The sequence below is a fragment of the Tursiops truncatus genome, chromosome 16, assembly GCF_011762595.2.
Source record: "Tursiops truncatus isolate mTurTru1 chromosome 16, mTurTru1.mat.Y, whole genome shotgun sequence".
NCBI lineage: Eukaryota > Metazoa > Chordata > Mammalia > Artiodactyla > Delphinidae > Tursiops > Tursiops truncatus.
In genome coordinates, this window is record NC_047049.1 from 31242477 (window position 1) to 31343471 (window position 100995).

The following is a 100995-nucleotide window of genomic DNA, read 5'->3' on the forward strand; positions in this document are numbered from 1 at the left end:
ATCTAAAGAGAAAATTTTTGAGAAGCCGCCAGAAGCGGTCCTCAACCCAACATGGCATATTTCCCTCTTATTCTTAACCAGTGAAATAATCTTTTATCTCACGAGAAGCAATGACCTTGGGTTTCTATTTGAATAACTTCTGCCTGGAATTCCATCAGAACCAGCATCAGATGTACTAGCCTCACTTCAGTAAAGACAACACTCTATAAGGTAAGGTTCTCACTCTTAACTGGTCAAGAGAGTTACCTGGGGAGCTTGTTTAAAATAATGTAGGTTCTGGAGCTGTACTCCCAGAGATCCCCATTTAGTAGGTCCTGGGTGGGATGTGGGATTCTGCATTTTCAATAAGGCTTTCCAGGTGATTTTGATGGAGGTGGTGTGGGGCCCCCAATTTGAGTAACACTGATTCAGAGAGAAGTCAGAATTGCTTCTTTCCCAGAATAAGACCTACCGTAGACAGCGACCCAAGGCGCCAGACTTCCCAAAGTGTCCTCCCTGACGAGGTCTCCGGTGAGGAGGTCATTTATGCTTGTCCTCAAAGACTCAGGGAGTGAGTCTTGTGCCCAACTCTATAAGTGAACCAAAAATTGGGCTCACACCTGTCTGGATTTGAGGATAAATAGGAAAATCCCAAGTACTAGAAAAGTTTGGCTTCTGGTTGGAGGGGGGCTATGTACAATCTTTCCCTTTTCCCTTATTCCTTTTCACTGATACCGCGCTAATGAAGCCAAATAGACCCAAACAGATAATATGTTGTTTGGGTAGGGGTGAATATACACAGCTAGAGCAAATTCTGTCTGAGGAAATTCAGAGGAATGAATTCCAGTTTGATACACAGCATCAATAACTGACTGTACATCAGTGTATGGCATCTGGATAGGAAATCCTGCGACCTAGACAAATGGCAGAATAACACGTCAAACCACATTACGGTCACGTAGGTGATGGAGAATTACTGGATGCAAAGAGATTACAGAAGCCTCAAAGAAATGGAAGTCATAAAATAATAATAATAGTTATCATTTTGTGGGTGCTTACTATGTTCTAGGCACAATGCTAAATACTTCACATACATATTTAATCCTCAAACAACCCTATGAGGTAGGCTTTGTTATAATCCCCACTTTACAGAGAGAGGAGCAGAACCGGGTCTGTCTAATGCCAGAGGCTGCACACTTAACATTCCACATATTTGCACCCTTTCTGGAATCGCAAACTGCCAACAAGGAAACCTTGATCCTATAAGTGACAGATTTAAGGGAGCACTTTGGAAGAATTTATTTAACATTGATTCAGTTTATATTTATTGATAACCATATGACAGAATTAAGGGGTACGGAACATGGTCCCATGTAAAATTTTCTATTTAAGAATATACAAAGGACAGTCATTAGCTTCTTTCAAGACTTAGTTTGCTTACTTCAGGAGGCTTTTCCTGATCTTTAAATCTGTTGATGTGCTCTTCTCTTGTGGTTGCATAGGACACTGTCCTTTCCTAGCTTATTTAATAAAATATACTGCAATTACTCGTTTTCTGGTCCATTTCTCAAACTAGCCCACAGTCTCTGTGAATGCTCAAGATTGTATCTGTCTTGTTTACTGTCATAACCCCAAGTGTCTAGCACAATGGCTGCCACATAGGATACAAATAATAGTTAACATTTATTAAGTGCTGGGTGCTATGGTTAAGCAGCTCACTTAATCCTCACCACAACCACAAAGCAGGTAACTCTTTTTATCCCTGTTTATCTTGAGCCGTGGGGTAGAAGGTATAGAGAAGTTAGGCAATCTGGTCAAAGTTAATGAGTGGTTGAGCCAGGATTTGAACCCAAGCTGCAGGATTCTGTCTAGGTTCATGAATGTGTGTTATTAAATAGCAGATAATTTTACAAAGGAACTCCAAGTTTTAAACCTTGGCTTATACTTAACTATGCTTTGCTTATCTCTTTACCCCCTAATTCTATTAAAAAGAAAGCAAAACAAAACAACTTCCTCCCTATTCATGAATGAATAGTGCCTGCAGATCCCTCCCTGGCAGCCTGAGTATCAACTCCCAACAGATTCCTTCCTTTCTTCTCTTAGAGGGTTTCCCAAGGAGACATCTTCTAGTCTACAGGATAGTAGGGGGAAGGAATATCACTCTTGAGAGGCTGGGGCTTCCAAAAACCCACTGGAACAATTCATAGGGAAAAGGAGGTGAGAGGATTCCAGAACTAAGGATATCATAGGGGAAGAAAAGAAGGACCCTAACAATACACCAGATGCCCACCATGTCTGATTATGGACTTAACTGAGTTTGAAGTGCCTTTCTACCATCCATGATGATGTCAAATGTGCTGGTGAATATATGAGAGGAGGTCAGAAGTCCAGGCTGGATGTATAAAGTTGAGAATAATTTGCATGTAGAAGATATTAAAGCTTGCCTTAGTCCTCTTGCCCAGAAGCAAGGACATGGAATCCATTCTATTACTACCATCTAGAAATCATGTTTTAGTTTCTTAGTTGCAAGTGGTTTCCTTTTGGGTATCTCTTTCCAAAGTTTGTGGTTTATACATTAAAAAACTGATTCCAAGAAAATGTCATGCAATCTGGTCATGGTACTAGTTACTCACTACATTTGAAATTTCTCAGTCTATAAGTAAATGCATTTTAATGCCATAGCATGTATCACCTAAGATCAAGATAAAAGGCATTTCAGGGATACTTAAGATTAGTATCATCTGGCAATTAATAACATAGATAAAACAAATGACATTAATGCATTAAATCATATACAAACCCAATAAAATTGTAGCAGTCTTTCAAATTCACTCTCTTCTTCAGATGAAACAACGTTTCCGGTGCCAAGCTCTAACTTAGGAAGGATTTGTCTTAAAATGGAAGTACATTGTCTATTCCAACGTGTTGGCTGTTTAGGTCGCCATTCCATTATTTTATATTTCAGAGTTCTTTCAATCCTAAGGTAAGAATGCAAAGATTATTTTATGATAAATTACAACTCATTTAAATAAATGTGAAAAAAGTTTTGTCACTTTTTCTCAAGTATGAGAATGATACTTTTTTGATTTAGGAGGAAACCAGACCTCTATGGCTAGGGATATCTGCCTACTGGGTGTGATTTGCCTACCATCTGATTACTGGGTTGGCATTCCTATTCTCCAAGACCCTCCTTTGACATAAGACATTGTGTTTCCAAGAAATGCCTTTATAAAAATTCAGATATCTTGTCTGGGATAATGTTAGCAGGAATGGGGTAACTGGACCAGTTAATTCAGCAAGCAGCATTGGGAGGAAATGAAGCACTGGACTGGTCAGTATGATGAGCAGTTTCCCTACCAGAACGTATGCTCCACAAGGGCAGGGAGTTTTGCCTACCTATGCTGCCTCTAAAACAGTGCCTGCTGAGGAACTGTTTCGGGGAGGGGAGAAAGTGGAGCACAGTGTGAGTTGGTTGATGGGAGCTTCTCCTCTGGGCAGAATCACTGTGTGCTCCGGAAGAAGCTGCTGGGCCTCTCCTCTCGGCTGAGTCCGTAAAGTAACTAAGCGGTTTCGAGTTTGCAGAGTCCCAGTCACGGCTATACCCCAGAATCACCTGTAGGACTTTATCAAAATATTTCACTATCTTCCAGATAGTGATTCAACAGGTCTGGTCTTGACCTCTGGCACCTATATTTTAAAATAGTTCTAGAAGCAATTTCTGATGAAAACCAGAAGTTGGGGACCATTTTCCTAGTGCTTTTATTCCTTTTTTGTTAAGAGTTGGGGAAGAAGGAGGGGAATAAGAGGTGAGAGTTGTGTGCTAGTGAGGAAAGGGAGTGGCAAAATGATTTGTCATATTCTGTTTCAATTAGTTGGTAGTGGCTTACATGCCAGCCTGCTGTGTCAGCATGAGTCACTGGAGGTAGTCAGATCTAGAAGCTTCTGACACATCTGGAGTAGGAGTGAGGTCTGCTGCAAGGCTGTGACCCTTTGAGCTTGACTCAACCACTCCTCCGGACGTGTGTGTGTGTGTGTGTGTGTGTGTGTGGTGGGGGGGGGGGGAGGGTGCCTACGAGGGACAGTACTGATGTTGCTGCCACCCAGCTTGGCTGTTTTTACCACACACCAGGTTGTGGGCCATTTACCTTCTTGTCCTTTCAAGAAGTGTCAGCTACTGCATTATTATTACTATACGGCTCAACAGGTGTCTGTGTTGCGAACTTCCTAACGGCAGCCCACAGTGTTTTCCAGATGCAACCATATTTAACTTGGCATGTGTTTTCAAGAAGCGCCCTGGATAGCGGAGGGGTGACTTTTGATGCACCAAGAGACAGATGACTCAGTGGAAGTAACGATTATAATCTGCATTTCATGCTCCTGTTGCTGAATCTAATGGGTATTTTGAGAGCCTGGGTTAGAGGACTGAAGGGTGGCTGAATGAGAGATTAGAGAGAAAACATGATACTCATAATATATAAATAGAGATCATACCTGTTCTTTAGATCTTCTACCATGCTTTTATTAGTATCAGAATAAATTATTTCTTCAGGCTGAAATACAGAAAACTGAAAGTTAGAAAAGATTCTAGGGAGACCATCTTTACGTCAGTAGGCCCTTGGAGTGCTGATTATAATGAGGGTGAACCTGAACCAGTCTCATGTGGCAAAAACACTCCATGGTAGAGGCACAAAGGTAACGCAGATCACAGTGTTCCCTTTGATGTTAATACTACCTCACCAGGGCATGGGAGGGAGAATGGATTTACAAAAGATATTTTTCATGACAGAAGAAGACAGATCTGCTATCCCCATCTGTTTATTCAAACAAGCATTGGACATGTTTATTGATTCTACCAGATAATCTTGGAAGTTGCACTGGTATCTTCCACTTATTAACTGTGACCTTGGTGAAGTCACTTAGCCTCTGTGAGTCTCAGTTACCACGTCTTTTAAAGAGGGACAATAACAGTACCTACTTCCCTGGGATCATGCAAAGATTTTAAAATCAAGTAATACATGTAAAGCCTGGCACATATTGTTCAACAAAGATCAGATACTATTGTTATTATTACTCTTGTAACATGGGGTATCATCTTCCTTCTTTGATTATTTGTTCTTTTCAGCAGGCGGGAGTCAGGGCTCTGTGTTTGCATGTGCGCATGTGCACACACTCGCACATACACGCAGAGTCCATTTCAATCTCCCTGTCGCCAAGCCTTTGCCCCGGGCACCCCAGCAACAGCAGAGAGCAATGCTCTACCAAGTTTCCCCATGTTGCCCCCTGAGCAGGATTTTCTGGGAGGAGGAGAGGACTTCTCCAACCCCCTCCCCGCTACCTAACCCGTTCCTCCCCTCCCTGCAGGGCTCATATAGACAAGAGTGAGGGGTTGGGTTTAGGCGGTTTTTACTTAGGATATTTCTGAGCTGAGAAATAGAGGAGCTATAGAGACACGGACAGATGTTTCCCCCTCATGAGTGGAATGAGGGTTGTACGAAAAGAAGGAAACATTTGCTAGGCCTCTAGGTCTTAGAAAATTTCGGGAGTGATTTGAGGGGGCTCAGTCTGTCAGGTGATGATCTAAGCCAGTGGCTCCCAAAATGTGGCCCCCAGACCAGCAACCTCAGACCCAGTGATTCAGAAACTCTGAGGGTAAGGCCCAGTAATCCATTTTTAAACAAGCCCTCCAGAAGGTTCTGATGCCTGCCGTGGCTGGATAACCACTAGATTAGAGCATAGGCTCAAGCACAGTGACTTTCCCCACAGTGAACACGGCAGGAGATGAGAGATACTGGAGAAAGGGAAGCATAAACTGCAGCATCACCTTACAGGGGCCACCAACTATCACAGTCAGGACAGGTAAACTGAAGTCCCTGATTGCTGTCACCAACCACTGTCTGCCCCTCCAAAACACTCCCCTGCACCCCTATCCTGGCAACTCTTACGGATTAGTTAGGCCACTTTCAGGCCTGAAAAAGAGGCCTGGGTTATGTTGACTTGATAAGTTTATGGAGTGTTAGTCTATTTTCTTTTCAGGCAAAGGCCCCTTACAGGGAATTCATATCCTTTAAAACTTCGAGAGGATTTCCCTGTTAACTCCATCTCTGAATACCCATATTCTCATCATACACACTCAAATTTGTGTTCTCAATTGCGATTAAGAAAAAATCGACAACAGTGTTCACCACAGATAGTGGTTTATTCCGGTATGTGTGCGACAAGGCAGAAGATCAAGGGCCATTAACCCACAGGAAAGAAATCAGTAGGGATACAAGTCAAATGCAACTATGAGTTTTATATTTATATATTCAACTTGACAAAGGGTTTAGTGGCTTTTAAAAACACACTTTTGATGATGGCAGCCCTTGCCTTGGTGATGTTGGCTTCTGACTGTCCTCGGCTCACTCCTTGGCAGCAGCCAGGCTGGCCTTTCAGCTCCTCGACAGACATCCGCTTGCCACTGCAGGTCTTCATGCCTGCTGTCCCTGCTCTGTGCTGGGACCATACTCCTCCTTAACTTCCATCTAAACCAGCTCCTGCTCACCCTTCTTCACTCTGCTAGTCATCACTTTTTTCCCCAGGAAGCCCCTGCAACTCCCCTTCACCTCAGGCCTCCTGCTGAGTGCTCCCCAAAGCACATTCATTTCTTCTATAGTAGCATTTATCGCTCTGTACAGCAAGTGCTCATTTCCTTCTGTTTCCTCCTCTAGAACACAAGCTCCAAGAGCACTGAGACATGTCTTTTTCCTTGGGGTACCTATACCTAAAACAGTGCTGGCCTGCTGCAGCACTCAATACACATTACCTGAATTAATAAGAGAATGAGTAACAGAAACAAAAAACCTCAACTCTAAATATATCATTCTCCCCCCTAGGAGGCAGCAATACTTTGGTCACAACTTTGGGATGGGAAAAGCAAGCAAGGTCTGTGGATGCCATAAATGTGGTTTGCTCAAGAGAGATAAGCACATTTCCCCTTCCTTATAAGGACTTTACAAACATCTGCAAGGAGAATGCTCAGAAGGATGCACAAGAAGCTACCAACAGTGGCTATTTCTTAGAAAGTGGGAAAAAGATGTTGAAGAGGAGAGAAACTCTTCACTTTTTACACTTTGATACTGTTTGATTTTTCTCCCCACAACCACCATTCCTTCTTTTTGATATTATGAACTATGTCAAACATTCTCAGATAAAGCACTGAGAATAATGTAGTGAACATCCACCCAACATACATACCACCAAGCTACATCTAATCGTTGCATTCCTCCATACTTGTTTTAGGTTTTTTTAAAGATGTAAAACATTACAGACAGATTTGAAGTACTCTGTATACTGCTCCCTGATATCATTCTTTTTTTCTCCTCTTTCCAAAGGTAAACTTTACCCTAAATTTGGTGTTTATCATTCCCATGCAAGCTTTTACACTATCACTATATATCTCTATATACGTAAACAACATATATTTTTCAAACTTCGTATAAGTGTGTCATTTCACATCTTCCTTACTTTGCTTAACATTACATTCTTTATATTCATTCATGCTGATAACAGTGGCTCTAGGTCAGTAGTTCTCAACCTTGGCTGCATGTGGGATCACGTGGGGAGCTTTAAGTAATACCAATGCGGGGGTTCTTCCCTCAGACGTTCTGATACAATGCACGTACAGCCAAGTTAAGAACTACAGTAAAGTAGTTTCATATATTCTTTTTTTACTGCTGTATAGAATATTTTATAGTAGGAGTATTCATAACTCATGTGCCCATTTTCTGGTTGATGAATTGTTTCCTTTTATTTATTTATTTATTTATTTATTGCTATCTCAAGCAATTCAGTAATGACCTTCGTGTACTTGTCTCCCTGTGCGTGTATCTCTAGGGTATATACTTAGAAGATGAACTGGTGGATCAGAGGCTGAGTTTCTTCAGCTTTACCAACCTTACCATATTGCTTTCTAAAGTGTTTATAGCAATTCACACTCCCACCATTTCTCTGCCTCTTTGCCAATACTAGATGTGATCACACTTTTTAAAAAGTTTGGCCAATCTTCTACATGTGAAATAGTGTTTTATTGTTTTAAATTGCATTTCCCTCGTTATGAGTGACGTTGAGCCCTAGAGTTTCTGCTTCTGTGAATTGTCTTCTTCCTATTTTTCCATTGTCCTTTTTCTCATCCCCCCTCTCTTTCTTCCTCTGGGTCATAGCTCCTAGTTTTTGAATTTTGCAATTGCCTGCACGCTGCCATACCATGGCTCTCAATCCAGAAACAGCTGTCGAAATGGAATTTGGGTGCCTTCCCAAAGCAGTAGTGAGTACATCATAGATCCCCTGGACAAGCCATCTGGTGATTAGGTTGGTTCCTGATTCTCAGCTCTGTACTTTGGTCTCTTGCCTCCTGAGCCCCAGGCAGTGCGTCTGCTGCTTTTCTTTCCCATCTTCTCTCAAGAGTAGCAAAGTAGGGGAGCCGCAATGCAGTCCCTGGCTTCAAAAAGTGAGACTGGCTCTGGTTCTCTGGATTTCATGAAGCATTTTCAGACCTTGGTGCCGTCCTCTTTGGGCCCCACTCACTGCTAGTGTTTCTGTCCTGCTTCTATTCCATGAGATAACTATCATGGTTGGGAGCCCAGATAAGCCTTCTGTTTTTCAATTTTTATACTTTATCATTGTTATGGATATGTAGTAGAAGGGCTAGGTCCAAGTAAGAACTTATTACACCATCTTGACATTATTTTTTATGTTTCATGATGAACATTTTAAAATTTTTATTTTAAAACCTAAATTCACAATTAAGATGATACCTTCTTCTCAATTCCTCTTTTCTGCAAGTAGAGAAAAAGGATCACAATAGCCCAAACTCAGGCTGGAGGGCAGAGAAAACTAGGTTTTATTAATACTGCCAAATAATTCAATGAGCAATCAGCTGTGTAAACATAATAAGAGCTGTCACAATTCCTAAGATTAGAACCAATGGTAACTTTCATAGAGACACACCTGGAAAAGTATAATTTACCTGTATGCTTTGTGCTTTCGTCCCTTGATAATTTTTTGGAAGCAACTGTTTCCAGAAACTTTCCTTTGAATAGTCAAAATATACAGCCCCTGGTGAATTATTTTGCTGAATGTTAAACCAGACCTATTAATACATCAACATAAAATCAGTAGAGGCCCACAGGAGTACGAAGCCCATAGTAGGTTAGGACGGAGCAAAATTTTACAGTCCTACTCCCCAGTGAAGTGGCAGAAGCCAAGGATGGTTCTGAGGCAGGAGGTACAGAGATTCCAGGGGTGTGTGCGCACCAGACTGCTCGCTGGTTCTCAACCTCGGAGGCACTGCAGAATCACGTTAAGGAGCCTTGGGGATAAAAGATTCCCCTGGCCCTACACCCCAGGGCTTCTAACTGAACATCTATAGCTTCTTCAAAGTTCCCACATGATTCTAATGTATGGTCAGTGTACAGAACCACAGGTTTAACTCTTGAGGTGATAACTCAAGATCCCGCCGCCCCCCGCCATATACTTACATTTTCACCATCAAACAAACAATCTACACTTTGTAAGGGACAAAATGGGTCAAACTGCTTATGACATTGCCCAGTTAATGGATTCCAAAGCAAATATTCATCAGTTTCTGGCGTTAATACATAAGCCACGTGCCCCTGTGCGAAGAAAGAGTTAAAGGCATTTTTGGTGGATGATTGATTTCACTCATTTTCGTATGTGGAAATTATACTGTAAGCATGTGATATCTCTGATTTTTTAATAGATAATATTGCCAGTTACCTTGGTTATTCTTTATTCCTGTATTATTTATTTATTTGCCTTGCCGCACAGCTTGCGGGATCTCAGTTCCCTGACCAGGGATTGAACCTGGGCCACGGCAGTGACAGCCCCAAATCCTAGCCACTAGACCACAAGGGAACTCCCTGCTATCTCTGATTTTTAAAAGCCTTTTTTAGGACCTTTACAATTTTTTTGAAAAGGATAAAACCAAAGCAACTGAAATGCTCAGGCCCAGGCTAGCATGAGGATTCAAATGAGAACTTTTGAGCTAGTGCTGCCACGTATGGTCCTGAAGGGTGTACCCTCATAGCAATAAAATATGTTGTTCTAACAAAATCAGTATATTATGACCAATTCCCAGTAGCCAGTACTAAAGGGTTTGGAGGTAGGGGCGCTTTTGTGTGATTCACACGAAGGTGCTACATGGATTAGCCCTGCTTTATGTGGAACATACTTGGAGACCAAGGGTGAACACCGTGCAGAGTTAGGGAATGGAATTTTGCCTAAGGCTCTGAAAAGCCAAGTGAAGTTGAAAAGCCATAAAATTAATTTTGTGAGCAAGATACAGAGTTAGAGGCCAGAGAGAAATTACACAGGAAAGCACCTGAGGAATAAAAGTAGTCATTATGTGATTATTTCGCTCTGCACATACTTTTGAAGTATAAACCTTTCTTATTTAGCAAAGAATAAAAATGTCAGGTAACAATGATAATGACTATCTAACATTTATTGAGTACCCCAGCTACTGTACTCAGCACTCACTAATTTTCTCACATGAATTCCAGATTCTGTGAGGCAGGGATGATGGTCATGCCCATCTTTCACATGAAGCTTGTCTAGGGTAACAGTAAATGGAATGACTCCTTTTCGGGGAGGAGATAAATGAGGCTCAGAGAAATAAGGCTGAGATCGTACAGTTAGTAAACGTCATTTCTGGGTTTTAAAATCCTCTTATGACTTCCAAATCTATACTCTTTTTTTTGCGGCACGCGGGCCTCTCCTGTTGAGGAGCAACAGGCTCCGGACGCGCAGGCTCAGCCGCCATGGCTCACGGGCCCAGCCGCTCCGCGGCATGTGGGATCTTCCCACACGGGGGCACGAACCCGTGTCCCCTGCATTGGCAGGCGGACTCTCAACCCCTGCGCCACCAGGGAAGCCCCAGGGAAACCCCAAACCTGTACTCTTAACACTGTGCTGTGTAGCCTGGTTTCCCTAACTCCAAAGCTCTTGCTCTTTATCACTGTGCTCATCTTTACAGTAAAGAGGCTTCACCTCAACCAGTAGTAGAGGCGAAAGGCACAGATAAGTGCTGCCACCCAGTGTTGACTCAGAGGTAAAACTGTAAAAATGTTTGTTGAAATATTGTTGGCTGTTTACTGCCATCTAGTGGCACTCAAAACTACAGCGGGGGATCATATGGGGAAATTAAGGGAATATAGAGAAATAAATGATCATGACAAGAACAAGACTGGACGTTTTTGACACTTATCAAAATATTCATAGTAGAAATAGAAACATCCAAAAGAAGACAGCTTTCTGGAGGTTTGAATGCAAGTGTATATAAGTTGTAAAAATTTCAGGTAGGTTAACATAAATTTCTGGCCCACTTCTTACACGATTAAAAATTGAGCAGTGTAAAACAGGAAGAAGTACTTCTTAAGGATCTTAAAATATAGTGTTAGGGACACATAAAGATGATGGTGGTGATGATGGTTAACAACCACTATAACTACTACTGTAACTATTACTACAGCACCTACCACCACCATTTTATTGAGCATTTTCCACATAAACCAGGTGCTGTCCCCAGTGCTATTTACTATGTAATTTAATATTTTTAGTAGCTCCATGAAGTAGCACTCTTATTTGTACTACTTTACGAAGAAGAAAAACAAAAGGAAGTCATTCTTTACATTGTAGAAATTTTGATGAACGAACATTATCCTCCTAAGTAAATAATTGTTCGCCTAGGAAATTTCCTAATTAGCTTGTGAAAAGAAGGAAACTTGGGGTTGAAGTCTTTTAAACTTGCAGCTAAAAGCTAATTAGTTTTGCTTACACTATTTAAATATTAAGTCCAACACTTACTTCCAACATCGAGGTTCCTAGGAGGACCGAAGCTTTCTTTCCAAAATACAGGAAGAAATTACAGAGAAGTATGGCATGCTCCTCCTTATTTCCAAGAGCCAAACTGAGGCAGCGCTAAGGCAAAACAAAAGCAACAAGGACACAAAAAAGGAGGGGAGGAGAGAAAGCTGAGTAATGCAAGCATTCAACAGATTTAGAGTCCCTCCAAACCCTCACACACACATCCTTGCCAGGTCACTAAGATGACTGCAAAGCCGAAAGCTCCAGCACCCTTTGCCTGTGAAAACACTAGGTCATTAGAAAGAGAGAACATTAACTTGGAACATAAGGATCACCTTTATCGTGGGATAATTAATGTGGATACTGTGTAAGTGACCCAATAATTTTATCCTCCAAAATGGGGCATTTTTGTTTGAGACAAATACCCTGGGAAAACAGGGATATCTTGGCTGATATTTTAAGGAACTTCACCTGATGGGAAATCACATAGTGTTTTTGGAGGAAGGGATCCTTTGGTCAATGGAGCTACACTGTGTCCTGTACCCACATAGTGCTCTCAACTGAAAGAGAGGAAGAGATCTGAGTTGGAGCCCAATCAGAAAGAGTAATGGAAACTTCTTTAATTGAAAGAGCTGAACAGTTGGGCTGGGTGTAATCACATACAGGGTGCCTAGTAAAGCAGTGGTGGCAGGAGAGAAAAAGCACAGCAGAGGTGGCAGACCAGTGGTCTGTAACCTAGTTCTAGTTGAGAGGTGTGTTTCGTTTGGCCCCGAAATGCTTTTAAAAGTTGGAAGATCTCATATAAAACTCTGGATTTCTGGCTTGAAAAATCAAAGGATCTAACAAAATGTATAGGCCCAAGTGTTCATATGGCAATGATGTGCTATTGCTGAGTAGCGGCTGCACCATTTAGACTGCACGTGTGCTTCCATTTCATTAGTCCCACAGAAAGGGCTGTGGTGGTCAGGGAGCTTGGGGAGGGGGCGCTCAGGAGCCCTTGGAGTGACTATTTACCAGTCTGGAAGCATTTCAATGTTTTAACAACTGATATGGCCACATCAGTACACACCGGCTGAATGTGATGCTGAGGAGGCTAGGGAGGATGGTAACGTGGCTCTTCTGAAAGGTGTGTGTGAACAGGAGAATTAAGAGCAGATTATGAGCAGTCTTCAACGTCAGGCCAAGGAGGTTCCCCTGACTGGATTTCATAAGAGAAGGAGGGAATGGATGAGAGTAGGTAACTAACATACTGCGTTCCAGGTGCCTATCCTTTCAAAACCCCTGTATGCCAAAGATGAGGAAACTGAGGTCCAAAGAAGCTAAATAACTTATCTTAGGTCACACAGCTATCAGATGGTTGACGTAGGATTTGAACCAAGGTTTGGTTGACTCCAAGACTGTATGTTGGGTAGGAGAAATAACTCTTGTCTTGTGACAAACTAATTAGTCATTCACTCATGGGTATCCCAAGTCCAAACAGTTCATGTCAATGGGAAGACATTGGCCAAGAGGAAGCCTATGACTGTGGTAACCTGTGGATTATGGGTATTGTTTGGATTGGAGGGCACTCGGGAGCACTAGTATTTGCCTGAATGGTTATTTTATGGTTATTTTTAGCTACTTTAGAGGCTATCTTTCAATGTTCTGCAGGATCATGATACCCCTGAACACATTCTGGTTAGTTTGAAGAGTCTAAGAAGAATCTAGAGTTAACTGACACCTCTTTGAGTTTTACCAGATTCGAATCACTGGATCCTGAAACAAACCACGTGCTTGTATCTCCCTTACTCCCACTTAGCAGAAGGCAGGGTAGCTGACCTATTAAGTTAGTCCTGTGCCCGCTAAGTCCATTTCAGCTAAAAAAAATCTAACCTCTAAAACATTCTAGATAAGTGCCAGGACTATCAGTTCCAGATGGAGAGTGTCCTTCTCTTAGGCTCCCATCATGCTGGTATTTTCCATTAAAAATATTGAATACTTGCTAAATTTAAAGTACGTACAAGTGACGAATATAAAAATAAATAAAAATCAAATCTTCCTTATCACTCAAGGAGATTAAACTTGGGATGTATATGTACAGTGTGTGGGTATAGGGCCAGTATATAAGCAACTAAATATAATTTAAGGTGGAATGGAAAATGTGCTCTAATTAGGGCTGCCACACTTGTGGAGGGGGGCGGGGAATCGGATGCCTAGTTCAATTTGAATTTCAGATAAACAAGTAGTTTTTTAGTATAAATATGTCCCAAATATTGCATGGGGCCTGTATTTTACTTGGAAATCAGACTAAAGACAATTTTAATCCAAGTGCCAAGGAAGAGCACTGCTATACAAGCTCTTCATTCAGATGTGGGAAAACTGTGGAAAGCTTCTGGGAAGTGGTGGTATTTCTGCTAGACTTCAGGGTCTGACCACCTCTATAGTGAACAAGCCATATTTCTCTCTGGAGAATGTCATAATATTGTACTCCTGGAATTCCCGTTGAATCTCAATATTATGAGCTACTTAAAATGTTGAATAAGAATTTTGGTCTTTAAGAATTATTTTTACGGATCGTTATAGAGCTGAAAATGATGTATTAAATTATCAATTACCTTCAAATTGCACGAAGCAAATTACTACATAAGTGCATAATATTTTTAAAAAGTTTTCTTTAAAAGAAAAGCAAGTAAGAAATGCTATACATTTAAATTATAAAATGTAATTTGTTACCTCTGATGTCATCCATATATCAAAACCATCATTTTCATCCAGTGTATCAGGCATAATAGGAATCAAAGATACAAAGCGAGCAACGAGGTCCTAAAATAATATCAACTAACAGTTATTGAGAGCATACTATATGCCTATCACCAAGCACAGTGCTTTACATGCACTGTCATCACATTTAGTGTATCCTACAAGCCTATGAAGTACACACTATTATTAATTTTATTTTACAAAAGAAGAAACAAGCTTAGAGTGCTAAGATAACTTGCTCAGGGTCACACACGAACACAATTTATGGGTCTCTGGGAATAAGCTCAAGTTAGCGTGACTTCAGAGCATGCATGTTAACCATTACATTTCATTGTAATAAGTAAAAAATTTAAACACGATACATTACATGTATACTTTAAAGTATAACTGTTTAAAAAAATGAAAAAAGATGTTGAAGAATAGCAAAAGTTTGATTTATTTTTAGGTTCAAAATCTAGCAGAAATATTTTTATTAATAAAAACTAGTTATAAGTTGCTGCAGCAAGAAGTCATTGGTGCAGCCGACTTTTTCCAACAACAGAAGTTCTATTGTGGATTGTTCCCCCATAGGGCTGGAGATAAGGACTCGGACTAGAGTAGGAAAGAAGAAAGGAATACAAATAAACAATGAGCTAACACAGAAAGTTCACCAACATTTTCACTGATTTACAATAGCTACCATTTATGCACTATTATGACTTCCTACACTGGTCACGTTTCTGACTTCATGCAATTAATTAAACATGGTTCACAATCCTTGATAAGCAAAGGAGCTAGGATTTATGCTTTTTTAAAAAGGCAAAGATTGTCCTTGAAAGAAATCTGAGAGCATTATTATCTCCTTGGACTTTCGGTGTCAGGAAACAGGCAAGAAGAAACACGTAATGGAAAAGCAGAGTGTAGCAAATGGTGATCTAAACTAGGACTTTTGATTTTAGCTTAAAGAATCCAGGTAAGAGCTTTATACTGGGAAATAATATAAATTTTCTGAGGAGAGTCAATTGACTCAATCAAGCCTGAATAAATAAAATGTATAAATGATTTTTCATAGATGCCCTTTAATCAAAGCTTCTTTTTTCTTTTTTTTATGAAAATAAAATCTTTAGTTTCAGTTATTACCCACCAATAAGAGAAAGTTCACAGTTTTAGCTCTTGACACAAAGTGAACTAGGAGGCAAATTTACATCCATCAGATACAACTAATGGACTAACTTTTAAAATCCTGGCTATCTTGAAAGCTTGCAACATACCAGATATTGCTGTGTATTCTCTAGTGACAGAATGCCAGCAATGGCTGACAATGACTTGTGAAGTGTTTTTAATAGCAGTGTTTTTTTATATGTTGCTAGAAATCAGGAGGTTTATAACACATTCATGTCCAGAAATGGGTTAAGGTACTTTAAAGTCTAAACACAATATGTATGAGTGTGTTTAGGAGTATGTATGTTGCAGTCTCAAGAGGGGTCAGTAGTCCATATGGACTAAATTAATACTTGCCTCTGGGTAGCAGGTATGTTTGTAAATATAAAATTATGTTAAACATTAGCACCAGTGCAGAACATGCTCAGCATCATAAGATCCAAAACACCAGCACAAGTTTATCCATCATTAAAAAAACCCAATTACCTCCTTCCTAAAATGTCAAACTAGTAGGTAACTAGATTAACAAATCTAATCCCAATGAATGACTCTTGTACTGGACAATTTCTCTTTTAGAAGTATAGGGGAGAACTAATCAGCTAAACAGACACGTTATGATTTAAAGTCTTAAATCATAAAGTATTTTTAAAACTGGATATTACCATACATAGATAGAAAATTACTAATAATAGTGACAAAAAAGAGCTTTAAAACTGTAAATAAAACTCCTTTCCTGTTTATCAATAAATGTTGCAGAAGACTTAAACAAAAAAAGATCCTAGAAAGCCTGTTTATTGATTATTCTCTCCATGTACGTTTTAGTAAGTGGTGATGCTCTTGATCAAGAAATCCATTATTAAACTAATTTTCTAATGGAGGAAGAGGTAAAAGATACTTATCACCTTCTGTGGAATCTATCAACTTAAGACCAAAATTAATAACAATATAGGAACTTCAGAAACAGTCAAATTTGTGGTTTGTATTTCATGGATGGTGCTGCTGTTCCAACCTATAAAGTAAAGGTGTCTGTAAAGCTTATTTTTTTCTTCAACAGGAGACTAGATCTCTGATTTCACATTTTCGTTTCTCAAAGTGGAAGAAGCTACATTCTCTTCTGAGTCCATAATGAATACAGGTACATGTCTCTTTTGTCAGCTGGTAAATAACAGATATGCATAAAGCCACATAAGGATGGGGTGGGAAGTGTTATGTTGGCGGTTTACAGAGCAAAACGTAACATAGTTGGACTTCCCTGGTGGCGCAGTGGTTAAAGAATCCGCCTGCCAATGCAGGGGACACGGGTTTGATCCTTGGCCCGGGAAGATCCCACATGCTGCAGAACAACTAAGGCCGTGTGCCACAACTACTGAGCCCACGTGCTGCAACTACTGAAGCCCGCGCTCCTAGAGGCCGTGCTCTGCAACAAGAGAAGCCACCGCAATGAGAAGCCCACACACTGCAACGAAGAGTAGCCCCCGCTCGCTGCAACTAGAGAAAGCCTGTGTGCAGTAATGAAGACCCGAGGCAGCCAAAAATAAATAAAACAAAAAAACATAGTTTCTTCACTCCCACATACAACAAGAAGCAATCCTTAGAAGGGCACAACTCCTTTAGAAACATAACTTTTAATTTTGCCTGGAAGTCAAAGGAATTTTTCTGTGTCATTTTTCAAAGTTTGACAGAAAAGTTGTGAAGCTGATATGGTCACGTGAACTGGTGTGGCAACAGTGACTCTCTAGTAAAAGTGGGCAGAAGTGAAGGGGATCAGGAAGAAATGTTTCTTCCATCTGGTGCTCAAGAGGACACATTGCAACATAGATGGTTTCTCTCTCAGGAAACTGTCTCTGAAGGTAAAGTAATTTTAATAAGAAAGTTATACTCAAAGTTAATAATAAAAAGTAAACAAGTTAAAATAAATATAAATTTGGAGTGATCAAAATGTTCTAAAATTTACTGTGGTGATGGTGGCACAACTCCGTGTATAAAGTAAAAGCTATTGAATTATATGCTTTGGAAGGGCAAATTGTATGGTATACGAATATCACAATAAAGCTACTAAAATAAATATAACTTACAAGTGTTGCATTAGAATCATGAAGAAATATATCCAGGAGTTGTTGAGGTGGATTCAATGCCTTGATGTATCTTGTTACTAAGATCTGTATCCCTTCATCATTAAAAACAGTAGTTGTGATTCTTCGTTCAGGAAATAATGCCTTACAATTTTTTTTAAAAATCTGTGCTCTCTCCAAAACATCTATTTGACCTGAAAACTAGAATCGAGTTGAAAACATTTCAACATTGTACTATATTGTCTCCACAGGAAAACATCAAGAACCAACATTCATTTTTGTCAGCTTTGAAATTAACACTTCTTTGATACTATATATGAAAATAATTCAGTGTAAAACCTACCTTGTTTAGTTCTGGATTACAGATGGCATATGATATTTGAGGTTCAATAGTAGCAAAAATATTTAAGAAGGTGCATTCTTTTAAATTCTGTCCATTATAATCTTCTTTAGGAGACACGTAAGTCTCACTCCAAGTATACCCAAGCAAAACTGGTGGAATATTTACTTGAAATGTTCCACTAATCTGAAAGAGTATATCAGTATAATGGATTCTGCATGATGAAAATAAACATCAGTCAAATATAGTATAGCTCAGTTCAGTCTTCTCCATTGCAGGAAACAGGCTTGCATGGGTTCATGCTGATTCTACTAATAGGTACTTGCACAAGGATGGTAAGGTTATCCATGATGATTTGTTCACAGGCAACCTTGACACCCTGGGTCCCTGTCTAATATGTAGTACGTGGAGAAGGCAGAAGTAAGAAAGGGATGAGACAATGAAGCAAGTTAATGGACCAGAGTGATAAAAGCTCTTAGAAGATCTAATTTAAGCTCAGAGAAAATGCTAAAAGACCATGATACATTTTGCATTGGGTCTGGAAAGAGGAAAAAAAATGTAACAGCAGGAAGGATGACCCAAAGTCCACTGGAGGAGGGATCTTATGTGTGTGTGTGTGTGTGTGTGTGTGCATGTTTGGGAGGAGATAATTTACAATAATAACTAATAATAATACTAATATAACTAATAGTTATTGAGCACTTACTATGTACAAGGCATTCTGCCAAGTGCTTGATATAGATCATATTATTCAATAAGGTAGACACCGCTCTTATCTCCATTTTATAGATAAGGAAACTGGGGCTCAGAGCATGTAAGTAATTTGTGCGAGATCACAAAACTAATGAGTAGTAGAGCCGGGATTACAACCCAGGTTGGTCCACCTTTTTTTTTGCGGTACGCAGGCCTCTCACTGTTGTGGCCTCTCCCGTTGTGGAGCACAGGCTCCGGACGCGCAGGCTCAGCGGCCATAGCTCACGAGCCCAGCTGCTCCGCGGCATGTGGGATCTTCCCAGACTGGGACACGAACCCGTGTCCCCTGCATCGGCAGGCAGACTCTCAACCACTGCGCCACCAGGGAAGCCCGGTTGATCCCCCTTTAAAGCTCACATTCTTAACTACTTCTCTATCCTAGCATCTGGCCTGAGACTGAGAAATACCTGCAGGGATTTACAAACATAGGAAGCTCTATACCTCCAACAATTTAAAATCTCCGTTGCTCTTTATTTGCAGCACTTGTATTTTCAACGTGCTCCCTCATGACATCCTGTGATTGCATAATACGCAGACGTTTCTATTCTCCTCCATTCTCTTCTCCTTTCTTACCAACAGTTTTAGGTGGTAACATGACAGCCATGTAGTGACCAAGTCACATAAGTAAAATGCAAGAAGTCTGAGAGGTTTTCTGGGGAAGTGTCTCCTGATACAGGCACTGCCCCTTCTTGCTTCACCCCACCTCCTGTCTGCAGCATGAATATGAGGCTGGAGGTGCAATTATGAGGATGAAAGTCACATGATAAGGAGAGTAGAACAGAAAGACAAAAGTAGCTTGGATCCTTGATGATATTCTTGAGCAGATGCACTGGCATCTAGACTTCTTTTTTGTGAGATAAATAGACCTCTTACAACAGCCACTGTTAGTCAGGTTTTCTGTTGCATATGACTGAATACAGTACTAACTGATAGACACATAAATCCTTCTGAGTCAAATGACTTTGTGTGCTTGATAAATGCATCTTTAGGGACTTGATTAAAAGTTATCTCCTCTGTAAATATTCCCCTGATCTTTCATCCTCCTCCTCATTCCCCTCTCACCTACCCCGAACCCCTCTGAACACCCCCTTGCTTCCCCCTCCAAACCAGGAAGGGTAGGGTACTCCTTACTCAGTGTTCTCATAGTACCAATCTCATGCCCCTATCAAAGCCCTACAGCATTACCATGTCGTACTGAAATGGTTTTCTTCTATAGACAGTGAACTCCTTGAGGTAGAAAATTCATTTCTGAATCATCTGTAACTGGCATATCTCTGTAAGTTACAGGGCCCCAGATGAAATCTAGAATGGGGTTTTTATATTTTGCTGGCCATGTAGGCATTTTCTTGCTGCAAAACCCAACAGCAGAGCCCTCTGGGGGTACCACAGACACAGATGCTATCATCAGTCTCACCATTATCAATAAACAGTGTTTGAGGAGCTGAAACTCCTGGAACCCATGGTTACAAAGCAATGTCATTAATCAGAATATTTATGAATCTGGTCTTACAAAACTATTATGAGCAAATATGAATGTTGCTTTAAGACCTAAGGCTACCTGTCCTTTTCTTCATCAACAAACACTCTAAAAATACATGAAATAAATTTGTGGGTGTCTCCTATTCCAGAGACAGCTAAAACCTTCAAATACTCCAACACCCATGGGGCAGTTGAATACAGGATCATTTTGACTGACTTATCAACCTGCCAGTCAGAATCTGACTCAAAGACACAGGTATTTCTATTAGCCAGAGACAAAAATTCAGAATAATTAGCAAAGAATCATCTCCTATTACCTCAGATTGTTGCAGGAGAGCAGAGAAAGGGAAGACAATGGATCCAAGCCAATTCTTTCTTATATATGAATGACCACTGCAGCTCTTGAAACTGTGATCCTATTAAAATAAATAATTTTTCTATTACTCATTCTATATCATGTGTTGGATAATTTCACACAAACATGTAGGTAAGTATAAAAAATTCTCTTCCTTTTTAAAAAGAAACCAAAGAGTAAATAGAAAAGATTTTTTTTCTCCCTTTAAAAAATTTCTTTAAAAGATAATTGACCATTTAAAGCAATAATAATGACCTGTTGTGGAGTTTATGACATACATATAAGGAAAATGTATGATAACACTAACACAGAGCACAGGAGGGGAAATGGTAGTATAGTAATATCCTGTTCTTACACTATATATGAAGTGGCATAATATTATATAAAGATAGACTGTGATAAAGAATATATAATAAAACCTAACACCATACACAAAAATAAACTCAAAATGGATTGAAGACCTAAATGTAAGACCGGACACTATAAAACACTTAGAGGAAACATAGGAAGAATACTCTTTGATGTAAATCACAGCAAGATCTTTTTTGACCCATCTCCTAGAGTAATGGAAATAAAAACAAAAGGGACCTAATAAAACTTAAAAGTTTTTGCACAACAAAGGAAACTATAAACAAGACCAAAAGACAACCCTCAGAATGGGAGAAAATATTTGCAAATGAATCAACAGACAAACGATTAGTCTCCAAAATATATAAACAGCTCATGCAGCTCAATTTAAAAAAACAAACAACCCAATCCAAAAATGGGCAGAAGACCTAAATAGACAGTTCTCCAAAGAAGACATACAGATGGCCAAGAAGCACATGAAAAGCTGCTCAACATCACTAATTATTAGAGAAATGCAAATCAAAACTACAATGAGGTATCACTTCACACCAGTTAGAATGGGCATCATCAGAAAATCTACAACCAACAAATGCTGGAGAGGGTGTGGAGAAAAGGGAACCCTCTTGCACTGTTGGTGGGAATGTAAATTGCTACAGCCACTACGGAGAACAGTATGGAGGTTCCTTAAAAAACTAAAAATAGAATTACCATATGATCCAGCAATCCCACTACTGGGCATATACCCAAAGAAAACCATAATTCAAAAAGACACATGTACCCCAATGTTCATTGCAGCACTATTTACAATAGCCAGGTCATGGAAGCAACCTAAATGCCCATCAACAGACGAATGGATAAAGAAGATGGGGTACATGTGTACAATGGAATATTACTCAGCCATAAAAAGGAATGAAACTGGGTCATTTGTTGAGACGTGGATGGATCTAGAGTCTGTCATACAGAGTGAAGAAAGTCAGAAAGAGAAAAACAAATATCGTATATTAAGGCATATATGTGGAACCTAGAAAAATGGTACAGATGAACCAGTTTGCAGGGCAGCAATAGAGACACAGATATAGAGAACAAACGTATGGACACCAAGGGGGGAAAGTGGCGGGGGGGTGGGGTGGGATGAATTGGGCTATTGGGATTGACATATATACATATAAACACTGATGTGTATAAAATTGATGACTAATAAGAACCTGCTGTATAAAAAAATAAATAAAATAAAATTCAAAAATTAAGAAAAGTACATGCACCTAATAAAGAGTTACAAAATATATAAAGCAAAAACAGAGCTAAAACATATGACACCAAAAGCAAGTTGATAAATTTGACTTCATCAAAACTTAAAACTTTGCTCTTCAAAAGGCACTGTTGAGAAAATGAAAAGACAAGCTATGTACCGGGAGAAAATATTTGTAAATCATATATCTGATAAAGGATTTGTACACAAAATATGTAAAGAATCCTCAGAACTGAATAATAAGAAAACAAATAACCCAATTTGAAAAATAGACAAAAGATTTGGACAGACACTTCACCAAAGAAGATATTCAGATAGCAAATAAATACACGGAAAAGTGCTCACCATCATTAGTCATCAGGAAATACAAATTAAAACTACAATGAGATACAACCACACGGTTATTAGAGTGGCTAAAATTTTTAAGTCTGACCACTTGTCTGTAAGACTGTGAAAGAACTAGAAGTCTCATACATTGCTGGTGGAAATAAAAAATGGTACAGTCACTTTGGAAAAACTGTTTAGCAGTTTCTTAAATGTCTACTTACCATATGATCCAGCCATTTCACTCCTATGTATTTACCCAAGAGAAATTAAAGCATTTGTCCATACAAGGACTTATACACAAATGCTCATAGCAGCTTTATTTATAATAGCCACCCCCAAAGAAAACCCAAATGTCCATCAACAGCTGAATATTTAAACGTACAACAGAATGTATGTGTTCAATAGACTACCACTATACAGTAAAAATTAATGAACTAGTTGATAAATAAAACAACTGAGACACATCTCAAAATAATTTTTCTGTGAAAGTTGCCAGACCAAGGGGAAAAAAGTGCATACTGTATGCTGCCATTTTTATACAATTCCAGAAGATGTAAACTATAGTTACAGAAAGCAGATCAGTGGTTGCCTGGGGTGGGAGGAAGGAAAGGAAGGAGGGAGGTATTCTAACAGGACAGGGGAAAACCTTTGAGAGTGGTGGATATGTTCATTATCTTGACTTTGATGATGGTTTTATGGGTATATATACGTCAAAACTTGTCAAAGGGGCTTCCCTGGTGGTGCAGTGGTAGAGAGCCCGCCTGCCGATGCAGGGGACACGGGTTCGTGCCCCGGTACGGGAAGATCCCACATGCCACGGAGCGGCTGGGCCCGTGAGCCATGGCCACTGAGCCTGCGCGTCCGGAGCCTGTGCTCTGCAACGGGAGAGGCCACAACAGTGAGAGGCCCGCGTACCGCAAAAAACAAACAAACAAACAAACAAAAAAAACCAACCTTGTCAAAGTATACACTTTAATTATGTGCAGTTTATTATATGCTAATTATGCCACAATAATCCTATTTTTTAAATTAGAGAAAGTACGTGTAGTAAGAGAAGCAGGGACTAGACATAAATGGGTTTGGCATTTACCACCACGACCAACCCCACTGGCAGTACTCTATGATTCACTCCACTTTTAGCCATTTAAATTTTTCACTTCATCAACAAAAGTGCTGAAATGGGGGAATATAGGAAAGGTGTTAGAGAATAGCTCTTGGGACAGGCATGTTGCTCGTTTAAGACTAGTATAGGCAACATCCCTCTCTTTAGCACTAGTATGTACTTATATCCACTGAATTTTTTTGTTTGTAATTAGGGAAGGTGAGAGCAGTTGGGCTGAGTTTAGGAAGCAAGGTGAAGAGAAAGGACAATGAGGACATGGAAAGGGTTGGTGTGCACTGTACCCCACTAGGTCCCTTGTCCTGGGTTTGACCCCTGATGATTAGGGTCGGCGGCTGGAGAAGCTCTTCTACTGTGAGATTTTGTGTACCAATACTGTTGCTTTAAGATCTAGATATATAATATGTAGCATGAATTCAGAGAAAATAGGGCCATTCTTCCCATGTTTGTGCAGAATCCAGTGCCTCTTGGGTATTCTGAAGTTTCATAGCTTTGGGCTCAAGGATAATTGGGGAGATAATACCCTTGGCACAGATGATGGCATCCTAATCAGGGGCAATGTCAACAGTGGTGGTGGTGAGATTCTTTTAAGTGGCTTTGAGAGCTGTGGAGCCTGAATCAAAAGAACACACACACACTGTTGAAATGGGAAGGATGACTATAGCTAACAGTCATGTTTAGGCACATATATGAGGACTACTTGGAGGCTTCCAGAAAATTTTCGGAGGGACTGGTGGAGGTTCTGTGAGTAGAGGGTGGACCAAGAGGAAGACCTTAGATTATTTATGTTAACGTGACTTCTTTTAAATCCATAAACTCAGAATTTCTGTTAATATTAAAGTTATACACTATTATCTGGGCTGAAGTAAGGAGATAGGATAAAAGAAGGGAGATAAAAAGGGTAATTCATTGTAGCTTTCCTCACACACTATCTTGCTTTCTGCTTCATTTTTTACCTTTCCACCATCCACCTCTGCCTTGCTGCTGTAATTATGGACCATGTTGGCTTACTGCCAAGAAATAATGGTATCAGTTAGGTTGCCATGGCCCGTTCCTTAGAAAATTCATCTGATGGTCCACTTGTAGATAGTCCAGGTTAGAAATGTAAAAACCTTGCAAAAGAAAATGCAGTATATTCTGGCTCCCATTTTAATCTGATCTCTCTCTTCTAAGAAGAACAAATGCCAGGGAGTCCAGGGTCATAATAGACAATTTTGAGATTCTAGTGATCATACGCAACTGTTAAGAATATCAAGAAAGCCATGGTATTCAATTTCCAAGCCCTGGGATTGTTGTTGCTACGTACCTGAATCTGCGGAAGGGCCGAAGTTTGAAAAAAGCTGCCAATACCCCAGATTCCTGCCTTCAGTTCATAACCACTGCTTTTGGATATCTTGCTACATGTCAGTAAACAATGTAAAGCATCTTAATGTATATACCTTTATCACAGTAAATATGCTTAATGCAGCAAACTTTAAAAATACGCTAAAGCTTGGCTACCAGGAAGTTCACATGTAAATGTAACGTTCAATTGCAGAAATCTACTTTTCCCAAATTCTTGGTATATTTCTCTCTCCTCCTCTTATATGTGGTTTATGATCCCTGTTTTTATTTTATTTTATTTTATTTATTTATTTTTTGCAGTACACGGGCCTCTCACTGTTGTGGCCTCTCCCGTTGCGGAGCACAGGCTCCGGACGTGCAGGCTCAGCGGCCATGGCTCATGGGCCCAGCCGCTCCATGGCATGTGGGATCTTCCCGGACCGGGGCACGAACCCGTCTACCCTGCATCGGCAGGCGGACTCTCAACCACTGTGCCACCAGGGAAGCCTCTGTTTTACATGTTTTTCAAAGTACAACCCTGTGACGTAAGACCCTGTATCTTTTCCCTAGTAAGCCCGATCCCTGTTATTTTTGAATTGACTTGTCATATGTCTGATTTTATTTCAAGTTGCCCCATATCCTTTTTAGAAAATGTTGGAAATAGATACTGTATCTAAAATCAAATTTACAAATATGTTAATAGACTTCATTCAGTCTGAACTTATAATTATTTCAACATTATTATAATTATTATACTTTACCTCATGTTTTTCAATAATCATTTCATCAAAAATGTTGATATATATATTATCTTTTATTTTAGATAAGCTTGAGACGCTATAATCATGTCCTGGTAAGCTGTAAATAAGAAAAACATATTTAAATGCTTAATTGATTTTATAAAAGCATTATTCATAAAGGACTATAAAATTGCCTGCATTATTTTCTTTTATAAAGTATAAGATAAGAAAATCTATGTGCTTTCAGGACAACTGCTATCTTTCATTAAAGCCAGTATCAAAATATCTACAAACAATAAATGCTGGAGAAGGTGTGGAGAAAAGGGAACCCTCTTGCACTGTTGGTGGGAATGTAAATTGGTACAACCACTATGGAGAACAGTATGGAGGTTCCTTAAAAAACTAAAAATAGAACTATCAAATGATCTAGCAATCCCACTCCTGGGCATATACCCATAGAAAACTCTAATTGAAAAAGATACATGCACCCCAATGTTCATTGCAGAACTATTTACAATAGCCAGGATGTGGAAGCAACCTAAGTGTCCATCGACAGATGAATGGATAAAGAAGATGTGGCACATATATACAACGGAATATTACTCAGCCATAAAAAGAAACGAAATTGAGTTATTTGTAGTGAGGTGGTTGGGCCTAGAGTCTGTCATACAGAGTGAAGTAAGTCAGAAAGAGAAAAACAAATACCATATGCTAACACATATATATGGAATCTAAAAAAGAAAAAAAAGTTATGAAGAACCTAGGAGCAGGACGGGAATAAAGACACAGACTTACTAGAGAATGGACTTGAGGACACGGGGAGGGGGAAGGGTAAGCTGAGACAAAGTGAGAGAGTGGCATGGACATATATACACTACTAAATGTAAAATCGATAGCTAGTGGGAAGCAGCCGCATAGCACAGGGAGATCAGCTCGGTGCTTTGTGGCCACCTAGAGGGGTGGGATAGGGAGGGTGGGAGGGAGGGAGATGCAAGAGGGAAGAGATATGGGGATAGATGTATATGTATAGCTGATTCACTTTCTTATAAAGCAGAAACTAAAACAGCATTGTAAAGCAATTATACTCCAATAAAGATGTTAAAAAAAAAAAAGTCAGAGGGATGCCATCAAAAAACCATGCAAATAGTCAAGAACCATATGATCTGCAGAAATTGAGGGAGATGAACAAGATTGGCAAGAGAAGGGGGTAAGGGCGCCAGGAAAAGAGAAAGGACTTTGATAACAGATGTAGTTGACAGTTCTTTATATTCCTTTTACCCGAGGGAGAGCTAAAGATGTATAGGAAGTAACAACTGAAAATTGCTACTTGAGTTTAGAGAACAATTTTAAGTTCCACATTTTAAATCTGTCTTGATCAGTGCACTTTATTTTCAATTACAAAAGCCTATTTATATAGCTTTAGCATCAAATATGAACCTTGAGAAAGAAAAGAGCTGGAGATCCCACTTCCTGATTTCAAAATACATATTTTACGAAGTTACAGTAATTGAAACAGTCTGGCCTAAAAACAGACATATAGACCAGTGGTACAGAATAGAGAGCCTAGATATAAATCCTTGCATCTATGTCAGGTCAACCGATCTTTGACAAGGGTGCCAAGACTACTCAATGAAGAAAGGACAATCTCTTCAACAAATGGTGTTGGTAAAACTACGTGCAAAAGGATCAAATTTGAGGGAGGAGATATGGGGATGTATGTATATGTATAGCTGATTCACTTTGTTATAAAGCAGAAACTAACACACCATTGTAAAGCAATTATACTCCAATAAAGATGTTAATAAAAAAAGAATCAAATTTGATCTTTATCTTATACCATACACAAAATTCAACTCAAAATGAATTAAATATTTAAAATGTAAGACCTGAAACTATAAAGCTTCTAGAAGAAAATACAGGGGAAAAGTTTCATGACATAGGTTGTGGCAATAATTTCATGGACATGATACCAAAGCACAGGCAACAAAAGCAAAAATAAAAAAGTGGAACTATATCAAACTGTAAACCTTCTGCACAGCAAAGGAAATAATCGTCAGAGTACAAGGTCAACTTATGGAATGGGAGAAAATATTTGCAAACCATATATATTATAAGGGGGTTCCTCTCCAACATACATAAAGAGCTCATACAACCGAATAGTAAAAAAGCTAATAATCTGATTTTAAAATGTACTAAAACTTGAATGGACATTTTCCAAAAATGACATACAAATGGCTAATCGATACATGAAAAAAATGCTCAAAATTACTAATAATAAAACACTCAGTAATAATCAGGGAAATTCAAAGCTACAATGAGATATCACTTTACAATTGTTAGGATGGCTATTATCAAAAAAAATAAAATAAAGTAACAAGTGCTGGTGAAGGTGTGTAAAATTGGAACTCCTGCACACAGTTGGTGGGAATGTAAAATGGTGCAGCTGCTATGGAAAACGTTATGCAGGTTCCTCAAAAAATTAAAAATAGAACTGATACCATATGATCTAGCAATCCCATTTCTAGGTATTTATCCAAAAGAACTGAATCAGAATATCAAAGAGATGTTAGCACTCTTATGTTCATTGCAGCACTATTCACAACAGTATGGAAGCATGCTAAATGTCTGTTGACAGATGAATGGATAAAGGAAATGTGGTATATATATGGAATACTGCTCACCCTTTAAAAAGAAGGAAATTCTGCAATATGTGGCAACATGGATGAATCTTGAGGACATTATACTGAATGAAATAAACCAGTCATAAAAAGACTGCATGATTCCACCTATATGTGGCATCTAAAGTAGTCAAATTCATAGAGTCAAAGAGCAGAACGGTGGTCACCAGGGGCTGGGGGGAGGGGGAAATGGGAAGTTACTAATCAACAAGGCGTAAAACTTCAGGGAAGCAAGAAGAATAAGCTCTAGATCTGCTGTACAACCTTTTACCTACATTCAGCAGTAGTATATTGCACACTTAAAAATTTGTTCAAAGGGTAGATGTCATGTTAAGTGTTCTTTCCACATTAAAAAAGTCAGTAGACGTTGAGTAAGGCAAACTACCCTCTGTAACAGTGGCTCACGTGATTGTGGGGGAAGGCAAGCCCAAAATCTGCAGGGTAAGCTGGCAGCCTGGAAGCCCAGGGGAGAGCTGCAGTTCAAGTCTGAAGCCAGTGTGCTGGCAGAATTCCATCTTCCTAAGTGGGGTAAGTCTTTTTTCTGTTAAGCCTCCAACCAATTGGATGAGGCACACCCCTATTACAGAGGGTAAAGAGAGTCAAACAGACACGCACACACACACACACACACACACACACACACCCTGTTAGTTCTGCTTTTATGGAGAACCCTGAAATGCAATGACACTCTGGAAAAGGTAAAACTATGGTGGCAGTGAAAGGATCAGTGGTTGCCAGAGGTTCCAGGGGAAGGATGAACGGATAAATGGGTGAAGCACAGGGCATTTTTAGGGCAGTGAAACTATGCTGTATGATACTACAGTGGTGGATACATGTCATTATACATTTGTCAAAACCCGTAGAATGTACAACACAAAGAGTGAACCCTAATGTAAATTGTGGACTTTGATAATGTGTCAACATTGGTCCATTGATTGTAACAAATGTACCACACTGACACTTTAGGGAGCTGTGTGTGCGTGTTGTAGGGAGAGGATGTATAAGAACTCTGTGCTTTCTGCTCAGTTTTACTGTGAACCTAAACTGCTCTAAAAATTAAAGCCTATCGATTTGTTTAAAATGGAAAAAAAAAAGAAACTCAATCTCATTAGAAATCCAGGAATGTAAATTAAACCACAACAAGAATATCACTTTAGATCCACTGTATTAGAAACATTAATTTTAAAAATACAAAATATTATTGAAGATGTGGCACAATAGGAACTTTTATATCGCTGTTGGGAGTATGTATTGGCACAATCACTTTAGAAAAAACTTTGGCATTAGCTAGTAAAGTTGAAGCAATTCCACTCCTGGATACAGATCCTAAAGTAAACGGTCTCAAAGTATCCCCTGACTAGGAGCATCAGTAACACCTGAGAACTTGTTAGAAATGGAATTATGTATCAGAGCTACTGGACTAGAAACTATGGAGTTGGGCCCAGCAATCTGTTTAAAGAAGCTGTACAGGTGATTTCAGTGCACAAAATACTTTGAGAACTACTGTCTTAAAAAGAAACTCTTACATGTGTGTTCCAGATGACAAGTACAAGAATGTTCAGAGCAATACTATTTACAATAGCAAAACATTAAAACCAGGCAAATCTGCATCAACAGGATAAAGTATAAATAAATTATGGCATTTTAATACAGTGGAATACTATACAGAAGTGAAAATAAAGGAAGGAAGGAATAGGTACAAGTATGAATATGGATAAATCGCTCAAAATAAGAGTAAAGAAACAGATTGCAAAAGATCATTCAATTTACATAAAGTTGGAAAACATCCCAGGTAAATAAAACATAGCTAGGGATAAATACCTATGATTTAAAGTCATAAAGAGAGGGAATGATAAACAAATTCATGGTTGGTTACCTCTGGGGAGAAAGAAAGGGGATACAAATAGTTATTGGCACAGTGGAGCCTTCAAAAATATTGCTAATACTCCATTTTTTAAGCTAGATGGTAGATACACAGGTATTCATTTTATCATTTTTCCTCAGAACTTACATTTACATTATATATATTAATATCTATGTAAGAAATACTTCATAATTTAAAAACTTAAAAATTAAGCCTATATCCATCATTATTTTCAATAAACAGCTCAAGAAAATAATTTTGTTACTGCTCTATTTTAGAAGCTGAGGAAAAATGGACTCCAACTTACATAAAATCTACTTTAATTTCTTCATTCCAGCATGGATGAGATCCACTTGCAACACTGGTTTGGTACACAGTGTGCTGAAAGGAAACTTCCACAAAGGGGTGCACAGTATCCTGAAACACATGATTAACACGACTAGACTTTTGTAACATTTTATATAGCTGATAAAAGGTAGAAATTAGTTACTGGCTGATAACTGGATGGCTTACTTTTTCCAGTTTTTCAAACAACAATTATTCATTCATTCATTCAATTAACATTTCTTCAACCTATTCAATATCAGGTACTACTTTGCTAGGATCCAAAAATAAATGGAAATCCTTAAGGATTTTTATCTTAAGTCTATCAGGAGAAAATAAACAGGTAAACAAATAATTGCAATGAAATGTAAGAAATATATTCAAGGTATAATAGTAACTCAGGAGAGAGAATGATTAACTCTCTGGGGTGAGGACAAGGAGAACTTCACAGAGAAAACATTGCTTGGGCTTGAGCTTTGAAACATTAAATAGTAATTCATGTGGCCAATAACATGGAGGTATGGTGGCCATTCCAGGCAAAGGAAAGGGCATATATGGAGGCCTTCTAGAACAAGTAGTAGTATGATATGATACCGCTGTGGGCTGATGAGAAATGTGGCTGATTGGCATGTAAGAACCAGACCATCACAGAGTGGTAGCCGTTCTAAGGAGCTACCATTGTAAGGAGCTTGCACCTTATTCTATAGACCCTGAGAGCAGGGTAGCAGAGAATGAAATAGTTAGAATTACACTTTATAAAGAGCACCTTCACTGTGTTATGGAGAGTAAACTAGAATTAGATGGATAGTCCAGTTAGGGGCCAGCTGCAATTCAGGGAAAACACGATCAAAACGGCACTTTACAGAAGTGTTAAATACTTACCTCATTTAAGATCTCATCTGAAGTTACGGATTTGATTGTTTCTTTATGTCTGAGGCGAGACATGGATGATATCAAATAAGTAGGAATATCCAAGGCTCTTCTGAAAAACAATATAGAGATAGGCACTTTAATTAATTTTAATATTAGTTTTGGTGGCTTTTTGCTTATGCTTATAGAGGTATATAAGTCAGCTACCCTGGATCTTATAGAGTTTGCTTTGGATCTTCATAACATAGGTGGTTAGAGATAAATACGTGACAATCACTACTCTGAAAGGGTAGCTCCTAAATGCTGAACTATGGATTGGAACCAGTCTGTGACAGAGTTTTCACTGACCCTCAGCAAAAGGAAAAAAATAGAGCAAGTAATACTTTGAGACTATATTCTTCCTATTTTTGGTGTTACAATATTCTTTCTTTTACAAATTGATTATTATAGAAAATGGTGGTAATTTTATAATGTCCTTGTTTCACAAAACAGCCTTGAAATGTGCATTTGTTTTGAGAATATCAATTCTATCATAAATAAAGTCATATTTTATAATATAAAACACAGGCAAAACCTTTAAGAGGTTTTAACTATAGATTCGTAGCTAGTAAGCAAAATATTTGTTTTGCATATGTAGAGTTCATGGGATGTGGTAAACATAAAATAAGCAAGTAGAGCACATAAGTGTTAAATGTAGACAGAGAGGGTTGATCAGTATTCCTGAGGTACCTGGGCACTAAATATTCACAATACATAAATTATACATGAGATTAAATATATGAAACACTTGAAATTCGGGTTATACTAAATATTCATGAGTATTTAATATTCATGATGCCTTAATTTGGCCACTCTGACCCTACATATCCTCTGCCCAAGAAACGCAAATAAAACACACTGCGTGCCTGCAGAAGAGATAGGTAAGATTTGATTTTTGTAGAAGTCACCTAAAATGATAAATCCAAAATGGAGCTTACTCTCTCCTGTAGTCTATATACTTCCAATACTGTGAGGGGACAGTGGCAGAGAACAGTGTAATTAGCACTAGCAGCTTAAGTTTTCACAATAGGGAATAGGGACAGAAGGTATTTATTTGATATAGCACCCAAAAATATACATGTTAAAGGTACTTTGGGCATCTCAAACTTCTGAAAATTTGTAATACACAGCAATGACAGTAAGTTTGACTATCCAAATGAAGATTTCAACTTTCATTTAGTTTCTGTATATTGAACATTAATAAACTGCAAAGTTTTTGTTTTGTTTTGTTTGTTTGTTTGTTTTGTTTTTTGTTTTTTTTTTACGAGGGCCTCTCACTGTTGTGGCCTCTCCCGTTGCGGAGCACAGGCTCCGGACATGCAGGCTCAGCGACCATGGCTCACGGGCCCAGCCGCTCCGCGGCATGTGGGATCTTCCCGGACCGGGGCACGAACCCGTGTCCCCTGCATCGGCAAGCGGACTCTCAACAGCTGCGCCACCAGGGAAGCCCCAAGTGCAAAGTTTTATTAAGAAGACAGTATAGAAATTTACATTTAAGACATCTTTTGCAACTCCAAAAATTGGCGCAATTGCCTTACCTATTAACTATTGCTTTCCTTGTAGGAATATTATAAGCCCTCAATATTCTGACAAGAATCTTAATATCTCCGTCACAGATAGTCTGTGCTGCCACTTTTTTCCTTTCTTGCCTCTGAGGCTTTAACTTTCTTCGTCGTTCAAGAAGCTTACAAACTGCACGTGTCAACTGGCTAAAGAGTAAAAAATGATCAATCACACAGATACAAGATAACTTAAAATTTGAAATATATCAATTTTTTAAATTAACTATTATAAATAAGGCCATTATTCTGAACCATGTTCTCTCCATTGTGGAGGGGAGACAGAGTTGTCTTAGACCCAAGGAAAGAATCTTTTTCTGGGCATAGAAGAGATGCTATGTTAAGAGAGAATGTGATTGCTCCAAGTAATTTGGGTGTATGGTCCAAGAAGAAACAAGGGCGTGGAGAGGTAATTCCATGAAACATGACGTTATATCAAAGGATTATTCATTTTTTAGGAATCGTTCTCTTGAAAGTGGTTAGATACTCAACTTTTCTACATGGTTCTGAATAGGAGTTAGTTATATGTGCTCCCAACCCTGGCAACACAAATCTATGCAATTATAGCTTTATGGTCACACCTATTTTCCTCCAAAGACTGAAAATAAAACACAGACTTCAGACTATACTACAAAGCTATAGTCATCAAAACAGTATGGTACTGGCACAAAAGTAGAAATATAGATCAATGGAACAGGATAGAAAGCCCAGAAATAAACCCACACACCTATGGTCAATTAATCTATAAATATGACAAAGAAGGCAAGACTATAAAATGGAGGAAAGAAAGTCTCTTCAACAAACTGTGCTGAGAAAACTGGACAGCTACATGTAAAAAAAATGAAAGTGGAGCATTCTTTAACACCATGCACAAAAATAAACTCAAAATGGATTAAAGACCTAAATATGAGACCAGACACTATAAAACTCTTAGAGGAAAACACAGGCAGAACACTCTCTGACATAAATCACAGCAATATCTTTTTCAATCCATCTCCCAGAGTAATGGAAATAAAAACACACATAAACAAATGGGGCCTAATTAAACTCAAAAGCTTTTGCACAGCAAAGGAAACCATAAACAAAATGAAAAGACAACCCACAGAATGGGAGAAAATATTTGCAAATAATGTGACTGACAAGGGATTAGTCTCCAAAATTTACAAACAGCTCATGTGGCTTAATATCATCAAAACAAACAACCCAATCAAAAAATGGGCAGCATACCTAAATAGACATTTCTGCAAAGAAGACATACAGATGGCCAAGAGGCACATGAAAAGATGTTCAACAACACTAATTATTAAAGAAATGCAAATCAAAACTACAATGAGATATCACCTCACATCAGTCAGAATGGCTATCATCAAAAAATCCACAAATGGGCTTCCCTGGTGGCACAGTGGTTAAGAATCTGCCTGCCAATGCAGGGGACACACGTTCGAGCCCTGGGCTTGGAAGATGCCACATGCCGCGGAGCAGCTAAGCCTGTGTGCCACAACTACTGAGCCTGCACTCTAGAGCCCACGAGCCACAACTACTGAAGTCCACATGCCTAGAGCCTGTGCTCTGCAACAAGGGAAGCCACTGCAATGAGAAGCCTGCGTACTGCAACAAAGAGTAGCCCCTGCTCGCCCCAACTAGAGAAAGCCCGTGCACAGCAACGAAGACCCAATGCAGCCAAAAATAAATAAATAATTTATTTACTTAAAAAAAAAATCCACAAGCAATAAATGCTGGAAAGGGTGTGGAGAAAAGGGAACCCTCTTGCACTGTTGGTGGGAATGTAAATTGATAGTGTCACTATGGAAAACAGTATGGAGGTTCCTTAAAAAACTAAAAATAGAACTACCATATGACCTAGCAATCCCACTATTGGGCATATACCCAGAGAAAACCATAATTCAAAAATACACATGCACCCCAATGTTCACAGCAGCACTATTTACAATAGCCAGGACATGGAAGCAACCTAAATGTCCATCAACAGAGGAATGGATAAAGAAGATGTGGTACATATATACAATGGAATATTACTCAGCCATAAAAAGGAACAAAATTGGGTTATTTGTAGAGATGTGGATGGACCTAGAGAGTGTCATACAGAGTGAAGTTAAGTCAAAAGAGAGAAACAAATATCATATATTAACACGTATATGTGGAATCTAGAAAAATGGTATGGATGATCTTATTTGCAAAGCAGAAATAGAGACACAGATGTAGAGAAGAAACTATGGATACCAAGGGGGAAAGCAGGAGTGGGAGGAATTGGGAGATTGGGATTGACACAAACACACTATTGATACTATGTATAAAATAGATAACTAATAAGAATATGCTGTATAGCACAGGGAACTCTATTTAATGCACTGTGGTGACCTAAATGGGAAGGAAATCCAAAAAAGATGGGATATATGTATATGTATAGCCAATTCATTTTGCTGTACAGTAGAAACTAACACAACATTGTAAAGCAACTATACTCCAATAAAAATTAATTTAAAAAAAAGATGTTCAATATTGCTAATTATTAGAGAAATGCAAATCAAAACCTCAATGAGATATCACCTCACACCAGTCAGAATGGCTATCATCAAAAAATCCATAAGCAATAAACGCTGGAGAGGGTGTGGAGAGAAGGGAACCCTCCTACACTGTTGGTGGAAATGTAATTTGGTGCAGCCACTATGGAGAATGGTATGGAGGTTCCTTAAGAAACTAAAAATAGAGCTACCATATAAACCTGCAACCCAACTCCTGGGCATACACCTGGAGAAAAACATGGTCCAAAAGGATACATTCATCCCAATGTTCATTGCAGTGCTGTTTACAATAGCCAAGACATGGAAGCAACCTAAACATCCACTGACAGAAGAATGGTTAAAGAAGATGTGGTACATATATACAATGGAATATTAGCCATTAAAAAGAATGAAATAATGCCATTGCAGTAACATAGATGGACCTAGAGATTGTCATACTGTGTGAAGTGAGACAGAGAAATAGAACTATCATATGACATCACTTATATGCAGAATCTAAAAAAAAAGATACAAATAAACTTATTTACAAAACAGAAACAGACTCACAGACTTAGAGAACGAACTTATGGTTACCTGGGGGAACGGAGGGGAGGAGGCATAGTTAGGGAGTTTGGGATTGACAGGTACACACTGCTATATTTAAAATGGATAACCAACAAGGACCTATTGTATAGCACAGGGAACTTTTGCTCAATATTCTGTAACAATCTGACTGGGAAAAGAATTTGAAAAAGAATAGATACATGTATATGTATAACTGAATCACTTTGTCGTACACCTGAAACTAACACAACATTGTTAATCAACTATACTCCAATAAAAATAAAAAGTTTAAAAAAATAAATTTTCATCATTGACACACACACACTACTATATACAAAATAGATAGCTAATAAGGATCTATTGTATAGCACAGAGAATTCTACTCAACACTCTGTAATGGCCTATATGGGAAAAGAGTCTAAAAAAGAGTCGACATATGTATATGTATAACAGATTCCCTTTGCTGGACACCTGCAACTAACACAACATTGTAAATCAACTCTACCCCAGTAAAAATTTTATTTTTAAAAATTTATTTATTTTTGGCTGTGTTGGGTCTTCGTTGCTGCACATGGGCTTTCTCTAGTTGCGGCGAGCAGTGGCTACTCTTCTTACAGTGCGTGGGCTCCTCATTGCAGTGGCTTCTCTTGTTGCAGAGCACAGGCCCTAGGCGCACAGGCTTCAGTAGCTGTGGTGTGTGGTCTCAGTAGTTGTAGCAGCCGGGCTTAGTTGCTCCGCGGCATGTGGGATCTTCCCGGACCAGGGCTCTAACCTGTGTCCCCTGCATTGGCAGGCGGATTCTTAACCACTGCACCACCAGGGAAGTCCCTACCCCAGTAAAAATTTTTTAAAGGTAAGTTTTCATTTAAAAAATGTGCCCATGAAACAATTACTTCAAGGTATATTTTAGAATAGAACACCCCCCTCAAAAAAAATAGCCTTCAGCATCCTACACCAATTAAAACCTTATTATTAATACTAAGAATCTGCAAGTGGCCCCAGGGCGGTTTCCCCAAACGCAGCATCCCTAATTCCTGCTCCCACCCTTAAGTTTCCCAGATAGGACAGTATGAGAACTGAGTTACTTCAGCCAAAGGCTCCCCCAACTGCTGCCTGTGGATCACAGAGCCCTTATATGGCTGAGGATTCCGTTTTGAAAGGGAGAGATTACAGGCTTAGTGTGTGGTGCTACCAGCAATGACTTTTCCAGTAGCAGTCTCGGGACAGGGAAATCTTAGGGCAAAACTAATTTGGGACAAAGGTATTTCTTTTTTTTTTTTCTTTTCTTTCTTGCCCTAAAAAGTATCAATAAGGAGAGGGTTAAAATCTAAAATATTATACAATTGAAAATACAAATCATATAGTTATGTCCAAAATACAATTTTAAAATGACAAAAAAAATTAAGTCACTGTGTTTCATTTTATGCTTTGTAATTGCATTTTGACATTAACTTAATTAATATAAAAATACAGAATTTATTAGAGGACTTTGAAGGTATTATCTTATAGCTTTATATTTTGTACTTAAATAATAATAATTTTAGATGTACCTTGTAGATACAATTTCTTCATAATCAGCCACAATATCTGATAAGTTAAATTTGCTAACTTTGGCAATTCTTTTCATTATTGACCTTCTCATCTACAAAAAAATTTTTAGAATTTAAAGAAATGCACAGTTTATATTTTAAGATTAAGTATATACGATGCTACTGGTGTCACTATTTTTTACTCCTAATTTTTTCAAGCAATGAATTGAAAGGGGAATTAGGTAAGTGAAAGTATGGTTCTGTTTGCTACCATTATTAAAATCACTCCTAACGCTCTCATTAATGTCCCTCTCATCTCTTTTTCCACCTAACTCTCAGTATATGTGGACAGAACGAATCTTCACCAAAGGAGATGATTATCCTGTGAATGTGTTTCTACAACAGTCACTTGTACACACACAAATCTTGATTCACAAGGAAATGTGGTCACATTTCTGTATTTCCTTTGAGTCCATCCTATTCTGACCTTAAGCTCTCATTCTGTCAGCTTGGTAAGATATTTAGTGCTTGAACAGAGCCAATCCCCTAAGCCCTTGCACCTTGCAGAACCCACAGACCTTGGTTCCTCCAAGGACTCTGAAATTCTTCTTTTTAGTCTGAGGAAATCCCTCCCTTTCTCCCCTAACCCCATGCTTCACAACAGGTTTAGACTTTCAGAAATGAAACCAGGAAGAAGTGTGTCTGGAGGCAATTTTCTTTCTGTCCTGCCACAAATCATCCCAAAGATAATGTAACCTAAAGCCTAATGATCTGCTTAAATTCGATAGGAAAATGGGGTGATAGGAGAATGGGAAATTATAATTCCTAAGAATTACCCTGCCATGTGGGGAACAAATTGTTTCCTTTGAAGGTGAACCACACCCCTCCTCCCTCTGACCCCATCAGTGTGCTTGAGCCTTCTCACTTGTGCTTTCTCTCTCTGTCTTTCTCTCTTTCTCTCTCCCTCTCCCTTGCTCCCTTGCTATCACACAGACTGAGCTCCTTGCCGTTCCTCCCATAGGCCACGCATATTCCTTCCTCACAGTTTTCACATGTGGTTCCATTAGCCTGGAATGTTCTTCTCCCAAAAAACCTCCATGGCTAGCTCCTTCAGTTCACTTCAGGTCTTTTGCTGAAGCGTTAGCATCTCGAGGGCTTTCCTTGATCTAAGGAAGGCGTTCCCTTATCTAAAATCACACCTGACCCCCCCACCCCCATACACACCCCTGTCCTCTCTTCCTACTTCACTTGTCATGGCACATATCACTTTCTAACATACTCATGTTCTGTTCATTATCTGACTTCCCCCACCAGAACGACCTCCTCTAGGAGGCCAGGGATTTTAATCTATTTTGTTTACTGCTGTAATTCCAATGTCTAGTATAATGACTGATTCACAGCAGGTGCCCAATAAGTATTTATTGAGTAAATTAATGAAAGGGACAGGTTGCGGAGAAGCACTGGCCTCTTAGATGCAAATATTTCAGCAAAACTTTATCTAGCAATCCTTGAGACTGCTGGGACTTTACTGCTCCAGTCCCAGCCTCAGCCACCACTGACCCCAGTAACACAGCAGGAAGTGCAATGCATATAACTCACAGTCCCTCCCACAGCAGGATTTAGACACCATGGCCCTATTAGGCCTCCAGTGTCAAAGCAGGATTCCAGTACCTGTAATTAAAGTAATTATCCCTTAAACTTGTAGTTTTAAACTATCCCGAGATAGCAAAGAAGTCTTCACAAGGAGGTGAAACCCAATCACACAATGTTCTTAAAGCTCCTTCCCAGGATTCCTATATGAAGGTCAAGCATCCTCAGACACTTGCTCTCTTACCACATTCCTGATCTTTTGCTGCCCTCCCTTCTGGGCTTCCTCATACACCAAAAAAAGAGAAGGCATAAGAAGGATATGTATTCTCTTTTCTTTCCTTTTTTTTTTTTTTGTGGTACGCGGGCCTCTCACTGTTGTGGCCTCTCCCGTTGCGGAGCACAGGCTCCAGATGCGCAGGCTCAGCGACCATGGCTCACGGGCCCAGCCGCTCAGCGGCATGTGGGATCCTCCCGGACCGGGGCACGAACCCGTGTCCCCTGCATCGGCAGGCGGACTCTCAACCACTGCGCCACCAGGGAAGCCCTCTCTTTTCTTATGAGTAAGAACACCTCTTTATTTCCTAAGACGCAAATATCATTATTAAATCACATCTCAACTTAAAAAAATATATATGGAGCTAATGAAGAAGGTGTAGGAGGGGCAAGAGTGAGTGGAAAAAAATGTCTGCCAGCAATAAAGAGGAGGTGCTCTTTCAGGCTACAATAGCTATAGTGGTCTGCATTTCCACCACACTTCCATAGGAACAGAGTACAAACTAGCATAGAACTTGAGGTTCTATCTTATTTGCCCCTTACTTCAGAAGTAAAGCAAGGCAGGCATTTTTATTGTCTGTTTTTATAGAACAATAAGGCAGGACTCAGTGCATAGATTACCTGCCCAAAGATAAACAGGATGGTCAGAACAGGTCTTCACACACCTGCCTAGGGCTTTTCTAGTCACACAAGGTTGCTTCTCTCCTGTCTCCACGAGGGAATTGTATGTACCTCTTAGATCTTCCCATGGCTCTCTGCTTCTTTTCAAGTTACCCTAAAAGGCTGCTCTGGTGCCCTATAGCAAAGCCGATAGATTCTATTCTTGCAGAAGTCTTAGAAACCTCCTCAGCCTGCAATTTTATCCCTTACTTCATTAATTGTTCAAACATTTCTCAACATTTTCTGAGTGAAGAGCACTGTGCTGGGCATGATGGATCTATACATATAGTCACTGGAGCGATGAGGGGTCAGTGGAAAGAAATCAGGGGTGAAATTCAGTGAGGGATTCCACCTCAAACCTGGTTTAGGCTTTGTTACGGTGTTCTGTCTCCTAGTGGCTCCTCCCTTTGTCCCGTGAACTGCTCTGGTGTACGGCATTATGAGTTATTAATAAAACTAGGGATTCTGGCAAAATGCTGGCATACTTCCCAAAATGAACTTTTAGGGTCAAAAAGAGATGGGAAGTCTTTAACGTTCATTTGTAAATGGAAACAGTGGGATATGCTTTAATAATGAGTTTGCTGTCAATTGAAGTAACTGCTGCATCAACAATGTACATCAACAGTGTACATTTACAGATGGTCAGTAACTAACTCTGAAAAGGAAGTCTGAATAGAACAGAAAACCTCTCAGTGATCAGAAAGAGGTGATGAGTAAGCAAGTCTGTCTATCTGACTCTCTGGGAAGAGTATAGTACTATGCATCCAGGAGACCAGTTTTCACAAAAGTAAATTCAAACATATTGATAAAACTATTTTGTTGTTGTTACCTTTTTCAGAAAATTGGCAGAATTAATCCTTTGTGCGGTAATAGAATTCATATCTGAAATGGACATATCCTTCTCTATCTGACTTTCATATTCCTATAAACAGAGAATTAAATTAGTTTCACTTCTTGAATGTAACAGAGTTTAGATATGATACACTGCAATAAAATATTAACTACTCATTTCAGTTCATGTGTAGGAGATATTGGCAACACTCTGGAATTGAGAGGAGAGAATACTTCTTTTAGATTCTCCCAATGAGAATTAGCTAAGAACACATATTTTGTTTGCTTCTAGGAGGAGGTCCGTTCATCTTTTAAAACTGAGTAATGATTGAGAAAAAATTTGCGATTGAGAAAATTATAAGAAAATGTAAAGACGATTGAGAACAATTCTTCATGCATGCATTTACCTGGTAATCACTAGAAACAAAAGAAATGGAAAGTGGTAGAGTATAAGCGTCAAGAGAGTGGGCTTTGGAGGCCATAGTCCTGGATCCAAGTTGGCCCTGCCATTTATTAACTTTGTGGTTTGGGAAAAAGATGATTAACTACTACAGACCTCAGTTTCCTCTTTTGTAATAATTATAATATTACTGTTATTAATAGGTCACAGGATTGCTGTGAGATTTAACTGAAACAATATCTATAAAGTGCATGGCATACAGTAAGTAGTCAAAATATGCTGGCCATAATCAATAACTTTAATTTAAAATCCAGCAGTGGGTCTAAGATTATTTGTCAGGATGCTTCATCTATGTAATTTAGAATAAATTGCATCTGTTATAGCTGCATTTGTGGGATACGTTCCTAACTGCACACTGAAATCATTTTACATTATAGAGAGCATTAAAGATGACACAAAAATTATGAAGTATCTCTTACCTTAAGTAGATAAATTATCTGAAAGTAATTTATTTGTTTTTCTAATTATCCACAAGAAATCTTGAAATTAATCCTGTTGACAAGTAACATTTTACCTAGGGATATATTATATTACTATTTCATATCACTTTATTTATTTGAAAAGTATTAATTTATAGGAGTTACTTAAATACTCTGGATACTAATTTTTATTAATTAATATATAATTTGAAAATATCTTTTCCTAATCTGTGGGGTTTAAACTTTAATATTATCAAGTTTACTAATCTATTTCTTTATAATTTATACTTTTTGTGTTTTAAGAAATACTCTCCTGCCCAAGATTAAGATATACATTTAAAGTTTTGCATTTCATGTGTAATCTTCATTACACATAGTATTTATTTCTTTTGTGAGGTCTGAATCTAATTTTACACCGTTCAAAAATGTTTTATAATTTTCTCCATCAAGTTTTTGTACATGTTTTGTTCAATATATTCCTATGACTCTAAGAGTTTTTATTGCTACTGTAGGGTGTATCTTTGTTAAGTTACATTTTTAGTGGGTTTTTGTTGGTGTATAGAATGCTATTTATTTTTTGTTTTTAATTTTTCCTCAAGTTTTTCAAACATACAGAAAATTAGAAAGAATGTTAAAATCTATGTACCTACCCTTTAGATTAAGTAATTAATATTTTGCCATATTTGCTTAATCTGTTGCTTTTGTTTTCTTTTTTTTGGCTAAATATCTCAAAGTATAAATTACAGACACCATGACACTTCATTCCTAAATAAATACTTCATCATGAATCTCCAAAAACTAAGGACACAACCACAGTGCCATAATCACAGACAACAAAACTAACAATTTTCCCATGTATCTACTATTCAATTATCAATATTACATAATAGTCCAATATCTAAATTTCACCAATTGCTGTTTTTTCACCAATTGCTGTTTTTTCACTATATATATATTGTATATCTCCATATATATATTCTTTTCAGATTTTTTTTCCCATTATAGGTTATTACAAGATATGGATAAAGTTCACTGTGCTATAGAGTACGCCCTTGTTGTTTATTTATTCTATATATAGTAGTTTGTATCTGCTAAGCCCAAACTCCTAATTTATCCCTCCCCCACCCCCTTTCCCTTTTGGTAATCATAAATTTGCTTTCTATGTCTATGAGTCTGTTTCTGTTTTCTAAATAAGTTCATTTGTATCATTTTTTTACATTCCACATATAAGTGGTATCATATGATATTTTTTTCTTTCATCTTATTTTATTGAGAACAAGCTTTACATGAGACAGCCAAATGATGGCTTTACAAAATTCTAGAAAATTGCTACTGATTCCAGCCTGGAAATCCCTAGCAAACCTAATACCATCAAGGGACGTGTGTGTATGAGCACATAATTGCACAGCTCTCTTTTTAAGACTTTGTAATGCATTTCCTAAATTGAAGGTGGTATCATATGGTATTTGTTTTTCTCTTTCTGACTTACTTCACTTAGTATAATAATCTCTAGGTCCAACCATGTTGCTGTAAATGGCATTATTTCATTCTTTTTATGGCTGAGTAATATTCCATTGTACACATATACCACATCTTTTTTATCCATTCATCTCTCAATGTACACTCAAGCTGCTTCCACATCTTGGCTATTGTAAATGGTGCTGCTATGAACATTGGGGTGCATGTATCTTTTCGAATTAGAGTTTTCTCTGGATGTATGCCCAGGAGTGAGATTGCTGGATCACATGGTAACTCTATTTTTAGTTTTTAAAGAACCTCCATACTGTTCTCCATAGTGACTACACCAATTTACATTCCCACCAACAGTGTAGGAGGGTTCCCTCTTCTCCACACCCTCTCCAGCATTTATTTAATTTGTAGACTTTTTGATGATGCCCATTCTGACTAGTGTGAGGAGGTGCCTCACTGTAGTTCTGATTTGCGTTTTTCTAATAATTAGCAATATTGAGCGTCTTTTCATGTGCCTGTTGGCCATCTGTATGTCTTTGAAGAAATGTCTATTTAGGTCTAAGAATGATGACTTTTTAAAGAGATGAAAATGCAACAGAGAGAAACAGTTGTACTTGCTAGCCAGTTGGCCCACATTCCAAATTTGTCTGATTGTTTCTTTGTGGTGTCATTTAACTTGTTCCTTTATTCCTCATACTTCTTGTAAACAAATTAGAGGAGGAGGACAAGGGGGAGGAGAGGGGGGAGTTAGAGGGAGGGAAGAGGAGGAGGAGGGGGACAGGCTGAAGATGTCTCCGGGCATGTGGGATCTTAGCTCCCCGACCAGGGATGGAACCCGCACCCCCTGCATTGGAAGGCGAAATCTTAACCATTGGACCACCAGGGAAGTCCCTTGGGCATTTAAAAGGAGCATATTTTTTCCTTCCTTAACTCTGTTAATGTGGTAAATTATATTAATAGATTCCTTAATTAGATTAGCTTAGCTCTGTTATCTGGAAATAAACCCTACTAGATTATGGTGTATAATTATATATTTATACATAATATATTGCTTTTTGATTTGTTAAAATTTTATTAGGAATTGCACATCTATGCTCATAAGTGAAATTGACCTAAAATGGTAATGTTTTGCTTTCTTTGCCCAATTTTGGCATGAAGGTCATCAACCTCAGAAAATGAGTTGGGTTGCTTTCCCTCTTTTTGTGTTCTCTCAATACTTTGTATAAGATAAGGAAAGTCAGCAAAGCCCCTAGTTTCAGAAGCAGAAATTCTTCCTTTTTTATGAAGTTATATCCTCAATTATGCTGAGCACTGTACTTTGCCCACAGTAGTTTACGTAACTGTAGAATTGAATTCAATCATTGAGAGAAGCAGGAGGAAACTGAATAACTTTTCAGCCATTCTAAGCCAAGGGCTTCCCACTGCAGTTTACTAACTGAAATTCCTAAGGTCTCAAAACAGATGAATCACAATTAAAAGTTGAGCAATGCTTTCCAAAGCCAAATATCAATTGGTCTGTTTGTGAATACATATATTTCTACTCACCCATGTTTGTGAAAATAATGAATAATCTGCAAATCCTATGACTATTATAGTCATATGTGCTAACTGGTGGTGCCATGATATTATCATTGAAAAATCATTGACTTGCATTTCCTCTTTCACCTCTGAGCCACACCAAAAGAGATTCTCAGACAATCCACTTGGTTCAGCCATGAGTGTCTTCCCACTATTACTTGAGTTTTAAATGTAATGAGTCCTGTATAGTTTTGTTTGTGTCTCCTCTATATTAGGGTATAACAGCTAAAGGATGGCTGAGTGGCAACAACAAGAAAAAAACATAAACCTTTTTATAAGTAACTTTTACTATTTTTAATATTAAGTGGCTTGCTGCTATTTCCCTTCAGTCCAGAATCGAATGAAATCAAATATCAAAAAGTTTATCCGTTTTTTATCAATTGATAATAATTCACCAAAGTTAATAAACCTGTTATAACCAATTTTAGTATAAGGCATTCACTCTTTCTGACCCATAAGATGTATAAACCTCAATATCCTTCATCAGCATCTGCTATCTTTAAGTTGGCTGACATCACCCTACAGTGGTAATTCTACTACACAGGCATTTTCTTCAGAGATGGAACATTGGTTTCTTCCTTCTTTAACCATCTCTTTGCAAGCACAAGTGTTAGGATTAGTACAATTGTTTTTTTCTACAGGAATTAGCTCTTATAATTCCATTCTTTTAAGCCTAGTGGAGTGCTGGTAAATGTTTAACAGCCAGTTCTCTGGGAGTGGGAGGGGAAGCCCCAATTTGCAGCATTTGTTGGTTTATGGTGTAGACATTCTCCCAGCAATACATTTAAAGCAACCAACATGAAATCACTGAAGGAGGAGCGGGGAAGAGATGCACACAACAGGCTCTTACCAGCTGGTGCCAGCAGGCTCCAGCGTGCCATCACTACACAGCATAAGATGAACTTTTCTTTCTTTCTTTTTTCCCCACATTTTAAAGTTTCTGAAATTGAGATGTGCTTTATAATCAAGTGTAAGTTTAATGTGGTAGTGTTTCTCTCCATTATCCCCCAAAGTTGCTATTAAATTGGTGATACATTTTACAATAAAACCCACAATATTTACATAAATTTATAATATACTTAAAAGAGTCTGGCTGTGAAATAGGTTGTTGGGACAACTAAGTTGCAAAGTTAAGCTAAGGACTTTCTGAAATTTGGGAGAGCTATACATTTTTAATGCCTAAAGAAAAGGGGATCCCAAAAAAATCAAGAAAGAAAAATTCCCATGAAACAAGCTCGACTTAATTGTGAAAGAGAAAGTATTATCAACATGGACATGACTGTTGCCTATCTATGTCCAACATGTTGCCTAATATGTCCAACAAAACATATTGTTTCAAACAACTGAATATAACAACGACAAAAAAGAGACTCACAGATATAAAGAACAAACTAGCGGTTACAAGTGGGGAGAGGGAAGTGGGGAAGGGCAATATAGGGGTAGAAGATTAAGAGGTACAAACCATCATATATAAAATAAGCTACAAGGATATGTTGTACAACACAGGGAATATAGCCAATATTTTATAAATAACTATAAATGGAGTATAACCTTTAAAAGTTGTGAATCACTATATTGTACACCTGTAAAACTTATATAAATATTGTTCATCAACTATACTTCAATTAAAAAAATTTTAAGAGGGGAAAATTGTTGTCTACAGATTATCAGTTTAAAAAAAAATTAAGATAGATTTAAAGCAGCAAAACGTTAACTTATCATAGAATAAACTATATTCAAATAGAAACCAAGTACCTGGAAGAGTAAATCTGGAATCTCTCTGTCATAGAGAGGCATTTGCGGCAGAAGGAAAACATCTAATTGACCTGTATTTCTAAGTTGCAATAGCTGGAAACGTTTACTCTTTTTCATTTCCTCTTCAGAAACGAAGTTAAATTCATCTTGCAACTGTTTGAGACGAAAATACTTTGGAATATCCTGTTCTTTATGTTTCATGTACTATAAAACACAAATAATGTAAAGTCTTTACTTAAAATATTAATTTTTTGAAATTCAAGAATTATTTCAAAACAGTTTTTCCCCCTAACTGTGAGATATGAGAGTTGCAATAGAAATAGGAAATGGAGCAACTGAATCTGTACAGAAAACCTGAAAAAAAAAAAATGCAGAATCCGGCCTATGCAGTTTCTCAGCCTTTTCCTGGTCATGATTTATACAGAAAATGAAAACATGTGTACTGCACAGCGGGTTAAAAGATGGGAGTTTTTGTGTCTGGTTGCCCTATGAGTCGACAGAGGATCAATATTTCCATACACATGTAATCAATTCAGCACATCAGTTGAGAAGTTCTGATCTGAAGAAGCTTAATTGCAATAATCTATGCATGCACTGCTTTATTCAATAAATGTAAAAGTGAGTACATGGTACATACAAGGAAAAGTGCTAGCTGCCATAAGAGAGACAAAGATTTACTAGTTGTAGTTCCACAAGGAAAGATAAAGCACATGAACAAATAACTAAGGTAAAAGGCAGAATGGTATTAGAGCCATAAGAGTTTATAAAAAGAAAAAAAGTTAACAGGACGGCAAGGGAAGAAAAGCCCATATCTAACTGAGGTTGCCAAGGAAGGATTTACCCAGACTTGCAGGGTGGGTAAGACAGCTGCTATAGGTGCGCTTCTAAACAGAGGGAACGACATGAATAAAGGTATGAAGAAAGCCTGTTGGAGCACACACAGCAGTTCAGTTGGCTGTAAGGAGGAGTAGAAGTGAATAGATAATAGAGTCTTTGAGGGAAAGAGTGTGTCTATAAATCATCTTTAAAATCCTCAGCATTTAATAATATGGCGGGCATTCAGTAGATGTACAACAGATGTCAGCCTGGATGCAAGATGCACCAAGCAAGGGCTGCTAAATAGTGGCAGAGTACCAATCACCAGGCCTAAGGTAGTAATTATTTCAGTTGCTGAATTTCTAACTGCCTTACAATACTATAAACTGTCTGAAAACTCTATCTGTCCTCAGATTTACTTTTAATGCCTCCTAATGCCTAGAAAAATACACTGCAAACTGTGGAGGAGTATGAGTGTAGAGCTTAAGAAATAAAATATATTTACAGTACAGATATTTGCTATAACTTACCATAACAAATTCCATTAAATCAGAATATTCTGGATTATTTGGGTCAATTCTGACCTCATTTGCCCATTCAAAAAGCTTCTGTGCATTAATAAGCCATGGAATTCCAGGAACACCTCTTGCATCTACATCCCTAAACACACTAACATAAAGGAAAGTATTTTGTGAACTTCTATATAATATGCAGGTGATAAATCTGTTATATGGGGTAAAACCTACCCATTCCAGGTATTTAAAGATAAAGCTTATCCTGTGTTTAAGGATAAAATAGAAGGTTTAGATGTGATATCTTTCCTGGTTCTTCTCACTTTCTAACTATATCATAGCTTTTTTTTTTTTAACATCTTTATTGGAGTATAATTGCTTTACAATGGTGTGTTAGTTTCTGCTTTATAACAAAGTGAATCAGTTATACATATACATATGTTGCCATATCTCTTCCCTCTTGCATCTCCCTGCCTCCCACCCTCCCTATCCCACCCCTCTAGGTGGTCACAAACCACCTAGCTGTGTATCATAGCTTTTTGATAAATGTCTACCCCTCCCTTAAGAGACAAGTAAGCTTCTTAAGGGTAAAGTCTGTAAATATTCATCTTTGCTATCTAAAGTCCACAATATAAAAAGAATCTTTAGGCTATATCTTTACAGTTGAAACATAATATAGAGTATGTAATACAATTAACTGGGAAGTAAGGGCCAGAAGAATATCTTTGGTCATATGAGGCCATCTTCAGAGGTTAAGAGAGCTATAAAAGATGGGCTAGACTCATAATGCATCCTTAGTGACCTCAACTATAGGCTAAGTGAAGAAGGAATTCAACCCTAAACAGTAAGGGTTTATTTTCAGCCATCAATTATCCCAGTTATTTAATCTCTCTCTTCACAGATAATTTGTTTCATCATGTAGAATTAGAGCAATTTGGACTAGAAGATTTCTAAGATCCTTTCTGTAAAGTACTCAAGAAAAATTCCAGTCCATAAACTAGGATTCCAGAAATACAGTTCTGACTCAGATTCAATAATGTCAACCCAAACATGGGCATACATTTTACACTGTCTGCTTTCCATCAGTATCTATTCATATTTTTACGATGAATCTTTGGAAGCTATTGCTAACAAAGCCAATGTATGGTATGATAGGATGTTAAGCAAAATTACAAACAGATAAAGTTTGAGTATTCTTCCTTTCTTTAATTCCTATGTCTGCTCTCATATTTAAACTGTTTTAAGGTCTTTGTCATAAGAGATATCTAGGGCCTGACACCCTTAACACCATCATGTAACAAATTTTCCTTCTCATGGGAAGATTCTTAGCCCAGGTCCCCTAGAGAACAAAGGCTGAGGTACAGTTTAAATGTCAAAGAATAGATTAGGGAGAGAAACTTATCCCATTATAGCCTAAAAAATTTAGGTTGTAATTGTATTTCAAGGTAGTCTCCAGATTTCTGCCTCAGGGGAAGTAATAAAGACCACAGAACATTTCCTGCCCTTGCTATATTGATTCCCCCAGCTGGCCCTACAGGTGTTTAGCTGTGGGCTACGGCGAAATTCCTCAGTCATCTGCACCCCCTCCTTCACAACCAAATGCTAAGCAAGTAATATAATTCAGTGATATTAAGTATACCCACAGTTGTACAACCACCATAACTATGTACTTCCAGAATTTTTCATCATTCCAAACAGAAATTCTGTACCGTTAAACAATAACTCTCCATTCCTCCCTCCCCTCAGCCCCTGGCTTTGTCTCTATGAATTAAGCAAAAAATTTTAAAGTTACCAGGGAGAAAAGACAATCTACAAAATACTAATGTTTAGACTGATGGCAGACTTTTAAACAGCTATGATAAATCCCAGAAGATAATGCAACTATAGCTTCAAATAGGGAAAGTAAATATCAGCCTCAAATTTTATGCCCATCTAAACAATTATTCAAGAAGGAGGAAAATATAAATACATTTTCAGATCTACAAAGACTAAACAAGCTTGCTAGCCATGAAAACTGAATCATTAAAGGAGCAACTTTCAGCAAGTAAATCCAGAATGAAAGTCGTGGGAGGTAAGAAATGAGGGCAAACATAAAAGTCAATTAACCACATCAGAAAATAATTAACTAGTGAGTGTGAGAAAAACTGTTTTATGTTTTTAAAATGTATTAAACAAAAACTCTAGACAACATGGGATTGGAGAGGTGTGCCTAATGTTATACTGAAGCATTCTAAGATCTTCTTTTCGTTCACTTCTTTGTCTCTGGCTCTGTCAGTAGTTGATGAATAAATGAATGAATGAGTGAGTGAAACAGTGAATGAACATACTTTCTTTGTGCTCTCCTTTGGCTCCATGCCCTGACTCTCACAAGTCAATCTTGCCTTTTGGAGCACCCATCCCGTTCCTAGAACCACTGCTCCTCACCAGTCCTTGGGCTCCCGCAACTGTAGAGGAGGAGAGTTCTGTAACTTCCTTCTCTGATCTCAGAGGCCCCAACTGTAAAGTTTTACTTCTAGTTCACTTTAGAAAGGACTTTGAACTTTGAAACCCTCTCCTGCAATTCATTCCCTGTTGAAACCTGTCATCTGTTCCAATCTTGCAGAATTACTCTCAATCTTTTATAAACTTGAGTTCCCAACTAACAGGAACTGTTAAGTGCAGCATCACAGAAGCCATGAGACAAGAGACTTCAAGAAGCAAAACGAGGAGGACAGGCCAATGAATATGTCCAGAAGGTCCCTGGTAGCCTTCAGGAATAACTGAGTTGGGTTAAGGACGAAATGTGTGAATTAAAAGTAGAGGCAATGTATGCAGACCAGTAGACCACCCATATGAGAGGACTTGGGCGAGAAAAACAACCAGAAAGAGTTTTCAGGGTTTAATCAAACGCTTGGATTTTTCTTTGTTTCAAAGCACAGAAAGCTTCTTGGATACAAAAGACTTATAGCGTAGGAAACGGAAAAGTTGAAGAAAAGATAAGAAAAGGATATAAATATGTCAGCAGAATCCTAATGGAGACGAAGGAAAGTTCCAAATTACTTGTATAAAAGCTAGCTTTAGAGTGAGGAGAACAAACACCTGACTCCAAGAAAAAGGCAAAGAATAGCATGATGAGGCAAAGCTTAAAAATAGCTGCAGTGGGGACTGTGCTAGGGAAATACTAAGAAACACAAGAAAATAATGGTTCAGCGTATTAAAAGCTTATTCACTAGTTCCAAAATGAATTACCCTTATTAATTGTCCATTTTTCTCCTAAAACACCCTGCACAGCCTACCTCACTATCAACATCCTGCACCAGGGTTATAATTTATTATGTCTGTTGCAATAAAAGAATTGCACTTGTTATAATCCATGAACCTATGTTGACCCATCATTATCACTCAAAGTCCATGATTTACATTAGGATTTACTCTTGGTGTCTTACATTATATGGATTTTGGCAAATATGTAATGACATGTATCCACAATTATAGTATCATACAGAGTAGTTTCACTGTCCTAAAAATCCTGTGTGCTCTGCCTGTTCATCCCTCTCTCTTCCTAACCCCTGGCAACCACTCACATTTTTTACTGTCTCCATAGTTCTGCCTTTCCCATAATGTCATATAGTTGGATATAGCCATGGTTTTTTAAAAAATATGTGTTTAGATGGGGAGGGGAAAGGCTATCTTCTTGTTATGATCATTCACTAATTTTTAAATGATGGGATCTTTTGGTCCTTTATATATACCGTCTTACTCAAACATAGCACAATAGGTAAGCCAGCATTATCATCGTTTTTATAGAATTTTACTTTACTTCTAGTAATCCTGTTTGTGGATGTGGTCTAGCAGTTAATCCCAATTCCTCTAGGAAGTCCTGGGATATAGATGAAAGTTCTATGTCCAGCAATTTCTTCCAGCAAATTGATAATGCAAAAGATGATTCTTTCATAATCCAGAATGACTGGGAGATATAAAGGTCCCAGAAGTAAAATCCTTCGGAGTCTTGGCCTTTGCCTACAGTTTAAGGACTGTGGAACTGCCTCTCTCATCATCCATGTGGCTCTAATCCTAAGCATTGAAGAGATACATTCTCTTACATACAAAGATACTTATTGTCTTAGTAGAGTGATTATAAATAAAATATATAAATATTTTACATATTTATAAATACAAATAAAAAATAAAGCAACATCCAAGTAAACTAAACTGTTTCTAGAGTTTTCCCTTTTGTAGGTCTTGTGAGATGCTTTGCTGAGGACTGGCATTATTTTTCAAGCATAAACATTTATTACCTGCAGTAAGCAGATCTTAATGACTGTGACATAGGTGTCAGAGGAACACCATTTTCATCTAAGGCCCATGATAGAGAATAGCTTAGTTTTCCTGAAGTCAAAAGACAAAGTTCTTCAGTTCCGTTTCCCTCAAGAAGAAAGGGCACATCTATTTATAAAAGGCATTAAAAACAAATGAATATCTGAGCACATTACAGTTTTTTTCCAGACTTTTACTTGTGGAACCTCAGGAACACAAAGTTTATGTTGACCATAGGCTCTAATCTTAGAGCTCTCCCTCACCTCACATCTAAGATCCCTCAAGGTAGACTGCTTCAAACAGACTACAAAAGAGAGAGGAACATATTTATCTGGACACAGAAGTTTTTAACCCATTCTTTCTGGGAGTGGCTGCCAGCAAGAAAAAAATATTGGCAGCAGAAAAAGAGCTACTGTGTGTCTCCTTTCCTACATTCTTGAGCGTTCCCCCTCTCCTCATCTTCTTTCTGTCTTCAGAGAGCTTAACGATACTCCTTGAAACTTCTGCCAAGTTCCTAGTGCTCCCTAAAATTTTCACTCTTAAGTCTTTTCTGCTGGGTCTCCACAACCCTATTTTCTGCTTCATCTGGACTCTGTCTAAGCAGACTACATTCCTCCCTCATTTTCTGTTCTCCCCTGGTTCCTTTGCCTATTTGTTTTCTTCTCTCTCCTCCTTGCTCACTCATTCATACTCCCTTTCTTTTTACCAGCTGGATGCAGCAACTGCAAAACCCCTAGGAAGGTGAAAGAGAAGGGAGCTGGGGGAGAAGAGAAATGACAGCATTCTGGCAGACATGCTAACTTAAATTTAATTGCAGGAGGAGTAAAATCAATTGAACAACAATAAACAAAAACATCACTTCTTCTTTCCTCTCTCCTTTACCACTTCCTTTCTCTCTCTTTCTCTTCCTCCCTCCCCTATTCAGTTCAAAGATGAATCAACCTGTCCTGGAGCATCTTTAAGATTTACTAAAGGATAGGCAGAGGCAGAGCAGCCTACCCATTCAGGAGTGGAGCTCACATTCCAGAGAGCATAGCGCCCTTGTCTCAGATGTCCCGGGAAAAGCAAAGGGGCTAATCCCGAATTTTAGATATCCCAAAGATCTGATTCAAGTCAAAGTTTTAAAAATTAGTTTAATGTCTGGAAGAAGAACTTAATTCATTTTTAACCTAATACTGTAAATATAGGATTCTTTATTCATATAAATGACCCAGGGTCATTTAGGATATGGAACTCATGAAGAAAATAGGAGGGAAGAAACATTTCTAATAAACTTACTGCTTCCTACTTCTCCATATGCAGGTATGACCAGCTGATCAGAGCTAAATTCTACATATTCCAAAACAGTTTTGCTTTTTAGCTCTGTGTTTTTAGGTAAGGGTAAATGTAGTTTTGCCAATAAGCTTGTCCTTTTACTTATTTCATAAACCTAAATATAAAAGAAATGGTTGATAAATCACTGAAAGTACAAAATAGAAAAAGAACTAAAATAAAGATCATCACTAACATAATTCCTTTAAAAATACTAGAATGTAAAATAGGTATTGCTCTATAGCATTTGATCCACATGATTGTGAGAAAAGTAGATAATCCTAGGTGTTTAAAAGTATAATGCCTTTTACTGGTTTCAAAGAAAATCAATTGAATAAAAGGATTACAAATACAGTTCCGTGAATATATTACCTATAACACAATACCCGAATACCTCACTTTTGTGTAGCACTTTTAAAATTCTTTATCTCATTTAAACCTGATAAAAATTATAGGAAATAGGTATTATTCTTCCCACTTTGTAAATGAAGAAATGGAGTCTCTATATGAAACTATATTAATTTTTATTAAAAGTGATAGAAACCCAGGTGAAGTGCTTAAGAAAAGGGGAGATGTGCTGGCTCATGGAATCCAAGGACAGGTTAAACAAGCTATGGGGCAGGGAAGGGAGGAAAAGTCCCAGAATGAGTCAGGGAGGTGCTGGGTAGACTGCTCCATAGATGTCCACTGGGTACTAACCCAGGTCTTCTGATTCTGTATGCTGTGCTTTCTACTATAGTTCCATCACTGCCATAACTACAAACCTAAAGTTTTTTCAACAGAAAAATCTTATTTTGACTTATACTGTGTTATCAGTGTTTGGGGAAACAGTGATATGTGTTCTAAGAAGAAGGAAATGGACAGTGGAGGGTGGTAAATGCCCCGTGAAAGATAAAAAAGAATGTACCAATCAAAAGGATAGTTGATTAACCAAGAAAGCAGGGGAAAAGGAAAGACAGGCAAATATTTTTCTGGTCATCTAAATACTGTCCCTGTAAGAGTGAATTTAACCCAACACATTGGTCCCTTTGACAAAGGCCTCCCTAATACAGAAATGTTTGTAGGGGTTATAGCTAATGGACTTAAAGTATTTAGGTTTGTGAAAAAATTTTCTTACTGTAAATTAGTAAACTGACTAACTAAAAAGAGACAACGAACTGATAAATATATTTAGATATTGAATTCGTAATCTGATTTTACACATCGTCCTTGTAAATTTATTTAGGGTATGTTAGATGCATTCTCATGGAACTGTTAAATCCAGTTTCTGAGACTGCAGAGCTGGAGGCCAGATCCTGGATGGTAGCAAATGTAAAGGTAGCGAATTCTACCTGGAATCTCCCCAGAGACAGACTTGTCTCCTAATGGAAGCTATCAACACCACTGTGTGGCTGAGATGGAGTGTGAAGAATGAAAATAGGCATTATAAGTGGAGAAAGTAGAATATTCAAAACTCTAAGTAGGAAATTGCAAGAATGTATGGAGAAAACAAGCAGTTCAGTTTGGCTGAAGTGAAGAAAGAGTAAAGAAGAATAGTAGGAAGAAAATTATAAATGTAGGTTAGAATGTTAGTCTAGGGCATATAGATTTATTCAGCAAGTTTTGCACTGCTAATGGTGCAACTTATCCCTAGATAGATTCCTTTCTTTCCCTGCCTCTTGTTTTGTTAAGATCATGTGCTAATTCATCGGATGATGAGGGATTCAAAATACACACTTATCTATTTTGGGAGGGGGCAGATTTTAAACTTCAAGTGGTTGGATTATTATATCACAATTTATTTTAGGTACAATAGTAGGAAAGTGTAGTCAGTATATTTTTTAAATAAAAATTTCAACAGAGGTACATTTTAAGATGATAGTAACTTGACAGCTCAGATGAACAAAATGAATACAGCTTTTGATCAGGGATAGCACAAAATTATTTTAGGCATTGAAAAATAACTTTGATTTAGATTTGTAATAATAATCTTCTCCCCACACCTCAAACTCCACCCCACACTCACATACACAAATCTTTTTATTTTTACTTTTATTTATTTTTATTTTTTTGTTGGGGTACAGTTGTTTTACAACGTTGTGTTAGTTTCTACTGTACAGTGAAGTGGAGTTCTCTGTGCCATACAGCCGGTTCTCATTAGTTAACAAATCTTTATTCCCTCCTAACTTTTCTTCCAGCTCTAGGTACAAGTTTAACCCTTATATTAACCAGCAAGATTTCTTGTCTAAACTCCTTTACTGTCTCTAATTTTTCTCCATCATCCTATTTTCTTCTTCTTTTAGTGAAGGGATTCTTATGGTGGGGTGTTTGGGCAGGAATCAGGGGTCTGCTGTATGTGTGTTCTTTCATCAGATTCTTAAAGGGATCCAACATTTTTTTAAAAAATGAACAAATATATCAAGAGACTGATATCACCAAGTTAAGGTTGGGGCAATTTGGAGAAATCATTCAACACTTACAATAGCTATACTACTCATAGTTTAAACAACCCTCTTCCACCTCACTAACAAATGAATAATAATGCTGCATATCTAGGGTTGGCAAGAATTTTAGCAGGATAGAAGTATTTAGAACAACTACAAATCAAATAATTTTGTACTTACAGCTATTAATAAAAGACTATTGATGAATTATAAATATATTATTTATAAATGTCTATCCATATAGATCAGTCATCTCAATATAAAAGAACTTACTTATCACATATAACAGTAGCTAACAAGAAATTTAAAATTATGTATGTCATAAAATAAGATACAAAATTAAATGACAATGGCATACCTCCAAGCAAATTGTTTCAGGCCAATATATTAACTGAATATTGAAAATTTGTTGAAACATGACTTTAAAATCAAACTGTAGGGGAGATACTGAAGTGCAAGAAACTTGTTTATTGTTGTATAATATTTTAATAAAATATTTAAGCTTCTGAATTTTGGCTCTCCTCTTTTGTTCATGCCTAAAAATTAAATAAACCTTTATTGGACCCTTGAAAAGCAAACCAGATATAAAATATTATTCTTTTCAAAATGTACCTCAACATGTTAAAATATGATCATTTTAGAGGACAAATAATATTTGAGCGCAATAACATTTGCCTATATGTGGATAAAAGTCTTTCCTACCCCTCAAATGTTTTTTTAAAAAGACATTTACTCAAAAATACAAAAAGAACTAAAATTAAGGTACCATAAATCATTCAGTTATTTTACTAAATTATAACTTAAAGAGATTATAGCACTTACCCATTATGTCTCATGAGAGGAGAAAGCTGAGAGACTTAGGAATGGGGGTGGCGGAGCTTGAATTGAGAATTCAAAAATATTTTCTAACTTTTAAAAGACACACACACACACACACACACACACACACACACACACACACACACACACACACACACCATGTCTTCAATAACCTCAAGGAAGTGGCTCTAAGTCAATAGGCTTGCTGTGTCCTCTTAAAGGTCTTTGTGAATCTCTTTAGGCTTTAGGTTGTATACCGTTTTTTCCCCAGGACATTGTTTCCCTGAACCCAAAGATCAGACAGGCAAGCCAGAGAGGTTACTTTCCTGGGGCTCTATGAAAACACTTTTTGGGGGAGAAATTGATCCATTCAATGATATGAGACTACAAAGAGAGTCTTCAATCCATCCATTCATTTTTGTTCACTCAACCAACATTTACTGAATATCTTCTCAGCTGCAAGGCAACTGACCTAATGATATTTAAGACTTAATCCTGCTTTTCAGAAGGTAGACTAGTTGGAAGATAAGCCATAGGTTGAAAAATAAAATCCCCTTCTGTTCTCCATCCTAATCATCCTATAGGCCAGTATCTCCCTGCCCCCATATGTGCTCATCTTCTCTGTAATCTTCTCAGAGGGTTATGGGACAAAAGATTAATTATTCTTCCTGTCTCCCTGTAGGCCTTTTTTGACCTTCCTCCCAATTACCTTTAAAGAAATAGTTTCATAAAATAAGTCCTCTGAAAGTAGTTTAAATAATGAGCTTATGAAAATTTGTTAATTCGGGGTTATATTTATCCTCATGAAATCTTGCCTTTTTCTTCACCTGTAAACTCTTTTTAATTTTTCTTTAATCCCTGTACTCCTTTCACCTCTACCCTTGACATCAGTATATTCTTGTTTTCTTTTGTTGTTGTTGTTGTTGTTGTTTTGCGGTACGCGGGCCTCTCACTGTTGTGGCCTCTCCCGCTGCGGAGCACAGGCTCCAGACGCGCAGGCTCAGCGGCCATGGCTCACAGGCCCAGCCGCTCCGCGGCATGTGGGATCTTCCCGGACCGGGGCACGAACCCGTGTCCCCTGCATCGGCAGGCGGACTCTCAACCACTGCGCCACCAGGGAAGCCCTATATTATTGTTTTCTAAAGAATCAATTCTTATTCAACTGGACATTTTAAATGGATAATGACAGCAATGCCACAACAATAGCTTTGAAAAGATATAAAGCATTATATTGCCTTTTGCCTTGACCTCCACTAAGTTTTAGCCTAGGCTTTCCAGCACAAATATCTTCCTCCTTCTCTTTCTCCTCTTTACTTCCAACTTCCATTTTATGGCTGTTCTCTTGTCCTCATTTAGATGGTCCTTTTGCATGGGTGTCTTACATAATAAATCATCTTGGGCCCTTTTTGGAAGTAGGTGTAGAACAAATAAAACATTGCTTCACTGCTGCACTTCTCTATTCAGAAAGAAGGTAATGATAATTGTGCCTTTGTGTTTGCTACTCTTTATGTTCATTTAAAAGTTTAACCACCTATTCATTCATTTAATGAAGGTGAGTATTTACTGGGCACACACTACCTTCCAACACCATGCTAAATGATGCACATTCACAGTACTCAGAGACGAATCTGTACCAAGTTTTCCATGGGACAGAGATGTTGGAAAGTTGTACCTAGTTCAGTGCTCTAAGTTGCTACATCCGCTTTAGGGGAGATGAGATCCAAAGGCTTAGAGATGGGAGAAATGGCGATCGACATGACATCGGTTTATGCATGGATGTCCTAGGAGTAGGGAGAAAACCTTAAAGCTCAAGGAAGACGTCACAACTGAGAAGGAAAGAAGCTTGCATTGTCAAAGTAGAAAATTGTCCAGAGGGCCCTTTCTACACCAAACACTTTCTATGAAATCCAGGAGGTCCTTCAACAAGCAAGGGTGACCATATAACCTTATTTTTCACAGTGGCTTTATATTCCACCTATCTATACCTGAACAAAAATTACTACCATAGTAAAACAAAAAATAACCATCAAACTAAACTGGGTTATGTCCCACCTCAGTCATTAATTAGAAGTGTGACCCCCATCTCTAAGATGAAGATAATACCATAGAGCTATAGTGGCAATTAAATGTGCAAATATATTTTTTAAACTCAGCATGCTAAGTGCCTGGTATATGGTACTCACTCAAGAAATCTAACGTTATTAAAAAAACAATACAATTACTAGACAATATATAATGAAGAAATAATCCTTTAAAAATGCTTACAGTGAACATCTAGATAAGTTTGTTAATTCTGCTGTGAAAGAAATTTGTGGCATCAAGGTAATTGGATTTAGTCTTTCAATATCTGTTTCTTCAAATTCTGAAGCTAAATATGAGAAGTTCTAGAAACAGAAAAATAAATATATAATTTATAATGTAAGTTCATTGCTTAGGACAATTATTCTTAAAATTAAACTTTATTTCTTATATTTGTCATTTTCTTGGGTAACTGTTACAAATACCAAGATTTCCTATTCTACCAAACAAATATTATAACTAGTTAAGATGAGTTGAATGTTATTTTGCAATATAAATACCTCCTGTTTCTCCCCATTCTTAAATGCTTTTCCTTCAGTTTTCTTCTGAGTCTCATATATTTTTGACAATTCTTGTTTTTGTTCATCACATTTATTCATTTTCATCCTAATAAATAATAAATAGAATTATTTAAAGCAGGAATAATGGATTTGAGAGTTGTTAGAGATCTTGCCAACACACACACACACACACACACACACACACACACACCACAATTTCTTACATAAAATAATTTTACATCCCAAGAAAATTATCAATATGATACACACACATATATATGTATATACATAAAATTTCATAAACTTGTTCTTAGTTTTCACAGATTTCTCCCTACTTAGTGTCTTCAGCCTTTTCTAAGGACATCAAGAAACCTCTCTGGTGAGAATGAGTAACCAAGGGGGATGGAAGACACAAATTTAAGGGCACATGCCATGTTTCCTCTCATTTTGCTTCCTCTCATATTTTTTAAAAAATTTTTGGCTGTGCCACATGGCATGCAGGATCTTAGTTCCCCGACCAGGGATTGAACCCATGCCCCCTGTAGTAGAAGCATGGAGTCTTAACCCCTGGACTGCCAGGGAAGTCCCTCTCATATTTTTTAAGCTGTGAGAACATGAGCATGTGTAAGGGCAGGACACTATAGGAATATTAAGTGGTAAATCTCAGTTATACTCCTTGGGGTTTATGCATAAACAGTAAGCAGTTCATGACATTACTACTACCACTACCACAACTACTACCACCACCACCACCACTAACAACAATAACAACTACTACTACTACTACTATCACTACTACAACTAGTACCACCACCACTAACAACGACAACTACTACTACTATTACTACTACAACTACCACCACCACCACCACCACTAACAACGACAACTACTACTACTACTATCACTACTACAACTAGTACCACCAACAATGACGACAACTACTACTACTACCACTACTACAACTAGTACCACCACCACTACCACTAACAACTACTACTACTACCACCACTACTACTACTACCACCAGTACTACTACTAGTAGTAGCAGCAGCTAACTTTTACATTGTACTTACTAAGCACATGGCAGGCAATATTCTAAGTACTTTATACATATTAACTCATTTAATTCTCACAGCAACCCTATGAAGTAGGTATTATTATTATTCCTCTTCTATTAGTAGTCCAGCAAAACCCCAGTTCTCTGGAACCCTTTCAGAAAATAATTGGTCTGGGAGTTGACTTTTTATTCTTTTCAGTTCAAAGTTCAGTTTTTTATTTTTAATCTTTTAAAGAGGAGATTCTTTGATAAGTATTATATACTCTGTTGGGAATAGAAAATGGTGCAATTGCTTTGGAAAAGTCTGGCAGTTCCTCAAAATGTTAAGCACTGAGTTACCATATGACCCGGCAATTCCATTCCTAGGTATATACCCAAGAAAAACAAAAACTATATCTACACACGTGAGGAGTGACTGCTAATAGGAAGATAGTTCTACGGGGGGTGGGGGGGTGCCTAAAATGTTATAAAATGATAATTGTGGTGATGCTTGCACAGTGCTGTGAACATACTAAAAACCATTGAACTGTACACTTGAAATGGATGAACTGTATGGTTATGTGAAGTATATCTCATTATCATTGTAAAATATCATATGCTTTTTGCCTTTTGCAGTAAAATATAGGGAACCTAGTGTAAATACTACCTATATGGGCTAGAGACCAGACCACCTGTGTTGAAGCCCAGATCCATTACTGACACTATGGAATTTGGGCAAGTTACTTAAGTACTCTATGCCTTACTTTTCTCATCTGAAAATTGGGTTGTTATGAGAATTAAATGCACTCATTCATGTAAAGTGCTCAGTCCAGTGCTTGGAGTATAACAAACACTCAACAAATATTATTATTGTTTTCCTCTGATTCAGGGTAATCAATATGAAAGTCATTTAACTTATTGTTTAATCCAATGGCTCACAAACTTTGTCACATATTAAACTCACCTGGGGATATTTTTAAAGTTCCTGATGCCCAGACCATACTTCATACCAACTAAATCATAATAGTGGTTTTTAGATCTCTCCCAGGTGATTCCAGTGTAGAGTAACTTAGGCAACGTACAGTACTTAGACAACAGGTGTTTTAACAAGCAGTCTCTTTTTGAGGAGATCACTGAGACAGTGATCTTGGTTCCATAGCTTCCTCCTTTCTATTCAGTAGCTCTGGGAAATGACATGGATTTTCCTGCTTGAATAGATTGCTCTTTCTATATCTTTTAAAAGCCCCTTTGACAGTTATCTGGATCCCTTCCAGGTAAGTAGGAGCCTAACAGAGAACACAGGTGAAGAGAATATACAGGAATCTGGGTTCACCGTGCTACTTACCAGTGCTGTGGTTTGGGTTCAGTAGCCAAATTACAACAAGGTCTGTGGCTACTTACCCAGGCAGTTTCTCTAAGTTTAATGTAGTGTTGGTAACGTGAGACAAGGAAAATGTATTGCCCGAATGAGAAGACAGGACTAGATCCTCAATTTCCTGCTATTTTATTCTGCCACCATCACTTCATCAGACCTGCTCTAATTTCTCAATCAGTAACCTCCATGTGAGGAAATCCAATGAACATTTTTAGTCCTAGACTTAACTGATACTTCAGAAGCATTAAATACTATTAACCCTCCCTCCTATTTAAAATATTCCCCTTTCTTTGCCTCTGTGGCAAAACACTCTAACTGGTGTTTCTCTGTCCCTCCTCTGGTTTCTCCTCCTCTATCAAGCCATTCAAGGCAGTTTCTCAAGATTTAGCTCTCGGCCCTCTTTTCATCTCATTCTCTACCCTCTTCCTAAGCAGACTCATGCACATGCATGGCTTCAATTACTATTACTCTGCCATAAAAATTCAGCATTTTTCTTTCTAGTACAAACCATACATCCAGCTGCCCATTCAGCTGCTTTATTTGGGGATGTCTCAAAAGCTTATCAAATTCAATATCCCCAAAACCAAATATATGAAGAAAAGATAAGCTGAGCTTAGTGTCTAGGTCCCAGGTCTTCCTGTCATAAGTACTGTCTTTCACATAGGCCTGGCTACAAGCTTATTCAATTAGGGTTCACAAGGTGAAGGCCTGTGGTGAGGTTGCTGGTGATACACCTAGCCTGGAAACAGAGTTCCCAGGAGCACCTTCAAACATCAGCTTTTCTAGTTGATCAGAATGATACTTTGCTCTTTGTAGTGAGGTGGATGGACCTAGAGTCTGTCATACAGAGTGAAGTAAGTCAGAAAGAGAAAAACAAATACCGTATGCTAACACATATATATGGAATCTAAAAAAAAAATGGTTCTCAAGAACCTAGGGGCAGGACAGGAATAAAGATGCAGACATAGAGAATGGACTTGAGGATATGGGGAGGGGGAAGGGGAAGCTGGGACGAAGTGAGAGAGTAACATTGACGTATATACACTACCAAATGTAAAACAGATAGCTAGTGGGAAGCAGCTGCATAGCACAGGGTGGTGCTTTGCGACCACCTAGAGGGGTGGCATAAGGAGGGTGGGAGGGAGGGAGACGCAAGAGGGAGGAGATATGGGGATATATGTATGCATATAGCTGATTCACTTTGTTATACAGCAGAAACTAACACAATATTGTAAAGCAATTATACTCCAATAAAGATGTTAAAAAAAAAAAAGAATGATACTTTGATCAAGTGAAATGCCCCATTTTAGTGTAGCTGGGGCTAGCTAGTCCTGTGCGGCCAAACTCATCACTGGCACTGTGGGGTTTAGTTCAGAAGTCTACAGGAGCAATCTGGAGAGGCAAACCCAAGCCAAAGTCCACGGGGAAAGTTGAATGGTAAATGTCAGAAGGAACAAATGCAAAGGGCCTCAAGTGGGATTGGAGTTTAGTACAATAAGAGTAGGTGGTGAGCAGGAATATTGGTCCAGAGCTACTGTTCTGAACAAGCTTATTGCATCTGTGACTCTCCTTTTCTGAAGAGGGGTTCATAATGCAAGAGTGTATTAGACCGGTTTAAAATATGAGAGGCAAGTCAGCAAGTTTACATGAATTCAGGAGCCTAAGATAAACAAAGTCCATGCTGGGTTAGGTTTAGAAACTGTCAGAAGCACTTTTGTTAAAAACTACTACAGCAGGAAAAAAAATCAACAAAGCTAAACATCTTTCTTAATTGCCTGAAATTATACTAATCTTTTATAGTTTTGAAAAACAAAAGACCCAGGACAACGGCTTGTGGGAGAGAACCAGTTATTTCACTGTGGGTTCACAAACAGCTTAAGAAGTGATTTGCAAGCAAAGTTTTTAATTTGTAACTATCTCCTCCACTAGATATGTTTTTGTGACTTACATGTTCCATCTAGAAGTATGATTGCTGGGTCTATGTTTAACTTTAACAAAAAGTGCCAAACTGTTTCCAAAGTAGCTGCGCCATTCTGCATTTCCACCAGCCATCAGTGAGAGTTCCTGTTGCTTTGCCAGCATTTGTTATTGCCTTTTTCTTTTCTTTCTTTCTTCTCTCTATTCTTTTCTCTTTTTTTTTTTTTTTGGATTTTAGCCATTCTAATAGGTGTGTAGTGTATCGCATTGCGGTTTTAGTTTACATTTCCCTACTGATATAACATAATGTTGAGCATTGTTTCCCGTGTTCATTTGCCATCCATATACCTTCTTTAATGAAGTGTCTGTTCAAATCTTTTGCCCATTTTTAAATTGAGTTGTCTTATTAAGTTGTAAGTATTGTTTATACATTCAAGATACAAGTTCTTTGTTGACTATGTCAAATAGTTGACTAGCTTCTGGATTTTCTTTTCCAAGTTACTTTGAATTCCCAGTTATTCGTGGGCAGCTCCTCAGGAGACATATAAGAACAAATAGAGCAGCCACTCACCTCTGAAACTGCAACTTTATCGAGGTGCTTGTAAACCCTTGGCGTTGTCGAAGGGATTTCATCTGTTTCCAAGTCCATAATATACTCTGTAGTAGGGAGAAGTCCTTTTCCTTTTCTAAGTCATAGAGCTGTTTTGTATTCCTACAATAATGTTAGATTAAAAATATGTTAGTGGGGCTTCCCTGGTGGTGCAGTAGGTAAGAATCTGCCTGCTAATGCAGGGGACATGGGTTTGAGCCCTGGTCTGGGGAGATACCATATATCACGAAGCAACTAAGCCCATGAGCCACAACTACTGAGCCCATGCACCACAACTACTGAGCCTGTGCTCTAGCACTCGCAAGCCACAACTACTGAGCCCGCGTGCTACAACTACTGAAGTCTGCGTGCCTAGAGCCCGTGCTCTGCAACAAGAGAAGCCACCGCAATAAGTCCACACACTGCAATGAAGAGTAGCCCCCGCTCGCCACACTAGAAAAAGCCTGCGCGCAGCAACGAAGACCCAATGCAGCCAAAAACAAATAAATTTTAAAAAATATGTTAGTGGATTAGAACTACAGTACAAGTCATTACAAATGGCCTGGAAGAATGTATTGTACTAACTCTCTGGGCCCCCCCACCCTTCCTTTTTTTTCATTTTACCCACATCTTGATGTAGAGAATGAAATTCCATTTAGAGATTCATACCTCTTAAAGATTTTTCACTACTCAAAAGTGCTCTGCTAACATCCATGTATTTCCAGATTTTCTGGACATTCTGTAGTATATTTCTTATACATTTTTTCAGATTAACAATTAGAACCATTGCTTCAAATTTAGAGGTACTTTGCCTGATGGGTAGTGAGCAGATTATTTGGATGCTGAAGTAATATACTATTACTGGTTTCCTGACTTTGCAAACACACTATAGTATGGCAAATTATGCTGATTGATTTTCTAATATTAAATCATCCTTGCATTCCTGGAATGACCACAGTTTAGCTATATTATTTGATAAAATTCTGTTTAGCATATTTCGTGAATGAAATTGGGTTGCAGTATTTTTTGTGTTGTTGTTAGGTTTTAATTTCAAGGATAATATAACCTCATAAACTGAAGTCCTGAGTTTATCAATTTTTTATCAAACATCTGGATTTGTTGATTCTATCCTAGCTTTCTTATTAATTTCTGTTCTCTTTATTTCATTCCTTCTATCCTTTTCCCTAGCTTTCTAAGAAAGATGCTTAGCTCATTAATTTTCAACCTTTCTTTTTCTCTAATATATGTATTTAAATAGTCAAATTTTCCTCTGAGAATTATTTTAGCTGTATCTCACAAATTTTGATACATATTAGTATTTTATCAGTAAATTCAAAACATTTTCCAATGATCAATATGATGTCTTCTCTGGTTAACAAATTATTTAGACCTGTATTTCTTAATTTCCATACATATGGAGATTTCCTAGTAATATTTTTTGCATTTTTATGTTGGGTTTCTGCACTAAATGATTTAAATCCTTTGAATATATTGAGACTCTGAGATTTGTTGAGATAGCATAACGTCAATTTTTGTAAATGTTCCATGTGTTCTTGAAGACAGTGGTATTTTGCAGTTGTTAGGTACAATATTCTACAAATACACCAAGTCAAGTCTATTAAGCATGTTGTTCAAATCTTCTATATCCTTAATGAGAATTTTTGGTTTATTTATTCCATCAATTACTGAGAGGAATGTGTTAAAATTGCCCAATACATTTGTGAATTTCTATTTTTCCTTATATTTCTGTCAAATTTTGCTTTATATATTTTGAAGCCATATTATGATATGCATGTATGTATATGTCTGTGTGTGTGTGTGTGTGTGTGTGTGTGTGTGTGTGTATGCACACGTGTGAATTAAACCATATATTCTGATGTGGCCCTCTAGCTCTAGTAAAGCTTTTTGCCTTAAAGATCTATTTTATCTTATACTAACTTAGCTATGCCAGCTTTCTTTTGTTAGTGTTTATGTGGCATATTTTTTCCATTATTTTGTTCTCTAACTTTCTATATCCCTATGTTCTAGATAAGTCTCTCCTAAATAAAATATAACTGGATTTTTAAAAATCCAATTATTGAGCTTCCCTCGTGGAGCAGTGGTTAAGAATCCGACTGCCAATGCAGGGGACACGGGTTCGAGCCCTGGTCCAGGAAGATCCCACATGCCACGGAGCAACTAAGCCCGTGTGCCACAACTACTGAGCCTGTGCATCACAACTACTGAGCCTATGCGCCACAACTACTCAGCCCATGTGCCACAACTACTGAAGCCCATGCACATAGAGCCCGCACTCTGCAACAAGAGAAGCCACCCGCTCACCGCAATGAAGAGTAGCCCCCGCTCGCCACAACTAGAGAAAGCCCGTGCGCAGCAACGAAGACCCAATGCAGCCAAAAATAATAAAAATAAAATAAAATAAAATTCGGACATAAGTGCCACGAAGAAAAATTCCAGAAAAAAAATCCAATTATTTTAATCCAGTCTAGATAAAAATGGATCACTTAACTCACTTAGATATATTTAGGTTTAACTCCACCATTTTCTTTTACGCTTTCCCCTTGTCTCATCAGTCTCTACAGTCCCTTTTCTCTCTCTTTTTTTTTTTTGCCTTCTTTTGGATAGTTTGAGTATTTTCTTATTATACTATTTTCCTCTTCAATTGATTTGGAAGACATATTTTTAAATTCTCTTTAGAGGTCATAAGTTAAAATCTAAGTCCTTGATTTATCAAAGTCTAATATTAAGCTTTACCTTTTTCTCCTCCTAGTCAATGCAAGTATCTTTAATTACATTTATGCTTCTCCATTCTTTACTCCATTCTAAAAGTTTTATTTTATTTTATTTTTTTTTTGCGGTACGCGGTCTCTCACTGTCGTGGCCTCTCCCGTTACAGAGCACAGGCTCCGGACGTGCAGGCTCAGCGGCCATGGCTCACGGGCCCAGCCACTTCGCGGCACGTGGGATCTTCCCAGACCGGGGCACAAACCCGTGTCCCCTGCATCGGCAGGCAGACTCCCAACCACTGCGCCACCAGGGAAGCCCTGAAAGTTTTATATTTTAACTCTCTCTATATTTTTATACCCTGTAAGACATCATTATATCACTACATGATTGTTCATTGAGACTTACCCACATATTTACCACTCTCTTTGCTCCTCAATCCTTCCTTACTTGCTCTGTGTTCCTTATGCCATGACTGTTCTTTGCCTTAAGTTGTAGTTAATTTTATAAATAACGCTAGTTTGTTTTGTAAATACTGAAGGTTTCTGTTCATTCATTCAACTAACATTTATTGAGAGTTCACTATGTGCCAGTACTTGTACAAGACATATGTCAACTTCCTCAAGTAATATTGTTTGCATTTAACTAGGTTATTCTAGGAAACCAATTATTTAAAACAACTTGCCTCTAGTGGTTAAGAGCTTGTAGAGCCATTTCAGGTCAATGGGCAGAGAGTCAGGGAAATTCTTTAACTATCAAATCACTCTCACAGTTGTCATATCTTTGTGCACAGTTTAACTTTCTACCCAAAAAAAGGCTCCCAGAGAGCCTTCTTGCTTTTGAAGATTCCTTGACACATAATCATGTGTTGTCCTGAAATTATTTTTCCAGTTATTTTATTCTTTCCTAACTTCTCTTCCCAACAAGTCTATCAGCCAATGATTCCCAACTTGTAGATCACGTTTTTTTACAGGGGTCCTTAACTCTATATACTATCTGAGTATTGTTTTTAGATGGAATTAATAATATATCCTGCACATATGTGTATGTGGACTAATTCTCAAACATATACAAACACTTGAGATAAATATAATCCAAGTCAATTGAAAGGTATTAATAAGCTCATAGTAGTTTTTAATCAACATGTATTTTTTTAAAATAGACTGTAAAACTACTTTCATGTGACACCTCTATGAAATATTCTTACACAAAAATGAGTTTTTACAAAAGGTTGGAACCATTTCTATAACTGCCTAAAGACTAAGGATCTTCAGCAATCCCACTCCTGGGTATATACGCAGAAAAAATGAAAACTCTAATTCGAAAAGATACACGCACCCCAACGTTCATAGCAGCACTATCTACAATAGCAAAGATATGGAAACAACCCCAAGGGCCCATCAACAGATGATTGGCTTAAGAAAAAAAAAATACACACACACAGCCACACGCACACACACTGGAATATTACTCAGCCATAAAAAAGAATGGAATAGTGTAATCTGCAGCAACATATGGACCTAGAGAATATTTTACTTAGTGAAGTCAAAAAGAGAAAGACAAATACTATATGACATCACTTATATGTGGAATCTAAAAAATAATACAAATGAATCTATACACGAAACAGAAACAAACTCCAGATGTAGAAAAGAAACTTATGGTTACCAAAGGGGAGAAGGAGAGAAGGAGGAACAAATTAGAAGTATTGGATTAACAGATACAAACTACTATACCTAAAATAGACAAGCAACAAAGATTTACTGTGTAGCACAGGGAATTATATTCAATATCTTGTAATAACCTATAATGGAATATAATCTGAAAAAAATACAACTGAATCACTTTACTGTACACCTGAAACTAACAAAATATTGTAAATCAGCTATACTTTAATTTTAAAAAAAGAGTAAGGATATTGTTATTTTCTTATTTTATATCATCCATAGCATTGTACTATACTCTGTCTAAAGAAATTACTTAATAAATGCTTGATGAATACGTGAATGGCCTAAAACCTACCTTATCTGCCAATAATAATCCTGTAAAGATTTTCTGGTCAGCTGGCTTGTTTCCAAATTTTCGTTTGCTAATTTGGTAGCATCCTTCAGTGCTTTAAGCTACAACAAAGAAAAGAGCTTTTTTGGTACATTTCATCCACTTGTTACCATCATGCCAATTCACCTGTAGGTCTAGGTATGAGCAGCAGAAGCACAAGTGTATAACTTTTTGTATATTACTGTCTTGTCTTCCAAAATACATTTTATATAAGCACCTTGGGGCAGAACTGAGAAGAGCCTCAATATTTGTCTAAGAAACAAACATTATACCTTGAAACTTCTAAGTAATTAATCAATTAATATAAAGAAATGCCAATCAATCAAGATGATATATTGAGCACAGGCATCTATCTTATCTTCTATCTAAAATCCCATGGTTACAGAAAAGATATCTCTCTTTATCATATCCACTACCATCATCACAACCATACCTATACATGTATTTTATAATTATATCAACACATCTATATCTCACTATAAAATAAGTGTATAACAACATAGGATAACAAGTAAAATAAAATCAGCAAAATATATGGAGGAAAGTATAAAACAGACAGAAATAACCACAGAGAATATCGACAGAGAAATAAAAAATAAAATAAAAAAACAGACTCTAGGTCCATCCACCTCACTGCAAATAAGTCAATTTCATTTCTTTTTATGGCTAATATTCCATTGTATATATGTGCCACATCTTCTTTATCCATTCATCTGTCACTGGACACTTCGGTTGCTTCCATGTCCTGGCTATTGTAAATAGTGCTGCAATGGACACTGTGGTACATGTCTCTTTTCAAATTATGGTTTTCTCAGGGTATATGCCCAGTAGTGGGACTGCTGGGTCATATGGCCATTCTATTTCTAGTTTTATAAGGAACCTCCATACTGTTCTCCATAGTGGTTCTATCAATTTACATTCCCACCAACAGTGCAAGAGGGTTCCCTTTTCTCCACACCCTCTCCAGCATTTATTGTTTGTAGATTTTTTTGATGATGGCCATTCTGACCAGTGTGGGGTGATACCTCGCTGTGGTTTTGATTTGCATTTCTCTAATGATTAGTGATGCTGAGCATCCTTAGAAAGGCATCTTTATAATTTTGGTTTGCCAGACACTATTGGTCGCCCTTGAATACTCATTTCTCTTGGTAGGCAGAGCCCCAATTTTGTTCAGTTGCTCAATCTTCTTCCATTTATTTTAGACGTAAACCCTGATGAGTTTAGCCATTTGTAGCAATGTCATTCTTCTCTCTCGTGACTGGTTTAGGCATTTTAATGTGATATAATTCTAGGCAATGAGACATGAGGGGAAATCTGCTGTGGTGTAAGGGAAAGGTTGGAGAGGGCTCTCAAAGTGAGACTCTAGGCTGCATATTGTGTGTCTGGCCAGCATGCCTTCAGCTGGAGCAGCCACTCTGCTAGTTCCCATGAGAAGAGCTAACCAAGTCAACTTTCTGAAGATGAAGGTTAGAAAGAGAGAAAAGCCAGGGTTATTGATGATATTGTTGAGCCATCAAATTAACCAACTGTAGAGCTGCCCTAACTTCGGACTTTTGATACAGAAGGTAATACTTTTTCCCTATTGTTTAAAGCAATTGAGAGAGAGTTTTCTGTGAGTTGTAACCAAAGGTATGCTAATTGATACAAATCTAGGAAGCGTAGTAAGTGAACAACAAAACTTAAAATCCCCAAAGAAAAAAACTGACAGATTTGACTTCATAAAATTTTAAATATTTCCAAGAGATAAGAAAAATGAAGTTGAAAGGCAAGAAACAGAATGGGACAAAAATATATAAAACATATTCAAAAGACATATATCTTGTATGGACTTACATCCAGTGTGTGTGTGTATGTGTGTACATGTGTATATACGTATATGTGTATATATATGAAAACTCTTATAAAGATACACAAAGCTACAGAAAAATGGGCAAATAATATCAACTACTGGTTAGGACTCTGGGAAGTGGGGTCTGTCCTGTACTGTCAGTGGAAATTCAAACTGAAAACCTTTTTTGGAAAGGCAATTCATTACTCTCTAATAAAATTTAAACTTCATGCACCCTTACCCTTGACCAAAAAATATCACTTCTATGAATCTAGCCTAGATTTCACTTGTGTGAAAGAAGTTTTCATTTGTGTGCTCGAATATATGGGTACAAGGATGTTCATTGCTATATTATTTGTAATCATAAAAAGATGGAAATGACCTAAGTGTCGTGAATGGGAAGTGATTAAACATATTAAAATACAGGTATATTATGGGTCTATATATAGTGATATGGAAAAAGCTCCAAGATGCAGAATTAGTTTTAAAAAACGAAGTTGCCAAATAATACATATGGGAAGATCCAATTTATGTTGAAAACTATCATGGCATATGTATACACACAGATACATGGAAAAGAGAACTTTAAAGCTGTAGTTCAAACCATGAGGTGAAGATTGAAGTGGGTCTTTCACACTTTGAAACTTCTACACTGAATCATTTACAATGAGAATGTACTCCTGTATTACTTGTGTAATTTAAAAAAAAACTAGAGGGAAAAATAGCAGAATGCTGCCAAGTTGAGGATCCTTTCTACTCTCCAATACTGTCTGCAGCATTTCTCCTTGTTCTTTAAGTGAGATTCATACTCATATAAAGGGACATATTCCAGTTTCAGAATTCCTTGGATGTCAGTGAGTTTCCCACTACTCTGAAGTTGGTTTGAACCCACTGAGAACAAGCAGAGCCATACATTTCACACCAACGGACTAAAAGGATACATACATTATAAATCAGTATTTTGGTAGGAGACCAATGGACACACTCTGTAACACTTGGCCTTTTCTCCTCCTCCCTACTGTTCTTCTCCTCTTTCATTTTAGAAGGGCATGAACATGACCTACCAAATTTCTCTTTTTACAATTTACCAGGAAATTGGAGAAAATGTTTATGTGCACATAAGGGAATAAATTGAAGAAAAGTAAAAATCAGCTAAGAAATTACTTTGGGTTCCTAAGAATCAAAATAATAATAATAATAAAAAACATGTTACAAATAATGATCCCCAAATGTTATTTTATACAGAGAGCCATGCTACATGAAAAACAAATGTAGAGTTTTTATGTACAGTAATAGATAGTACTCTAGTGAAATATAATTGATATTGCTAGATCAGACTTCAAAAATTATACAATACTGTTGGAAAACTGTCTATTAAGTAGAAATCTATAAATCAAGTCACTTTTTCAATGACCTACATCTTAATTTCAGAGTTGATTCCTTCATTCATAAAAACAATGGTCATATTAAACTAAAAGTTAGAATATTCAATATTTGTTTTAGGAAATATTCTGACCTTAATAATTCATGGTCTTCATCTGTTAAGTTCTCCCACACAATTGCTATGTGAAAATTCAATCAAATGGATTAAGTCCTGTAGTTTTTGCACTTGTATTTTAAAAGGCAGATATATTAAGGTACAATTCATTTCCAGCTTACTGGAATATCTTGGTGACTCTATTAGTTTTGAATATTTAGCTAAATACCTCACTAAATATTTATTTTTAACTGTATTAATTAGCTGAATGAGACCTATCAAAATATCTTTTCAGAGAGAACACTAGTTAACAAAATGCTCATGTATCAAAAATTCAGCACAGAGTCTAGATGAGAGGTGCAAATTCATAAAAATAATCAGTGGGTACTCCTTCGATTTCTCTTCAGATTTTATGTACCCTTTATGACGTCATTAGATGACTACTTGGATCAATCATTCTCAGACTAACACTCTTCATATTTGATGAGAGATTCAAGGTCACTAATATTTTTATCAAAAATACACTCTTACAAGATTGAAAACAGCCATTTGGCTCTTTTAAATAGTAATGATTTCAAATATTCTTCTTGAGTCATAGGACCAAGAATACCATTGATTAGCAAACATTTATAGATGCTAAATATCCTGCAGGATATGTTTGAGGCTGCCTCCCTAGCCAGTTAATTCCTATAGTTTCTTTTCAGGAAAACTGAAATCAACCATTCTTTTATTTGATTAAATATTCAAAGTGCTAAGGGAACATATTCAATGATAGCTTGCTCTGTACTAAGAAGTCTCTTTTCTCTTTCAATATTAAAAGTTCAGCTCTGTAAATATAATGAAAACCATTCTCACCTTCTCATAAAGCAGCTGAGGTAAATTCTGTTGCTGCCTGTCCTGAAAACACTCATAAAGTTGGAGCAGCCTAGCACATAACACTTGCTCTTGATTGAAGAGAGGATGATGACTGAATTGCAAACCCACAATGTTGAGATCTAATTGGTACCTTTCCCTTTGACCTTCCATTTTGTTCCTAATAGAGCTTTCTAGATCAGACTTCACTGCCTTTTAAAGAAAAATATTTACAGGATATTAATTTTATTCTATTTCTTTTGAAATTACAAGTAACTTCTTTAAAAAGTAATATGTTAACTGTAAGAAAATTGAGATACAGAAAAGAAAAAAAACAATTATTTGCTCCTTCTTCCTCAAAATTGATTATAGCCCTTGATTTCATAAAATATATTTATACTGCAGCATTTTAATCACCTTGCTATAAATTACTGTCATCTACCTTACTATTGTGTGCTGGTAGAGGTTGAACTTTCAAGTTATAAGCCGCCAAATAATTTCCTATAGGAGCACTATGAAAAATGGTGTTTAGAACTGGTGGGTCAATAGTTCACTATGTGATGTTCTAACAGTCATCTGTGGCCAGAGTTAAATGACAAACCCTTATTAAAACATTTTTCTTAAGTGAATATGTTGGTAATTCCCTGGAAAATTCCCTGGAGGGGCCTGGACTCTCTAAGCAAATGTTATAAGGAGACCATCTTTCTTTATACATGACACTGTCTCCATTTGTAAACCAGATTGTCCCTAAATTAGTTGAAGTCCGTAGGCCTTAGATTGTATTAAAAATGATTCAACAGTGTTTTAGTACACTACTTTGAATTTAAGTACTTATGTTTGAATATTCATGTGATTAGTTTTTAGTGATACAGTTTGAGAAGGTTAATGGGTTACTTAGCACGTACAGCTTAATTCATGAATGGCTAGCCACTCCTGATATGAGCCATGACTGCAACCACCTAAAAAACACAGCATGAGCTCTTTCTAGATCAATCTGTAGTAGTAGAACATACCCTCCAGTCTGTGTCATTGCTATTACACCTGTTATTACACTGAAAAAACTGCTGTCCCACCCCTGATCTGGTGTGGCATATCCAGTGCTTCTCAAGGACTGTAGGTCACCAGGATGATGCCTACATCTCTCCCTCCCTCCTCTCTCCTGAGCTAGGAATCTCCTCCTTTTTCCTCTCTGGATTGAGGGGAGGCAAGAAAATAGTAATAAAGCTTGTTTTTGTTTTATCCTTATCTTGTAAGTCTCTATTCTCAATGTAAAGGCCAACTCAGAAAGGGAAACCTGCACTTAATTCCACCTATAAAATTCAGTAATCGGTAGTAAATTGGTCATTAACCAGGCAAAACCACCAAGGAAATAAACAGTTTCCATTTTACACCACCAAATTATAATGGAATAATTTTGGAAATTCAAGTTGCTAAGCTAGAGATGCCTGTCTTATTAAGCAGATTCAGTACTGGACGAATAACCATGCTGCTTACTTGCTTTGGGTTTCTACTGGAATAACACAAACATCTGCCCTCGGTCCCGTCCTATTCAATACCTACTGATTGTGGTGCTCAGATGCTAGAGAAGGGTAACTGAGATGGCGGAATATCCAACAGCAGTCAAAGGAAGCAAGTTTAGACTGGAAAGCAAAAGCTAAAGGTGGAAGTAGGCTTCAAATATTTGAAGAGCTGTCACATAAGTGAGGTAGTTTATGAGTTCTTTATGGCCAAAGTCAAAAGAGCAATAGTGATCCAGGAGACAGATTTTAATTCACACAGAAAACAATAAACAATTGGAACTGCCTAATACTGGAATGAGCTCTCTTGGGAGATAGTAAGCTCCATGACACTGGTTAAAAGCAGCAGTTGACTGAAGGAATTATGTGAACTTCTAGAACTAGGTAAGTGTGTTAGACCATAAGAACAAAGATCTAGGCAACAATGAATCAAAAACCAGATGAAAGTACAAAACCATCCATGCTGTTACACGGCATAACAAGTTAAAAAAACAGATTTTCAGAGACCCAGATATTGGAGTTTGATCAGATATGGACTTTAAAGTAGCTACTATTAATGGATTTTAAAAAGAGTAAAAGATAAAATACATGAAAAGATGAGAAGATGAAAACATAGGGCATTCCACAAGAAAACTGGAATATATACAGAAGAATCAAATGTCAAATGAACACTTTGAAGCTAAAAATATACTGAAAATATCCGAAATTAATAATTCATTAGATGGGTGATTCTGGAAATATAGTGGCCATGTAGTTTTAGATCCAGGCATACTTCACTTCATTGTAACTTGCTTTATTGTACTTCTCAGATGTCGCATTTTTTAAAAATTCTTTAATTTGTAAAAATTGATTCATGGCAACCCTTTGTTGAGCAAGTCTGTCAGCACCATTTGTCCAACAGCATTTGCTTAATTCCCGTCTCTGTGTCATATTTTGGTACTTCTTGCAATATTTCAAACTTTCTCATTATTATATTTGTAATGGTGATCTGTGGTCTGTGATCTTTGATGCTACCACTGCAAAAAGGTTATGACTCCCTGAAAGCTTAGATGACAGCATTTTTTAGCAATAAAGTATTTTTTAATTCAGGTATGTACATTGGGTTTTTTTAGACATAATGCTATTGAATACTTAATAAACTACAGGGTAGCATAAACGTAACTTTTACATGCACATGTATAAAATCCAGGTAAATGTATAAGAGGAATGCCAGAAGAAGGAATAAAGGGCATATAGTAAATAATTAGGCAAAACTAGTCAACAAAAAACAAGCAAATAAGACCTGGGGTAATAGAGGTATGACACAGTATTAAAGTACCTGGCCAAGGCAGCAGCAAAGAGAGGATTTTGATACTCAGGGAGCTATTATCTCTGTTTCAATGGCCCTTATGTTATTTTTATTCCAGTGAGAAACCCCAAATGAACCTTGCCTCCATGGCTGGCTGAGCAGAGTAAAAAATGCAGAGAAGATAGAAGGGAAAGGCAGGCAGAGGCATTTGTGTGGCACTAATTTGAGAACATTAGCTGTTAAGGATGCTGCTACAGAATGAATTTTAATGCTCAGTTTACATGCTTGATGAAGTGACATTTACATTTATTCCCAACTCTAAGAGTCCATGAAATACTGAAATTAGCTTGGATGAAGCTAGAACAGATGTAGTTGAGGAAAAATTACTTGTTCAGCCCAGTGGTTTCCAACTTGGGATTCCAGATGGTTACAAAGGTTAATCTGGATAGTGGCTAATGTTTATCCAAAAATTATATTTTCTGCATTTACTTATCATCGCTTTGTTCATTCAGTTATTCATGTACTCACTCATTCATTCAGCAAACTGCCATTGTTTCAAGGACCTCCTTCTCCAAGAGCAATGGTCTCCAATAATTATGTTAAAAGATCTGTGCTATATCTTGAGCAAAATTTAAATAAAACACACTGTCACCATACCATGCAAAAGTTATGCCATGTAACAGCAAAAAACAAGATAAAATAAATACCAGGGATTTCCCTTCCTTCCTCTTTTATCCTTTTATTTTTTAATTTTTTAATGGAGATGGATTTTATAGTAACTGGGGAAAAACAGAAAGATATTGCACTGTTGGGTGGGGGTGAGGGGGTCATTTATAAAATCTTGGTAAATGTGTTATACTATGAATTACGATGAGGCAGAGACATTGCCAGGCTCTCATGGTGTGATAGGCACCATGAAGAAAATAGGATTGTCTAAGATTATGCCAGTCAACTGATGTCTTTCTCTTCTAAATTATACAGGACCCTAAAATCTTACATCTACTGAAGTGATGAATTCCATTACAAATTATGTAAGTATTCACTGAGTGTCTGCTATATGCTAGGCATTTGGATATGTGCTAGTGATTTAAAAAAACAAAACAAAAAGAAAATCTTACCCTGGTTACAGTCAAGCAGGGAAGAGATTAGGTAAACAGAAGACTTAGATACAGATTGAGCCTTAACAAAACTGCAACCCAGTCTGAAATCAGTTAAGTCCCTGATTGGATTAAGATGATTATCCCCACTCAATATGCCTAAAAAGTAGAGGAATGAACTTTTCTGCAAGAAGATATGATCTAGAGTTTCTACAACTTTTCATATATAATATATGGAATATAATAAAAAAATACCAACTATAATAAAAGACAGGACTAAAAGCGCAAAATCAAGAGAGAAGAACAAATAATAAAAACAGATTTTGAGGGACCCAGATATTGGAGTTACCAGATATGGACTTTAAGGTAGCTATTATTAATGTGTTATAAAAATAGAGTAAAAGGGGACTTCCCTGCTGGCACAGTGGTTAAGAATCCGCCTACCAATTCAGGGGACAAGGGTTCGAGTCCTGGTCCAGGAAGATCCCAAATGCTGCAGAGCAACTAAGCCCATGCGCCACTACTGAAGCCTGCACGCCTAGAGCCTGTGCTCCGCAACAAGAGAAGCCACCGCAATGAGAAGCCCGCGCACCGCACCTAAGAGTAGCCCCGACTCACTGCAACTAGAGAAAGCCCGCACGCAGCAACAAAGACCCAACACAGCCAAAAAAAAAAAAAAAAAAAGCCATCAGCCAAAACTGTTAGAGGTTTTGTCTACTCCAGTTATGGGTTACAGCAAGGAATTCTGAAGCAGCTAGGGGCGCCTACTCCCTAGAAAATTTTATGACAAGGCTTCACACTAAAGAGAAACTACTGGAAGTGGAATAAAACTTGAGATGGTCAGGGACCACAGAGATTAATAGAAGATACAGAAAAAAATCTGGGAAGGAGAATACAGCCACTATATTGTTTAACACTACACAAAAACAACAGAATTCTGTGACATCAGAAAAGTTATCTGAAACAAGCTTTTTCCCTAAAATTTCAGGAAAACTAATTTAATATAAGAATGAACAGCAGAAAAGGCTCAAGATTAAATCTATACAAAGTTTCTATAATAAAAATGAATAAACAGTAATATAATATCCCCACAATCAAAGCATACCAGAAAGACATTCAAAAACATAAAAATAGAAATGTGGATTACAAAACAAGCCAAAAGACATTAAGAAAATTTATGACATTAAAGAACACAAACCAGAATTTGGAAAACTCAGAAATGAGGTAACAATAGAGTAATAGAAATAATTAAAATTTTTTTAAGTATTTAGACATTAAGCCTAAACTAGAAGGAACACAAAAACAAAGATCACAGAATGCTTTTTCCTTAAGGTAAAAAAAAGAGAAATCTTTTCAAGTAAAAAATAAATGAAGAAGGGGAAATAATTCATTAGATGGATCTAACAGGAGATTAAACACAGTAGAAAGTTAGCTAAGTGAACTAGAGGGCAGGGCAACAGAAAATATTCAGACTAAACTCAGAGGGAAAAAGGGATGAAAACAATGCAAAAGCAGAAGATAAAATGGATATGTATACTTGATGTTCCAGAACACAAAGAGAAAGAGATTAGGGCAGAAGCAGTATTTGCTAAGATAATGGCAGAGGATTTTCCAAAACGGATGCATAACATGGAGGCATACAGTGAGGAAGCCCTAATAGCCCAAAGCAGGATCAGTATAAAGAAAAAGCATACCTTAACATATTACAATGGAAGTCACACCTTAACATATTATAGTAGAAAACCAAAGACAAAGAGAAAAACTGAAAACCACAGTAAGACTTTAAGCTGACTTTTCAGTAGAAACAATGAGATTCAGAAATGAGTGGAAAGTTATCTTCAAAGTGCTAAAAGAAGAATAACAACCAACCCAGAATTCTAGACCGTTTACTTCAATGGTGTGCTGGAACTTCTCCACTGGACTCCCAGAATTCCATAATGGCACTCTTGTCCATGGGTGATTGTCAAAATCAGTGTTCTCTGGAGAGAAAGATGGTAGAAAACTCTTGACATAATAATGATGTCACTCTTCCAGTTTTGCTCATCTCTATCAAGATTGTTTTGGCTATTCAGGGTCCTTAGAAGTTCCCTATGAATTTGAGAATTGTTTTTCTATTTCTGTGAAAAATACCATTGGGATTTTGATAGGGATTGCATTGAATTTGTATATTGCTTTGGGTAGTATGGACATTTTAACAATACTAAGTCTTTCAATCCACAAACACAAGATGTGCTTCCATTGGACAGTCTTTTATTTTTTTTAAAAATATGTCTATAATAGAAAACATTCCCACAAATAAATTTCCAGGCCAAGATGCATTCAGCAGTGAATTCTCCCAAACATTTAAGGAAGAAATAACACCAATCTTATACAATTCTCCCAGAGAAGAGAAAAAGAGGGAACACACCCCAAATTGTGTTGAAGCCAGTGTAACCTAGATGGAAATCTGACAAGAACATTACAAGGAAGAAAAATCAAAGAAAAAGTTATCTCAGGAACATGTATGCAAAAATCCTGAACAAAATATTAGAAAATCAAATTCAGTAATATATAAAAAGAAAATGCATCACAAATGGGATTTATTTCAGAAATATTTGAAAATCAGTGTAATTCACCACATTAAAAGTTAAGAAAATACTATTACAATACTTAAGGCTTAGAGAAAGCATTTGATAAATGTCAACTCTCATTCATGATAAAAATCTTTGTATATGTCTTTAATTTTAAAAGTAGGACAACTGGGCTTCCCTGGTGGTACAGTGGTTGAGAGTCCGCCTGCCGATGCAGGGGACACAGGTTCGTGCCCCGCTCCGGGAAGATCCCACATGCCGCGGAGCAGCTGGGCCCATGAGCCATGGCCGCTGAGCCTCCGCATCCGGAGCCTGTGCTCCGCAACAGGAGAGGCCACAGCAGTGAGAGGTCCGCGTACCGCAAAAAAAAAAAAAAAAAAAAAAAAAAGTAGGACAATTAATTAAAGCTTAAATGCATTTTGCATGGTAAAATGGTAAAAGGTTTTCTTAGCAGCAAAAAGTTTTGGTGTATTTTTAGAAAATCCTGAAAGAAATTTGTGAGTGGTATAAAGATATAAAAAACATATTACAACATAAGGAAGACTTTTTTTTTCAAATTTTCTAGTTTCTCTGGGAAAGAAATAGAAACTGTGGAGAAGAAAAGAGAGCATATATCATAAAGAAAGAAGATCCTCACATGTTACAGAAAGAGAAAGAGACCTCCAAAAGTATAAATCTCTTCAGTTTAGGGAGAAATCTCATTTCCTATGGAGGCTGAGAAGTAACAGCCTTATAAGGAACTAAGTGCTCTTGCTGTTAAAATGTTGCAGTTACTGGAATATGCAAGAAACACAGAACTGCAACTGTAAAGAAAAAGCATTAACTACAGAAGGCATATAATTACTAGAAGAGGAGAAGTAACTCACAGGTTTAAAGCAACAGAGGGAATAGAGAATGAAGTCCTGTAAGTACAGATGACCCTTAAACAACATGGGTTTGAACTGAGCTTGTCCACTTATACACAGATTTATTCAATAATTACAGTATCTATATTTTCATTTTACAGATCTTTAAATTAACTAAGTGTGGGGAAAAGTTGGTGTTCGATTAGAGATCACAATGTGTGGAATCAAAAGAACTAGGGTTTGAGTCCTGAGTCTACCCAAACTGTCTCAGCTTCCTGCCTTTGGATGAGCAAGTTATTAATTTCTTTATTTTTGAGGCAGAGAGAGCAGTACGCAGATTTTTGACTGCATGGAGTTGGTGCCCCACTGCTGCATTGTTCAAGGGTTGACGGTATTTTTAGGAAGTATTATTTCCACTTTGTATCTACCTACAGCCATATTTCCTATATATGGAATGGTTAATGCAAGTGGTTGAGCAATTAGGTTTTTGTACAAAATTCTTATTTAAATTGTTTCAAGCCAAATTTTTAACATAACTATTTCTCTCTAAATATTTCTTCTCATTAGGTTAATGGACTGCTAATTTTCATAATGTCTTTTGGAATACACATAAATTAGTTTAATTATAAGTATAACATATATTCATTTCTGAAATTTAGAAAATAGAAAAGAGTATAACAAAGAAAATAAAAATAATCCTATGTCCTACTATCCAGAGATAGTTATTGACTATGATATATTTTCTAGTCTTTTTATCTACATACACATATATGTACGTACTTATTCATTCATTGATAAATTCATTCATTCATTATCTATTTTTATAAAATTAGGATCATATGAAATTTTGCATTCTGCTTTTTTTTAACTTTACATTTTATTTTGAGCACTTCTCCATATCATTAAATATTCCTTGAAAACATAATTTTAATGGATATTTAATATTTCATCATAGTTTTGCCTTTACTAGACTTACTAATATCTTTAAAAGGTGAATTAACACCACAAAAATAAGTATATAAGTTATAATTGATATTACAAGAATTCTAACCATAAATAAACTGTTGTTGGTTACCTTCCTGTATATGGTCTTCAGTGCTGGATTTAAAGGTTCCTTACTTATGTTGAGTCTGAAATTCCATGACCGTCTAACAGGTGAAGGTAATGACATTATTTCTCCACTTTCTTCAAACCAACACTTCCCCTATCAAAAATATTTAAGAATATAGTAAGTAAATATTACATTAAAAACAAATGTCACACACCATCAGTGAGTGGTTTCCCTTGTTAGCTAGTGAACTTGCCTCTTCTAGTTTAAGCAGGCGATTTTCCATTTTGTTGCAGGTCTTTTTATATATTTCTGGCTTTTTGTGAACATAGAATCCTTCTTCTTCTAAAATGCGTGGCATCATATCTTTTGGCAGTTTAAGTTGGTTGATCACTTAATAACAAAACATAGATATTACTTTAAAGTCCAAAATATTAAACTGGTATTGACCAAACAAGAAGCAAAAGGGAACTATCATATACTCTACCACTAAAGCCTAGCAGAAAGTCTATACACACACACACACACACACACACACACACACACACACACACACACACACACACACACACAATGAATGAGCTCTTTAAACCAATTCCCTTTAACTCAGAGAAAGCATGAAGAACAAATATAGAAAATTTTCTATAATTTTAAATCAGTACTTTTTATCTATCCAGCATACAAAGAAGCTATTATCCTACAATATGATTCATTAATGACTTGAATATTTTCTTGTAAAAACTTTACCCGGAGAATTGCTTGGAACAAAAATATTTGCCTGTTGTTTTTTTACTTGTTCTTGATCATCTTCATAATCGGCAGCCTTTACTTCAAGTAAATCTAGGAAAACGACTTCTTCCATAAAATCTTCATCTCGGCCCTCAGCAAAGTTTTGTAAATTATCACCAAGTGAAAAGTGTTTGTGGTAACTATCATTTACTGATCTCTGTTGAATACCAAAAAGAAAAATAAGTATATGTGTTTGTCCTCAATGATTAACAGGCAGACAAATGAAAGGTACTAGAAGCTTGCTGTGAAGTCTTTCTGATCTATGCCACCCAGTTCAAGTTCAAGCTGAAACTGTGTGACAATGAAATTTCATTGAACACAGAGGAACTCACTTAAGGCTTAATATTATAAAATATGATTTTTCTATAGCCCTTCATTGAAATTCTCAATGAAAGACTACTGAAAAAGAACTACAATTCAAGTCTCTCCTCTCCTATGGAAAATGTTCTGAAATATTGGACTATGATATTTCAACTGTTGAGAATTCACAGTGCAGGGCAAAGTCTAGAGACATCAAGCCATGTGGTCTTCAGCCCCATTTTTTTCCACCATTCAGAAAGAAGTACTACCTAAGGTGATGTGGAGTAGTCATGCTGTTTTCTGGATGATATTTAAGAAAAAAAAGAAAGAAAAGTAAAGATACAAATAGAAGTCTGTGGCAGTGTGATTGATTATGATACATTTCTGAAATATGATATATAAAAGTTACAAACAATCTGAATGTAGGTATTGAAACAGATGTATTACTAAATATAAAAATGTATACTTTTATATTATATCAGAAATTTTATATGAGTCTCTTCACAAAAAATATTACCAATTTATTTTGGATGACTTTAGTTGTCTAACTTAAAATCTACATATGTTGAAACAGAGAAGGAGACAGAGTATGTGAGTCATGCAAATAAAAACCCCTTAATTTTCAAAAACATACATTTAGGGGTAAATAATTAAATTAAAAGAATTAATAACAGAATTTCATTGAATAGATAACAGTAGATGGCCTTGATCAACTCTGACAAAATTAAGTGAGTAACATGGTTAAGCATCACCTAGGTTCACATCAAGTCATCACATCATCATACCTTCCCTATATCCCTGTCATGAAATCAAGAAAGTATTTTATATCTAGAAATCTTTGTGGCATCATTTTCGGAAGTCAAACAAGATATGACACTGGCACCTAGGAGCAAGATTTGGGGGATCTTCACATAGGGGATCTCTTTGAATATTCCAATCATAGACAAAGAGGGGCTCTTTGCTCCTGCTGGAGGTCCCATTACCAAGCTACTTTCACCGCACCCCTGGTGTGGGCCAGGGCTTTTAACCTGCCTTCAGAGCTGAGGTCTGCCCTGATGGCTGAGTCATGTCAGGCTCTCATCTTGGATCCCAGCCTTTTATTTATAACCATGTAGGTCTCTTTCATGAATCCTACCCCACTACAGCTACCCATATGTTTAGCCTGAGACAAGCTATGATCTCAACCAATATAATCACCTTCCTGGTCTTCACTATGCAGCTCACAGCAGACCAGTGTCTGTGCTGTTAGCTGCTGTGTGACAGGAAGCATGCGGTCAGAAGGCAACCACCTAATTTTCCATGCATAAGTCTAAATGAATGCACCTGAATACGGTGTGGTTAAAAAAAAAAAAAAAAGAGAGAGAGAGAGAGAGAGAGAGAGATTCTCCCCTTTCTCCCAGTAGGAAGGAGCCACAGTCACACACAGCCTCCCACAAAACAGTAGCTTTCTCCTCCCTGTGATGAGGACAGTAGATTCCCATTGTCCCCAAATTTACCAGGTGCAGGGCAGATGGCTTTTCCAAACAACTTCTCTAAACAACCCACATCCAAGCCTGGACTTCCTTGTGCCCAGTCTACTTGCCCCACTGACCTAATTTCTCTCATGTCTTCCCTGTGAGAAGGAAAAGCAGCCATAACCACAGCGCTGCGTCCTGGTGCACTCAGCTGGGTGGACCTTCTCGTTTCCCCTGAAAAGTCCACTCCTTAACCCATATCGTGGGATTCTGGGGTATCAAGTGACTTGGCAGAGCATGTGCATGTTTGATACTCATTTATTCAATATTCACTCAAATATGGAGTGCCTGATATGTTCAAGGAAGAAAATAAACAAAGAGACAGAAGTACATGCGAGGTGGTGATAAATGCCATAAAGAAAAATGATGCAAGATAAGTGGCTAGAGAATACTGGGATGGGGGGTTGGGGGATTGGGGGGTACTATTACATAAGGTTTTCAGGCACAGTATTTTAAATTATGTGTCATTTGAACAGAGACCCAAAGGTAGTGAGGGAGAGAGCATGAGGATAAGAGAAGAGATTTCTAGACAGTTAAAAGGTACAAAGTCCCTGAGGCAGGAACAGGAAGGAGGCCAGTATGGCCGGAGTTGGGTGGGAGAAGGGGAAACTAGTGAGAAAGGAAGTCAGAGAGGTACTAAGGGGGCCGTGGAAGGCCCTATAAGGACTTCAGCTTTTTTTTGAGATAGGAAACCATTAGAAGGTGTTAAAAAAAATGTTCTGTCTTAGATTTTAACAGAATCACTCTGACTACTGTATGGTATACCAAATAGACCGTTGGGGCAATAGTAAAAATAAAGGGAGACTATGGCAATGATCTGGATGAGAGGTTACGGCCGCATAGACTAGGCTGTGCCAGGGGAGGTGATGAAAAGTGGGCTGGGTTCTGGAAGTGGTTTGGATACTTTGAAGGTAAAACCAACAGGATTTGTGACAAACTGGATATGAGGCATGGGAGTAAAAGAGGATCCAAGGATGACACCAAGGTTTGGCTGAGCAATTGGAAAAATGGAATTGCTATACTGTGATTCTATTTATATAAAAGTCAGCGTGTGCATATATGGGTATAAGCATAGAGAACAGTATGAAAAAATGGTAATAGTGGTTTATCTCAGAGCAGTGGGATGTCACATGATTTTTATTTTCTTCCTCATGGTTTTCTGCATTAAGTTTTTATAATGTATATAATAAATTTGTTATATTTTTTGAAGATAAAGTTCTTTTCTGTGGAACAAACAACAACAAAAGGAACGTAAAGACTGGAGCAGGATACAGGATACAAAGAAAGGGGAATGGAAGAGACTGAGAAATAAGTAGAAAGGCAAAGCGGGGTCCAAGAGAAATTCAGAAGGAGGACCTGAAGGATTTGGAAATGACTGGGAGGTGTCAGAAGATACTGGGTAGAACTCTGGAAATACAGGAGGGGGCTCAAGGAAACTGTAGAGAGATCTGAAGGTAGAGAGGAATGGAGAAAGTTGAGAGGAATAGGAGCAGAAGGGAGACCAATGAGACTGACAAATCAGGAGACGAGAAAGACTAGTGAGACTGATTAGGACTGGAGGAAAGGACGGCCCTAGAATAACAGTGGGCTGAAGAGTTTGGGAAGAACTGACAGAAATTAGAAGGGTCTGGGATTGTACAAGGAGGGATGAAGAATGGGGAATCAATGAAGAGTAATAGAGATTACAGAGGACAACGTGGGCACTTGGAGAAATGAACAGGAAGAACAAAAGAAAACACAGGCTTTGGAGCCGATAGCCTGTACTTCCCGGCTCTATCAGTTCTTACCCCTGTGTGCCTATTTCCTCACCTATAAAACAGAGATGATAATAATGCCTACCTCACAGGGTTATTATGAGGATTGAATGAGATAATCCACATTAAAAATTTAGCATATCACTGGGCATCCAGTAAGCACTCAATAAATGTTAGGAATTATTATTATGAACAGCTTCTCAATTCAAAGAGAAGGCAGCTCAATAATAAAAATTTCACCTCCCATCAAGTATTTCATTCTATGCCTTTAATAAAGAGTTATTTTTCCTGAGAATGAGGATGTAGGAGGAAGGGAAACAAATCCAACCTGCTCTGCAGACTGGCCTAAAGTTGAGTCTTCTTCACCACTCAGAATAAAACACGAAAGACCTTCATCCAGTGAGACTTCAGTCTGCAGGTTAAACAATGGAAAACCAGTATTCAGTGTTGAAGTGAGAGCTTTTTCTGCTTTTAAGGGAAAGAAGTAGTTTTCTGTAATATGGTAATAGTAACTGTATCTTATTCAAGAACAAAAAGCAGTAGGAGAGATAGTATCAAGTTAATATTTAACTTTGAGTCTGTTTGGCTCATGAATTATTTTTGTATTTTGTTTTGTTTTTAAGGTCCGGTAACTGTGATTTAAAAAAAAAAAACAATAAAATTGCAGCATTATTTCCAATAGCCAAGGTATGGAAACAACTTAAGTGTCCATCAACCAATGAATGGACAAAGATACACACACACACACACACACACACACAATGGAGTACTATTCAGCCATAAAAAGAATGAAATCTTGCCATTTGTGACAAAATGGATGGCCCTTGAGAGCATTATGCTAAGTGAAATAAGTCAGACAGAGAAAGACAAATACCATATGATCTCACTTATCGATGAAATTTTAAAAAAGCAAAACAAAAAATCAAGCTCACAGATACAGAGAACAGACTGGTGGTGAACAGAGGCAGGGGGTGCAGGAGGCAGTAGGCAAAATGGGTGAAGGGGGTCAAAAGGTACAAACTTCCAGCTATAAAATAAGTCTTGGGGATATAATGTGCAGCACGGTGACTAGTTAATAATGCTATATTGCATATTTGAAAGTTGTCAAGAGAGTAAAACTTAAAAGTCCTCATCACAAGAAAAAAAAGCTTTTTTTTTGCAACTATATATGGTGACAAATGTTAACTAGACTTATTGTGGTGATGGTTTCCCAATATATGCAAATATTGAATCCTTATGTTGTACACTTGAAAGTAATATAATGTGTCAATTATATCTCAATTAGAAAATTTCTTAAATTAAAAAATTAAAATATAGGGTCCAAATCTTCTCCATCTTCCCAATCTATCTCTTCACTCTAGTCAGAGTATTGAGAGCATTACCTTACAGTTAGATCAAAATGTGGACTCAGGGCAAACTCTTTTCTCTCCCTGTTTTTGGGTGCTCTCATGTATGAATGCACTCACATACAAGTACCACCCCACCCCACCAATAATCTTTTGTGAACTTAGAGATAATAAAAAGTATTAAAAGTGGCATATTCTTAGTGATGAACTTGCTTGTAAGTAGGCTCTCATTTTTCAATACTGTAAAGTCTGAATCTTTCAATTATAAATCACCTATCACTTCTTTGTCACACACGTTTAATGAACTGTTTAGAGAGGTTTGAGAGAGGAATCGAAGGAAGGAAGGGAGGGAGGGAAGGAGGGAGGGAGGAAGGAAGGAAGGGAGAGAGAGAGAGAGGGAGGGAGGGAGGGAGGGAGGGAAAGAAAGAAGAAAGGAGGAAATCTGCTAGTTCCTAGGAACTGAAGAATTCAAAAATATGTAAAATACAAAAGCTTATCCTACATCCTGTTTGTATCTACAATATCGCTGTCCCATTAACTTTAAAAGTTATGTACCTTTCAACAATACTGATATATAAACTGTCCATATATACTTTTACTTCCCTCTGTCTCTGCTCATTGAAAAATCATTTGCTAAAATCCTCAACTTCCTGAGCAGATATCCCTTCCTAGTAGTTTGTAATGGAAACTCTTAGAAGCCAATTTCTCTTCCTTTTTACCTCTTTTCTTGATATTCAGTGGACTTATCTTGATAAACTTCCAATTTTTTACTATTCATAGTTAAATTAAATCCAAGTTAGGCTCATTTTTATTCATTTGTTGAATGAACAACATGTATACAATCATCTTTTTTTAGTCTGCTTTTACTATTAAATTTAATTAATTTTTACTAAGCACCCAAGAGGGACCCTGCAGAGAAGACAAAGATGAGTTTTTTACAAACCCGAGATACACTCCTTACATTTTAAAATTTGAGAGTATTTTTTAAATACTCTCATTGCTTATGGCAGAAATGACTAGTTGTTCATTGCTGTCTTTTCTCCCATTTCTAATAATAGAACTTACTTTTAGCTGGATACCGAGACATTGTTTCCCACATTCCTTTAGTGGAAATAATGTGTGCAATTTTCAGGTCTTGTCCTGTAAGAGATCAATCTGCAATCCTATGGCTCTCTTCCTCCTCCCTCCCCTTTGGTTAGCAAATGAAGACACAGTAGCTTTGCCATTGGACTCAGAGATGGAAACTAAGTGTTGAAGATGGCAGAACTCTCCTAGTAGCCTGGACTACTTATCTATTACACTAGAGAGAAATAAAACTTCTATCTTAATTAAGACATTTTACTTTGAATCTTTTTGTTAAAGCTGCTTAGCCTTTACTCTAAATAATGCAGTTCGCCCAAGATGTGAGTGATTTTGTCATTTGAAGTTTCAAATATGTGATTACACATTGTATTTCAGAACAAAATCTGTAATTCGGGGATCACCTATAATATTTTATTATAATTTTTTAAGATAAGAAATAATGTCAAGTAGAAATAGAGAGTGATTAAATATTGGCATGAGAGATCTTTTTGGAGTGACAAAATGGTCTAAAATTGGATTATAATGTTGATTATATATTCTGTAAATTTACTAAAAATCATTGAATCATATGCTTAAAATGGATGAATTTTTGCTATGTAAAGTACACCTCAATAAATCTGTTCTAAAAAGTTTTTTAAAAAAAGTTATTCACCTTAGACCACTGATATATCTTATTATCAATGAGAAGCTGAGTTGAAGATTTTTTGCCTTGATTAATCTGAAACACAATGTAAATAAATAGTATGGAAAACTTAATGTTCACAGATATAGACATAATCATGTTCATAAGTCTTTTGTCCAAAATGGATAAAAACAAAGACTTCTCAATGTTTTTCTTTTAAAAAGTATATACATGTTTTCTCCTGAGATGTCAAATTTAGTTACCATAACCAAATCACTTAACTTTTCTTGGCTTCAAGTTTGGAAATAGAAAGCATGGAAAATAACTTGAAGCTTTTTGGATTTAAGGAGCTATATTAAAATAGAATTTTAGCTCTTTTTGATAAAGAAAAGTTTATCATGATATATGTTGATTTAAACAGTAAATTTGAAAATAGGAAAGAAAAAATAATATTACCTTGGCATTTTTTAGCTTTTCTCTTACTTTGCCTCTCAGAGTTTCTATTATGTCTTGATTTTCTTCCACATTTAAATCTATCAAGAAGCCAACATAATATGGAGTTCATGATACTTTCTTATAATAATTAAACAGCTACAGCATCAAAAGTACTTATTAAATAGCTAAATAGCATGCATTTCTTTGGATCATGACAATTATGAAGACTGGGTCATTGCCCCATGAGAGCTTAGAACCTAGAAAATAAAGCTTAGAAACTTCCCCCTCTTCCATCTGGAATAAATACTCATGCATGGTCAGGACTGAATTTTGTAGTGAGGCTAAAAAAAAAAAAAAAAAAAAAGTTCAGGTAAGCAAACCTTTATCTTTTTCCTTTTAGGAAAAAAATCAATGAAAACAGTAATATTCTATATAAAGTGCTCTGTAGTCCACAGAATATACAAATATCAAAACCAGTTTACTTCAACTTGATTAAACTGAAGAGGAAGGAATCTGAAAAAAAGAGAGGTAAGTCTCCAAGCATCCATTCTAACTACTTATGTCAGTTTTGTAAATTCAGTATAATACCGCCAGCTCTTAGAGGAAATGAAACAGTCTTGCTGGGTATAAAGAAGGCTCCAGCTGCTATGTGTCCTCCAAGCCTCATGTTATTTTCTTCTCATCCACCAGATGATCTACTGTATGGACTGAGAAAGACAGGGGTTATGCAGTCCTAGGTACAATAGAAAATGGAGGACCTACTGGTCATTTTGCCTTGTAGTTTTCTTTTTCTTCTCCCTGCCTTTGAGTAGTTAAAGGTTAAATAGAAAATGGTGGAAATAAAGGGTAAGCATAAAGCTAAATCAGTATAGGCCATGAGAATCTTCATTCTTAATTGCAGTATTCCATGATAAAATTTAAGAATTATTAGTTGGTTTGTTTATACTCTATTCCCAGAACTTAGAATGACAGATGGCACATAGTAGGTGCTTAATAAATATTTGCTGGATAAGTGAAGCAGGAGTCAACCATTATTTATATACTTTTCTCCCTGAGACCTGGAAACTTCCTGAAACAGGTTCTATATCTCTGTATCTTTATGGTGTAACATAGTCTGAAGAACGAGAAGATTCTCCATGTTTGCAGAGAGAGAGAGAGAGCAAACAAAACTTAGTTTTATTACATGCACTGACTTTACCATTATTTCCTTATACCCACTTGTATTATATAGGAAGTTTAGTTTCTGTTTGAACTTATCCCTTAAGAAACTGTGTTCCCAAATGAAACCCTGGGATAGGATTAGTCATTTATATCTTTTAAAAATAAAGTCCAACAGTATTAGAGCTGTGGTATACTTATTGAGAACCTTTCTGGAGATGCCTGTCTACATTTTCTTCTACTGCAATGTTATCTGTGTCTTCTGACATCTGCAAAAAAAAGGGGGGGAAGCGTTACCTTGTATCTTTTTGTTTTGGCATTTAACGTCTTTTCATAGGTTTATCAGCCCTTTGAAAGTCATCTCCTTTAAAATGACAATTCAAATCCTTTGCCTGTTTTCTTAAATTTCATCCTTTTATCAATGGGTATGAGCTCTTTATATATGATAGATTTTTTGATTAAAAAATTGCTCTCTGTAATATCAAAAAGAACCTTTTAATGATAAAATCCAGTAGATAGTTGTTGGTGTTCATATACCTGCCTACTTCATATACCTTTTAGGAGGGTCAAATGAGATCAAACATATGAAAATACTTTGAAACTCAACACTATATCAATGTTAGCTATTACTTGAGTACTCTGTAGCATCTGATAACTTTCTAAAAGCTTTCTATATCCTTTTCCTCTACCCTTATACCTCTCTGGCCACTTATTCCTTGTATCCTTTCTTGGTCACACTTCTCCTCATAGCCTAAATGTGGGCACATTCCAAGAATTTGGAGAGTGCATGGATTCCCATGGCTTCCCAAATCTGTCTCCAACCTTGACTGCTCTCCTGAACACCATATTTCTAGTTGCCTACTGGTATTTCTAATTGAATGTACTACCATTATCAAAAATTCAATATTTTAAAATGAGCATTTATTTCTTTTACCACTTTTTTTTTTTTTTTTTTTTTTTTTGCATTACGCAGGCCTCTCACTGTTGTGGCCTCTCCCATTGTGGAGCACAGGCTCCGGACGCACAGGCTCAGCGGCCATGGCTCACGGGCCCAGCCGCTCCACAGCATGTGGGATCCTCCCAGACCGGGGCACAAACCCGTGTCCCCTGCATCGGCAGGTGGACTCTCAACCACCGCGCCACCAGGGAAGCCCCTTTTACCACTTTTTAAACCTCAATATTCTAAAATTAAACCATACTAGCAACGTTAAATGTTTTTTTTTAGAACAATATGGATAAGTTTTTCATTTTAAGTTGAAAAAATAGAATAGCAAAAGACTCCTTAAATAACAACTGTACATGCTAACCAAACTAATGTGCAGTTGGAATGGGAAGAGCAAGCAGACACACATCAGATTTCCAATCACAGTAAAAACATGGATTCGTGTCAAAAGTCAAAGCAGGGTATACTGACATGATCACAGTAAGAGCTTAGTCTATAGACCTTCTGAAAGAACTCCAAATCCAACCACTGTGGTACAGTGGTTCCTGTACCACACTTAAGAACTACTGAGTAAGGTCAGTATGAACTAAGATGTTCTGTTCTTACTAAGCCTTCAGTATTTTCCTCAACAAAATTAAAAATACCTAACTTCACTCTTGACCAAGGAGACAGTAACCCTTGAAGGTGTGATGGGACATTAACCCCAGCAAGTGATTGATAGATGTCTCCTTCAATTCCCAATAATCTCACCCAGCATTCTGGATATACTTTTCATAACTTCCCATCCCCATCTAGAAGGCAGGAATAAAACATGAATCTTAATTGCACTTACTCTAGGTGACACGTAGATACCAGTCCTAAAAATGTTTCACTCATTCATTGATTTAAAAAAGAAAAACTTTTTTTTTTTTTTTTAGCAAAGCAGGAAATGGATTGTTAGCTGGTTGAGAGAACAGAGAAATAAATATTTAAATAAGGGAATAAATAGATAAATAAATATATAAATAACTCACCTCTAATACTTTATTACATAATTGACAGACCAAAGAGTATAACTAATCTGTAAACTCTCTTATTATTTTTTAACATATGAACTATACGATTTGTATATAGAACCAAATATATCACATTTTTTCAAGATTCTCCTACATTTACAATTGAGCTATTTAGTATAATCAAAATCCTTATAAACTCCATTAATACCTTACTTTTCTAAAAATATCTTCTTTTCTCTTTGAAATCTTTTTCATGATGGTTCTTTCATTTCCACCTTCTAAATAAATAAGAAATATTTTTAAGAATTATATATCATATTACTGAGAGAAAACAATTATTTTGATGCTTGAGATAAACATGCTATTTAAATTTTTTAATTTAACTAAAAACTAAACAAAGAAACACACTATTGCCTTTAGTATTTAGTTGTTGATCACCTTTAGTATTCAATAGAAATTCTAGTTAGTCCAATAAGACATGTAAAAGAGTTAGAGGTAAAACTATTGGAAAGGAGACAACAAACGGATTCTTTTGTAGAGGGTAGGTTTTATACATAGAAACTCCAAGACATTCAATCAAAAAACTTTAGAAAAAATGAGAAAGTTGATAAGTGGCAGAATACAAGAGAATGTATGGCAAAGTTACCAGCTTTCCTATATGCTAGAAATATAATAGAAATCACTTTCATAACAGCAATACAAAACTTTTTCAAAATACATAGGAATAACTTCAATGAAAATATTTGGGACCCTCCCCCCCCAAAAAAAGTATAAAACTTTACAGTGAGAAAAAAATCTGATTAAACAAAGAGATATTCCCTGGAGGCAGGAAAACTAGTAAAGAAGCCATTATAATAGTCCTGATGAGAGATTCTGGAGATCTGAATCCAAAAGTGGAAGCGGGAATGGAAGATGGAGATTCAGTTAAGAGGTAGAATTCACAGAATTTGGTGAGCAACTAGATGCGTAGGACAAAGTGAGGGAGAAATCAAGGACTCTAAGGTTTGGGCTTGAGTAACTGAGAGGTAGTATCATTCTGTGTATTGTCGAATATAATTGGGGAAGGAGTTAAAGAGTTCAGTTTTCAGAGGCTGCTTACGGGACATTAAGGTGAGAGGTCCAAAAAGTGATTAACAATACTGAACTGACTTGGAGCAGAAGAGAACCAGTTCTAAGTTAGCTAACTCCTTTGTTTACTCAGTAAAAAAAGCATTTAAGAGATTGATTCCATGACTCTTGAAAAGAATCAACACCTTTAAGATTTTTCCCACCAACATACCAAGAATGGACACAACAGGAATAGAATGTTGGGAAAAGAGAAGTTTGAATTTACTTTCCACTCTGCAAGAACTTCTAAAATGAAAAATGAACTTCAAATCAGTACCTGGCTTACTGATGCCTACACCTGCAAATTTTATCTGCTAAAGCTAGGGAAAACATTAACAGTGACACATCCTATAGATAGTTAAATTATAATAAATTATTAAATAAATATCTTATTGTAGAAGAAATTATTAATCACGTTTTTTGCAGACCTGTAGATGTTTCTAAACTAGTTTATTTATCGTCTCATAAATACTATAATAAATACTAAATAAATGATTACAGGCAAAATAGTAGATAAAATTGAAGATCTGGATGAAAATTGCATTTGCCCTATCGAAAAATCACATGCGGAAGCAAGGAAAAATTATGACTCAGACTTCTACCTTCTTACAGAAATTCAACTTTCTGTATTAAAAAACTGGCTCCAACAGTTAAATCCAATATTTTCTTCAAGGATATTGCTAATTTACAATTCTTGTAGTTACAGCTTTTTCTAAAAGACAAGGAAATTGAAGATTAGCTATTTTTGTATCAGATGAACTGGAGGTCCACAGTCAAAGCCTGAGAATTAAAGTGAAGTAATTCATTCAACCTTTTCTGGTCCATACCAAACAGAAGGCAATTTTTTGTAAGTGTTTTATAAGTATAAAAGTTTGCCTCTTGCTTAGCATGTAGAAATCTCTGGGTTCTGCAAATACATCCAGCAATGCCTTTATCACTATGGTGATTGCTGAAATAAAATTTCCTAAAGCCTATTCTATGTTGCGTGTAAATTTAACATTCAACCACCTGCCACTTGGTTTCAGGAGTGTTAGCAGAACAAAATTACAGGAAAATCTCTAGTGTATGAAATGATCACAAAATGCATATTCTGGTATCTAATAATATTTCTTTGGTTAAGTATGAACTAACTAGAAATTTGTTTTTCCTTCAGTTTTTCCCCAGCTCTTGTTGAAAATAACTTCAAATGTATTAATCCACTTTTCTTCCTTAGCAGAACAGAATTCAGTCCAAAACCCAGTTTCATCTTTATCTTTGTTCATTTATTGTCACATAGTATCATGAACCTTTTCTGAACTCCCTTATAGCAATGTTTGACAAATCATGTTCTCCCATTTGATTTGAATGGGGATGCTATGCCAAAAAATTAGTCTTGTTCAAAGTTATGATAAAATTAAAGCAATGGATAGCACTTTTTCAAATTAAAATTTATTAAATACATGTCACCAGCTACCCTTTACTGGTACTGGGATATGGAAAAGGTGGAACTTAACCAAAATATTCCACAATTAAGTGTAACACAGCATTATTTCACAGTGTTTCATGAAAACGATCAAGATTTCCAGGTGTTCCATTACCTAAGTTTGAAAATTAATATCTTTCAGTTAACTGTGATCTTATTTTCTAAACTGAAAACCTAGGAACCGACAGTCTGACAAAGAATTTTCTGATCTGTGAATTTGTACACATCTTTGAAAGGCATCAAAACTAAATCATCCACTGCTCTCAGGACTAAGTCGGAAATCATCACAACCTGCTTCTGTAGATCAAGAAAGACTGGATCCACTTCCCTTGAAACTTCTGGTATATAAAAATTGAGGGCTTCCCTAATGGTGCAGTGGTTAAGAATCAGCCTGCCAATGCAGGGGACACGGGACTCTATCCCTGGTCCGGGAAGATCCCACATGCCGAGGAACAACTAAGCCCGTGCACCACGACTACTGAGCCTGTGCTCTAGAGCCCGTGAGCCACAACTGCTAAGCCCACGTGCCACAATGACTGAAGCCCGCACGCCTAGAGCCCGTGCTCTGCAACAAGAGAAGCCACCACAATGGGAAAGCCACGCACTGCAACGAAGAGTAGTCCCCACTCACAGCAACCAGAGAAAAGCCCGCATGCAGCAACGAAGACCCAATGCAGCCAAAAATAAAATAAATAAAATAAAATTTAAAAAAATTGAATAAGTGACAAAACAAATTATAAAAACTGTAGTATATTTTGAAACATTATATCCAACACACAATGCAATGTAATTTTGCTACCCACAAGTTCATCATAGGATTGATAAAAATGTATTAATTCATAGAGCAACAAGGGCCATGAGGTCCAGAAACGGGACACAAGTAAGTCCTGTGGTGTTATCTTTTATTTAAACCTGAAGATGTATCTTGGGTGCCTGTACTTATAGTCTCCACTGGAGAGAAACTCGAAACAAAGGCCCTTTCTGTAAGTGAGGGCAAAAGACGCTTGTGTCCACTTCCCCACCTAAGCCTTGCTCACCACTCTCTCATAAACCTTCAACTATACCCAGACCAAACTCTTCTTTATACTCCCCGCAATTCCATCATTTGATTTTTCCAGCTTCTCCCGTAATCTAGAGCATTCCACATTTCAAAGCCGGATTCAAGCCCCACATCTTCCAGGAAATTTTTTTCTGACTCCGGTCCTTCTGGGACCTCCACTAGCACTAATAATACGTAGTTTTTGTTCATTACAGTCTACCTTACAAGGCCACTTGCTTACCTACAGTGGGCTGGGGCATGAACTCATCTTCTTCTACCCTCCACCAATCCTAGCAAGGTGTTCATCACACAGTAGGGACTCAATAAATAATACGGTCCCGGATTCAAAGTAAATCAACCAGTGCTCTCGAAAGCTATATAATAGAGTTGTTCTCAACCCGATTAATTCCCAAGGGGATGACTAATGGGTGGGCCAGGTCCCGGGGACTACAAGTCCCAGTGGCCCATGCGGGTCTGGCCCTGGTAGCCGGGGAACCCACAGAGCCGGTCTCCAACCAGACAAAATACTGGAGCGTCTGACAGGGAAGGGTGGAGGCTTTCTGGGGCAGTAAGACATTCACCTGGATGGACTGCACTTTTGCTACGTCTGGGCAGCGAAGGCAGGACGCACCGTTCACCGCATACTCTGAGAGGTCACCAACCGCCCCGCAGCGCTCCCGACGTCCGCTCCACAAGCTAGCCTGGCGCTTGCTCCTCTAGCTGAACTTCAAGGCGGTTCGGGAGCATGCGCGGTGCGGAGCATGCGCGGTGCGGCTCCGGCGCGCGCGAGGAGCCGGTGCCTTCTGGAATCTTCCGTGCGCAACGTCTGCTCACCCGGCTGCGTGGGCTTGGGGCTCGGCCCGGTCTCCGCCTAGAGCGCCCGGCGGGAGCCACGGGCTTTGATCACCCGCCGCCTGCGTCTGTGTTCCAGTGGCCGCAACTGCCCTGGCGGCTGTTCTGGAAGAGATCTGAGAGCGGGGTGGCCTGGGTCGTGAGAACCCCGCACCTCTCGCGTTGCGGTGAAGAAGAACCGTTTTTCCCAACGGGTGAGTATCGGCCGCGCGCTCCCTGGCCGGCGCGGGCCCGCGGTGACCACCGGGGTCGCCCCTGAGCGGGTGTTCCCGGGGGAGGATGCTCCCGAGCCCGCCGTGGAAGTGCGGTCGCCCGCACCGTCCAGATACGCCCCGGAGCCTGTGACCTGCGTGCGGGTCGCCGAGGAGCACGAAGACCCGGGTCTTCGCCGGCGGGACCTGCCTCTGCCTTGCCCCGAGGAGAGAGGTTCTTAGAGTTCAGGTGCTTTGGGTGTGGCATCTGAAAGAGCGCCCCGAATATGCGAGGGGTCCTTTTTCTTTCCAGAGCTTGCTATTAGTGTAACCAATTTAATTATTTTGCACTCTTAAAATAGGGCATGCTGGGCATGCGCACTCGTGACATGTCATCTTCGCTTAATGAAAGAAACAACTTACATTGATTTATTTTCTTTTCCCAGTGACTCACCCCGTGTTAAAATAACGAGTTAAATAAAATGTTCCGTGGTTGGAAACTTGTCCTGGGAAACTCTGGCGGGGGCGAAGTGAGGAAACTTTCTAGTATGGAAAGCAGCACAGCAGTGTTACGTACGCTTTCATTCATTCAAACGTTCAGATGTTTAATGGCCGCTTTCTGTGTGAGGCGTTGTGCTTAGCGCTTTAACCCTAGAGAAATTTAGAAAGTGTTTAAAACTTCTAACAAACCTTGTACATTTGGGGAAGGGGAGATGTGGAAGTAAAGAAACTGCTGCAAAACTAATATTCCAGGTTATATTTGTACATTATGGCATAAGTACAAGTAAAACTGAAGTTCCACTCACCTTATAATCTGAAATAATGCATACGGATAAATATGTCCAAACCTTGAAATCATTTGGCCAAACTGTCATACTGAATAAAATCCTTGCAGGGTCTCCCCTCTTTCTAGGGCTCTTCTGGTATAGGAATTTAGGAACAATGAGAGTCGAGAAAGAGAAAATGTCTAGAAATATTGGGTTGGCCAGAAAGTTCCTTTGGTTTTAAAGTAAAAATAAAAGATACATATTTCATTTTCACCAAGAACTTTATTGAACAATGTATTCACCGTTTTGTTCCACTACCTTCTGCCATTTTTCAGGCAACTTTATAATTCCGTCTTCCCAAAACTTTTTATCTTTGTGAGCAAAGAACTGTTCCAGGTGCCTTTTACAGTCTTCCAGGGATTTGAAATTTTTACCATTAAGAGAATTTTGTAAAGCCCTAAATAAATGGAAATCCGAAGGTGCATACGGCGGATGAATCAGAACTTCCCAGCCAAGCTGTAACAGTTTTTGCCTGGTCATCAAAGACACATGCGGTCTTGCGTTATCCTAATGGAAGATTATGCGTTTTCTGTTGACTAATTCCAGACGCTTTTCGTCGAGTGCTGCTTTCAGTTGGTCTAATTGGGAGCAGTACTTGCTGGAATTAATCGTTTGGTTTTCCGGAAGGAGCTCATAATAGAGGACTCCCTTACAGTCCCACCACATACACAACATCACCTTGTTTGGATGAAGACAGGCCTTTGGTATGGTTGGTGGTGATTCATTTTGGTTGCCCACGATCTCTTCCATTCCACATTATTATACAGTATCCACTTTTCATCGCCCGTCACAATTTGTTTTAAAAACGGAACGTTTTCGTTATGTTTAAGTAGAGAATCGCATGTGGAAATATGGTCAGGAAGCTTTTTTTGGCTTAACTCACGTGGAACCCAAACATCAAAGCAATTAACATAACCAAGCTGGTGCAAATGATTTTCAGTGCTTGATTGGGATATTTTGAGTATGTCGGCTATCTCCCACGTGGTATAATGTTGATTGTTCTCAATGTCTCGATTTGATCGCTACCATCTTCAACTAGTCTACCCAACGATGGAGCATCGTCCAGCAAGAAATCTCCCGCACGAAACTTCGCAAACCACTTTTGACATGTTTGATCAGTCACAGCACCTTCTCCATACACTGCACAAATCTTTTTTTGCATTTCAGTTGCGTTTTTACCTTTCTTGAAATAATAAAGCATAATATGCCAAAGATGTTGCTTTTCGGCAACATTTTGCATTTCGGCAAAATGGCTACACAAAAATTCACCAATTTTGATGAGTTTTTTTGTTTGTTTGTTTGTTTTGTTTTGTTTTGCGGTACGCGGGCCTCTCACTGTTGTGGCCTCTCCCGTTGCGGGGCACAGGCTGCGGACGCGCAGGCTCAGCAGCCATGGCTCACAGGCCCAGCCGCTCCGCGGCATGTGGGATCTTCCCGGACCGGGGCGCGAACCCGTGTCCCTGCATCGGCAGGCGGACCCTCAACCACTGCGCCTCCAGGGAAGCCCGATGAGTTTTTTTTTAATGCACAGTGATATGACCGTTGTCACAATACAATCTAACAAAATTGTTTCAAATGAAGTTAAAAACAACTAAGTGCTACCAGAGCCATCTTATGGAAAAAACCAAATGAACCTTTCGGCCAACTCAATATATCTCTTAAATAGCAACATTATACACTATGTGTCCATATGCAAGTGATATGTACTCTGTGGTGTTCCTTAACTACACCTAACTCCTGGAATTATTATTATACAGTGGTACATGTTTTTAAAAATACATATAGCATGTATTCACTGAGATGTATTATTATTTTTTTCTTTCTGGATGAACTTTTTTTTTAAACATCTTTATTGGAGTATAATTGCTTTACAATGGTGTGTTAGTTTCTGCTTTATAACAAAGTGAATCAGTTATACATATAAATATGTTCCCATATCTCTTCCCTTTTGCGTCTCCCTCCCTCCCACCCTCCCTATCCCATCCCTCTAGGTGATCACAAAGCACCGAGCTGATCTCCCTGTGCCATGTGGCTGCTTCCCACTAGCTATCTGTTTTACGTTTGGTAGTGTATGTATGTCCATGCCACTCTCTCACTTTGTCACAGCTTACCCTTCCCCCTCCCCATATCCTCAAGTCCATTCTCTAGTAGGTCTGTGTCTTTATTCCCATCTTACCCCTAGGTTCTTCATGACATTTTTTTTTCTTAGATTCCATATATATGTGTTAGCAGACGGTATTTGTTTTTCTCTTTCTGACTTACTTCACTCTGTATGACAGACTGTAGGTCCATCCACATCACTACAAATAACTCAATTTCGTTTCTTTTTATGGCTGAGTAATATATTCCATTGTATATATGTGCCACATCTTCTTTATCCATTCATCCGATGATGGACACTTAGGTTGCTTCCATCTCCTGGCTATTGTAAGTAGAGCTGCAATGAACATTTTGTTACATGACTCTTTTTGAATTATGGTTTTCTCAGGGTATATGCCCAGTAGTGGGATTGGTGGGTCGTATGGTAGTTCTATTTGTAGTTTTTTAAGGAACCTCCATACTGTTCTCCATAGTGGCTGTACCAGTTCACATTCCCAGCAGCAGTGCAAGAGTGTTCCCTTTTCTCCACACCCTCTCCAGCATTTATTGTTTCTAGATTTTTTGATGAAAGCCATTCTGACCAGTGTGAGATGATATCTCATTGTAGTTTTGATTTGCATTTCTCTAATGATTAATGATGTTGAGCATTCTTTCATGTATTTGTTGGCAATCTGTATATCTTCTTTGGA

The 100995-nt window shown here is 37.6% G+C and overlaps 1 protein-coding gene across 1 annotated transcript; it reads right to left on the reverse strand.

Moving 5' to 3' along the window:
* Window positions 1–431: 431 nt before the first annotated feature.
* On the reverse strand, window positions 432–97046 carry CC2D2B (coiled-coil and C2 domain containing 2B). The gene is made up of 35 exons (XM_073794148.1): window positions 96918–97046; window positions 92942–93006; window positions 90999–91059; window positions 89654–89730; window positions 89220–89293; window positions 86475–86562; window positions 82537–82735; window positions 82046–82182; window positions 81817–81945; window positions 73428–73637; window positions 69232–69329; window positions 64468–64608; window positions 59568–59673; window positions 59254–59372; window positions 56528–56705; window positions 53714–53864; window positions 52417–52564; window positions 48158–48296; window positions 46812–47015; window positions 41128–41220; window positions 37797–37888; window positions 33140–33310; window positions 31575–31674; window positions 30676–30785; window positions 25848–25944; window positions 20682–20780; window positions 18136–18318; window positions 17796–17993; window positions 14554–14643; window positions 11842–11955; window positions 9495–9629; window positions 8984–9106; window positions 4471–4529; window positions 2780–2957; window positions 432–893 (listed from the first exon to the last, which is right to left on the reverse strand). Exons 2-35 carry the CDS (start codon window positions 92981–92983, stop codon window positions 705–707), a joined length of 4332 nt encoding a protein of 1443 aa, XP_073650249.1. The 5' UTR covers window positions 92984–93006; window positions 96918–97046; the 3' UTR covers window positions 432–704.
* Window positions 97047–100995: the final 3949 nt, after the last annotated feature.

What these genes read in the sequence shown, in the direction of transcription:
- CC2D2B (XM_073794148.1), bottom strand. Translation starts at nt 92,983, where the DNA reads ATGAAAAAGATTTCAAAGAGAAAAGAAGATATTTTTAGAAAA. An exon ending in CAGTGGTCTAAGGTGAATAA is followed by an intron (nt 86,563 to 89,219) that starts CTTTTTTTAAAA and finishes ATTGTTTAACCT; the next exon opens with GCAGACTGAAGTCTCACTGG. An exon ending in ATATGGAGAAGTAGGAAGCA is followed by an intron (nt 52,565 to 53,713) that starts GTAAGTTTATTA and finishes TTTTATAAATAG; the next exon opens with ATGTGCCCTTTCTTCTTGAG.